Raw genomic sequence first — 117,160 nt, 5'->3', positions numbered from 1 at the left:
AGGGCGCTGTCTTTTGGTTGAGATGTAAAACCGAGGTCACAGCGCTCTGTGGTCATTCAAAATGACCACCAAAACCTTTGACAAAAGCTCTTGGTAATTGATGGTCTTCAATAATGCTTCTCCTTTAGGTACATTTTAAATCAGCTGAAAAATGCTGTGAAATGGGGGGGCACTTCAGGCCAGTGTAGGATTTGGGTTACAAGAACCATGAAACTGCACGAGAAAGCCCGTACACTGAATTACACGGCTTTCTATTCAAAGGAGGAAAAAAGAAATTCCCTGAGTTCGATTTTTTGCAGCACAGAGAGGAGCACTGTCGTGAGGCCAGTTAGCTCAGTTGGTTAGAGCGTGATGCTAATAACACCAAGGTCACGGGTTTGAGCCCCGTACGGGCCAGGTCCTTTTCTCCTCTCTTACCAAAGCTGTTAGGTTCCTTTCCGTGGTGAGAGGGGTTGTCATGCAACGCTGCCACATAGTGCCGACAGACAAGAGTGTTGCGGGAGAAGAGAAAAGTGTTTGAAGATTTAAGAGTGTCTTACTGTAGGTGGAGCCAAAATCAAGTGTCACAAATGCAGGTGGTTGGATTTCCAATGTTTAATATGGTAAAAATAAGCGGAAGTTATCTGCCGGTCTGGCACAGTCTGCCATCCTTTTGTCAGATACTGTAAAGTGGTGTCGAACTGGGTGTCGAACTGGAGTCTCACCATTTGCATATGTGTGTGCGTTGTTAGTTGATCTGACAATTGATTTTCTAAAAGCCCCAACGAACAACCTCGTGTTTATTGCTACAATTAATAATTGTCTCAGTAAACCCATCAAACCTCTACATTTAATGGCGTCCCTGGGCGGGCGAGTTTAGAATAAAATGAGAATCAATCGCACAGAATAACTGATGTTATACAGTTATACATCGAGTGTCACATTAAATGACAAAAATGAAGAGAGTTAAAGTAGCTGGAGAGGTTTTCTTACAACTTTTGAGCTGACACAGTTTTGGAAAATGTTTCCTTCACGCTGCACTGTACAACATAGGCAGCCAAGAGTCTCCAAAACAAAACAGAATTGACAGATAGGAGAAAATACCCACTCGTCCTGAAGTTCCCATAATCCAGCACTGAGCGTAAACAAAGTGTCTAAGTAGCGTGGGAATGCTAACCCTAACCCTAGCTGGAGTTTGAGCAATCCAGCACTGAGCGTAAAAAGATGAGTCAAAGTAACGTCTAAATTGGGTTAGTTTCCTTAGAGCTGGTTCAGAGTTTGCTCAAGAGTTTACCTTTCACAGATGGGCAAAGAAGAAAGTTGGGGGTGCACGCTTCAAGGCACCTTACAGCTGTAGGGAGTGATTCGAGACGATTCGTGGCGTGTGCTCGTTCCCATATACCGTACGCCCCGGGGTGCAGTGCTAGGATGACGTACAATACCGCTTGGGCACGTAACGGCGTTATATGCAAGTGCGGGATGTGAGGGTTTTCGTTTTTCCGTTTTGTTTTGCTCTGCTTTGCTTTGTTTCGTGGTCAAGAGGCGTAAGGTAAGTCGTAATCCAGGGAGAACACTGGTGGCAAACAGTCCGAGGTGAGAGGCGAGGTCCAAAGTCAAAAAGGCAGAAGGGGAGTCCAATATCCAGAATAAACGAGGTAATGGAAAAAACGCCAGGTAGAGCTCTCAAGGCATAGACTCAATACCGAGCAGCGGGAAGCAGGTAAAGATGGTAAAAATAGCACTGTGTACCGCACGGTGGAGTGTGTGCAGGTGGGTTAACTCGTGCGGCAGGGTTTGTTAATAATCACCCACTGCTGGTGCTGATTAGATCGCTTAAGAGTTGGTCTTAACTGCCTGGCGGTCATGACAAGCTCCTCTTTAAGCTGTGGTTTAGTTTTGCATTCATGTGTTTCTAGAGCAGTTATTTATGGGGGTGGGTGGGTCTTTCACAGAGGCTCAGGACAAATCCCCCGCATGAAAGTCTACTGTGTGCGTTCAAACAGTCACAGGTCAAGAGCCAGGCAGGAGGACAATGGACAGGAGAGCCAACGAGCTAAAAATAAAAGAACGAATATGAAAAAGCCACCATCTTTTTCTTTTTGACATTTTCCGACATTCATGCAAGCCAAGACAAAGTTGCTCGTAGCTACTTGTGGATTCCAATACTCTATCGAGTGCTTTGATGAGTTTTTGCAATTTGATTGTCGTCCTGTCAGCCTGTTTCTGTTTTTTTTTTCAATCTAGTGATGGAAAGTAAGAGGGAAATGATGGAGCAATCAATAACCGCTCCGGAAAAAAAATGGCAGAAAGAAATGGCCCGTCACTAAGGACATTTGTGAAGCAGAGGAGTGACATCACCACAAAGGCGACTTATTCTGCTGATCGTTTTGGTGAATAATGATTGAGGCGCGTTAAGAGAAAGGTAGCTGCATCAGCATGCTTAGGCTGCAAAGGATAAAGCAAAGGTTTACTCCATGCTGAAAAGAGAAAAAAAGAAGCACAACGTTTTGGCTGTGGAGCCTTCTGCGCCATCTTCTTTAGCGATGGTGATGATGTTTACATTGGAAAAACTGAGACACCCATACCAGAGGGGCTTGAACCACCAACCTTTCAGTTAACAGCCAAATGCACTAACCGATTGCTCCACAGAGACTGACGGCCGCTTGTGCTCCCTACATTTGCAGGTTTATGGTCAAAGAAAACAATCGTTTGCGCTTCTTGTAGCCAGCAATATTTTTTCACTGACAACCAAGAAATTGATTTCATCTTTCACAAAATGTATGGATTTCTTCAGAAACAAGTTATTCCAGAAAGGAAATGCATTCTTGCATTAAACTGAACAAAGCTGTACATGTTTGTCTGAAATGATACATTTGGCACAACAAGACACGGAGAGAGGCACAGCTGGTATTCAGACCCAGGATCGCCTGCTTACTAGGCAGGCACTTTAAGCCACTAGGGAGCACCGCACTTTTACAGACACTTGGACACATCTGCGCTCGGTGTGCACTTAACATAATCTCTGAGCCCGTTGTCTCTTTCCCATTTAATAGCAGAACTGACGCCAAGAGAAATGATGAGAAATGGCATTTATTTGACACTTCTCATGGAGCTCAATGCCCTTGACACCTCCCCAAGGCGACAGAGCTGCATTCTTTGGCGACAACATTTTTTCTTTTGTTTTATTTCTATACTTATTGATAGAAAAAAAAAACGATATGTCATGTACTGTAAGGGAAATGTCTCTTTTCATGGGGAAAGCTAGCACCAGCAAATGTTGTGTTTAGAAGAAGTGATTTAACATGACACGTGACCTAATTTACCGGAGCAAAAGCTCACCCAGCAAGCCCTGCTTTACTTCTACAGGAGAGAAGTACTGTAGAGTCTGCAAGATGTTCAGCTGGGTAGCTACGTCACCATGCCTCGGCTGCAAAGGAACAAGTAATAGGTTTATTGCATGCTGAAAAGAGAAGAAAGGAAACACAACGTTTCGGCCATGAGGTCTTCTCACACCTGAAGAAGCCTCACACCTGTAAAAGGTTCCATGGTTTTCTTTCTTCTCTTTTCAACATGGAATACACCTATTGTCTGCAAGATGTTAGAATTTCACGGTGTTTTGGAAGAAAACCTTTTTTCTTTGAATTCAAAATCAATCGGAATTTCAGCACGACACATCAACACTTTTTCTGTTTTAAGGAGATGATATTTTAAACCTGATAAAAATAGTAGGAAACACAAGTTTCTTGCTGTGAAAATTTAGATGGGGAAGTGTACTACTGGTAGCAGTGTAGAGCTCTCTGTGGTGGAGTGTAAGCGCATGTTCTATGGGCCAGTGGCGTAATGGATAACGCGTCTGACTTCGCATCAGAAGATTGTAGGTTCGAGTCCTTCCTGGCTCGTGAGGCTTTTAAACCTCTCAGGTTCCTCGGTAACAGGTTGCCGTCATGTATATGAACTATAGAAAAGCATTTGCCACAACCCGTAAATTAGCACGCAAGTGCGGGCTAGTTAACACAGAACTGTATGGAGATCATCTCCAGCTCCGAGCTCAATTGCAATGAAAAAACATGCAGAACAGAACTGGAGAGCAGCTGAATTTGTGCTCAGTAGGGTGGGGAGGACTCAGCATTGCTATTGTTCTAATTGGCATGAACTGCAGGGGATCTGAATCAGAACATGTCAGTTAGTTCGATCATTGCGTCAATATGTAGGCCACGTTAATATAGAATTATTACTTTGTCTGTCTCGTCTTTGTATATAGCTGAATGTCCCTGACAATTTCATGTTAGTTTTTAAGAACGACATTGGTTCTAATATATACATATATAGCATATAAGGAACACGTAAAAGTTTAGTCCATGCTGAAAAGATAAGAAAACCGCCACAACGTTTCATCTTGGAATAAATCTTTACTTGTTGTTTTGCAGCCTACCCATTCTGATCTAACTCCTCCCTTGAAATTCCCTAACAGATAAGGGTACGTACCGGCTCATGCGATGCTCAGTTGCAATTTGTCCCAAAACAAACAAGAACAGCAGCTGAGGTTTTGAGTTTGAACATGCACTGTATTAAAGCAGCTTTTATTTCCATTGATAAATGCTAGATATTCCTACAGAGATTCTCCAGGTGAGTAAGCGATTCCTGTTTCTGTTTGTATTTCTGTTTCATATATATATACAGTATATATATATATGTTACATGTGTCTCTGCAATAGTATAAATGTGTTATACACTATCAGGGGCTGCTTTTTTGTGCACCTCATCTACAACAAGGGTTTTTTTTTCATTTATGTTTGTGGACCTTCACCATTTGAGGAAGTGAGTTAGATAAGAAAGTTACAGGTATGGTGAGCAATGACTGACAAAGGCACGTACTGCGTATTCCTTACAGAAGAGTAAGCAATTTGTTCTAAAAAACACTGGCTAAAGTCCAACATCGTTAGCAATCTTATTACTTAAATAGAATTAACATCAATAAACTGTAAGGTGCTGGTACATGCGAGTAGATTTGATCTTCTATTAAACAAAAATGCAATTACAGCTCTAAAAAGGTCAACCTAGACTTCTGTAACAGATCTGTTCAGGTCATCGCTGTTCCTCTGACCTTGTGAGTCTTTGGAATTTTAAAAGTGTATTTTGCTTGCCTTTCATGTGGTCTGTGTACAAGTCACTGTGGCGTATGCGGTCCTACACAGCCTTGCTATAGACGTGACGAGCCTCCGCTATGTTGCAATGGAGAACAGGTTCAGTATGGAGCTGCCGAGAAAATTCAGCTGGAAAGCTCGTTGCAGAAAAGCATCGTTATCTGCGTCCAGCTGCAAAGCGTCACTCGTGGGTGCTGAACAATCGATTTCCAAGGCAGTGGGTCTAGGCGATTTAGAGTGTTAAAGGTCCCAGCGAAAACAAAACAGCGCTGGTCCTTTTTCATGCACGCACGAGAGCAAATGCAAAGGACACCGTAGTCGGCAGGATTTGAACCTGCGCAGGGAGACCCAAACAGATTTCAAGTTTGTTGCCTTAACCACTCGGCCACGATTACAGTAAATACGCCAGCTGTTGGCTTCTTGCTACAATCGAACAGGGAGTGCGAGGCGGCGGCAACTTTTTTCAAGTTCGCTCTCCGTTTAAGAAACCTTTTACGCCATACGTGTAAGCAGACACACACCTCAGAGTACTTAAGGGTGGCTTCAAGTTGGAATGATAAAGTCTCCCCGTTCGGACATGAAAATAGAACTTTCTTAGACAGAAAAAAATCAACAACGGAGACATGTGGACGACGATTTCAGTCACTGCACTTTGAATAGCATTTTTACTCGAGTTACAGGAGATGCACGAATGGCCCTTGACCTACGCTCTTACGAATGCCTTGGAACATTGAAAGAGAACAGCCCTCAAGTCCTGCGGTTTATTATAATGCTGTTGCGTGTCGAGGCAGTATTTGACTCCGTCCTACCGTTGAGACACGGGGCGTACTGTAAATGAACTGCACCTGACAGCTTTAGAAAAACACCTGGGCTCAGTACGGTGCTGAGAGCTCAGCGTTGCTGTTCTAATTAGCACGCACTGCATCGGCTATGACCCGAACTTTTCAATTATCCCGAAGGACGGCGCCTGTTTGTGCAGCAGAGTGTTGCCATCAGGAGGCTGGGGCGTAAGAGAGCCACACAGCCCGCAGGGTGAGCGCTCCCTACTGGTCCCAGTCACACCTCTTGCAGGAGCAGCAGCAACCGGAGCTTTTCCGGGGTGGAATCTCCCATCCGGGTGCCGGCCAGGCTCACACCTGCTGGGCTGCCCCGGGGGTGAGCCCAGTCGAGAGTCGCAGGGCCAGATCTAGTCACCGGGGAGAAACGATACAAGTGAAGGATTGCTCGGCTCTCGGCACTTGAAAAGACCGACAAATGTCTCGATCCCGCCGGAGCTGAATGTACCCGCATGTGTGGTGTCGTCTTCTTCCCCCGCCCCGCTGTGTTTGCTGTATTGTCTCTGAAGGCGGCCCCCCCGAGACGAGACGGGCTGTTCCTGTGCCCCAATTAACACTTTACAGGTGCCATTCCCCGGCATTGTGGCCATTGTCGGTGCTCACACGCGATAAGATAAGGCGGAGGAGAGCGGGGCATGCCCAGCGGCAGACATTCAAGGAGGGGGCAGTGCGAGGTGAGGTGAGGTGCGACACGCCGGAGCCCCGACGCAGCTAATGCGGAGCACTTGTTGGACTGGCATCGAAAGGACGTGTGCGCACGGAGCGAGCCTTCCCTGCGGCGGAGCGCGGGAACTTTCTCCCCCCCTCCCGCTGCAGGAGTTGTGTGCACTGCAGCGGTGCCGAGAGAAAAGCACAGAAGGCAGCAGGCTCTGGAGAGCAGGTAAGAGACGGAGCCTTGTGGGCAGGCGAGCAGGCCCGTTTTTTGGAAATTGCTGAAAAGGTTTGTTCGGTGTGTGGCAGGCGCACGTCGCGAGCTTGCGTGGCGATCTGCCGGTCTGGAGTTATGCAAATGAGGCCGAATTGCATCCCGGGACATGCTGCGAATGCGCAACGGCGACTGCAGATGTGTAGGAAACGGCGCGCTCGTTTTCTCGTTTTGCCCACACTTTTGAGTGTTAGTGTGGCGTGTGAGTGTGTGAAAGAGTGGGCCCAGCAGGAGGCGGTGGCGTGCGGGGCGAGGAGGTGGCCTAGACTGCGCGATTTGTGCTGTGGGTGCGGGCCGCTTGCAGGGGCCTGTTTAACTCATACTTACCTGGCAGGGGAGATACCTTGATCAGCCTGTAGGTGGAGTAGTTGGATTGTTTTTCTTTTGTTGGAAGCAGTGTTTTTGGAAGCGGTTTTTGAAATGGCAACCTTTGGATCCCGTAAGAATGCTGTACGTTTTGAGCTCTTGGATGACCTCTTCATGGATCGTATGCAGTTCAGCAGAAAAGTGTTACAGAAGGAACTTGGCTTTGAACCTCGGCACTTGGATTTCATCTTCGCTCTCCCAGGTCAGAAAGCATTTGAGGTTGTATTTGCTACTTATCCTCTGTTTGAACAATGCGTGGATGTGTTTGAGGCAAAAAGAGGCAAAGTTCCTGCACTTGAGAAGATCAACTTGCAGCCTCTGACACAGAGAGAGAGGAAAACGGTGCATGTTGTTATGTTCTCGGAACTGGCAAAGACGGAGGACATTCACACCTGGCTTAACCAGTACTGCACCGTCCACCATGGAACTGAGGTTAGAGATGTTGATGGTATAAAAACAGGAGCAAGGAAATTCGAGGTTCGCTTGCTACCGGACAGCGTAAATGGAGGCTTAAGGCACCTGCCCTCTACAATCCGGCTGGGCGCCTGCAATGGCTATGTGTTTTATGTGGGACACCCAAAGGTGTGTCGGCGCTGTGGTGCTGTGGGACACCTGGCATCGTCCTGCACTGTGAAATGCTGCAAGACCTGTGGCAAACAGGGACATTTAGCCTCTGACTGTTCAATGCTGCCAAAGTGCAATTTATGTGGCTCGGAAGGACACGTTTTTAAGAACTGCCCTCACGCCTACGCCAATAAACTCAAAATGAGAAAGGATGAGGCAGTGCTTGTTTCAGCCAAACCGGCCCGAAAATCCAAAGCAAACAACAAGTCAAACAAAGAACCCTTGTTGGACAAAGACTCTCAGCCTCCAGCCAGGATCAGTCCTGCTGTGGCTCCGGGGCTGGTGGAAGAGAAATCCACTACGCCCCCACAACCGCAGACTGCACCAGACAAGCACGAGGGTTTGAAAACCCCCGAGAACAGCGAGGACCCCTCCCCCACTCCTGCTCCTCAGAACGAGGGCCAGTGTGGGGCTCCCCGGTGGAGCGGGTCCAGCGAGGATACCCAGGATTCAGCGGAGCTGCTTTTCTCAGACTCTGCAAGTGCTACAGATGCCCTCCTCTCCTCCATCCAGTCCATCACGGAGGATCTGCAGCAGCTGGTGGGTGAGGGGGAAGAGGAGACTGGTGCATCGGCTGCACCCCTTTCCCCTCAGTGCTCCCAGGAGCTGGACTTGAGGAAAAGAAAAAATGACTCTGTTTTCTCCCCGAGCGAGGAGGAAGGAGAGCATGGCGATGGGGACAGCTGGAACCTCTCCACCCCTCCCTCTACCCCCTTCCTTGAAATGGACTCTGTGAACGCTTTTACTGCTGCCACCCTGATGAAGGCTCATTCAGAGGATGGCTGGCAGGAAATTGGTAAGAAGAAAAAGAAAAAGAAAAAGGTAACAGGTGAGACCGAAGAGAAATGTGTTTTGTAAAGACTGGTTCCACTTTCTTATGTAATATGGCTCTTAACATAATTTCTCTTAACACAAGAGGTATCAATGACAGAGTTAAATGCCAGTCTGTCTTTGATTACCTCCAGCAGAGAGAGGGAGATGTGTTGATGTTGCAGGAGTGTGCTTTAGCCTATCAAGAGAGGTATAAAAGTTTTGAAGATAGGTGGGATAAAGGGCCTTCTGTTTGGTCAGGGGACAATAACAACAGAGCCTCTGGCGTGGCCATTCTTTTCAAAGGATGGGCATTCAAATTGAAAAGTATTCAGAGGGTCATAGATGGCAGGTTGCTGTGTGTGGATGTGGAATGGGGGACCGTTAACCTGCGGCTAATCAATGTGTATTGCCCTACTGACGTAGGAGGAAGGGTGGAGCTACTCAAGGCACTCTCCCCCCTATTGTTATGCAGCACAGACGTGATAGTGGGAGGGGATTTTAATTGTATCTTAGAGCACACAGACAGGCAGTCTAGCTCGCCGATAAAATTGGATTCCAGCTCACTGGCCCTGCAAAACTTAGTTCAAGACTTTAAACTCTCAGACACATATAGATGTATATATCCCACAACAGCAGGATATACATGGTCAGGGAGGAATAGCAGCTCCAGAATTGACTATTGCTTTGTCTCAGAGAGAGTGAAAGTTGTTGGGGTCACTCTTCAGCCTGTCTTCTTCTCAGATCATCAGGCTTTAGGGTGTAGAGTGGAACTCCAGGGCGGGACTGTCTTTGGCCCAGGCCTCTGGAAACTCAACACAAAGCTGCTAGAGAACGAGGGGGTAGTTTCCCGCTACAAGGAGAAACTATCACAGTGGCTGTTCTTGCAGTGTCTGTACGGGTCAGTAGGAGAGTGGTGGGAGGAGGTGAAGGTGAGGACAAAGGCCTTTTTCATGGCTGAGGGAAGGAAGGCTGCTGCCAGACGGAGAGGGGTGCTAGCCAGGAAACAGAGGCAGCTGCAGCGTCTCTACACGATGCTGCACAGTGGCTTCGATGTGCTCGAGGATATCGCCCTTTTAAAAAAGGACATCCGGAGCATAGCCGAAGAAAGTAGTCGAGGAGTGCTGTTAAGAAGCAGAGTGCAGTTCTTGGAAGAAAATGAGAAGTGTACTCGCTTCTTTTTCAGGAAAGTGGTAGGCTCCAAGACTGTCATGGAAAGTGTAGTTGATGAGGAGGGACGAGAGAGAACAGAGCCGAGTGCTATCCTCTCCTGCACCGAGGCCTTCTACTCAAGACTGTACAGCTCTACAGAGGTAAAGGATGAAGATATTCATTTTTTTACCTCAAAGCTAGAAAACATTTTGAGTGAAGAAGATAGGGAAGTACTTGAGAGGGATTTGACAGTAGAAGAGCTGAGACAGGCTATGGAGAGCTTACAGAAGGGGAAAACTCCGGGTGCTGACGGGCTCCCTAAAGAATTTTATTGCACCTTTTGGGATCTGCTTCAGGATCCGCTACTGCTCCTATTCGAGGAAAGCTACAAGACAGAATTGCTGCCTGACTCCTTAAGAGAAGGCACTATCTCTCTCTTGTTTAAGAAAGGAGCAAAAAATGACATAAAGAACTGGAGACCCCTCAGCCTGTTAGGCGTGGACACTAAGATCCTGTCCAAAGCCCTTTTCCTGCGCCTACAAAATGTAGTGGCCTCACTGGTAGGGAAAGAACAGACTTGTGGGATAGCAGGACGCCTGATGAGCGACAACCTGGCCTTGTTGAGGGATGTCTGTCTGTACTCTGAGGATCGCTCCCTCCCTCTGTGCATTTTAGGTGTAGACCTAGAAAAGGCCTTTGACCGCCTAAACCGGCAGTACTTAACATCGGTACTTGAGCACATGAAGTTTGGCCCCATCATGAGAAAGTGGATTAACCTGCTGTACACAGGTAGCAACAGCAGAGTCATGGTTAATGGCAATAGATCACGCACCTTTGAAGTCTGTTCAGGGGTGAGGCAGGGCTGCCCATTATCCCCCTTGTTATTCGTTTTGGCTATGGAGCCCTTAGCCTGTGCCTTGCGCCAGGATCAGGCCATTAATGGGATACCAGTGCCTGGAAGTGGGGGAGGAGAGGTAAAGACATCTCTATACATGGATGACGTCACCCTGCTCCTCTCTGACAATGCCTCAATTAGCAGAGCTCTGCAGTGCTGTGATCGGTTCTCTTTGGCTTCCTCCGCAAAAATTAACACATCTAAGAGTGAGATTTTTTATCAGAACTGGAGGGAGCCAAAAGAAGGACATGATCTCAGGCTGCAAGAGAAGAGAATTAAGGTCCTGGGGGTGTATTTTGGAGAAGAGATGGGAACAGTAAATTGGCTGAACAAATTGCCAATCTTAAACAAAAAACTGATGCAATGGAAGGACCGAGACCTCACCATGACAGGGAAGGTGCTGGTCATCAAAGCCGAGCTCTTGCCTGTCTTGAATTTTCTGGCTTCTACCTTCCCAATCCCACACCGTGTTGCGGCGGTGCTGAGGAGATTGATGTTTCAATTTCTATGGGGTGGGAAGCAGGAAAGACTCAGAAGGGAAATAATGTACAGGCCGCTACCCTCAGGGGGGAAGTCTGTCCCAGATATTGCTACGAAGCTGCTGTGCATTTTCCTGGCCTCTGTGCTGAGAGGCTTTGCAACAGCACCTGCAGCGCGTACCTGGACTTATTTCTCCAGGCTCTGGGTAGGTAGGGAGGTGTTCAGAGTGTGGGGTGTCAGACCCAAGCTGGACGTCCCACTCTCTGACACATGCCCTGCAATTTATGGGACAGTTAAAAGTTTTCTAAGATCTCACCCAATTGGCCATATTCCCCTCCGAGATGTCAGCGTCCAAAAACTGGAAGATTTCGTAGCACCCCAGAACAATAGGCAGACCCCTGTGGGCATTTTAACATCAGCCCAAACAAGGAAGGTGTGGAAACACACATCCTCTAAATTTCTGTGCAACATTCACAGAGATTTAGCCTGGAGTGTCGTCCACCAGTGCTTACCGGTACGAACTTTCTTGTACCGTAGGGGCCTCACCCCCAGCCCTCGCTGCGTTAGGGTGGGCTGCGGCGAGGAGGAGACTGTGACCCATCTCCTGTGGTCCTGCTTTTTTGCTAAGGCCTTCTGGGCCCAGTTTGAAGATTGGTTGCAGGCTCTCTCGCCCCAATTTACCCTGACCGCTGCTTTCGTTAGATACGGCATCTCTCCTGTCAAGCTTCCTCCTGACGTGTTTGACAGGATCTGGGCCGTGGTGAACAGTGGGAAAGACGCCCTGTGGAGAGTGAGGAACATGGGGCTGTTCAAAGGCATCGAGGTCCCAGTCAAGGCAGCAGGTAGCCTGGCCCTGTTCATCACCCGAGAGAACTATTACCTCAGAGATCTGTGGAGAGAAGGGAGGGAGGAAGCAGAAAATCTGTGGGAAATAGAGAGCATAGGTCAACATCTCAAGAAACTGTGAAAAACATTATCATGTTTAAATAAAGAATGTGATTTGCACCAGAAAAAAAGAAAATTGTTGCCATGTAACTGTTACCGTGTCAAAATGTAATGAGATGTGATCATATATACTGTTTTAAGTATGTATATTAATGTAAAGCTTTCTGATTTGTGATTTCCTGTATTTTTTTGTGAAAAGAAAATAAAGTTCTTAAAAATCGAAAAAATCGGTTCACCCAGGGCGAGGCTTGGCCATTGCACTCCGGCTGTGCTGACCCCTGCGAATTCCCCAAATGTGGGAATCTCGACTGCATAATTTCTGGTAGTGGGGGACTGCGTTCGCGCTCTCCCCTGATGTGCTTGGTCCAAAATCAGATATGGGAGGGTTAGGACACCACGAGCTGCGTGGCTGCGGAAGGATCCCGGTTCGACAGGAGTGGACGCCGCTGCTGGTTCTCGCTGGCTTTTAGTTAGGGGTCCGGAGAAGCATCTCAAGCTAGTTCCACTACTCTTTCTGGACGTTCATTCCCTTTTCAAAGTCAGTCGTTTTGCTGTAGTCTGCGTTCTTTAGGCTGATTATCGAGGTTAGCCTTTATTTGGTCATGGGGGGCCTCGGTACTGTATGCTGAGTCTAAAGACAGTTTCACCCGTTTTCTGATTGCTCGGTTCTGTACCAGTGCAGACATGTCAAACAGTGAATGGCTGTACCTCTATTGTATCCGTGCTCAATGAATGAAATCGGTAACAAATGAATATATGTCTAGTTATACGAAAAACGAGTGGTTTATCGACTCATCTTCATTTGCAGATTTAGAGGATAGCAGGGGGCACATAGCATACCTCATAGCAGGGGGCACATAGCCGCAATGTATTATCAATGTTAAATTTCAACCATAATATCGACAACATTAATAAACGCATACATTGAGAAAATATTCAACCCAGCATATTTTCCGGTTATATACCACAATGCATTGCTAGTATTCGTTGGTCACGTTTTTCAAACGTAGAAGTATATCCGCAAATATCTCAGCAATCCTCTTTTGACGAGCAAGTATGAACAATAATAATACTATCTGAATACATACAGATCTTTCTTAATATTATTTTGATTAAAATAGTACGTGAATAAGCAAAAAATGGCACATAAAAATAGTGTGAATGGGGAAGATGACACAAAATCGTTTTGCCGTTTCTCTTTTCTTATTCTATGTTGTACTTTCAAACTTTGGGTACTCTTTAATTAGGACAGACTTTATTGCTCAACTGCTATGATGCAAGCCAAATTTTATACATTTATTTCAGCTTTGAGCTCAGTAAACCATTCATTTTTTAGATTATACTAAAGAAGATATTAATCATCATTTATTTGGGAAGTAATATTATATAATTTTCTCCTAGCTGCGGTGCTGAAGTCCCACCCTACATCAACAGAAAAAGAAATAAAGGAGCACGCCATGTGTTACTTGAAGAATGCATATGCAAGGCAGGGGGCCAGGAGATCTGGACACTGAAAATAATAGGTTTTTGGTTCTAACTGTTAGGACAATTAGACAGGGTTTGCAAATAGTGGACAAAAATCGTCTTAACTTCCATTGTAATATTTTTTTTTCTTGGAAATATAGAAGTTGTACATTTTAAAATGTATATTTGAATCAAAATGTGGTTTTGAGTTAGTGTGTTAATGTAATTAGTTTGTGTTTGTCGTTACTATACTGTATATTGCCATGTTACCAGAATTTGAAGCTGAAGTTTAAGACTAGTTGTGTTTTTTATGATTATTGCCCATATGTTGATTGTTGATTGATTGTATACAATGTATAATTTGAAATACATATGTTTCAGGTGTGAATGTGTATTTTCAGAATAAATTTCTAAACCTAATCATTGGCTTGATTTACTAGTTTCTACACCTGTAAAACCTATCTTTGATGTATAATAGACCTCTACCCATATACGTATAATAGTCCTCTAAAGTTATCTGTAACACCTACCATATATGTATAATAGTCCTCTGAATTTATCCGTATAATAGAACTCCAACCATTTACGTATAATGAACATCTAATCATAGACGTATAATTGACGTATAACAGTAGACGTATATTAGAATTTCATTCTAGATGAATTGCAGACCACATTTAGATGTCTAAGGTATGCGTTTAATAGACGTATATTATACGGCTTTTGCCCACTGGGAAGCTCGTTTCTTTCTACCATTATGTCACTATGACAAAATCTGTCTTTAAACACCTTGCTCAGTCTCTGACGAGACTGTCAAAAATTGATTTCGCCGATTGTATTGCAAACCGGCGGAAGCGGGGTATTGGGAGAAGTTTTCAACTAGCAAAAATCGCGCCTCGGCTAAACCTCACAGGCTATGATACTGCCAATGCGCAAAGCTGACGGTTGCCAGGCAACCGCGGGGATCCTATGGAAATCGTTATCGATCGTCTCATGGCATGTCGTTGCTATAATGCTTCATATTTGTCGTCTTCTTCTTCTTCTAGCTTGAGGTTTTGAAGAATTTCATGACAGACAAGGGCTCCGTCAGGAACAAAGGGCGTTGTGAGAAAACCGTTGCTTATTTTCAGCAGCAGAAATACAACCCTTTAAATACAAGATGACAGAACAATGACGAAGGGCATGCCAGGAGGAACTCATGCACTGCAGAGGAAAGGGGGCGGGCACGTACAGTTCACATTCAAGCCACAAGTACTCTTCTCGGATGTTGCATAAACAAATCCTAACGTCCTGAAAGCATTGCAGCATGTTTGTGTCCCACTTCCCATGGCTGCAGGACTGACACGAACGGACAAACACTATCTGTGGCGTTTAGCGTGACATAGTCTTGCAGGCATCGTGCTGTCTTACTGCAATACTATACCGCTGGAGGAAACAGCACGGGTTCGATGAGCCTTGGAATGTGACTAGGAAAGAGATGCCTTTTGAACGAGGTAAAGCACTGCACAACGGAATTGAGGGATAATCTTACAGGGGATTCTGAGCGGTGTCTAAATAAATAAATTCTTCAGCTTCCGGGGATGGCATTTTGCAGCTGGAAGCAGATGTCGATGCTTTTTGAACAGAGCACCAAAAAAGCGTCTTTTTTGAAGGTACTGGCATTGGGCATTGGTGGTTCAGTGGTAGAATTCTCGCCCGCTATGCGGGAGGCTGGGGTTCGATTCCCGGCCAATGCAGTGGCTATTGCAGCGAGCGGCTCCATCACTTGCATCCCCTTGCAACTTGCAACTGAAAACCCACTGAAGCTAAGCAGGTGTTAGCCAGGTCAGTACCTGGATGAGGGTGAGCTACAGGGAAAAACAAAGCTTCCAGCTGGAAGCGGTGTTAATGGTGCCAGTGGGGGGGTGCTCACCCTGAGGTCTGTGCGGGTCCCAATGTCCCAATATAGTGACGGAGAAGCTGTGTTGTAAAAGGGTGCTGTCTTTTGGATGAGATGTAAAACCGAGGTCACAGCGCACTGTGGTCATTAAAAATGACCACCAAAACCTTTGACAAAAGCTCTTGGTAATTGATGGTCTTCAATAATGCTTCTCCTTTAGGTACATTTTAAATCAGCTGAAAAATGCTGTGAAATGGGGGGGCACTTCAGGCCAGTGTAGGATTTGGGTTACAAGAACCATGAAACTGCACGAGAAAGCCCGTACACTGAATTACACGGCTTTCTATTCAAAGGAGGACAAAAGAAATTCCCTGAGTTCGATTTTTTGCAGCACAGAGAGGGCCACTGTTGTGAGGCCGGTTAGCTCAGTTGGTTAGATCGTGGTGCTAATAACGCCACGGTCGTGGGTTTGAGCCTCGTACGGGCCAGGTCCTTTCCTCCTCTTTTACCAAAGCTGTTAGGTTCCTTTCCGTGGTGAGATGAGTTGTCGTGCAACGCTGCCACATAGTGCCGACAGACAAGAGTTATCTGCCGGTCCGGCACAGTCTGCCATGCTTTTGTCATTTACTGTAAAGTGGTGTTGAACTGGGTATCGAACTGGAGCCTCACCATTTGCATATGTGAGGCTCCAGTTATACATCGAGTGTCACATTAAATGACAAAAATGAAGAGAGTTAAAGCAGCTGGAGAGGTTTTCTTACAACTTTTGAGCCGACACAGTTTTGGAAAATGTTTCCTTCACGCTGCACTGTACAACATAGGCAGCCAAGACTCTCCAAAAAAAAACAGAATGGACAGATAGGAGAAAATTCCCACTCGTCCTGAAGTTCCCAAAATCCAGCACTGAGCGTAAACAAAGTGTCTAAGTAGCGTGGGAATGCTAACCCTAACCCTAGCTGGAGTTTGAGTAATCCAGCACTGAGCGTAAAAAGATGAGTCAAAGTAACGTCTAATCGGATTAGTTTCCTTAGAGCTGGTTCAGAGTTTGCTCAAGAGTTTACCTTTCACAGATGCGCAAAGAAGAATGTTGGGGGTGCACGTAACGGCGTTATATGCAAGTGCTGGACGTGAGGGTTTTCGTTTGTTCGTTTTGTTTTGCTCTGCTTTGCTTTGTTTTGCTTTCCATCGCGTTGGTAAGAGCGTAAATAAAAAGGCGATTCCTGCGTCTACCACTAATGTAAGAGCTATTTCAAGTGCGGCGTGGTGCGGCTTCTCAAATGCTCAACAGGATGACTTCGCATGCACGCGTGCTTTCTTGCAGTCGTGTGTGCAACCATGTCTGCTTACGTGCAAACGGGCGTGGTTTCATGTATGCAAAAAACTTTCCTGGGCTCTTCTGAAGCACATAACATTTTTTGGAGATATACATGTGTCTTGTTTTCCTCTTAGGCTCTAGAATTGATAACTTTTTTTTCATTTTTGGCATTTTTATCATTTTCCAGAAAGTGGTTGCAAGCCCTATATCATGCGAAGAAACTTCAGAATTCGGGGATCAGTCAATGGATTTTCTTCAAAGTTGGATTTTTGCACTCTGTGGACCAAGAGATGTTGTTCTATAATGTTTTTTTTCAAATTTAAAAATATCATTTTTTCATGGAGCTTTGAAGGGGATGGATTCACCCTCCTTTAGCCAGGACAGAGCTCCAGGAGCCTGGGTAGGATTCTAGCTTTCTCCCCTTGCAGGCACCTGGCACAGAAGACATCATTTTTTTCCTTAAAATCTTTTTTTTTTGTGTTCCTTGTTGTTCCAAACTTAATTTTAATCACTTTTAATTAGAGATTTTATTAAAAATAGTGCAAAAAATGACAAATTTCACACAAAATAATGTAACATAAAACGGATGTTTTTAACTTTATTGTAGTGTTTTAGAAACTAATATGTCTTCAAAATGGTTGTTTTTCACTCCTAGGAATGAAAGCTGTTGTTAAATGATGTTTATTTTCAAATTTTGAAAAAATCAAAGGATTCTAGCTTTCTCCCCTTGCAGGCATCGGACACAGAGAACCTCATGGTTTTCCTAAAATCATTTGTTATGTTCCCTGGTGTTCCAAACTTAGTTTTAATCAATTTTAATGTGTTATTATGTTAAAAACAGGGTAATAAGTTTCTAATTGGACTATAAATAATGTCATATTGTCTGCTATAAAACTGATGTTTTCAACTCCATTGTAGAGATTCTAGAATCAACTAATAGAGAATTGAAATAAAAAAAGGGCATAAGAAGACATTACCAACAACGACCACAGGATGGAGATATTGTCTAGACATTACCAACAACGACCACAAGATGGAGATATTGTCCAAAGAGGCAAGAATGGCAATGCCGCGATAAGGTAAAATCATTTTTTGAAAGAGATTGCTGTCAGAATGCACACCCGTATCCCAAACATAATCTCTAGTAAAATATGATCATTTGTGAAACAGGCAAATGAGTGTCTGCGACAATATGATTGCTACATATCTGCATTTGTTGGTTTTTAAGGAGTAAGAGTGCAGGGGGTTTAAACCTGCGATCCAGTGTGTTGAAGTATTTCACAACACTAACCCTAGCACATTTGGAAATAAATCCTCATAATGATTATTGCCCTGGGCATGTACCAAAAAATCAGTGAGCATATATATATATATCACTGTGTTGAAGCTAGAGACACAGAATAAGAGCAAACACATCCTAAATACAGTGTTCCTGCACCTTTGACCTCATCCAGAATGTATCGTTTTTTGAAAGGGATTGCTGTCAGAATGCACAACTGAATCCCAAACAGAATCTCTAGTCAAATATGATCATTTGTGAAACAGGCAAATGAGTCTCTCAGGTGCCCATTGCTCATTTTCAGACACATTTATGCAATACTTTCACCATGCGTTGAGCAATAGGGATTAAAGATACCAGAGGTAAGGTTTAAAAGTGATTCTGAGGTGCAACACATCAGCGATACAGCTAGGCATCTGAAATGCGGGGTTTGAGAGCCCTTCAGGGAACACCGTACCCTAAAGGTACCAGAAGTCCACTAGTATAAGCATTAAGTCACTGTCACCCCTGTTACAATGTGATTGCTACATATCTTCATTTCCTTGGTTTTTAAGGAGTAAGAGTGCAGGGGGTCTAAATCTGCGATCCAGTGTGTTGAAGTATTTCACAACACTACCTGTAGCCCGTCTGGAAATCAATCCTCATTCTGATTGTTGCCCTGGGCATGTACCAATAAATCACTGAGCATATATATATAGCACTGTGTTGAAGCTAGAGACCTGTATGTAATAATATGATGCTAAAATGTTATTTTCAGATATATTAATGTAATAAATGATTGCTTATGCTTTATAAACAAATCTAATTAAAATAAAAGCTTAAGTTTTGTATTTATCTTGTATCATAGAACATGATTTTCTTTGTATTTCAAGCCCACAAAGTGTCCAAATGACGCACTACATGATATAAGGAAGATTATCACATGCATATCGGTATTATCTTTCTTATGAAAATGCATTCCTTTCATTACCTTTTACTTTTTAAAATGAACTCAAATTGTGTATAATGTAATAATTTAAGTAGAATAGATTCTAATAATATAATGATCCAGTGTGTTGCACTACTTCACTGCTTCACTGCTCTATGCCGTCTGGAAATAAATCCTCAGACTGCTTACTGCCCTGGGCATGTACCAATAAATTACAGGAGCACATCTATATATCACTGCGTTGAAGCAGGGGACACACAATCACTGCAAACACATCCTAAATACAGTGTTCCAGCACCACTGACCTCATCCAGAACGTATCATTTCTTGAAAGGGATTGCTGTCCGAATGCACATCTGAATCCCAAACAGAATCTCTAGTAAAATACGATCATTTGTGAAACAGGTAAATGACTGTCTCAGGGGCCCATTCCTCATTCTCAAGACACATGTATGCAGTACGTACACCATGCATTGAGCAATAGGGATTAAAGACACCACAGGTAAGGTTAGAAGTCATTCTGACTATATTCTAAAATATTGGACTCATATTCTTATGATGGCTGACATGATGCTGCGTTTAAAACCGGGGTTAATGGACATTATATGACTGTCAATTCTGTTTTGTTTTGGAGACTCTTGGCTGCCTATGTGGTACAGTGCAGCGTGAAGGAAACATTTTCCAAAACTGTGTCAGCTCAAAAGTTGTAAGAGAACCTCTCCAGCTGCTTTAACTCTCTTCATTTTTGTCATTTAATTGTCTGTCGGCACTATGTGGCAGTGTTGCATGACAACCCATCTCACCACGGAAAGGAACCTAACAGCTTTGGTAAGAGAGGAGAAATGGACCTGGCCCGTACAGGGCTCGAACCCACAACCTTGGCGTCACTAGCACCACGCTTTAACCCACTGAGCTAACCAGCCTCACAACAGTGGTCCTCTCTGTGCTGCAAAAAATCGAACTCAGGGAATTTCTTTTGTCCTCCTTTGAATAGAAAGCTGTGTAATTCAGTGTACGGGCTTTCTCATGCAGTTTCATGGTTCTTGTAACCCAAATCCTACACTGGCCTGAAGTGCCCCCCCATTTCACAGCATTCTTCAGCTGATTTAAAATGTACCTAAAGGAGGAGCATTATTGAAGACCATCAATTACCAAGAGCTTTTGTCAAAGGTTTTGGTGGTCATTTTTAATGACCACAGAGCGCTGTGACCTCGGTTTTACATCTCATCCAAAGGACAGCACCCTTTTATAACACAGCTTCTCCGTCACTATGCTGGGGCATTGGGACCTGCACAGACCTCAGGGTGAGCGCCCCCCCGCCGGCACTGTTACGTCCCAGTGTGTGTTCTGTGTGTTTTTCTGTTATGTCCACACTGCTGACCCTTGATTGTTCTCCCTTCCCCATTGGCCAACCATCACACCACTGTTTCAATATGATGTCATCATCAATCAGCCTTCAGCCAATCAGAACATATTTTATTCACTATATAACATGGAGGCTTTCAGAAAGAAAAGGCCTTTTGTTTGACTTTGGTCCTGTTTGGTTTTGGTTTTCGCTTCGCTTCGCTTCGCTTCGCTTCTTGTTATTGCTTCGGCTTCGTTTGTTGGTTTGTATTGCTTTGTGTTTGTGTATTTTCGTATAGCTTCGGCTTTGTTGTTTTGTTGGTTTTACGTTAGTTTCTTTGTACTTTCGTTTGTTTGTGTGTTCATCCATGATTTGTCTTTACCTTGCCCAGGTGTTACATGTTCAACTTATGTGTTCTTTTGTACCCTGTCCTGTTGATTACTCTTGTTTTTCCTTATTTGTATTCCTGGTTCACTTGTATTTTTGTGTGAACTTTTGTATATAAGGTTAGTTTAGGTTGTTGGGTACACTTACACACTTAGTTAATTTTGTATTAGTACACTAGTTTAGTACGGGTGAGTGCCATTTGTCTTGTATGGTTTTGGGTAGTCAGTGCAGGTTAACTAGGGTGTTGAAGACGCAGAAGACCGTGTGTTTCTGGTTTTTCTTTTGTAGTCAGATTAGCTTTCCCTCACTGTCCTAGCCAGCTCCATTTTGTTTGTTATTTTCTTTTCTTTGGCAAAACTCTAGTTCCTTACCCTTATCACGCTTCCTAGTCCCTCACCAAAACCCATCTGCTTCCAAAAGAATTATCCTAAATGTTACACCCCTTTTCCCCTAGACACTTGGGGTCGTAACATTATTGGGGGCTCGTCCGGGATATCAAATTCCCGTCCTAAGGATTTTTTTTTGTGTTGCAGAATTTTGGTGTTGGTACAGGATTTTGATTTGTGGATTGTGTTTTGGCAAGGTACTGTAGTTATGGCTACTTTTGATTTGCGAAAGTTTGTGGAGGAACCTTCCTTTGAGCAGCTGGATAAGTGTAGGAAGGACGAATTGCTCCAAATTGCTGATTACTTCCAGATTCAGGTTTCGACGCAAGCTCTTAAAAGGGACGTCAAGAGACCTGTGATGGATAGATTGGTAGAGTTAGAGGTCATTGCATTAACGAGCAGGTACGCCGGTTCTCCTGGGGCTGGTGCTAAACCTGCTATGGTGGTGGAAGAACAGGACGAGGTGCAGGGGGTGGCTGAAGACTTAGTGGAGGCTGAGGTCAAGGCCACCTTGCCTCCCTTTGAACCGTTCTCTCCGGTCTCCACCGGGTCAAAAAGCGATACTCGCCTGAAAGTTCATTTGGCCCGCTTGCACATGGAGGCGCAGGAAAAAGCCCAAGTACGCCAGGCAGAATTTGAATTGCGCCTTGCAATTCGTAAGATGGAGATCAAGGCGGAGAAAGAGGTTAAGCTCCGACAGCTTGAGCTAGAAGCACGAAAGAATGCTCCTGCTGTGCAGCCGACCCACTCCGAGGCCTCTAGCATGTCTCCTTTGCAAGATCCACTCTCTACCACCTTTGATGTAAGTAAGCACATTGCTTTAGTACCTCTGTTTAGGGAGACGGAAGTTGATTCGTACTTTGGTGCATTCGAGCGAATTGCCACATCACTTCGTTGGCCTAAGGAGGTTTGGTCACTGCTTTTGCAGTGTAGATTAGTGGGCAAAGCTCAGGAAGTTTGTTCTACACTTTCTTTAGAAGAAAGTTTGAATTACAATACTGTGAAAGCTGCTATCTTACGGGCTTATGAATTAGTTCCTGAGGCATATAGACAACGCTTCAGAAATCATCGTAAAGTGTCAGACCAGACATTTGTTGAATTTGCTAGAGAGAAGGGCACTCTCTTTGATAAATGGGTTGTAGCCAGTAAAGTGAGTGACTTTAACTCATTGCGTGAGTTAATGCTCTTAGAGGAATTTAAGAACTGTTTGCCTGAACGCATTGTTGTGTATTTGAATGAGCAAAAAGTAACTACTTTATCGCAAGCCGCTGTTTTGGCAGATGAGTTCGTGCTCACTCATAAGAATGTTTTCATGTCTGTGCGTGCGGAGAAGACTTTGTCTACTCTAAGTTCCCAGTCTCAGTCTCCCTCAGTAAAAACTAGTTCCTCACGTCTTAAAGAGGAGCGTGAATGTTTTTATTGTCACAAGAGAGGTCATATAATTGCAGATTGTTTGGCCCTAAAACATAAGCAGCAGCAACAGCAACATCCTAAGAGTGCTGGGTTTGTTAAGACTGTTTCCCGTTCTGCTATTCCTTTGTCTAGTGAAAACAGTCTCCCTGACCCTAGTTATGAACCATTTATTATGGAAGGATTCATTTCGCTAACAGGTTGTAAGAAAACCGGCTCAGGGACGCCAAATATGTAATCATAGTGGCTCTCTGAAGGCACCAGTTCTGTAGGGTTTGGGCATTTACTGAGACAATTATTAATTGTAGCAGTAAATCACAAAGTTGATTCTTTTGATGGCTTTAGAATCCAACCATGCGACATAACTCAAACAACGCACACACACAGGTACTAATACACGAGGATACATTTATTAATACATAGAATATGCATGTAAACCTAACAGATCTTATCGAGAGGGTTATCAGAATACAAAAGGTATATATTCAGTCAGTTACTAAGTGTTACACATATCAAGAGGACATACGTTCAGTATATCATTCATTTATACCGTTTCGTAATTGAACTTGGTTACAACTTCTACATTAGATACTCAAAACAAGTACATAACTCTTAGGAAATAAATTGATATCAACTGGTTGGGATAACAATTGAATTCTCGAGCTGTAATGCATTGAAGTTGAATACTCATCCAATTTCTGGGGATTCAGATCTCCTGCGGGCACAAAGAAACAGTTGCAGGCTGTTGCTGTCAAATCCGCGCTCTCTGGCTCGGTGCCAGGCTGTGATGTGCGGCTTGCAACGATGCGCTGCTGATGCTCACTGTTGGCTTTAACTAGCAAAGTTTGTGCACAGGAGAAAAGATGACTGTGGGTCCCAGCAAGTCAGGAAGAGGACCTGTTCGTTCCTGATGAAGAGCTAGTTCTGAATAGTGATTCAGCTGTCCACAGTTCCGACCTGTTCACGAGGCTTGCTGCTGGTGCTAACCTCGAGTGGATCCTCTGGTTAGTCTCTGGCAACCTCCGCTCTAGACTCTTAGAACAAAGGAAAGTTCTGGCACTCGGACACACTGGCCGTTCCGTGGTTGTCCGGGCTGAGTCTCAGGATGGTCAGGAGGCGCGCTGCGAGAATGTCCTGCCCTTGGGATCCTTCTGCTCCTGGGCCGTCCTGCCCTGGAATTCTCCTTTGAATTCCCTTTAGAACAGTCCACAGAATCCTCTCCAGAATCTTACTGAATCTTACTGAAGCCGAATCTTGTTGAATCTCTCAGGCTCTCTGTGTTGCCTGTTTTTACCTGGAGGAACTTCAGCTCATTGATTGGTTGAAAGTTCCATGGGCATCAGAGTCCCATGTGGGTTACTCGGCCCTACCAGTCCCTGATTGGTTGATCAAGGTGAGATATGAGTCACTTACTCCTGACACTTAGGAATGCAGTCCAGATGTCCAACTGGCACTCCCTAGACAGATAGGCACCAATGGATGACCATTGATCATGATAGCCAGGCTTAGCTAAGTGCATCCCCCTTTGGGAGCTGTCCTAATCAAACCTTATATCAGCTTGCATGAATAGTTTCTCTGTGGCTGCACCACAGAGATGAACAGAGAAATAATTTGGGAAAGCTCAGAAACACTTAATTATTTCTTATTAATAAGCCTCGCCGCTACAAGGTAAACCAGAAGACCAGAAAACAATTCAAATATTTAGAGATAGTGGAGCAGCCCAGTCATTTATTGTTGTGGATGCACTGCCTTTGTCTGATAAATCTTTCTGTGGTTCGAGTGTATTAGTTCAAGGCATCGAAATGGGTTTTATGAAAGTGCCTTTACACTGTGTACATCTACAATGTGGTTTAGTTACTGGATTTGTTAGAGTTGGGGTATGTCCTTCGCTACCTGTTAATGGAGTAACTCTTATTCTTGGAAATGACCTGGCTGGGGGTAGAGTATAGCATATTGTTTGATTGGTTTTGTCTTCATTGTCCAAACATTAGATGTTTGTTTTTATGGGTGGGGGTGTTACGTCCCAGTGTGTGTTCTGTGTGTGTTTTTTCTGTTATGTCAAACAATGTCAACCATCACACCACAGTTTCAATATGATGTCATCATCAAACAGCCCTCAGCCAATCAGAACACATCTTATTCACTATATAACATGGAGGCTTTCAGAAAGAAGAGGCCTTTCGTTTGACTTCGGTCCCGTTTGGTTTTGGTTTTCGCTTTGCTTCGCTTTGCTTCTTGTTATTGCTTCGGCTTCGTTTGTTGGTTTGTTTTGCTTTGTGTTTGTGTATTTTGGTATAGCTTCGGCTTTGTTGTTTTGTTGGTTTACATTAGTTTCTTTGTTCTTTCATTTGTTTGTGTGTTCTTCCTTGTTTTGTCATTCCCTTGCCCCAGTGTTACATGTTCAACTTTTGTGTTCTTTTGTACCCTGCTCCTGTTTATTACTCTTGTTTTCCCTTATTTGTATTCCTGGTTCACTTGTGTTTTTGTGTGAACTTTTGTATATAAGGTTAGTTTAGGTTGTTGGGTACACTTACACACTTAGTTGACTTTGTATTAGTACACTAGTTTAGTACGGGTGAGTGCCATTTGTCTTGTATGGTTTTGGGTAGTCAGTGCAGGTTAGCTAGGGTGTTGAAGACGCCGAAGACCGTGTGTTTCGGGTTTTCTTTTGTAGTCAGATTAGCTTTCCCTCACTGTCCTAGCCAGCTCCATTTTGTTTATTTTCTTTTCTTTGGCACCACTCTAGTTCCTTACCCTTATCACGCTTACTAGTCCCTCACCAGAATCCCCCTGCTTCCAAAAGAATTATCCTAAATGATACACCCCTTTACCCCTAGACACTTGGGGTCGTAACAGACCTCTAACTCGTTTCCTTAGCTTGGATTTAAGCCACGAAGCAGGCTTCTACTGTATAAACGTCTAGAGGAATCACAAGCTATTTGAGAGGCCATCATGCCAGGGGGAACTGACAAAGTCTATGCCTAAACACCTAGCGCAGGCTCTCGAGAGACTGTCAAAAATCGCTTTCTCCTTTTGCGTTGCAAGTAAGTGAAAACGCAGTCTCAACCCAGAGCCACTTGGCAGCAGCGGCACGTAAATACTGTTACTGTTACTGCTCGATACCGACGTTAACCTACTATACCATGTTCAGCCACCGCTAGAAAATGTTCGGCTCTAGTACCGGAGCAAACGACAGGAGGGCCAATGTCGAACAGGCACACGTGTCAGACATGGAGAGCGACTAGGATGGGATTTGAACCCATGCGTGCAGAGCACAATGGATTAGCACTCCATCGCCATCGCCTCGTCGGGGAAACTGGACTGTCCGGACATGAGCTAGCGCGCTCCAGATGATCTTTTTCATTTTTTTCCCTCATACTCGAGGGTCATTTTCCTGTTCCACATGCGATTTCAACATTTTCCTTGGGAGATGTCAAGCCAGCACGCCACTGCTGTGGTTCAGTGGCCAGTGTGGAGTTCAGAGGCCCTGTTGTACACAGAAAGCACATTGAGCTCCTTGGACGTGAAAAGTTCCAGATAAAAGCCATTTGTCATCCTTTCTCTTGGTGTCGATGTTGCTATTGTATGTAAAGGTGGCAACTTGCTCAGCGAGCAGGCGGAGCACACACCGAATGCAGATGTGTCTGAGTGGTGTGTCCAAGTGGCTGCAAAAGGACAGCGCTCCCGGGGTGCCGTGGCTTAGTTGCTTAAAGCACCTGTCTCTTAAACAGGAGATCCTGAGTCCGAATCCCAGTGGTGCCTTCTTTGTTCTGTCTTCTTGAACAGAACTGGTCCTTACAGACAACCGCCTACGGCTAGACTTAATTAAATGCAAGTATTCATTTCCTGTCTTTAACGCGACTTGTTTTTCTTAAAATGGATGCAACTTGCAAAACATGAAATACAAACATTGCTAATCAGCGCTAGCGGCTGGCAAAAAAAAAGAAGTCAGCAATGTTTTTTTTCTTTAACCTTAACCCTGCTAATGGAGAAGAGTTAAACGACCGAGTCTATGCAGCTTAAACGGTGCTCATGTCGGGTTCTTAGCTGAAAGGGTTGTAAATCACGCTCACCCCAGTCCTTAATCTTTTAAAAGGATACAAAATTGAACCTAGTCGCCACATCACATACATCCTGTTCAACGATAAAAAGGTGACATCTTTCCTCGATCCAGAGTAAATCCCACTTTGAGGGCATATTGTTTTCCACTTTACCATGAGTTGGGCTCAGCTGCACAGAGGCGAGAGCAGAGCAATGAGGTCACGGGGACAGGGGAGTCACACGCTGGCGGTTTAAACACGCGGAAGAAAACTGAGGGATCCACAGTATGTGGACCCTCTGTGCGCCATCAGTCCGCACTCCGGACTCTGAATCCTGCCATCCAAGTTAAGATCTCGGCGGAACCTGAGGCGCAGTTCCTTCTTAAAACGTAATCTGGTGAGCATTTCTAGAATCGTACTTGTATAGATGCAGCCTTTAATGTGTTGCTAGGTTAAAATTGATGACTTCTTGAACTTCAGTAGGAAACTTCCCTCTTGATTTCAGATTTAATTTCTTTATTACAGGGGCGCTTTTATGAAGACAGAGTCATGTTCTGGTACTTTGCTTGATGGAGGAAGCATATTTCGGACTCTGTGATCTGCTCACCTGGAAAGGTCTGCTGTACTACTACAAGAGAGAAGTAGAGTCTGGAAGAATGGACAATTTTATGATGCTTTGGAAGATAATGTTTTTTTTTTCTTTGAAATCGAAATGAATCAGAATATCAGTGCAAAAGACAAACTCTTGGTTTGGTTTAATGAGATATGGTTTTAAAACAGACAAAATGTAGAAAACAGGTGTTTCTCACTTTTGGAAAAGAATGGACCGGGGGTAATATTTTACTAGTTGCAGTGCTGATCTCACTGGGTTACAGTCCTGTAGTGTCACACCAGGGCCAGTGGCGCAATGGATAACGCGTCTGACTACGGATCAAGAGATTGCAGGTTCGACTCCTGCCTGGCTCGGGTCGTTTTTAAACGCATCGCGCTACTCCCTAAGTAGTCTATGCTACTTACTGCATTGTAATCGTACCCAGTAAGAGATTTCCTTCATGTAAATGAACTGCACCTGACAGCTTTAGAAAAACACCTGGGCTCAGTACGGTGCTGAGAGCTCAGCGTTGCTGTTCTAATTAGCACGCACTGCATCGGCTATGAGCCCGAACCTTTCAATTATTCCGATCAGTAAGTCAACACGTAGTCCACATGAACGGTAGAAATATTCTCGTCTGTCTCTTGTTTGTATAGAACTGAATGTCACTGACAATGTACTGTTAGTTTTAATTGAAGAACGGCATTTGTGTTCAAATATACCAGACAAGTTTATGTAACTGCTCATGCGACACTCAGTTGTAATTAGTCAAGAAATAAAGTCGAACAACAGCTGCGGGTTTGATTCTGAACGTATCAGATTGCAGCGCCTTTTACTTCCATTGACAAATGATAGAGATTCGAAGAGAGATCCTTCAGACCAGCAAGCAAACCCACGGCTATTTCGGTTTTCTATCTAGGCAACGTTGGTGTGTGCAATAGCATACATGAAAGCGTGATGCAATTTCTGTGGTTACATTTGTTGCACGTCATGCACAGTAAGAGTGTTTCTAACACCAAATAAAAAGTCAACAATTAGCGATCACGCCTTCTCCTCAGTTAACCCACTGAAACCCTTGCTGTTAACAGTTCTTTACTGCGTGCTTTAAGAGCACCTACACATCGTGTCGGTTCTTACAGCTTTATTCATTAGGTTTTCAAAGGCATAAGTAGAGCACCAGAGGTGCGAACGCAAAATGTGTGGTTATCTGAAGAATTGCTTTCCATGGCAGCGGGGCCAAGCGATTTAGCGTTTTTATAGTACCAGGAAAGGAGAAGCGGCACTCCGCCTCTGCCGCGCAGGCACAAGGTGACGTGCGGCAGACGCCGGAGTCGGCAGGTTTCGAACCTGCGCGGGGAAGCCCCAACGCATTTCGAGCCCATCGCCTTAACCACTCGAGCACGACAAATGCGGGCTCCCCGCCGCCGCATTCCTCCTATAATCAAACACGGACTGCGAGGTGGCTGCGGAAACCTTTTTAAAGTTGCTCTCCGTTAAAAAAAATACCTTTCACAAGATTCGTGCCGGCAGACAGACACGCCTCAGAGGGTTTAAGGCTGGCTTCACGTTCAAATGATAAAGTCCCCCAGTCCGGATGTCAAAATGCAACTTTGGCAGACAGAAAAAACATCAACGAACCAAAAATGTGGACAAGGATTTTACAAGCTGCACCACACTGCACTTTCAAAAGCATTCGTGTTAGACGCAGGAATTGCCTTTGATTTGCGCACTTACGAACGCCATGGAAAACGAAACAAAACTAAAGCCCTCAGCTCCTGCACTTGATTATAATCCCGTTACGTGTCGAAGCAGGAATTTAAGTCATCCTACCACTGCAACACGGGGAATAGAGGGAAATGAGCACAAGCTACGAATTGTCTCTAATCAGTCCCTACAGTTGTAAGACGCCTGGAAGCGTGCACCCCCATCATTAATCTTTGCGCATCTGTGCAAGGTAAACTCTGGAGCAGTCTCTGAAACGGCTCAAAGGAAACACGTGATTGATTCCATGTGCATCTGGGGTTCATTTCTTATTTACATTTAATTCAAGGGAAAGGCTTGGGTCAGTTTCAGACGGCCTCCAACAGCGAGATTCAAGCGCCCCACCTTCAGCCCAATCTGCGCCGCCAGAACGCCAACGGCTCCTCTGGTCTCCGGGGTGCGGTTGTGGCCCCGTAACCTAAAGTGTTGGTGGCAGACAAATGGAGACTAACAGGTGATGTCCTAGGACATGACTACATTGTGACACTCGGTGGGGATGGTGACCATTGCTTGGAAAAGAGTGCGAGGCCCCTTTAGAAAAACATTTTGTTAACAGGCATTCTGCCTCAGCCTAAACACCTATAGCTTGCAAAGCGCATGCTATTAGACAGGCACCTCTGCAAGACCTTAAGAGTCTCTTAAACTAGTGATAGTAAGGTGTTCCCAATGGGCGATGTTCGGCTTTCAAATCATCTCTCCGTGGAAGCGCCGAGATGCAGCTGTTTAAGGCTTAGAAGCAGCTGACTGTTTTACTACCTAGCTGATCACTGTCAGTCAGGGAGCTTAGAGGTGAAAAGCCTGTCTGAGAGACAATTCGCCGTCGATCAGTTCAATATGTTCCGTACCAGCTCGGCGCACCTGAGATCATCTTGGTAGCCGTGTAGCTCATATGAGTGAAAGCGTGTGTGTCAGGACTCTTACTTGGCCATCCCAACATACGGAATTTCTTCTGTTTCAGCCACTCTGTTGTTGATGTACTCCTTTGTTTTTGTCATGTTGCAAGACCCAGCGTCTTTTGAGTTTTAGATCACAGGCAGACACCCTGACATTCTGCTGTAGAATTTCCTGATACATCTCGGAATTCATCGGTCCCTCGATGATTGCAAGCCGTACAGCCTCCGCCATGCTTCCCAGGTGGGATGAGGTTTTGGAGTTGGTATGCGGTGTTTTGTTATCTCCAAACATAACACTGTGCATATTTACCAACAAGTTCAACTTTTGTCACGTCTGTCCACAGAACATTGTTCCATGAGTTGTGGAACATCCATGTCGTCTTTAGCAAACTTGAGAGGGGCAGTGGTGGTTTTTTTTTGGGGGAGAGCAGTGGTTTCCTCCGTGGTGACCTCGCATGATCACCACTCCTGTTCAGATTTCTTCTTATGGTGGACTCATGAACACAGACGTAAGACAAAGTAAACCACCTGTTTGCTAGATCCCATCCCCACTCAGCTAGTCAAAGATTCCCTCGAAGGACTGGCAGGACCTATAATTAGTATGATGAATGCATCGCTTGCGTCAGGCGTCGTACATGATCAATTTAAGGTAGTGGTTCTTAGACCGCTCCTTAAGAAGTCAAATTTGGATCCACAAGTTCTTAACAACTACAGGCCTGTCTCAAAGGTCCCATTTCAATCTAAAAGTCTTGAAAGAATAGTTGTTGCCCAACATCAAATGGATTCAAATAATATACTTGAGAAATTTCAGTCTGGTTTCTGAAACTGCATTAACAAGAGTCGTAAATTATATTCTCTTAGCTACTGATGCGGGGAATGCAACAGTGCTAGGTTGCAACAGTGCTAGGAATGCAAACTTTAGGTTGCGCTTCTTCATGCTGCATCATTGGCATGAGTGGAGCTTTTTAAACGTCTGTACTTACTGCGCCCCATAAGAAATCGTTTGTCCCTGTTCAAAAGAGATTGTGCGATGTCCTGCAGCGTTCGCAAAGCAAACCTTTGACAGTTTGAATAGAGGAATTTATTCTGCTTCCTGTGCGTGCAGTAGTTACAAACTTGAACGTCTTTACACGATCTCCTGCAGTTTTCAGGGGGCAGGCTTGGTCAGATGGCTTGGAAAAACGCACTGTGTTTCGGCTCGGGAAACATCATGAGCAGTGTCCTGCATGTTTTCTGTGTATAGCTGTCTTTTAACGCATACAGAATTCATTCGAAATCATTGATTTCTCCAATTAACAAGGATCCCTTAAATGATGAGTCAAAGTAACATCTAATCGGATTAGTTTCCTTAGAGCTGGTTCAGAGTTTGCTCAAGAGTTTACCTTTCACAGATGAGCAAAGAAGAATGTTGGGGGTGCACGCTTCAAGGCACCTTACAGCTGTCGGGAGTGATTCGAGACGATTCGTGGCGTGTGCTCGTTCCCATATACCATACGCACCGGCGTGCAGTGCTAGGATGACATACAATACCGCTTGGGCACGTAACGGCGTTATATGCAAGTGCGGGACGTGAGGGTTTTCGTTTGTTCGTTTTGTTTTGCTCTGCTTTGCTTTGTTTTGCTTTCCATCGCGTTGGTAAGAGCGTAAATAAAAAGGCGATTCCTGCGTCTACCACTAATGTAAGAGCTATTTCAAGTGCGACGTGGTGCGGCTTTTCAAATGCTTGTGGGCATTTCTCTGTTGTTGATTCTTTTTTTGTGTGTAACAAAGTGGCATTTTCATGTCCGGACGGGGAGACTTTATCATTCCGACATGAAGCCACCCTTAAGTCCTCTGAGGCGTGTCTGTCTGCAAGGCTTGTATTTTGGAAATGTTTTATTGAAACGGAGAACGACTTTGAAATAGGCTTCCGCCGGTGCCTTGCGATCCAGGTAAGATTGTAGCAAGAACGCAGCGGCAGCAGGGCTTGCTGTAGTCGTGGCCGAGTGGTTAAGGCGATGGACTAGAAATCCATTGGGGTCTCCCCGCGCATGTTCGAATCCTGCCGACTACGTTGTCCGCCTCCAGTCGGTGTGTTCCGGCGCAAGCAAAGAAGCGCGCCTCTTTGCTGTTCCTGGTGGTTTTAAAACGCCCAATCGCTTGTACCCGCTGCCTTGAAATAAATTCTTCAGCATCCGCGAATGGCATTTTGCAGCTGGAAGCATATGTCGACGCTTTTTGCACAGAGCACCAAAAAAGCGTCTTTTTTGAAGGCCCAGACACTGAGCATTGGTGTTTCAGTGGTAGAATTCTTGCCTGCCACGCGGGAGGCTTGGGTTTGATTCCCGGCCAATGCAGTGGCTTTTGCAGCGAGCGGCTCCATCACTTGCATCCCCTTGCAACTCGCAACTGAAAACCCACTGAAGCTAAGCAGGTGTGAGCCAGGTCAGTACCCGGATGAGGGTAAGCTACAGGGAAAAACAAAGCTTCCAGCTGGAAGCGGTGTTAATGGTGCCGGCGGGGGGGCGCTCACCCTGAGGTCTGTGCGGGTCCCAATGTCCCAGCATAGTGACGGAGACGCTGTGTTGTAAAAGGGCGCTGTCTTTCGGCTGAGATGTAAAACCGAGGTCATAGTGCTCTGTGGTCATTAAAAATGACCACCAAAACCTTTGACAAAAGCTCTTGGTAATTGATGGTCTTCAATAATGCTTCTCCTTTAGGTACATTTTAAATCAGCTGAAAAATGCTGTGAAATGGGGGGACACTTCAGGCCAGTGTAGGATTTGGGTTACAAGAACCATGAAACTGCACGAGAAAGCCCGTACACTGAATTACACGGCTTTCTATTCAAAGGAGGGCAAAAGAAATTCCCTGAGTTCGATTTTTTGCAGCACAGAGAGGACCACTGTCGTGAGGCCGGTTAGCTCAGTTGGTTAGAGCGTGGTGCTAATAACGCCAAGGTCATGGGTTCGGTCCCCGTACGGGCCATGTTCTTTTCTCCTCTCTTACCAAAGCTGTTAGGTTCCTTTCCGTGGTGAGATGGGTTGTCATGCAACGCTGCCACATAGTGCCGACAGACAAGAGTGTTGCGGGAGAAGAGAAAAGTGTTTGAAGATTTAAGAGTGTCTTAGGTGGAGTCAAAATCAAGTGTCACAAATGCAACTGGGAGGATTTCCAATGTTTAATATGGTAAAAATAAGCAGAAGTTATCTGCCGGTCATGGCACAGTCTGCCATGCTTTTGTCAGATACTGTAAAGTGGTGTCGAACTGGAGCCTCACCATTTGCATATGTGAGGCTCCAGTTATACATCGAGTGTCACATTAAATGACAAAAATGAAGAGAGTTAAAGCAGCTGGAGAGGTTTTCTTACAACTTTTGAGCTGACACAGTTTTGGAAAATGTTTCCTTCACGCTGCACTGTACAACATAGGCACCCAAGAGTCTCCAAAACAAAACAGAATTGACAGATAGGAGAAAATTCCCACTCGTCCTGAAGTTCCCAAAATCCAGCACTGAGCGTAAACAAAGTGTCTAAGTAGCGTGGGAATGCTAACCCTAACCCTAGCTGGAGTTTGAGCAATCCAGCACTGAGCGTAAAAAGATGAGTCAAAGTAACGTCTAATCGGATTAGTTTCCTTAGAGCTGGTTCAGAGTTTGCTCAAGAGTTTACCCAGTGGGCATTGATTCGTCGCATATACGTATATTCACGGCGAAAATACGGCTATACGTATATATACGTCGCCTCGACGTATAATCAACGTCGAATTGCAACCGTAAAATCGACGACATTAATAAACGCATATATAACGTCGAAAACACATCTAACACAGTGCCTGAGGCTTTTTACTGTATGTATCGTGTGTGCCGCAACTAGGAGTATACGGCACTCTGCACAGTGTACGAAGTAAATTATTTTCGCAGTAATTAATTTACACTTGTATAATAAATATAGTAAATATAATAAATTAATTACTGCGAAAATAATTTTCTTCGTAAATCCTGCAATCCAGATGATTGGGGTATTGGTGCATGGCTACAGTCTGTGCTAGGAACATGGAGAGGGTCTCTGGTTCAATACATATTTGTGGGTCTGGTATTATTCGTTATGATCATATCGTTAATATCCTGTTTGAAAAACATGTGGACTAAAGCTGCTGCTTCTGTGCTAATTGTACGCCCTGAAGGGATCATGAAGGTCAAAAAATGATTTCATGGGAAAGATTCTCTTATCTAGTGGCAGAACCTGATGGGTAGAACAATATAGCTTTAAGGGGGGTTACCCTTGGGAGTGATTCCCCTAGATGCAAATGATTATTGTGGTTTGTTTGTTCATAATAAGATGTTTTGCAGGAACGGAACAAAGAGAAATTTTACAACTTCAGCTAGTATTGTTCTACAAAACGTCACAGCTGAGGCAGGGGAACAATGTGTAGATTTTTCTAAGAGTTATTACCCAGTTGTTGACCAATCTGTTGACCAATGTTGACCAAAAAAGCCTAGGATTATGCTGGGCTCCAGCCCACAGGGATTTACCTGTGCTGTAAGAACTAATGAGTGAATAAGGAGACTGGATTCTGGTGAAAGACTTCAGGAAAAAGAAATGGTGTTCACTCAGGTGGAGGGGGCTGTACCAGGTGCTGCTGACCACTGCCACTGCTGTGAAGGTCACAGAAATGGTGCCCTGGATTCATGCTTCCCACTGTAAAAAGGTCACAAACGAACTGAACAAAGCGCAGGAGTGATGTCTCCACAAGGACAGATGGGGATAACCTGCTTGGGACTGATGTGCACAGCCTTTTTCCTTTTTATGTAGAAGCCTGTCACCACCCCAAAAGAGGAAGAATCTAAACACGAAGCCTCTTTGTATACAAACTGGCTGAATGAAACTGATAATGAGGGGGATATGAGTAATTTGTGGTATAAATTTATAAATCATACTGTAAAGTTAAAGAAATTTAATGCATCTTGTTATATATGTGCTTTAATGCCTCATTCTACAGCCTCACCCATGCGACTTTTTATGAAATGTACTCTTTTATTAATATCATGTTAGAAGGCTTAGACGCTATCAAACAAGAATTAAGGGGAGTTAGATTAATGGCACTTCAGAACAGGTTCGTGCTGGACCTTCAAAATGCAGCATCTGGAGGAGTCTATGCTTTAGTAGGAGACTCCTGTTGTACATATATTCCAGCTAATGACTATGATTACGGAAATCTTACGCTCGCTATTCAGCATTTAAAAGAACTAAAAGACAAGGTGAATAAAGAGAGAGGCATAAAAGATACACCGGCTTTTCTCTCCTGGTTAGAATCACTGTTTGGGCCAGGGGGAATGTTTTTCTTTTAAGTTACTAACACCGATTATAGGGGCTGTGATACTTGTCTTCCTGTTTTTATGTTGCTGTATGACATGTATTATTCCAATGCTTCGAAATATGGAAATATGGTACCTAGGGGGATAAACTGTTCATCCTTCCAGTCTGGAGAATTGGCAGCTGTCTGACGTCAGTAAGTGATCCTTAAAAAATTAATAGTTCCATGACAGTGTGCATCACCAGAAAATCAATTTCAATGCATTAAAACTCTTGTTATCCTTCTGATCATTGAAGTGTCATTGCCCCAGCACTGTATACTCTTACTTTTGACGCCTGTCTGAAGTTGGATCCATTTCTAAGAATGGTGACTCACATATCCTCATGCTCAACTTTGGCTCAACCACACAAACTATGAAGTTAATCATCTGCTTTTGCTCCAAGATTTATGTTACTAGGCTCTCTCCTGGGGATCCTCGTGTTCAAACATTGCCCTTATTGTGGATGATCCATGACAGAATTCAGGGAATTCAGAATTCTGATACCTCAGCTCAGATTCTGACTGGGCAGACTGTCATTGCCTGGTGTGAATGTGTGCATATCTGTTTTTGTGCATGTTCTGTGGCCTGTTGTACAGTACATCACAAATGAAAGGGAAATGGAAAACTAAAATAAGACTCAAGTGTTTTATCTTTCATTAACAGTGTTTCATTAGTATCTGTGCTAGATCCTGTCATCCACTGCTTACCACGACAGGCTCTAGCACAGGATAGCAGCTAATACATTTAACAATCTCACTGCACAATGTTGTATATTCAAGGGCTGATCTTCTGTACTTTTTCTTTCACTTTTCATTTCCTAGAAACTCAGTCCTGCCAGGAATAATCTGAGAACAAAATCAATCTGAGTGAAAATCTAAGCAGAGGAAGATTGTTTTACAGAGTCAACAAGGTCTTATTCAAGGTCATCAGCACTAACAACATTCTCTCTGGAGACAGGCGATAAGAAAATTGAAAGTGTGTATTGTTACATAACAGCAGAGACTATGAGTTATGCTATCATGAGAGTGGTGATGGATTTTTTTCATTGCTTAGTTTTGCAGGTTCTGTACATTTGAACATTCAAAGTGACTAAAGTAAAGGAGTTTTCCCTTTTTACCACATAATTCCCAAAGATCAACACTAATAGAAAGCCTAATTCCAGCCAAGATTCAATTACTGTCTCTCAGGCATCCCAGCAGTGGATTTCATGACTTCAGACAGCCATCTTTATCAGTGGAGAACTCAATGCTCTGAGGTTTACTGGCAGAGTCTCACACTGGGTAATATGTTGGTAAATAATGTCCTATGGAATTCTACTATTGATAAATTCTACTATGGAACTGCGATGTGTCCTGAAAAAATCTTCTATGATAGTGGTACAGTCCATCACACCCCACCTACAGCCTTTAAAAGAGAAAAAAATATTCTGATATTATGGTGGAAAAAGAGCCCTGGAATCTTTGTAGAAGGACAAAAGACGGAAAGAACGGGCAGTGTAACCATGGCGAAGAGAAGGGAAATATTGGAGAGAGCTTTTTTCATACACTTTTTATCATTGTTTTTCCAGCCCAACAATGATCAACAAATATGGGCAGGCGTCCTGTGCCAAATCCAATCTACCTTTCTTCCAAGCATACAGGAATGTCAGTGAATTAAATATTGACATATGAAAATACCCAAAAATATGCAATCACACATATGCAGTTTGAGCAAACATAAGACAATACCCAAGTACCACAAACTACCAGGCATCATTAGCAGTTCAGGTGGGGAGCTGTGTCAGCATGCGTAGGCTGCAAAGGAACAAGTAATAGGTCTATTCCATGCTTAAAAGAGAAGAAAGAAAACACAACATTTCAGCCGTGGAGCCCTCACACCTGAAGAAGGCTCCACGGCCGAAACGTTGTGTTTTCTTTCTTCTCTTTTCATCTAGTGTCATTAGCCAGTTCCTGTCAAAATAAAATAGAAATGGATAACATTCTAGAGAGAGTTTGAAATACCAAGGTACAATTTAAACCATATTTCTTCCACTACAACCACAATATTTTGGAGAGATCGCTGAGCCTAACTGTTCTGGCATGCCCGTTAGCCTCCGTCCTGCTTCAGCAATGAATGCAACGGGGCACATTCTGAGGGAGATGCGGTCAATCAGGTTACAGGAAAACCACGCTATGCTTTTTTTTGAGATCCTGAAAAGGACAGAGGGGCCATGTATATGTGTGCAGCTGGATATGTAATTGCAGGTGGCGTAGCAAATTCTGCTGAAGCCCCACTGCCTGGTGTGGACGGTAGCTGTGCATGTTGCAGCAGAATTGTGCATGTGAGATCAAGGGGGCATGTCATGTGTTTGAGCACTTCACTCCCTTCCGGAAGCACGTGATTCCCTGAGTCCAAAAATATTTGTAAGTTCTTTGGATGACCTGTGGACCGATCTTTCACGATGAAGAATTCCTTAAGAAGAATAGATCTCGGCCCACCATCCCAATGCCTCCATCTCAAAACAGCAACCTCCCACTGCCCTTAGTCTGCAAGGCAGTCCTTTCAAGTGCGATGATGACGCCGGGACCTTCGTTGCCTATTGTACGAGCTGAACTTTTGTGCTCATCAATTCAACGCTCTTTCCATCAACTCATCTTGTCTTTTGACGCTTCGTGTTTTGTGCTCCTTTGACTATCGGCATATCGGGTGACTGCAAACACTGAAGTTCTTGCTTACGGAGTGTGGAATAGTGTTTTCAAGTGATCGCTGTTCTGTCATGTTGACGCCGAGTGAATCTTTCTTTGGCAACATGGGCAGGCTGACAGCAGCGCGAGCGAAAGTAATGGCAAATTTCTTGACTTATTTCTGAATGTGAATGTTCTTTAGAAAAGGGATGCGGCGTTGCTTCTCCCCCGTGTAAAGGTCACGCATTCCAGACGTGGTTATGAGCGAACAGTTGCCGCAAGTGTTTGAAAAGAGCAAGAGAGGAAGCAGCCCTGCCCCGTGTGAGGATCAAACTCAGGACCTTCAGATGATGAGACTGACGTGCTACCAACTACGCCAACGAGGCCAGCTGCAGTACACAGCCGGAAAGTTTGCCTCATGGATTTCAGTCGCCCGTTCCCTAATCTTTAGACGCCCTCTGCTGGATGTTGCATTTGCCTTTTGATCTCACCGATACTTTTTTGGTCTGTTTCTGTTGCAAGTCTGTTTTTCAGATCTCACCTAGCACAAGTCTCTCTGACTGAAGTGGCCTCTCTGCTTCAGCATCGTGCCCTCACTCAGCCTTTAAAAACGTCACTCGGACTTCTGACATGCTGACATGAAATGTCAAGAGAGAGTGGCGGAGACGCTTAAGGCAGAGAGAAGATGAAGAGGGGGCGTGGCTGCGAAATGATTGACAGATGCATGACGCTCTCCGTGACCACAGGCTAAAGGACACCTTTCGGCACATCAAGCTCTAAGCACACACCTGGAGGACGTGGGAAATGATCCCGCTACCTCTCGCATGCAAAGCGAGCGCTGTACCATGCAAGCTAACCCCCCTCGCTGGGGCTCATGCCTCGGTGTCGCCTAGTGCCGCTTGTTCCCCTCTTACCGGGTGCAGTTCACTGCCCTTCGTCTGCAAGGCAGTCGTGTAATTGCGGCTTTCTTGACTTATTGATGAAGGTCTGACTGGACGAGCGAATGACGCCTCTCCCCCGTCCTCATGCTCGCTGACAGAATAAAATGGAAAGTGCTGCCGTGGCTCATTGGTTTAGGGGTATGATTCTCGCTTAGGGTGTGGGAGGTCCTGGGTTCAAATCGCGGATGAGCCCTTGTGTGTTCTTTCTGTCCTCGTCCACAAGACTGGGAACTGATATCCACATCACCTTGCAGCATCTGCTTATGGCAAACGATGGAATGTGACTAATGACTGAACGAGCCTGGTGAATACTCATCACGTGGCACAATGAGAGCGTGCAGTCAGCTGTCCAAGGCAGCAACCTCATTGCTCGTTCAAAAGAACACGTACTGAAAACTCATCACCACTATGTCGTAAATGAGCACCGCGATCGGTTGTTGTCATGCGTCCTTACCTGGGAAATGCAGAAGCAAAAACTGCCCTCTCTCAGCCACCGAAACGTGTGCGGCTCGCCTTGCACTCTCTGCGCCTCGCATATTTATGGAGCTGTCTGCTCTTCTTTCTGTTGAAGTACGCAAGTTATGGGGCGTACTGCAGACTATGATGTGCTCAATGACAGCTTTCAAGATTTGAAAACTATGAGCTTGATGGCTCAAGTCGAACGAATGTGGTTGTTACGCAATTGATGATCAAACGCACGTATTCTAACGATTCGTGAGAGTATGTTCTAAAGGTCCCTGGCTCGATCCCGGGTTTCGGCATTTTGTTTCATCGCGCTCTTTGTTCCTCTCTCCAGCGCCCTCTGCCTAAAGTGACGCGTCCCTTTCTCAGCCCGAAACGCAAGCGAGACACCAGCAGCAGTCCCTACAGGTTTCCGTAGTGTAGCGGCTATCACGTTCGCCTAACACGCGAAAGGTCCCTGGTTCGAGACTGGGTGCAAACAGCCTCTTCTTGCACGCTCCTGCACTTCACAGAGGTCTTGAACCACCAGTCATTTGTTCCCAATGTATTTCCGGTGCCTTCATGCACTCTTGTACCAAACGCACGTTTTTTCTGTACCTGGAGCCGATCATTTGCAATTGGGCTGTCCCGACAGACCAAGACGAGCTCTGTCGGCTCAAAAGCAGCGCAACACCTGCGAGAACAACAGAAAGATTAGTACCCAGCGGGGGCCTCTTAGTGAGCCCAAGATCTAATCAAGAATCGACTCCAGAAACAGGGCTTGGCGCATTGTTCCATACTCCGACCACTCTTGGTGTAAACAGGTCCCTCCTGGTCTCTGCATGAAATGCACTTTCCTGCGTTTGCTTTGGTGTAACTGGCTTCCCATGCATGGGCGAATGTGAAGAAGATCCTTAGTAAGTCATTGAAGAAACCCGAGAAGAGGTCGGAGTGGCCTCTGTCGTTCATCAACGATCCAGTCAGGCAGTACTCCTCTGTAAAGCGCCGTTTGTTCACATCGATTGGCTTTTTTTTGCCTTCATTCATGCAAGTAGTAAAAGCAGACGCCCCTATTCTGCCGTGACCCGGATTTGAACCAGGGTTGTTGCGGCCACAACGCAAAGTACTGACCACTATACAATCACGGCGAGTTACCGATACACACGTGGCAGGGCGGAAAAGGCTGTGCTCTCTTCGTGTGACATAATTCGGAAAAGTCCTGACGTTGCATTTCAACTGAGTCCCAGTATACATCGACCCTTCGACACTCTGAGTGACAACTCTCTTGCGTGTTTTCTCATATTTATGTAGTTTGCTTGCATGATGCCCGGAACAGCAGGGTTGTGCACTCCCATATGGTCTAGCGGTTAGGATTCCTGGTTTTCACCCAGGCGGCCCGGGTTCGACTCCCGTTATGGAAACGTGTCAATTTTGCCTCCTGCTTTCCAAAAGATCAGCAGTGTGTACGAAGGAGCCACATTAAAACTACTCAACGTGCAAAACGTGCGAGAAGAGGGGGCGCTTGTTTCCAGCCGAAACTTCTCGCGTGTGAGACGAGCTGACCATCGCTGCAGGAGGTGGGAGGGTCACTCTGGTAGACAGGGCTGACCTTCGGCAATAGGATTTATACTCTCCAAGATGATATTTGCACTTTCTGGAGAGGCGATTTTCTCCACTTCAGTAGCCCGATTTCGTCGATTGCGTGGAGAGGGCTGTAGAATGTGGCGCCGTCTTTCCTGCTCCGTCCATGACAGGCGTGCTGGTCTCTGGAGAGAGAGCACGGTCCATCAGCGCACCCCAATAAAGGCACTGGAAGCAGCTGAATCGCATTGGCGAAGCTCAGCGCTGGGCCGCTGGGCACATCTGACCACAGTTTCCGTAGTGTAGTGGTTATCACGTTCGCCTCACACGCGAAAGGTCCCCGGATCGAAACCGGGCGGAAACAGACCAGACTTCTTCTGTCGCCACGCACAAAATGGGATTGGGGATTGGGGATTCGCCTAGTGATCGAACAGACCCACTCACCTCTTAGTGTGGCGGGATCTGCACAGTGCATGTCGCAGCGCATCCTGCTTTCACTTCAATGCGCGTCCTGATGTACCCCGGTCTCCCGCGTGACAGGTGGGGACAGGTGACAGGTCCTATACTAACGAGGAAGACATCACTCTCTCCGACCCCCGGCATCGTGTCCCGACCCACCGTGCTGGAAGCCGACTCGTGCTGTGATTCCTTTACGGAGCAGAAATGACAACCGAGGAGCCGAGAGATCATTTCAGCATTTCGCGTCTGAACGGAAAACACAAACGACCAACTCGGAATGATTTGCCTTTGACGCTTATCAAAGCGTTCTTTGTGCATCGAACAGACCCACTCACCTCTTAGTGTGGCGGGATCTGCACAGTGCATGTCGCAGCGCTCCCTGCTTTCACTTCAATGTGCTTCCTGATGTCGAGTCGTGTGCCGTGCGGAGGCTCTGAAAGCGAGAGCAATGAAAAGGTGCACGACGCTGTGTTAGAAAACAGAGAAGTGAAAGGCAGTCCTTTCTCTAAGGAGGTAAAAGAAAAGCTACTCCCCGTCGGGGAATCGAACCCCGGTCTCCCGCGTGACAGGCGGGGATACTTGCCACTATACTAACGAGGAAGACATCACACGCTCCGACCCCCGGCATCGTGTCCCGACCCAGCATGCTGGAATCCGACGCGTGCTGTGATTCCTTTACGGAGCAGAAATGACAACCGAGGAGCCGAGAGATCATTTCAGCATTTCGCGTCTGAACGGAAAACACAAACGACCAACTCGGAATGACTTGCTTTGGACGCTTTTCAAAGCGTTCTTTGTGCACGACAACTGCGCCGCCTAGCAGATACAAATGGGTTGTACAACTTTGAAGTAGCAAATGGAAGAGGGCTAAGCCTCCTCTCTTTTAGCCCAGGTTCGATCTGTCTCCCAGAATCACCAGGGCGCACGCACACACACACACCCGTGCCGTTGAAGTACTCTGCTTCATTTCTAAGGGCAACTCAACATTCACTCCTACCCCGAGTGCAGAAAAGACAGCGTCTGCAGCAACAGCAGCTCAGGTCTCTGCACAGGAGCTAAGCTGCCCCCATCTCCTCTGCTCTGCGGCTCCTACTGAGTGGAGTCCTGCCTGGAGCCGTGTTTGCAGGCGGCGGCTCCCCGCACCCTGTCTGTGCGTCGTGTCCAAGAGCTCCTGGGAGGAAGAGAGAGCCCTCCGACTCGGGGGCTTTTCCACGGTCTGTGTGAGGAGGGGCGGGTGTGTCCAGCAGCTTATCGAGCGGAAGCCTGGGGCGGCGGAGAGCTGTGATCGTGCAGACCTTGAGGTGTCACCTCTTTGTCTGCTTTCCCGCCCTCCCTCCGCCCAAGCTCTGCTCCAAAGTAGCCCGGCAACCCCTCACACCTGCACGTGTCACAACCTAAGGTGTGGTCATGAGACACCCATGGGGTGTTGTTCTGTTCTTGCTAATTGTTTCCTGCCCGTCGCAGGCAGGAGTCCATGCGAGGAAGATGCGCTGGACAGAGCTCAGAGGACGCACCTGGGTGGCTTTCCTTCTGAGTGACGTTCCTGCAACACTCTCCCGCTACTCTTGGTGCGCTCATGCCGCAACACAGGAAGGCTGGAGCAGGTGGCTGTGGGCTCTGTGCACCGCCGAAATAGCTCAGCTGGGAGAGCGTTAGACTGAAGATCTAAAGATCCCGGGTTTCGGTGTTTTGTTTCATCGCGCCCTTTGTTCCTCTCTCCAGCGCCCCCTGCCTAAAGTGACGCGTCCCTTTCTCAGCCCGAAACGCAAGCAGCAGCAGTCCCTGCAGGTTTCCGTGGTGTAGCGGCTATCACGTTTGCCTAACACGCGAAAGATCCCCGGATCGAAACTGGGCGGAAACAGACCAGACTTCTTCTGTCGCCACGCACAAAAGGGGATTGGGGATTCGCCTAGTGCTGTGATCGAACAGACCCACTCACCTCTTAGTGTGGCGGGATCTGCACAGTGCATGTCGCAGCGCATCCTGCTTTCACTTCAATGCGCGTCCTGATGTACCCCGGTCTCCCGCGTGACAGGTGGGGACAGGTGACAGGTCCTGTACTAACGAGGAAGACATCGCTCTCCGACCCCCGGCATTGTGTCCCGACCCACCGTGCTGGAAGCCGACTCGTGCTGTGATTACTTTACGGAGCAGAAATGACAACCGAGGAGCCGAGAGATCATTTCAGCATTTCGCGTCTGAACGGAAAACACAAACGACCAACTCGGAATGACTTGCCTTTGACGCTTATATACCTCTTAGTGTGGCGGGATCTGCACAGTGCATGTCGCAGCGCTCCCTGCTTTCACTTCAATGTGCTTCCTGATGTCGAGTCGTGTGCCGTGCGGAGGCTCTGAAAGCGAGAGCAATGAAAAGGTGCACGACACTGTGAAATAAACATTAATAAACGCATATATAACGTCGAAAACACATCTAACACTAGGAGTATACAGCACTCTGCACAGTGTACGAAGTAAATTATTTTCGCAGTAATTAATTATATTTACTATATTTATTATACACGTGTAAATTAATTACTGCGAAAATAATTTACTTCGTACACTGTGCAGAGTGCCGTATACTCCTAGTGTTAGATGTGTTTTCGACGTTATATATGCATTTATTAATGTCGTCGATTTTACGGTTGTAATTCGACGTTGATTATACGTCGAGGCGACGTATATATACGTATAGCCGTATTTTCGGCGTGAATATACGTATATTCGACGAATCAATGCCCACAGCTTGGCATACAAGGGTTTTGCGGAGGGGTCTTGCCACCTGCCTGAAAAAAAAAACAGTAAAATGTTTGAGTGCCTATAGAGTTTCTATTTTTATTTTCTTGAGAAAAGTTGATACCATTTCCTGGAAACCCCGTCCCCCATCAGTGCGCGGTGCCCGGGGAAAAATCTGTAGGGGGGCGTCTGATATTCTGAGCGGGGGTGATATTTCGGTTGAAACGGAGCTGTACGGTGCAGCTACCCAAATGAAATCTCGCAGCTATGCCATTAATTAGTGCTTTATGATAGAAGATATCGACTAGCAATCTGGTATTTGCGATGAAGTTCAGTTTCACATTTTTCGTCACTCTCACTGGAGAGTATTGCCTGGAGCGAAAAGTACCATAAGCGTTCATTTTTGCAGCTACATGGACGTTCTGAATCGTTAAGAAAAAATGTTGTAAAACCAACAGAAAGCACAGACTGCTATAACTAGTCCTAGTTATATAACGATTTTAAGTATAATGATAAACTACTGCAAGGAATCGGTCCACCTGAGCAAACAGGATCGTAATGTTGACACTCAATAACGACACTGATATGTGCAGCTCCTGGACGGATAGCCCTCCTGCCCATCAAACAGACTGAGTGACTGTTCGTGTCATTTAGTGTTGTCTGACCATTGACAAAGTACAACTATTTTTTAGGGCGCAAATTAAGTTAGGTAAATCTTTTTGCCCAAAACTGAAGGGGCAACATTCCCCCCTCCCCCCGTGATGCCAGGCCTGTCCCCATCCTATTCCATAATGTCATTATATATAATACCATACAACAGTGACCGATCCTTACTAACTACATGCGTTAAAATTGCACATCAGCTCATAGCAGGGGGCACATAGCCGCGATGTATTATCAATGTTATATTTCAACCATAATATCGACAACATTAATAAACGCATACGTTGAGAAAATATCGAACCCAGCATATTTTCCGCATATATACCACAATGCATTGCTAGTATTCGTTGGTCACAATTTTGGACACGTTTTTCAAACGTAGAAGTATATCCGCAAATATCTCAGCAATCCTCTTTTGACGAGTAAGTATGAACAATAATAATACTATCTGAATACATACAGATCTTTCTTAATATTATTTTGATTAAAATAGTACGTGAATAAGCAAAAAATGGCACATAAAATAGTGTGAATGGGGAAGATGACACAAAATTGTTTTGCCGTTTCTCTATTCTTATTCTATGTTGTACTTTCAAACTTTGGGTACTCTTTAATTAGGACAGACTTTATTGCTCAACTGCTATGATGCAAGCCAAATTTTATACATTTATTTCAGTTTTGAGCTTAGTAAACCGTTCACTTTTTAGATTATACTAAAGAAGATAATCATCATTTATTTGGGAAGTAATATTATACAATTTTCTCCTAGCTGCGGTGCTGAAGTCCCACCCTACATCAACAGAAAAAGAAATAAAGGAGCATGCAATGTGTTACTTGAAGAATGCATATGAAAGACAGGGGGCCAGGAGATCTGGACACTGAAAATAATAGGTTTTTGGTTCTAACTGTTAGGACAATTAGACAGGGTTTGCAAATAGTGGACAAAAATCGTCTTAACTTCCATTGTAATATTTTTTTTTCTTGGAAATATAGAAGTTGTACATTTTAAAATGTATATTTGAATCAAAATGTGGTTTTGAGTTAGTGTGTTAATGTAATTAGTTTTGTGTTTGTCATTACTATACTGTATATTGCCATGTTACCAGAATTTGTAGCTGAAGTTTAAGACTAGTTGTGTTTTTTATGATTATTGCCCATATGTTGATTGTTGATTGATTGTATACAATGTATAATTTGAAATACATATGTTTCAGGTGTGAATGTGTATTTTCAGAATACATTTCTAAACCTAATCATTGGCTTGGTTTACTTGTTTCTACGCCTATAAAATCTATCTTTGATGTATAATAGACCTCTACCCATATACGTATAATAGACCTTTAATGTTATCCGTATAACAGACCTCTACCCATATACGTATAATAGACCTCTAAAGTTATACGTATAATAGACCTCTAAAGGTATACGTATAATAGACCTCTAACCATATACGTATAATAGTCCTCTAAAGTTATCCGTATAATAGACCTCTAAAGTTATCCGGAACTCCAACCATATATGTATAATAGTCCTCTAAATTTATCCGTATAATAGAACTCCAACCATTTATGTATAATGAACGTCTAAACATAGACGTATAATTGACGTATAACTTTAGACGTATATTAGAATTTCATTCTAGACGAATTGTAGACCACATTTAGACGTCTAAGGTATGCGTTTAATAGACGTATATTATACGTCTTTTGCCCACTGGGACTACTGAATGGCGTAGACCTGAAAATAAAACTCACGCGCAACAGAGATGCTTTCTGCTTAATGAACAACATCAGAGAACACAAACTGAGCGTACTCTCTGCATCTTTGTTTGTGAACGCCGAAGCACTCCTGACGGTCGCACCACTAAATACCTAAATACCCCATAGACCGCGTACAGATGAAAGTCTTCAGCCTGCCTGCAGGGAGCCATGTGTGTAACCAAGAAAACCTCTTTCTCGGACAGTTACCCAAAGTGGTAATTTTGGGGTTTGTGGACAAAGCGGCATTCAGCGGCAGTTTTACACAAAACCCCTTCAAATTTAAACACTACAACATTAACTTTCTGGCTCTCTACACGGACGGTGAACAAATCCCGACTAAACCGCTTCAACCGCTTCAACCAGACTTCCAGAATGGACATTGCGTCGGTGAATATTTTAATCTGGTGGAAACATCCGGGAAGCCTCTGAAAGTCTTTTTTTGTGTGTAACAAAGTTGCATTTTCATGTCCGGACGGGGAGACTTTATCATTCCGACATGAAGCCACCCTTAAGTCCTCTGAGGCGTGTCTGTCTGCAAGGCTTGTATTTTGGAAATGTTTTTTTGAAACGGAGAACGACTTTGAAATAGGCTTCCGCCGGCGCCTCGCGATCCAGGTAAGATTGTAGCAAGAACGCAGCGGCGGCGGGGTTTGCTGTAGTCGTGGCTGAGTGCTTAAGGCGATGGACTAGAAATCTATTGGGGTCTCCCCGCGCAGGTTCGAATCCTGCCGACTACGTTGTCCACCTCCTGTCGTTGTGTTCTGGCGCAAGCAAAGAAGCGCACCTCTTTGCTGTTCCTGGTGGTTTTAAAACGCCAAATCGCTTGTACCCGCTGCCTTGGAAATAAATTCTTCAGCGTCTGCAAATGGCATTTTGCAGCTGGAAGCAGATGTCGACGCGTTTTGCACAGAGCACCAAAAAAGCGTCTTTTTTGAAGGTCCAGGCACTGAGCATTGGTGATTTAGTGGTAGAATTCTCGCCTGCCACGCGGGAGGCTCGGGTTCGATTCCCGGCCAATGCAGTAGCTTTCGCAGCGAGCGGCTCCATCACTTGCATCCCCTTGCAACTTGCAACTGAAAACCCACTGAAGCTAAGCAGGTGTGAGCCAGGTCAGTACCCGGATGAGGGTGAGCTACAGGGAAAGACAAAGCTTCCAGCTGGAAGCGGTGTTAATGGTGCCGGCGGGGGGGCATTCACCCTGAGGTCTGTGCGGGTCCCAATTCCCCAGCATAGTGACAGAGAAATAAACATATTTTGGCAACTTTGGTCACCCCCATTTAACTTCTGGGGCAGGAAAAGCACACTTTTCAAAACTTGTTTTTCAGCTCGAAATAAACGTATTTTTTCAAACCTTGGAATCCCAATGTAGCTGCCTGGCTCATTAGAGCCCACTGAGTCAGCCCTTAACCCCACTGTGCAGAAGCTGTCAAAACGGGTTTTTCAGCAGAAATAAACACGTTTGGGCAACTTTGGTCACCCCCATTTAACTTCTGGGGCAGGAAAAGCACACTTTTCAAAACGTGTTTTTCAGCTTGCTGTGACCTCTGTTTTACATCTCATCCAAAAGACAGCGCCCTTTTACAACACAGCGTCTCTGTCACTATCATAAGTGACTGCCATCATAAGAATATGAGTCCAATATTTTAGAATATAGTCAGAATGACTTCTAACCTTACCTGTGGTGTCTTTAATCCCTATTGCTCAATGCATGGTGTACGTACTGCATAGATGTGTCTTGAGAATGAGGAATGGGCCCCTGAGACCGTCATTTACCTGTTTCACAAATGATCGTATTTTACTAGAGATTCTGTTTGGGATTCAGATGTGCATTCGGACAGCAATCCCTTTCAAGAAATGATACGTACTGGATGAGGTCAAAGGTGCTGGAACACTGTATTTAGGATGTGTTTGCAGTGATTGTGTGTCTCCTGCTTCATCGCAGTGATATATAGATGTGCTCCTGTAATTTATTGGTACATGCCCAGGGCAGTAAGCAGTCTGAGGATTTATTTCCAGACGGCATAGAGCAGTGAAGCAGTGAAGTAGTGCAACACACTGGATCATTATATTATTAGAATCTATTCTACTTAAATTATTACATTATACACAATTTGAGTTCATTTTAAAAAGTAAAAGGTAATGAAAGGAATGCATTTTCATAAGAAAGATAATACCGATATGCATGTGATAATCTTCCTTATATCATGTAGTGCGTCAGTTGGACACTTTGTGGGCTTGAAATACAAAGCAAATCATGTTCTATGGTACAAGTTAAATACAAAACGTAAGCTTTTATTTTAATTAGATTTGTTTATAAAGCATAAGCAATCATTTATTACATTAATATATGTGAAAATGACATTTTAGCATCATAATATTACATAAAGGTCTCTAGCTTCAACACAGTGATATATATATATATGCTCAGTGATTTATTGGTACATGCCCAGGTCAATAATCAGAATGAGGATTTATTTCCAGACGGGCTACAGGTAGTGTTGTGAAATACTTCAACACACTGGATCGCAGATTTAGACCCCCTGCACTCTTACTCCTTAAAAACCAAAGAAATGAAGATATGTAGCAATCACATTGTAACAGGGGTGACAGTGGCTTAATGCTTATACTAGTGGACTTTTGGTACCTTTAGGGTACGGTGTTCCCTGAAGGGCTCTCAAACCCCGCATTTCAGATGCCTAGCTGTATCACTGATGTGTTGCACCTCAGAATCACTTTTAACCTTACCTCTGGTATCTTTAATCCCTATTGCTCAACGCATGGTGAAAGTATTGCATAATTGTGTCTGAAAATGAGCAATGGGCACCTGAGAGACTCATTTGCCTGTTTCACAAATGATCATATTTGACTAGAGATTCTGTTTGGGATTCAGTTGTGCATTCTGACAGCAATCCCTTTCAAAAAACGATACATTCTGGATGAGGTCAAAGGTGCAGGAACACTGTATGTGTTTGCACTTATTCTGTGTCTCTAGCTTCAACACAGTGATATATATATATATGCTCAGTGATTTTTTGGTACATGCCCAGGGCAATAATCATTATGAGGATTTATTTCCAGATGTGCTAGGGGTAGTGTTGTGAAATACTTCAACACACTGGATCGCAGGTTTAGACCCCCTGCACTCTTACTCCTTAAAAACCTGAAGCGTCTGGCGTCTCGCCGACGTCGAACACCCCCCTCAGGCTGTACTCGTACTCGGCTAACTGCTGTGGAACCCTGCGTGAGAAGCCGTTGGCCACGGTGACGGCTGGCGACCCACAGACGCCCCACTATCGGCCGGCTCCAGCCCCGGCTGGTCCTCTAGAGCCTCCCCACACGGCTCCTCCTCCCGGGCCTGGTAGGGGGCCAGCCGGTCTTGGTGCAGGACCACCACTCTCCCCCGTGTTCGCAACCGGACACGGTAGCAGACCTCGCCCACCACCCAGAGTACCTCAGCGGGCCCCTCCCACGACGGCGCCAGCTTAGGGCTGAGGCATTTGCGGCGGCGCGGGTTGTACACCCAAACCGAGTCCCCGGGCTGGAAGGCAGGCCCCCTGCAGCGCAGGTCGTAGTGCCGCTTCTGCCGGACCCCCGCCTGTGTCAGGTGGGTCCGTGCAAAGCTGTGCACCTGCTGCATCCGCTGCCGCAGGTCCCATTCGTAGTCCGGTCCAGCCAGCGGTGCCGACCCGTCTCCGGGCGACGGGCCGAAGACCAGGTCCACCGGGGTTCACATTTCCCGGCCCAGCATGAGTGAGGCTGGGGTGCACCCGGTGGATTCCTGGACCACGGTCCTATACGCCTAGAGTGCAAGGGGGAGGTGGCGGTCCCAGTCCCGTTGGTGCCGGGACACCAGGGTGGCCAGCTGGGTGGTGAGCGTACGATTAAACCGCGCCACCAACCCGTTGCTCTGGGGATGCAGAGGTGTGGTCCGCGTCTTAGTGATCCCCAGGCGCTGGCACACTCTGGCAAAGACCTGGGACTCGAAGTTACGCCCCTAGTCACTATGTAACTCCTCCGGCACCCCCAGCCTGGCAAACATCCCCTCCAGCAGTGCATCGGCCACCGTGGGGGCACTCTGGTCCGGGAGGGCGTAGGCCTCCGGCCACTTCATAAAATAATCCATGGCCACCAAGACGTAGAGGTTCCCGGCCTCGGTGCGCAGAAACGGGCCCAAAACGTCCACCCCCACCCGCTCCATAGGAGCCCCCACCTGGTGTTGTTGGAGGGGGGCCCGAGAGCGCTCGGGGGGACCCTTCTGTGCCACGCACACTGCATACGTTCGGCAGTACCACTCCACGTCCCGGTGGCAAAGACCCCAATAAAAATGGCCTCGGAGGCGCTACAGGGTTTTTTTACCGCCAAAGTGCCCCACGCCCGGCTGGCCATGCACTGCTCGGAGCACCGCCCCGCGGAGCGACCAAGGCACCATCAGCTGCCACCGTACCTCGCCACTGGAGGGTACCCGCCACCCCCGGCGCAGCACCCCGTCCTTTACCTCCAAGGCCTCCCACAGGGCGCAGGGGGCCTTGACGGACTTTGGGTGTGGGGCGAGCTTCTCTCGCGTAGACCGCACTCCGGCTACCACTCCCAGCATGCCCAGCGGTACTACGAGCGCCTAGGGGCGCTTCCTCCTCACCACCAGGCGAGGGCGTTACAATACATAGAATATGCATGTAAAACGAACAGATCTTATCGAGAGGGTTATCAGAATACAAAAGGTATATATTCAGTCAGTTACAAAGTGTTACACATATCAAGAGGACATACATTCAGTATATCATTCATTTAGACCATTTCATAAATGAACCTGGTAATAACTTCTACATTAGATACTGAAAACAAGTACATAACTCTTAGGAATTGAATTGATATCAACTGGTTGGGATAACAATTGAATTCGCGAGCAGTAATGCAGTGAAGTTGAATACTCATCCAATCTCTGGGGATTCAGATCTCCTGCGGGCACAAAGAAACAGTTGCAGGCTTGTTGCTGTCCAATCCGTGCTCTCTGTCTAGGTGCCAGGCTGTGCTGTGCGGGTTGCGACGGTGCGCTGCTGATGCTCACTGACCGGCTAGTTAGTGTTGGCTTTAACTAGCAAAGTTTGTGCACAGGAGAAAAGATGACTGTGGGTCCCAGCAAGTCAAGAAGAAGACCGGTTCGTTCCTGATGAAGAGCTAGTTCTGAATAGTGATTCAACTGTCCACAGTTCCGACCTGTTCACGAGGCCTGCTGCTGGTGCTAACCTCGGGTGGATCCTCTGGTTACTCTCTGGCAACCTCCGCTTTAGACTCTTAGAACAAAGGAAAGTTCTGGCACTCGGACACACTGGCCGTTCCGTGGTTGTCCGGGCTGAGTCTCAGGATGGTCAGGAGGCGCGCTGTGAGAATGTCCTGCCCTTGGGAGCCTTCTGCTCCTGGGCTGTCCTGCCCTGGAATTCTCCTTTGAATTCCCTTTAGAAAACTCCACAGAAATCTCTACTGAATTCCCACTGAATCTCTCAGGCTCTCTGTGTTGCCTGTTTTTACCTGGAGGAACTTCAGCTCGTTGATTGGCTGAAAGTTCCATGGGCATCAGAGTCCCACGTGGGTTACTCGGCCCTACCAGTCCCTGATTGGTTGATCAAGGTGAGATATGAGTCACTTACTCCTGACACTTAGGAATGCAGTCCAGATGTCCATCTGGCACTCCCTAGACAGATAAGCGCCAATGGATGACCATTGATCATGATAGCCAGGCTTAGCTAAGTGCATCCCCCTTTGGGAGCTGTCCCTTATCAAGGGAAACCTTAAATCAGCCTGCATGAATAGTTTCTCTGTGGCTGCACCACAGAGATGAACAGAGAGATGAGGCCTAATTTGGGAAAGCTCAGAAACACTTAATTCTTTCTTATTAATAAGCCTCGCCGCTACACCGCCCAAAGCACTTCTAAAACAGGAGATTCGCGTTTGGGAAAACAGGTCTACGGGTCTGAAACCTGCTCCACGGAAAACAGCTCTGTTGCGCTTTTGATCAAAGGGAGATTCGCTGTTCTTACTTTTTGATGACATAACACCCAAAGGGGCTTCTTTGGAGCTGGATTCCAACCAGCATCCTTAAGTTTCTTGGCGGTATCCTTTACAGTCCTCTGTTCGGTCGACAAGGGACTGAAGGGGGCAGCTTTCCTCACACATACAGTGCAATGTACTGTAGTGTTCCCCTTAATTGAATTCGCAGTTCTGCATCAAACCTCTAACTCGTTTCCTTAGCTTGGATTTAAGCCACGAAGCAGGCTTCTACTGTATAAACGTCTAGAGGAATCACAAACTATTTGAGAGGCCACCATCCCAGGGGGAACTGACAAGTCTATCCCTAAACACCTAGCGCAGTCTCTCGAGAGACTGTCAAAAATCGCTTTCTCCGTTTGCGTTGCAAGTAAGTGAAAACGCGGTCTCAACCCAGAGCCACTTGGCAGCAGCGGCACGTAAATACCGTTACTGTTACTGCTCGATACCGACGTTAGCCTACTATACCATGTTCAGCCACCGCTAGAAAATGCACGGCTCTAGAACCGGAGCAAATGACAGGAGGGCCAACGCCGAACGGGCACACGTGTCAGACATGGAGCGCGACGAGGATGGGATTCGAACCCATGCGTGCAGAGCACAACGGATTAGCAGTCCATCGCCTTAACCACTCGGCCACCTCGTCGAGGGATCTGGGCTGTCCGGACATGGGTTGGCGCGCTCCAGATGATCTTTTTCTTTTTTTTCCCTCGTACTCGAGGGTCATTTTCCTGTTCCACGTGCGATTTCAACATTTTCCTTGGGAGATGCCAAGCCAGCAATTAATTCTCCAGGACCTTAATTCTCTTCTCTTGCAGCATGAGATCATGTCCTTCTTTTGGCTCCCTCCAGTTCTGATAAAAAATCTCATTCTTAGATTTGTTAATTTTTGCAGAGGAAGCCAAAGAGAAACGCTCACAACACTGCAGAGCTCTGCTAATTGAGGTACTGTCAGAGAGGAGCAGGGTGACGTCATCCATGTATAGAGATGTCTTTACCTCTCCTCCCCCACTTCCAGGCACTGGTATCCCATTAATGGCCTGATCCTGGCGCAAGGCACAGGCTAAGGGCTCCGTAGCCAAAACGAATAACAAAGGGGATAATGGGCAGCCCTGCCTCACTACTGAACAGACTTCAAAGGGGTGTGATCTATTGCCATTAACCATTACTCTGCTGTTGCTACCTGTGTACAGCAGGTTAATCCACTTTCTCATGATGGGGCCAAAATTCATGTGCTCAAGTACCGATGTTAAGTACTGCCGGTTTAGGCGGTCAAAGGCCTTTTCTAGGTCTACACCTAAAACGCACAGAGGGAGGGAGCGATCCTCTGAGTACAGACAGACATCCCTCAACAAGGCCAGGTTGTCGCTCATCAGGCGTCCTACTATCCCACAAGTCTGTTCTTTCCCTACCAGTGAGGCCACTACATTTTGTAGGCGCAGGAAAAGGGCTTTGGACAGGATCTTAGTGTCCACGCCTAACAGGCTGAGGGGTCTCCAGTTCTTTATGTCATTCTTTGCTCCTTTCTTAAACAAGAGAGAGATAGTGCCTTCTCTTAAGGAGTCAGGCAGCAATTCTGTCTTATAGCTTTCCTCGAATAGGAGCAGTAGCGGATCCTGAAGCAGATCCCAAAAGGTGCAATAAAATTCTTTAGGGAGCCCGTCAGCACCCGGAGTTTTCCCCTTCTGTAAGCTCTCCATAGCCTGTCTCAGCTCTTCTACTGTCAAATCCCTCTTAAGTACTTCCCTATCTTCTTCACTCAAAACGTTTTCTAGCTTTGAGGTAAAAAAATGAATTTCTTCATCCTTTACCTCTGTAGAGCTGTACAGTCTTGAGTAGAAGGCCTCGGTGCAGGAGAGGATAGCACTCAGCTCTGTTCTCTCTCGTCCCTCCTCATCAACTACACTTTCCATGACAGACTTGGAGCCTACCACTTTCCTGAAAAAGAAGCGAGTACACTTCTTATTTTCTTCCAAGAACTGCACTCTGCTTCTTAACAGCACTCCTCGACTACTTTCTTGGCTATGCTCCGGATGTCCTTTTTTAAAAGGGTGATATCCTCGAGCACATCGAAGCCACTGTGCAGCATCGTGTAGAGACGCTGCAGCTGCCTCTGTTTCCTGGCTAGCACTCCTCTCCGTCTGGCAGCAGCCTTCCTTCCCTCAGCCATGAAAAAGGCCTTTGTCCTCATCTTCACCTCCTCCCACCACTCTCCTACTGACCCGTACAGACACTGCAAGGACAGCCACTGTGATAGTTTCTCCTTGTAGCGGGATACTACCCCCTCGTTCTCTAGCAGCTTTGTGTTGAGTTTCCAGAGGCCTGGGCCAAAGACAGTCCCGCCCTGGAGTTCCACTCTACACCCTAAAGCCTGATGATCTGAGAAGAAGACAGGCTGAAGAGTGACCCCAACAACTTTCACTCTCTCTGAGACAAAGCAATAGTCAATTCTGGAGCTGCTATTCCTCCCTGACCATGTATATCCTGCTGTTGTGGGATATATACATCTATATGTGTCTGAGAGTTTAAAGTCTTGAACTAAGTTTTGCAGGGCCAGTGAGCTGGAATCCAATTTTATCGGAGAGCTAGACTGCCTGTCTGTGTGCTCTAAGATACAATTAAAATCCCCTCCCACTATCACATCTGTGCTACTTAACAATAGGGGAGAGAGTGCCTTGAGTAGCTCCACCCTTACTCCCACGTCAGTAGGACAATACACATTGATTAGCCGCAGGTTAACGGTCCCCCATTCCACATCCACACACAGCAACCTGCCATCTATGACCCTCTGAATACTTTTCAATTTGAAAGCCCATCCTTTGAAAAGAATGGCCACGCCAGAGGCTCTGTTGTTATTGTCCCCTGACCAAACAGAAGGCCCTTTATCCCACCTATCTTCAAAGCTTTTATACCTCTCTTGATAGGCTAAAGCACACTCCTGCAACATCAACACATCTCCCTCTCTCTGCTGGAGGTAATCAAAGACACACTGGCATTTAACTCTGTCATTGATACCTCTGGTGTTAAGAGAAATTATGTTTAGAGCCATATTACATAAGAAAGTGGAACCAGTCTTTACAAAACACATTTCTCTTCGGTCTCAACTGTTACCTTCTTCTTTTTCTTTTTCTTCTTACCAATTTCCTGCCAGCCATCCTCTGAATGAGCCTTCATCAGGGTGGCAGCAGTAAAAGCGTTCACGGAGTCCATTTCAAGGAAGGGGGTAGAAGGAGGGGTGGAGGGGTTCCAGCTGTCCCCATCGCCATGCTCTCCTTCCTCCTCGCTCGGGGAGAAAACAGAGTCATTTTTCCTTTTCCTCAAGTCCAGCTCCTGGGAGCACCGAGGGGAAAGGGGTGCAGCCGATGCACCAGTCTCCTCTTCCCCCTCACCCACCAGCTGTTGCAGATCCTCCGTGATGGACTGGATGGAGGAGAGGAGGGCATCTGTAGCACTTGCAGAGTCTGAGAAAAGCAGCTCCGCTGAATCCTGGGTATCCTCGCTGGACCCGCTCCACCGGGGGGCCCCACACTGGCCCTCGTTCTGAGGAGCAGGAGTGGGGGAGGGGTCCTCGCTGTTCTCTGGGGTTTTCAAACCCTCGTGCTTGTCTGGTGCAGTCTGCGGTTGTGGGGGCGTAGTGGATTTCTCTTCCACCGGCCCCGGAGCCACAGCAGGACTGATCCTGGCTGGAGGCTGAGACTCTTTGTCCAACAAGGGTTCTTTGTTTGACTTGTTGTTTGCTTTGGCTTTTTCAGGCCGGTTTGGCTGAAACAAGCACTGCCTCATCCTTTCTCATTTTGAGTTTATAGGCGTAGGCGTGAGGGCAGTTCTTAAAAACGTGTCCTTCTGAGCCACATAAATTGCACTTTGGCAGCATTGAACAGTCAGAGGCTTAATGTCCCTGTTTGCCACAGGTCTTGCAGCATTTCACAGTGCAGGACGATGCCAGGTGTCCCACAGCACCACAGCGCCGACACACCTTTGGTTGTCCCACATAAAAAACATAGCCATTGCAGGCGCCCAGCCGGATTGTAGAGGGCAGGTGCCTTAAGCCTCCATTTACATTGTCCGGTAGCAAGCGAACCTCGAATTTCCTTGTTCCTGTTTTTATACCGTCAACATCTCTAACCTCAGTTCCATGGTGGACGGTGCAGTACTGCTTAAGCCAGGTGTGAATGTCCTCCGTCTTTGCCATTTCCGAGAACATAACAACCTCTCTCTCTGTGTCAGAGGCTGCAAGTTGATCTTCTCAAGGGCAGGAACTTTCCCTCTTTTTGCCTCAAACACATCCACACATTGTTCAAACAGAGAATAGGTAGCAAAAACAACCTCAAATGCTTTCTGACCTGGGAGAGCGAAGATGAAATACAAGTGCCGAGGTTCAAAGCCAAGTTCCTTCTGTAACACTTTTCTGCTGAACTGCATACGATCCATGAAGAGGTCATCCAAAAGCTCAAAACGTACAGCATTCTTGCGGGATCCAAAGGTTGCCATCTCAAACTGCAAAACAAACACTGCTTCCACAAAACAAGAAAACAATCCAACTACTCCAACTACAGGCTGATCAAGGTATCTCCCCTGCCAGGTAAGCCGAGAGCCGCAGGCGATGAGCCCGGAGCTGAACGGGCCCCACTGGCTCGTTTGTAAGGCCAGGTGCATTGCCAACCACGACCGGCAGGGGAGAGGACTTGAAGGCGGCCTGGGCTCCTGCAGCTGTCCAGCCACGCACTCTGGTTTCTCTTCATCTCGTACAAATCTTTTGCCTTTTACTAAAGATTTCCATGGAGAGGAGCATGAATGAGTTCCATACAATTTTTGTGCTTCCCTGCCTTTGGGTGGGGCGCAGCTGGGCTGGTCAAAGAGAGAAAACAAAACCGCTCACAATCGCTCTTATTACGGCGACTGTGGCCTTCTGCTCTGCGAGTCCTCGGTCTCCGCCTGTCTGATTGGCGCTCTTTTCTTTGGGGGGCGGGAAGTGTCCGGCCGCAAATATGAAGCGTTACAGCAACGACATGCCATGAGACGATTGATAACGATTTCCATAGGATCCCCGCGGTTGCCTGGCTACCGTCAGCTTTGCGCAGTGGCAGTATCGTAGCCTGTGAGGTTTAGCCGAGGCGCGATTATTGCTAGTTGAAAACTTTTCCCAATACCCCGCTTCCGCCGGTTTCCAATACAATCGGCGAAAGCAATTTTTGAGCAAGGTGTTTAAAGACAGATTTTGTCATGGTAACATCATGGTAGAAAGAAACAAGCTTGTTACGTCTCAACAGAAACGCTCTTTAGCTCTTTCAGCGTTATGCAGAGAACAGCGTCTGTCGAGATCACTTTTGAGTCAGCGCGAAACGCCGTGTGCTGTCAGTTTGATTTCATATTGCTCGTAGCGGCGCCCGGCTTTTGTCTGTCAAACGTTAGGTTGCGCTTCTTCATGCTGCATCGTCGGCATGAGTGGAGCTCTTTAAACGTCTGTACTTACTGCGCCCCATAAGAAATTGTTTGTCCCCGTTCAAAAGAGATTGTGCGATGTCCTGCTGCGTTCACAAAGCAAACCTTTGACAGTTTGAAAAGAGGAATTTATTCTGCTTCCTGTGCGTGCAGTAGTTACAAAGTTGAACGTCTTTACACGATCTGCTGCAGTTTTCAGTGGGCGGGCTTTGTCAGATGGCTTTGAAAAACGCACTGTGTTTCGGCTCGGGAAACATCATGAGCAGTGTCCTGCATGTTTTCTGTGTATAGCTGTCTTTTAACGCATACAGAATTCATTCGAAATCATTGATTTCTCCAATTAACAAGGGTCCCTTTTTGAACCTGCGAGAAGCATTCTTTCAATGTAAAAGATTTACTCCGAGGAAAGGCAGCATGACATTGAGAGTAGCTCAAGCTTTCAGCACCCGTATCGGACTGCGTGTATGCAGACACCGCTCAGAATCCCCTGTAAGATTCTCCCTCAATTCCGTTGTGCAGTGCTTTACCTCTTTCAAAAGGCTTCACTTTCCTAGTCACATTCCAAGACTCATCGAACCCGGGCTGTTTCCTCCAGCGGTATAGTATTGCAGTGAGACAGCACGATGCCTGCAAGACTATGTCACGCTAAACGCCACAGATTGTGTTTGTCCCTTCGTGTCAGTCGTCCTGCAGCCACGGGAAGTGGGACACAAACATGCTGCAATGCTTTCAGGACGTTTGGATTTGTTTGTGCAACATCCGAGAAGAGTACTTGTGGCTTGAATGTGAACTGTACGTGCCCGCCCCCTTTCCTCTGTAGTGCATGAGTTCCTCCCGGCATGCCCTTCGTCATTGTTCTGTCATCTTGTATTTAAAGGGTTGTATTTCTGCTGCTGAAAATAAGCAACGGTTTTCTCACAACGCCCTTTGTTCCCGACGGAGCCCTTGTCTGTCATGAAATTCTTTAAAACCTCAAGCTAGAAGAAGAAGACGACAAATATGAAGCGTTACAGCAAAACATGCCATGAGACGATTGATAACGATTTCCATAGGATCCCCGCGGTTGCCTGGCAACCGTCAGCTTTGCGCATTGGCAGTATCGTAGCCTGTGAGGTTTAGCCGAGGCGCGATTATTGCTAGTTGAAAACTTTTCCCAATACCCCGCTTCCGCCGGTTTGCAATACAATCGGCGAAAGCAATTTTTGACAGTCTCGTCAGAGCGTGACATAGTCTTGCAGGCATCGTGCTGTCTAACTGCAATACTATACCGCTAGAGGAAACAGCCCGGGTTCAATGAGCCTTGGAATGTTACTAGGAAAGTGAAGCCTTTTGAAAGAGGTAATGTCGACGCTTTTTTAACAGAGCACCAAAAAAGCGTCTTTTTTCAAGGCCCGGGTACTGAGCATTGTTGGTTCAGTGGTAGAATTCTCGCTTCCCACACGGGAGGCTCTGGTTCGATTCCCAGCCAAAGCAGTGGCTTTTGCAGCGAGCGGCTCCATCACTTGCATCCCCTTGCAACTCGCACCTCCTGTCGTTGTATTCTGGCGCAAGCAAAGAAGCGCACCTCTTTGCTGTTCCTGGTTGTTTTAAAACGCCAAATCGCTTGTACCCGCTGCCTTGGAAATAAATTCTTCAGCGTCTGCAAATGGCATTTTGCAGCTGGAAGCAGATGTCGACGCGTTTTGCACAGAGCACCAAAAAAGCGTCTTTTTTGAAGGTCCAGGCACTGAGCATTGGTGATTTAGTGGTAGAATTCTCGCCTGCCACGTGGGAGGCTTGGGTTCGATTCCCGGCCAATGCAGTAGCTTTTGCAGCGAGCGGCTCCATCACTTGCATCCCCTTGCAACTCGCAACTGAAAACCCACTGAAGCAAAGCAGGTGTTAGCCAGGTCAGTACCCGGATGAGGGTGAGCTACAGGGAAAGACAAAGTTTCCAGCTGGAAGCGGTGTTAATGGTGCCGGTGGGGGGGCGCTCACCCTGAGGTCTGTGCGCGTCCCAATGCCCCAGCATAGTGACGGAGACGCTGTGTTGTAAAAGGGCGCTGTCTCTTTGGTGAGATGTAAAACCGAGGTCACAGCGCTCTGTGGTCATTAAAAATTACCACCAAAACTTTTGACAAAAGCTCTTGGTAATTGATGGTCTTCAATAATGCTTCTCCTTTAGGTACAATTTAAATCAGCTGAAAAATGCTGTGAAATGGGGGGTCACTTCACGCTAGTGTAGGATTTGGGTTACAAGAACCATGAAACTGCACGAGAAAGCCCGTACACTGAATTAGCAACATCGACACCAAGAGAAAGGATGACAAATGGCTTTTATCTGGAACTTTTCATGTCCAAGGAGCTCAAAGTGCTTTCTGTGTACAACAGGGCCACTGAACTCCACACTGGCCACTGAACCACAGCAGTGGCTTGCTGGCTTGACATCTCCCAAGGAAAATGTTGAAATCGCATGTGGAACAGGAAAATGACCCTCGAGTATGAGGGAAAAAAAAAGAAAAAGATCAACTGGAGTGCGCCAACCCATGTCAGGACAGCCCAGTTTTGTTGATGAGGTGGCCGAGTGGTTAAGGCGATGGACTGTTAATCCATTGTGCTCTGCACACATGGGGTCAAATCCCATCCTTGTTGCTCTCCATGTCTGACACGTGTGCCCGTTCAGTGTTGGCCCTCCCGTTCTTTGCTCCGGTACTAGAGCCGTACATTTTCTAGCGGTGGCTGAACATGGTATAGTAGGCTAACGTCGGTATCGAGCAGTGACAGTAACAGTATTTACATGCCGCTGCTGCCAAGTGGCTCTGGGTTGAGACCGCATTTTCACTTACTTGCAACGCAAACGGAGAAAGCGATTTTTGACAGTCTCTCGAGAGACTGCGCTAGGTGTTTAGGGATAGACTTTGTCAGGTCCCCCTGGGATGGTGGCCTCTCAAATAGTTTGTGATTCCTCTAGAAGTTTATACAGTAGAAGCCTGCTTCGTGGCTTAAATCCAAGCTAATGTAACGAGTTAGAGGTCTGATGCAGAACTGCGAATTCAATGAACGGGAACAGTACAGTACATTGCACTGTATGTGTGAGGAAAGCTGCCCCCTTCTGTCCCTTGTCGACCGAACAGAGGACTGTAAAGGATACCGCCAAGAAACTTAAGGATGCTGGTTGGAATCCAGCTCCAAAGAAGCCCCTTTGGGTGTTATGTCATCAAAAAGTATGAACAGTGAATCTCCCTTTGATCAAAAGCGCAACAGAGCTGTTTTCTGTGGAGCACGTTTCAGACCCGTAGACCTGTTTTATTTGTAGGGCAGGGCGCATTCCCAAACGCGAATCTCCTGTTTTAGAAATGCTTTGGGCGGCGTGAAGTGAAAATAAGAAGTGGGCTCCAGATGCACATGGAAGCAATCAAGTGTTTCATCCGAGCTGTTTCAAAGACTGCCCAAGAGCCTTCCTTTCACAGAGGCGCAATGATTAATGATGGGGGTGCACCCTTCAATGCGCCTTACGACTGTAGGGAGTGATTGAGACGATTCGTAGCGTGTGCTCATTTCTCTCTATTCCCTGTGTTGCAGTGGTAGGATGACGTAAATTACTGCTTCGACACGTAACGGCATTATAATCAAGTGCAGGAGCTGAGCCACGGCGCCCCAGGAGTGTTGTCCTTTTGCAGCCACTTAGACACACCTTTAGAAAAACATTTTGTTAACAGGCATTCTGCCTCAGCCTAAACACCTATAGCTTGCAAAGCGCATGCTATTAGACAGGCACCTCTGCAAGATCTTAAGAGTCTCTTAAACTAGTGATAGTAAGGTATTCCCAATGGGCGATGTTCGGCTTTCAAATCATCTCTCCGTGGAAGCGCCGAGATGCAGCTGTTTATGGCTTAGAAGCAGCTGACTGTTTCACTACCTAGCTGATCACTGTCAGTCAGGGAGCTTAGAGGTGAAAAGCCTGTCTAAGAGACAATTCGCCGTCGATCAGTTCAATATGTTCCGTACCAGCTCGGCGCACCCGAGATCATCTTGGTAGCCGTGTAGCTCATATGAGTGAGAGCGTGTGTGTGTACCACCGTGATTGGATGCCGGCCCTTCTCAAGTCACAGTAAACCTTCTGCTCAAAAAAAGTGAGCTAAAACCTCACTCTGCACAGTAAAACCTCAAAAAAAGTGAGGTTTTATTTAATCTCTGACCAAGGGAAACGTTTCATTTTTTCAAAGAAATGTTTGTTAAAAAATGAAGTCATAGTTCTATGGGATTCAATCAGAGACCGTGCGATATGGAAGTCAGGAACCTAACCCACAGCGCCAACAGCACAGTCACGTGCTGAGTGCTGAAAAAGCACTACAGAAACATTATCGACAGACAATGTACAGTGTGTACTATTCTTGTGTTGCGGTACATGAATATAATTATATCGTTATTAATTTCTAATTTATAACTTTATAAATTTACTTTATAAATTTATTAACGTTATTAATTAATTTCACGACGCACAGACAGGGCGCGGGGAGCTGCCGCCTGCAAACACAGCTCCAGGCAGGACTCCACTCCGCAGGAGCCGCAGAAAAGAGGAGATGGGCAGAGACCTGAGCTGCTGTTGCTGCAGACGCTGTCTTTTCTGCACTCGGGGTAGGAGTGAATGTTGAGTTGCCCTTAGAAATGAAGCAGAGCACTTCAACGGCACGGGTGTGTGTGTGTGCGTGCGCCTGGTGAGTCTGGGAGACAGATCGAACCTGGGCTAAAAGAGAGGGGGCTTAGCCCTCTTCCATTTGTTAGTTCAAAGTTGTACAACCCATTTGTATCTGCTAGGCGGCGCAGTCATCGTGCACAAAGAACGCTTTGAAAAGCGTCAAAGGCAAGTCATTCCGAGTTGGTCGTTTGTGTTTTCCGTTCAGACGCGAAATGCTGAAATGATCTCTCGGCTCCTCGGTTGTCATTTCTGCTCCGTAAAGGAATCACAGCACGCGTCGGCTTCCAGCACGGTGGGTCGGGACACGATGCCGGGGGTCGGAGAGTGTGATGTCTTCCTCGTTAGTATAGTGGCAAGTATCCCCGCCTGTCACGCGGGAGACCGGGGTTTGATTCCCCGACGGGGAGTAGCTTTTCTTTTACCTCCTTAGAGAAAGGACTGCCTTTCACTTCTCTGTTTTCTAACACAGCGTCGTGCGCCTTTTCATTGCTCTCGCTTTCAGAGCCTCCGCACGGCACACGACTCGACATCAGGAAGCACATTGAAGTGAAAGCAGGGAGCGCTGCGACATGCACTGTGCAGATCCCGCCACACTAAGAGGTGAGTGGGTCTGTTCGATGCACAAAGAACGCTTTGATAAGCGTCAAAGGCAAGTCATTCCGAGTTGGTCGTTTGTGTTTTCCGTTCAGACGCGAAATGCTGAAATGATCTCTCGGCTCCTCAGTTGTCATTTCTGCTCCGTAAAGGAATCACAGCACGAGTCGGCTTCCAGCACGGTGGGTCAGGACACGATGCCGGGGGTCGGAGAGAGCGATGTCTTCCTCGGTAGTATAGGACCTGCCACCTGTCCCCACCTGTCACGCGGGAGACCGGGGTACATCAGGACGCGCAGTGAAGTTAAAGCAGGATGCGCTGCGACATGCACTGTGCAGATCCCGCCACACTAAGAGGTGAGTGGGTCTGTTCGATCACAGCGCTAGGCGAATCCCCAATCCCCTCTTGTGCGTGGCGACAGAAGAAGTCTGGTCTGTTTCCGCCTGGTTTCGAACCGGGGACCTTTCGCGTGTGAGGCAAACATGATAACCACTACACTACGGAAACGGTGGTAAGATGTGCCCAGCGGCCCAGTGCTGAGCTTCGCCAATGCGACTCAGCTGCTTCCAGTGCCTTTATTGGGGTGCGCTGATGGACCATGCTCTCTCTCCAGAGACCAGCACGCCTGTCATGGACGGAGCAGGAAAGACGGCGCCACATTCTACAGCCCTCTCCACTCAATCGACGAAATCGGGCTACTGAAGTGGAGAAAATCGCCTCTCCAGAAAGTGCAAATATCATCTTGGAGAGTATAAATCCTATTGCCGAAGGTCAGCCCTGTCTACCAGAGTAACCCTCCCACCTCCTGCAGCGATGGTCAGCTCGTCTCACACGCGAGAAGTTTCGGCTGGAAACAAGCGCCCCCTCTTCTCGCACGTTTTGCACGTTGAGTAGTTTTAATGCGGCTCCTTCGTACACAGTGCTGATCTTTTGGAAAGCAGGAGGCAAAATTGACACGTTCCCATACCGGGAGTCGAACCCGGGCCGCCTGGGTGAAAACCAGGAATCCTAGCCGCTAGACCATATGGGAGTGCACAACCCTTCTGTTCCGGGCATCATGCAAGCAAACTACATAAATATGAGAAAACACGCAAGAGAGTTGTCACTCAGAGTGTCGAAGGGTCGATGTATACTGGGACTCAGTTGAAATGCAACGTCAGGACTTTTCCGAATTATGTCACACGAAGAGAGCACAGCCTTTTCCGCCCTGCCACGTGTGTATCGGTAACTCGCCGTGATCGTATAGTGGTCAGTACTTTGTGTTGTGGCCGCAACAACCCCGGTTCGAATCCGGGTCACGGCAGAATAGGGGCGTCTGCTTTTACTACTTGCACGAATGAAGGCAAAAAAAAGCCAATTGATGTGAACGAACGGCGCTTTACAGAGGAGTACTGCCTGACTGGATCGTTGATGAACGACAGAGGCCACTCCGACCTCTTCTCGGGTTTCTTCAATGACTTACTAAGGATCTTCTTCACATTCGCCCATGCAGGGGAAGCCAGTTACACCAAAGCAAACGCAGGAAAGTGCATTTCAAGCAGAGACCAGGAGGGACCTGTTTACACCAAGAGTGGTCGGAATATGGAACAATGCACCCAGCCCTGTTGCTGGAGTCGATTCTTGATTAGATCTTGGGCTTACTAAGAGGCCCCCGCTGGATACTAATCTTTCTGTTGTTCTCGCAGGTGTTGCGCTGCTTTTGAGCCGACAGAGCTCGTCTTGGTCTGTCGGGATAGCCCAATTGCAAATGTTTGGCTCCAGGTACAGAAGGAATGTGCGTTTGGTACAAGAGTGCATGAAGGCACCGGAAATACATTGGGATCAAATGACTGGTGGTTCAAGACCTCTGTGAAGTGCAGGAGCGTGCAAGAAGAGGCTGTTTTCACCCGGTCTCGAACCTGGGACCTTTCGCATGTTAGGCAAACGTGATAACCACTACACTACGGAAACCTGTAGGGTTTGTTGCTGGTGTATCGCTTGCGTTTCGGGCTGAAAAAGGGAAGCGTCACTTTAGGCAGGGGGCGCTGGAGAGAGGAACAAAGGGCGCGATGAAACAAAAAACCGAAACCCGGGATCGAGCCAGGGACCTTTAGAACATACTCTCACGAATCGTTAGAATACGTGCGTTTCATCATCAATTGCGTAACAACCACATTCGTTCGACTTGAGCCATCAAGCTCATAGTTTTCAAATCTTGAAAGCTGTCATTGAGCACATCATAGTGTGCAGTACGCCCCGTAACTTGCGTACTTCAACAGAAAGAAGAGCAGACAGCTCCATAAATATGCGAGGCGCAGAGAGTGCAAGGCGAGCCGCACACGTTTCGGTGGCTGAGAGAGGGCAGTTTTTGCTTCTGCATTTCCCAAGTAAGGACGCATGACAACAAGCGATCGCGGTGCTCATTTACGACATAGTGGTGATGAGTTTTCACTACGTGTTCTTTTGAACGAGCAATGAGGTTGCTGCCTTGGACAGCTGACTGCACGCTCTCATTGTGCCACGTGATGAGTATTCACCAGGCTCGTTCAGTCATTAGTCACATTCCATCGTTTGCCATAAGCAGATGCTGCAAGGTGATGTGGATATCAATTCCCAGTCTTGTGGACGAGGACAAAAAGAGCACACAAGGGCTCATCCGCGAGTTGAACCCAGGACCTCCCACACCCTAAGCGAGAATCATATCCCTAAACCAATGAGCCACGGCGGCACTTGCCATTTTATTCTGTCAACGAGCTTGAGGACGGGGGAGAGGCATCATTCGCTCGTCCAGTCAGACCTTCATCAATAAGTCAAGAAAGCTGCAATTACACGACTGCCTTGCAGACGAAGGGCAGTGAACTGCAACTGGTAAGAGGGGAACAAGCGGCACTAGGCGACACCGAGGCATAACCCCAGCAAGGGGGGTTAGCTTGCATGGTACAGCGCTTGCTTTGCACGCGAGAGGTAGCGGGATCATTTCCCACGTCCTCCAGGTGTGTGCTTAGAGCTTGATGTGCCGAAAGGTGTCCTTTAGCCTGTGGTCACGCCTTGTATGGAAAGCGTCATGCAGCTGTCAATCATTTCGCAGCCACGCCCCCTCTTCATCTTCTCTCTGCCTTAAGCGTCTCCGCCACTCTCTCTTGACATTTCATGTCAGCATGTCAGAAGTCCGAGTGACGTTTTTAATGGCTGAGTGAGGGCACGATGCTGAAGCAGAGAGGCCACTTCAGCCAGAGAGACTTGTGCTAGGTGAGATCTGAAAAACGGACTCGCAACAGAAACAGACCAAAAAAGTATCGGTGAGATCAAAAGGCAAATGCAACATCCAGCAGAGGGCGTCTAAAGATTAGGGAACGGGCGACTGAAATCCATATGAGGCAAACTTTCCGGCTGTGTACTGCAGCTGGCCTCGTAGGCGTAGTTGGTAGCGCGTCAGTCTCATCGTCTGAAGGTCCTGAGTTTGATTCTCACACGGGGCAGGGCTGCTTCCTCTCTTGTTCTTTTCAAACACTTGCGGCAACTGTTCGCTCATAACCACGTCTGGAATGCGTGACCTTTACACGGGGGAGAAGCAATGCCGCATCCCTTTTCTAAAGAACATTCACATTCAGAAATAAGTCAAGAAATTTGCCATTACTTTAGCTCGCGCTTCTGTCAGCCTGCCCATGTTGCCAAAGAAAGATTCACTCGGCGTCAACATGACAGAACAGCGATCACTTGAAAACACTGTTCCACACTCCGTAAGCAAGAACTTCAGTGTTTGCAGTCACCCGATATGCCGATAGTCAAAGGAGCACAAAACACGAAGCGTCAAAAGACAAGATGAGTTGATGGAAAGAGCGTTGAATTGATGAGCACAAAAGTTCACCTCGTACAATAGGCAACGAAGGTCCCGGCGTCATCATCGCACTTGAAAGGACTGCCTTGCAGACTAAGGGCAGTGGGAGGTTGCTGTTTTGAGATGGAGGCATTGGGATGGTGGGCCGAGATCTATTCTTCTTAAGGAATTCTTCATCGTGAAAGATCGGTCCACAGGTCATCCAAAGAACTTACAAATTTTTGGGACTCAGGGAATCACGTGCTTCCGGAAGGGAGTGAAGTGCTCAAACACATGACATGCCCCCTTGATCTCACATGCACAATTCTGCTGCAACATGCACAGCTACCGTCCACACCAGGCAGTGGGGCTTCAGCAGAATTTGCTACGCTACCTGCAATTACATATCCAGCTGCACACATATACATGGCCCCTCTGTCCTTTTCAGGATCTCAAAAAAAAGCATAGCGTGGTTTTCCTGCAACCTGATTGACCGCATCTCCCTCAGAATGTGCCCCGTTGCATTCATTGCTGAAGCAGGACGGAGGCTAACGGGCATGCCAGAACAGTTAGGCTCAGCGATCTCTCCAAAATATTGTGGTTGTAGTGGAAGAAATATGGTTTAAATTGTACCTTGGTATTTCAAACTCTCTCTAGAATGTTATCCATTTCTATTTTATTTTGACAGGAACTGGCTAATGACACTAGATGAAAAGAGAAGAAAGAAAACACAACGTTTCGGCCGTGGAGCCTTCTTCAGGTGTGAGGGCTCCACAGCTGAAATGTTGTGTTTTCTTTCTTCTCTTTTAAGCATGGAATAGACCTATTACTTGTTCCTTTGCAGCCTACGCATGCTGACACAGCTCCCCACCTGAACTGCTAATGATGCCTGGTAGTTTGTGGTACTTGGGTATTGTCTTATGTTTGCTCAAACTGCATATGTGTGATTGCATATTTTTGGGTATTTTCAAATGTCAATATTTAATTCACTGACATTCCTGTATGCTTGGAAGAAAGGTAGATTGGATTTGGCACAGGACGCCTGCCCATATTTGTTGATCATTTTTGGGCTGGAAAAACAGCCACAAAAACAGTCATAAAAAGTGTATGAAAAAAGCTCTCTCCAATATTTCCCTTCTCTTCGCCATGGTTACACTGCCCGTTCTTTCCGTCTTTTGTCCTTCTACAAAGATTCCAGGGCTCTTTTTCCACCATCTTTTTCTTCTTCTTCTTCTTCTTTTTCACAGCCTTAGTCCCAGACTGTCCTGGGGTCAGCTGCTTTGGTTGCTCTTCTCCATTTGTCTCTGTCGAGCACATCTTCTTTACTCACTTCACATACCTCCATATCTTTTCTCACACAATCTATCCATCTCTTTCTAGGCCTGCCTCTTCCTCTGTTACCTTCCACCTCAAATTCCATTACCCTCTTTGTTACTTCCTCAACGTCCCTCCTCATGATATGTCCATACCACCGTAACCTCGCCTCTCGCATCTTCTCAACCACATTCACCACCCTACATCGTCTACGGATTTCTTCATTTCTGATCTTATCCTTCATTGAAATCTGCAGAATCCATCTCAACATCCTCATTTCAGTTCTTCTCATCAAGTTCTCTTCCCTCTTTCCAACTGCCAAGCATTCAGCTCCATATAGTAGTACAGGTCTAATCACAGTCTTGTACATTTTGCACTTTAACTTTCTGGGAATTTTCCTGTCACAGATTATTCCAGTTATCTCTCTCCACTTGTTCCATCCAGCTTTCACTCTTTGTTTTACTGCCTCCAGTGTTTCTCCTCCCTTTACCAGTTTTGATCCAAGGTATTTAAAGTCATCAACTTGTTTCAGTTTTCCTCCATTTGTCTCCTCATTATTGGTCATAGTATCTCCTCTTCTCTCCATTACCATTATTTCAGATTTTTCTGCATTCATTTTCAGTCCACCTTTTTCCAGACTCCTCTGCCATTTGAACACTTTCTCCTGTAGTTCTACTTCTGAGTCTGCCATCAGTGCCACATCATCAGCAAAGATGAGTTCCCAAGGCACTTCTGTTCTTACCTCCTCTGTCAGTGTGTCAATAATGTTTATGAAAAGGAAAGGACTTAGTGCTGATCCTTGGTGTACTCCAACTGTGATTTCAAACTCTTTTGTCTCTCCCTGTTGTGTTATCATCTTCGTAGTTGCATCTCTATAGGTTGCTTGAACTAACTTCACCATGCTTTCTGGTACTCCTTTCTTCCTCAAGCACCAATAAACCACCTCTCTGGGCACACGGTCATATGCCTTCTCCAAGTCCAGAAAGGCCACATACAGCTTTTTCCCTTTCTCTAGTGTCTTCTCCTGTAACTGTCTCATCACAAAAATGGCATCTGTTGTGCTTTTCCCCACTGAGAATCCAAATTGTGAGTTGTGGATCCTGATTATCTTCCTGAGTCTCTTGTCCAGAATTTTTTCCAGGATTTTCAATCCATGTTCCAGAAGTTTTATTCCTCTATAGTTTTTACACTCCATTGGGTCTCCTTTCTCCTTGTAGATGGTAACCATACTGCTTTTTGTCCATTCTTCTGGAATTCTCTCTTCCTTTGCAATATTGTTTAGCAATCTCGTCAGCCACTGAATCCCCTCTTTTTCCACCATAATATCAGAATTTTTTTTTTCTCTTTTAAAGGCTGTAGGTGGGGTGTGATGGACTGTACCACTATCATAGAAGATTTTTTCAGGACACATCGCAGTTCCATAGTAGAATTTATCAATAGTAGAATTCCATAGGACATTATTTACCAACATATTACCCAGTGTGAGACTCTGCCAGTAAACCTCAGAGCATTGAGTTCTCCACTGATAAAGATGGCTGTCTGAAGTCATGAAATCCACTGCTGGGATGCCTGAGAGACAGTAATTGAATCTTGGCTGGAATTAGGCTTTCTATTAGTGTTGATCTTTGGGAATTATGTGGTAAAAAGGGAAAACTCCTTTACTTTAGTCAATTTGAATGTTCAAATGTACAGAACCTGCAAAACTAAGCAATGAAAAAAATCCATCACCACTCTCATGATAGCATAACTCATAGTCTCTGCTGTTGTGTAACAATACACACTTTCAATTTTCTTATCGCCTGTCTCCAGAGAGAATGTTGTTAGTGCTGATGACCTTGAATTAGACCTTGTTGACTCTGTAAAACAATCTTCCTCTGCTTCGATTTTCACTCAGATTGATTTTGTTCTCAGATTATTCCTGGCAGGACTGAGTTTCTAGGAAATGAAAAGTGAAAGAAAAAGTACAGAAGATCAGCCCTTGAATATACAACATTGTGCAGTGAGATTGTTAAATGTATTAGCTGCTATCCCGTGCTAGAGCCTGTTGTGGTAAGCAGTGGATGACAGGATCTAGCACAGATACTAATGAAACACTGTTGAAAGATAAAACACTTGAGTCTTATTTTAGTTTTCTATTTCCCTTTCATTTGTGATGTACTGTACAACAGGCCACAGAACATGCACAAAAACAGATATGCACACATTCACACCAGGCAATGACAGTCTGCCCAGTCAGAATCTGAGCTGAGGTATCAGAATTCTGAATTCCCTGAATTCTGTCATGGATCATCCACAATAAGGGCAATGTTTGAACACGAGGATCCCCAGGAGAGAGCCTAGTAACATAAATCTTGGAGCAAAAGCAGATGATTATCTTCATAGTTTGTGTGGTTGAGCCAAAGTTGAGCATGAGGATATGTGAGTGTAGTGGAAATCTAATGAGTTAATTGATTCTTAAAAATGTAGAGAGCTTTAAAAAAAATATATTGGTGCTTTTAGATAATATTTCAAGGATATAACTGCTATGCTACAGTACGTGCAGAATTTTAGAAAACAGTTCGTCAACAAAGTACACTGTTTAGGTTAGTTTAGAAGACAATGTACCAAAATAATATATGCTGTCTGGGTCATTAGAATTAGCTGAAAGTAACTGATAAGCTTTGAATAACAAATCTAGTTTTCTTCTCTCGCTCTATGATGTAATCTGTTTTCTCTTAGAGAAAGGGGAAGTTTTAGAAGGGACCAAGTGCTGAACTTTTTTACAGCGCAACGTCTTATAAAAACCCTGTACTGCTTGTAACAAATTGAGTCTCTGATGCACTTTGCGAAGTGGCAGCAGGGCTCCCAATATTGCAATATTGAAATAAAGACCTTACTCAGGTGAGAACTCTCTCTTGTGGCTTCCTTGATAGTTAAATTTCCATGACAATTTGGGGGCTCGTCCGGGATCACAAACCTGAACGCGAACGGCTGCTGAAACTCCATCCGGACCCGGACAATTTTAGCAAATTGGACGAACCTCGGAGGATAAACTGTTTATCCTTCCAGAGACGCGTCTGGAGAATTGGCAGCTGTCTGACGTCAGTAAGTGATCCTTAAAAATTAATAGTTTGAGAAGCGAGCCACAGGGGTGTTCTCACGCGGGTTTGATGAGTCTGGGACTCATATAAAGAACTTATCTTAACACAGACGTGTGGTTTTTGCTCTGCGGAGTAGTTAATGTGATAAGGTTCTAAGTAAGGCACCGATCGGTAAAAATGGGAAATTAAAATTCAGAGACGAAAATGGGACCGAGCAGTCCAGCAAAAGTACATGTACGACAAATTCGGAGAAACAATTATAGCCTGGGTTAGGGAAAAAAATTATGTTCATGAACTGTAAAGCTAGGGTAATAGGTGTAAGGGAACTTGCACATAATTTATATATGATAATTAGGGGCCCATAACTATGAAGGATCTTTGTAAGTGAATCAGAATGGACAGAGGAAAGTTGAATTAGGAAAAAGAAGTTTCCTGAAGAAGGGGAAACTTAGAAGAGAAGGAGAAGAAATGAAAGAAAATGAATTGGAAAACTTATTTAATGGAAAGAGGAATCACAGAAATAATGGGAAGCTTAAAAAAAGACTAGTCTTGAAACTAAAGAACAGCAAACTGCAGCTAAAGTCATGGCCATGCGTACTAAAAAGAAAAAGTCTCCACCGAAATTAGAAAGCGGTCCGGAGCCACTTGTTTGTGAAATACCAATGTGCACTTTTTCAGGTCCAGAAAGAACTCCACCATATGTACAGTACATTGACATTGGTCTCCTAGTGAATTATTTGCATTAGTTAAGTCTTTTCCTTAATTGCCTGATGATCGTAAAGAATTTAGAAGAAAGGCAAGCGCCTTGTTCTTGATTGTCTTAAGCCTAATTACAGTGACATAACCTTGTTGCTAGATCATATTGTTCCTAAAGGTTTTCAACATCCTCTAAAAAGGAGGAGGCAGATTGGCGGATACGTGACCCAAATGATGAAGAAGTATCCATCTAAATTAAACCACACGGACATGGGGAGGAAAAGTTAGGCGGCCGCTTCTAAAAAGAGGTAAGGACTCCTCTTTTCTAAAAAGTCCCTTGTCCTCTCCATGTTGCTGTGGTGGGTTCAGGGTTTTCCTGAAGCTGAAGCGAGTACAACAGAAAAATGAGTTAATGGTGTATGTGTTTTAGATGCCTGTTTTGTGAAGGTGGGGTAGAAAAGGAGGGATTGCTGAAGGAATAGCATCTCGCCCTGCCCGTGCGAAAAAATCCAGGTGTTGCATCCTGGTACACGACTGCAGTACGGCTGAAGGTAGCAACTAGAACTGTACTCGAGGAAGAGCCGAAAATGGTAACTCGATTCAACTGTGTGTTTAAAGCCAGGATTTGGAACCTGGTCCGTGTTCCCGAATTGTGATAGTTCGTCAGTTTGTCTCGACTGGGGGATTCCGCGGGGCGCGTGGGAGACGTGAAAATGGTTTGGTGTGAAGGAAAAAAAAGTTTGATTAATCCAAAGTGAAACTTAAAAGAAATATTGACTGTCAGACGGAATTTAGGCTGAACAGGAATGTAGAAAAGTGTATGAACCTTTGGATAAAAATATTTAGAGGAATATTTGAGAATTCAACAGAATATCATAGATGAGACGCAAAAATCCCTGATGGAAAAGCTAAAAGCAATGGCTGAACGAAACGAAGTTGTATATGTAGAAAAAGAGAAAGCAAAAGAAGAAATAGAACGCCTTAAGAGAGAATCTGGGAGAAGGGTGGGAATTAGTGTGGAGATTTTTGAAAGAGCATTACCCACCGAAAACTGATTAGAGAAAATTAACAGCATGTCAGCAGAAGGAAGTGAGGATGTTTTCAGATTTTACAGAAAGGTTTATAGCTTTATGGATAGTATACTCGGGGTTAGCCGATGAAAAGGAAGTGAATGAAGATACTTCCACAGTAATAAAACAAATTTACTTGAGTGGGTTAAAACCTGATGTTGCCAAGAATGTGCAACTATGCTTTCCTGATATTACGAACAGAGACAGATGTGATTTAATAACTCGCGAAGCATGCATGCAGAACTGCGAGCGCTGCAAATGGGTGGTAAAAAGACTCCCAAGGAGGAGAAAAGGGAGCCGCCAGTTTGTCGAAATTATTGTGCGACTTTAATGTTATACCGAGATATAAAACCTCAAAGACAGAACTACTAATAAGCTGGTGTGCAGTTACTAAAAAAAAAAATGTGTTTTTTGGAGAAATTGTAAGAAAGAGGCTTGATTTCACAATTAAAGAACTTGTCAGAAGCTGAAACGAGAGCCGTGTGTGAACTAACAGTTTTAATCTAGTAAGCCCCTCTGTAGCCTTCCTAAATTTATCTCAGGATTTAAATAAAAGTGAAATAATCTTACAGTGTGCAGTAACTGTGGGGCACAGGAGCACAGCTGTCCTGTTTTTAGACTAAAACAGCATAAAGATGTGATATAACGTTTTCTAACGGATAACAGGAGGCTACAGGAGAAGGAGTGTAAGGGTTGTGTTTAAAGCAAATATAAGCTGTCACAGTCTGCTTGGGTAAAGATGTACAGTTTCAACTACTGATGTGGGTGGGGGACACCCCAGACCTATTTTAGGCCCAGACTGCAGCATTTTATAAGGAATAACTGCATGAAATAGCATTTATGTAAACTAACTCAATAGAGTTATGTGATATTGTGATTGTTTTACCTAATGAGGGAATCCATAAGGCCGGACTACTCCAAGTATTGGATCTTGAGAGGAAAAAAAGGAGTATAAAACCAACTACATGATAAAGCCAGGGTGAATGCCTTCTCAGAACGAGCTTGTCTAGTGACGTACTGGTTTAAGGGGGGTAGTGCAGTCTAAAGACAAAATTGCCTTGACCCCTGCAGCAGAAACCGTTTTTGATGTTTTGAAACAAGCTTTCTTGCAGGCACTGGCTCTGGACTGGATTCCCTCAGACGGATCATCTGTATGTAATCTGTATGTAAGTGAAAGAAATGGGTCGTGAGCTGTTGTGCTGGTGCAGGAGCATGGAGATAGGCATCGTCTGGTGGGTGGCCCGGTGGCCAAGGGGCCGTGTTTATGTGTTGTGCAGGCTACCTGCCTGGCTGTATAAACTGTGAATAATCTGGTGTAGAACTAGCAGACCGAATGAAAAGATTTAATTGAAACTTGTAAATATGCTAAATGGAAAATTGTAGCAATTTATATAGACTGTATATATACATTTGGTGTATGCCACAAGTTTGGATGGCAGTGAAGGAATAGGGATTTCCCCAACATGGCAGGGACTCCAGTTAAGAATGCTGGGTTTGTCTCTGAACTGTTAGAAGCTTTGCAGCTGCTGACTGAAGTAGCTGTGGTAAAGTGTAAATCACATAATAAAGAAATGTTTCCAGTAACTCGAGGGAACAACTTTGCAGATGTAGCTGTCAGGTGAGCAGTACTCGTAGAACAGGAGTCTGAGACCCCTGTGAGACCTCTGTTGGTGAAAAGGGGACAGCTACAGGATATTCAGGCTGAGGCCTCTAAAGCAGAGAAAAGGACATGGTTAGAAAAGAGTGTGGTGCTGCCAGCACACTGGACGCTCTGCATGCCCTCACAGCCTAATGCCCTTTATAGCTCGACAAATGCACTCTGTCGGACACCTGGGTGGGGACCGTGTTTGAAGCAGTACCCACTTATGTGGTATCTCAATGTGATGCTTATCAAAGGAACTCAACTACAGTTCAGGTGCAGGTGCTACAGCTCAAAAGGCCTGCTCCTGAGAAACCTTTCACGCAGTAGCAAATGTTTACAATTTACAATTGTAAAGGGAAACCTTGGCTCTTATCATCTGTTTTCCCAGTGGGTTGCTGTCACTGCCTCTGTGTCTACCAAACACTTGATGATGGAGATAAGCCCTCAGTGGGCACTGACCTACCGCTTGTATTATGATCAAGGGACAGGCTGTGGCTGGATTATTCGGGGTGAGATGGACTGAGATCACCCTCAGTCTGCTGGAACAGTGGAATGAAGGAACAGAACTCTAAAAGATCGACTAGACATCAGAATGAAGGAACGCCATGGAATGCGGGCTGGATCAAACAGAACTGTGTAATAGAGCCTGTTTGATATCATCACAAGCCAATCAACAAAACTTCCTGGAGGGATGAATTTGGCTAATGGATTGTTAAATTTGCTAATTCTCTATTGTAATATTGTAGGTTGTTAATTGAAGTGGTGCATGGGGCTGGTGAACAGGTGCTGGACACTTGGAGACCTCCAGTAGAGGGAAGACACGACCTGATACCTGGCGAGTGGGTATGGTGAGGAAGATATACCCTGCCAGATGTTGCAACCCTGCTGGGAAGGACCATATCAAGTGCAACTGACTACCGACTCTGCCATCTGAGTGACAGGACAAGATCGCTGGATCTACGCATTGCGCCGACACCGAACCACTGCACCAGAGACTGAGTGAACATTAATTATTATATTGTAACTGTTTCTGTGTTTGTTGAGCTTCCTGAGGGGGGGCGACAGTGTACCTGTTAAGTGTAATGAGTTTTACTTTGATAAAATGGGGATATGGAATCAATACTTTATCAGTCAGCCACAAATAATAATCAGAGCTCATGTTGGGATTGTATTGCTATAGAAGATGCTCATGGGAGTAATCCCCTTTGATAGAGGTGATTATTTAGGTTTATTGGCATGGGTAAATAGCCCTTCTTTTAGTCTGAGTGTAACTCAGATATATTAAAATGGAAATAACTGTATGCTCCTCGCTATAATCACAGTTTTAGGCCATTCTCTATTAGGGTGATAGACAGCTGTTTAGGTGAGCAAAGACTAAACAGTACTTGTATTCTAGACAATTATTAGCAAATGAATGACTTAGCAAAGCACATCTATGATGAAGAAAAATATATATCATAATTATAATCCAGATAATTGGGGCATTGGTGCATGGCTACAGTCTGTGCTAGGAACCTGGAGAGGGTCTCTGGTTCAATACATATTTGTGTGTCTGGTATTATTCGTTATGATCATACTGTTAATAACCTGCTTGAAAAACATGTGGACTAAAGCTGCTGCTTCTGTGCTAATTGTACGCCCTGAAGGGATCATGAAGGTCAAAAAATGATTTCATGGGAAAGGTTCTCTTATCTAGTGGCAGAACCTGATGGGTAGAACAATATAGTTTTAAGGGGGGTTACCCTTGGGAGTGATTCCCCTAGATGCACATTATTATTATGGTTTGTTTGTTCTTAATAAGATGTTTTGCAGGAACTGACCAAAGAGAAATTTTACAACTTCAGCTAGAATTGTTCTGCAAAACGGCACAGCTGAGGCAGTGGAACAATGTGTAGATTTTTCTAAGAGTTATTACCCAGCTGTTGACCAATCTTGTAAAAAAAACCCTAAGAAAAATGCTGGGCTCCAGCCCACAGGGATTTACCTGTGCTGTAAGAACTAATGCGTGAATAAGGAGACTGGATTCTGGTGAAAGACAGGAAAAAGAAATGGTGTTCACTCAGGTGGAGGGGGCCGTGCCAGGTGCCCTGAATTCATGCTTCCCACTGTAAAAAGGTCACAAACGAACTGAGCAAAGAGCAGGAGTGATGTCTCCACAGGGATAGATGGGGATCACCTGCTTGGGACTGATGTGCACAGCCTTTTTCCTTTTTATGTGGAAGCCTGTCACCACCCAGAAAGAGGAAGAATCTAAACGTGAAGCCTCTTTGTATACAAACTGGCTGAATGAAACTGATAATGAGGGGGATATGAGTAATTTGTGGTACAAATTTATAAATTATACTGTAAAGTTAAAGAAATTTAATGCATCTTGTTATGTATGTGCTTTAATGCCTCATTCTACAGCCTCACCCATGCAACTTTTCCCCCGACCAGTTGATAGTCACATTTCTGAATGCATAAGTCTAGTGGCAGGATTTCCAAAGCCAGATCCAAGATCTTTTCCCACCTTCACCATAACGTATTTGACCTACTCAAAGGGGCATCCATATGCAGCCGGCCTGAAGATAAATAAGTCTACTACAGTAGCATTAGGCTTTGTTTCTCCCAGTGATCCAGCAGTGCATTTTGCTATTCACTTCAATGTTACCAGTAAAAAAGCAGAATGTCCTCCTTTGTGGGATTACCTAAAGAATCACATTACCTGGACTGATTCTCCTGTTAAAATAGCAGTTTACCTGCCTTCTAAGGTTAATCACTCTTATTGCTATGAGAATAAAGGTCGTGGCCCCTCAGTAGGAAGAACAGGAGGCTGTAGCGCCACGGTTACTAACCATACTTTATCTAATGGAACTATGGTTTTGATGGATTGGTATTGGCAATGTGCTACAAAAGTTTATGATAGCCTTCCTCCCCAGTGGAGAGGAGTGTGTGCTCTAGTCACGCTACACCACTCCATTCTCATTGTCCCAGTAAACTCTTACTTGTTAAATTCAATGAAGCCCCTTCAGAGGGAGTCAAGGGTTAAACGCGCTCTCAGTTGGGCTGACAGATATGGTCCAGATATTTCTAAAGTACCAGAAGACCATAGACTATTTACTGCAGCTGAAATGATTTTTTCCTCAGGACTGAGTATTCAGGCAGTAGCTAATGCCCGCTGGTTACAAATTACTCGCTATGAAATGTACTCGTTTATTAACATCACGTTAGAAGGCTTAGACGCTATCAAACAAGAATTAAGGGGAGTTAGATTAATGGCACTTCAGAACAGGTTCGTGCTGGATCTACAAAATGCAGCATCTGGAGGAGTCTGTGCTTTAATAGGAGACTCCTGTTGCACATTTATTCCAGCAAATGAAAATGATTACGGAAATCTTACGCTTGCTATTCAACATTTGAAAGAACTGAGAGACAAGGTGGACAAAGAAAGAGGCATTAAAGATACACCTGCTTTTCTCTCTTGGTTAGAATCACTGTTTGGGCCGGGGGGAATGTGTTTTTTCAAGTTACTAACACCAATTATAGTAGCTGTGATACTTGTCTTCCTGTTTTTGTGTTGCTGTTCGACTTGTATTATTCCAATGCTTCGCAATATGATAATGAATATGTTTGCGCATCAGTATGTTCTGATAAAAACGGAAGAATCTGAAGTATGGGAGCCTCCTGGGAGTCCATATGAAGAATCTAACTTTTAATCATTTTCAAGAATAAAAAGGAGGGAATTGTAGTGGAAATCTAATGAGTTAATTGATTCTTAAAAATGTAGAGAGCTTTGCAAAAAAATATATTGGTGCTTTTAGATAATATTTCAAGGATATAACTGCTATGCTACAGTACGTGCAGAATTTTAGAAAACAGTTCGTCAACAAAGTACACTGTTTAGGTTAGTTTAGAAGACAATGTACCAAAACAATATATGCTGTCTGGGTCATTAGAATTAGCTGAAAGTAACTGATAAACTTTCAATAACAAATCTAGTGTTTTTCTCTCGCTCTATGAGGTAATTTGTTTTCTTTTAGAGAAAGGGGAAGTTTTAGAAGGGACCAAGTGCTGAACTTTTTTTACAGCGCAACGTCTTATAAAAGCCCTGTACTGCTTGTAACTAATTGAGTCTCTGATGCACTTTGCGAAGTGGCAGCAGGGCTCCCAATATTGCAATATTGAAATAAAGACCTTACTCAGGTGAGAACTCTCTCTTGTGGCTTCCTTGATAGTTAAATTTCCACGACAACCCCCTTCCTTGAAATGGACTCCGTGAATGCTTTTACTGCTGCCACCCTGATGAAGGCTCATTCAGAGGATGGCTGGCAGGAAATTGGTAAGAAGAAAAAGAAAAAGAAGAAGGTAACAGGTGAGACCGAAGAGAAATGTGTTTTGTAAAGACTGGTTCCACTTTCTTATGTAATATGGATCTAAACATAAGGCGTGCTGGTCTATGGAGAGAGAGCACGGTCCATCAGCGCTCCCCAATAAAGGCACTGGAAGCAGCTGAATCGCATTGGCGAAGCTCAGCGCTGGGCCGCTGGGCACATCTGACCACAGTTTCCGTAGTGTAGTGGTTATCACGTTCGCCTCACACGCGAAAGGTCCCCGGATCGAAACCGGGCGGAAACAGACCAGACTTCTTCTGTCGCCACGCACAAAAGGGGATTTGGGATTCGCCTAGCGCTGTGATCGAACAGACCCACTCACCTCTTAGTGTGGCGGGATCTGCACAGTGCATGTCGCAGCGCATCCTGCTTTCACTTCAATGCGCGTCCTGATGTACCCCGGTCTCCCGCGTGACAGGTGGGGACAGGTGACAGGTCCACGTGACAGGTCCTATACTAACGAGGAAGACATCTCTCTCTCCGACCCCCGGCATCGTGTCCCGACCCAACGTGCTGGAAGCCGACTCGTGCTGTGATTCCTTTACGGAGCAGAAATGACAACCGAGGAGCCGAGAGATCATTTCAGCATTTCGCGTCTGAACGGAAAACACAAACGACCAACTCGGAATGATTTGCCTTTGACGCTTATCAAAGCGTTCTTTGTGCATCGAACAGACCCACTCACCTCTTAGTGTGGCGGGATCTGCACAGTGCATGTCGCAGCGCTCCCTGCTTTCACTTCAATATGCTTCCTGATGTCGAGTCGTGTGCCGTGCGGAGGCTCTGAAAGCGAGAGCAATGAAAAGGTGCACGACGCTGTGTTAGAAAACAGAGAAGTGAAAGGCAGTCCTTTCTCTAAGGAGGTAAAAGAAAAGCTACTCCCCGTCGGGGAATCGAACCCCGGTCTCCCGCGTGACAGGCGGGGATACTTGCCACTATACTAACGAGGAAGACATCACACGCTCCGACCCCCGGCATCGTGTCCCGACCCAGCGTGCTGGAAGGCGACGCGTGCTGTGATTCCTTTACGGAGCAGAAATGACAACCGAGGAGCCGAGAGATCATTTCAGCATTTCGCGTCTGAACGGAAAACACAAACGACCAACTCGGAATGACTTGCTTTGGACGCTTTTCAAAGCGTTCTTTGTGCACGACAACTGCGCCGCCTAGCAGATACAAATGGGTTGTACAACTTTGAAGTAGCAAATGGAAGAGGGCTAAGCCTCCTCTCTCTTAGCCCAGGTTCGATCTGTCTCCCAGAATCACCAGGGCGCACGCACACACACATACCCGTGCCGTTGAAGTACTCTGCTTCATTTCTAAGGGCAACTCAACATTCACTCCTACCCCGAGTGCAGAAAAGACAGCGTCTGCAGCAACAGCAGCTCAGGTCTCTGCACAGGAGCTAAGCTGCCCCCATCTCCTCTGCTCTGCGGCTCCTACGGAGTGGAGTCCTGCCTGGAGCCGTGTTTGCAGGCGGCGGCTCCCCGCACCCTGTCTGTGCGTCGTGTCCAAGAGCTCCTGGGAGGAAGAGAGAGCCCTCCGACTCGGGGGCTTTTCCACGGTCTGTGTGAGGAGGGGCGGGTGTGTCCAGCAGCTTATCAAGCGGAAGCCTGGGGCGGCGGAGAGCTGTGATCGTGCAGACCTTGAGGTGTCACCTCTTTGTCTGCTTTCCCGCCCTCCCTCCACCCAAGCTCTGCTCCAAAGTAGCCCGGCAACCCCTCACACCTGCACGTGTCACAACCTAAGGTGTGGTCATGAGACACCCATGGGGTGTTGTTCTGTTCTTGCTAATTGTTTCCTGCCCGTCGCAGGCAGGAGTCCATGCGAGGAAGAAGCGCTGGACAGAGCTCAGAGGGCGCACCTGGGTGGCTTTCCTTCTGAGTGACGTTCCTGCAACACTCTCCCGCTACTCTTGGTGCGCTCATGCCGCAACACAGGAAGGCTGGAGCAGGTGGCTGTGGGCTCTGTGCACCGCCGAAATAGCTCAGCTGGGAGAGCGTTAGACTGAAGATCTAAAGATCCCGGGTTTCGGTGTTTTGTTTCATCGCGCCCTTTGTTCCTCTCTCCAGCGCCCCCTGCCTAAAGTGACGCGTCCCTTTCTCAGCCCGAAACGCAAGCGAGACACCAGCAGCAGTCCCTGCAGGTTTCCGTGGTGTAGCGGCTATCACGTTCGCCTAACACGCGAAAGGTCCCCGGTTCGAGACCGGGCGGAAACAGCCTCGTTTTGCACGCTCCTGTACTTCACAGAGGTATTGAGCGACCGGTCATTTGTTCCCAATGTATTTCCGGTGCCTTCATGCACTCTTGTACCAAACGCACGTTCCTTCTGTATGCGGAGCCGATCATTTGCAATTGGGCTGTGCCGACAGATCAGGACGAGCTCTGTCGGCTCAAAAGCAGCGCAGGACCTGCAACAACAACAGAAAGATTAGCATCCAGCGGGGGCTTCTTAGTGAGCCCAAGATTTTATTTTATACATTTATACATTTATTTCAGTTTTGAGCTAAGTAAACCGTTCACTTTTTAGATTATACTAAAGAAGATAATCATCATTTATTTGGGAAGTAATATTATACAATTTTCTCCTAGCTGCGGTGCTGAAGTCCCACCCTACATCAACAGAAAAAGAAATAAAGGAGCATGCAATGTGTTACTTGAAGAATGCATATGAAAGACGGGGGGCCAGGAGATCTGGACACTGAAAATAATAGGTTTTTGGTTCTAACTGTTAGGACAATTAGACAGGGTTTGCAAATAGTGGACAAAAATCGTCTTAACTTCCATTGTAATATTTTTTTTCTTGGAAATATAGAAGTTGTACATTTTAAAATGTATATTTGAATCAAAATGTGGTTTTGAGTTAGTGTGTTAATGTAATTAGTTTTGTGTTTGTCATTACTATACTGTATATTGCCATGTTACCAGAATTTGTAGCTGAAGTTTAAGACTAGTTGTGTTTTTTATGATTATTGCCCATATGTTGATTGTTGATTGATTGTATACAATGTATAATTTGAAATACATATGTTTCAGGTGTGAATGTGTATTTTCAGAATACATTTCTAAACCTAATCATTGGCTTGGTTTACTTGTTTCTACGCCTATAAAATCTATCTTTGATGTATAATAGACCTCTACCCATATACGTATAATAGACCTTTAATGTTATCCGTATAACAGACCTCTACCCATATACGTATAATAGACCTCTAAAGTTATACGTATAATAGACCTCTAAAGGTATACGTATAATAGACCTCTAACCATATACGTATAATAGTCCTCTAAAGTTATCCGTATAATAGACCTCTAAAGTTATCCGGAACTCCAACCATATATGTATAATAGTCCTCTAAATTTATCCGTATAATAGAACTCCAACCATTTATGTATAATGAACGTCTAAACATAGACGTATAATTGACGTATAACTTTAGACGTATATTAGAATTTCATTCTAGACGAATTGTAGACCACATTTAGACGTCTAAGGTATGCGTTTAATAGACGTATATTATACGTCTTTTGCCCACTGGGACTACTGAATGGCGTAGACCTGAAAATAAAACTCACGCGCAACAGAGATGCTTTCTGCTTAATGAACAACATCGGAGAACACAAACTGAGCGTACTCTCTGCATCTTTGTTTGTGAACGCCGAAGCACTCCTGACGGTCGCACCACTAAATACCTAAATACCCCATAGACCGCGTACAGATGAAAGTCTTCAGCCTGCCTGCAGGGAGCCATGTGTGTAACCAAGAAAACCTCTTTCTCGGACAGTTACCCAAAGTGGTAATTTTGGGGTTTGTGGACAAAGCGGCATTCAGCGGCAGTTTTACACAAAACCCCTTCAAATTTAAACACTACAACATTAACTTTCTGGCTCTCTACACGGACGGTGAACAAATCCCGACTAAACCGCTTCAACCGCTTCAACCAGACTTCCAGAATGGACATTGCGTCGGTGAATATTTTAATCTGGTGGAAACATCCGGGAAGCCTCTGAAAGTCTTTTTTTGTGTGTAACAAAGTTGCATTTTCATGTCCGGACGGGGAGACTTTATCATTCCGACATGAAGCCACCCTTAAGTCCTCTGAGGCGTGTCTGTCTGCAAGGCTTGTATTTTGGAAATGTTTTTTTTTTTTTGAAACGGAGAACGACTTTGAAATAGGCTTCCGCCGGCGCCTCGCGATCCAGGTAAGATTGTAGCAAGAACGCAGCGGTGGCGGGGTTTGCTGTAGTCGTGGCCGAGTGCTTAAGGCGATGGACTAGAAATCTATTGGGGTCTCCCCGCGCAGGTTCGAATCCTGCCGACTACGTTGTCCACCTCCTGTCGTTGTGTTCTGGCGCAAGCAAAGAAGCGCACCTCTTTGCTGTTCCTGGTGGTTTTAAAACGCCAAATCGCTTGTACCCGCTGCCTTGGAAATAAATTCTTCAGCGTCTGCAAATGGCATTTTGCAGCTGGAAGCAGATGTCGACGCGTTTTGCACAGAGCACCAAAAAAGCGTCTTTTTTGAAGGTCCAGGCACTGAGCATTGGTGATTTAGTGGTAGAATTCTCGCCTGCCACGCGGGAGGCTCGGGTTCGATTCCCGGCCAATGCAGTAGCTTTCGCAGCGAGCGGCTCCATCACTTGCATCCCCTTGCAACTTGCAACTGAAAACCCACTGAAGCTAAGCAGGTGTGAGCCAGGTCAGTACCCGGATGAGGGTGAGCTACAGGGAAAAACAAAGCTTCCAGCTGGAAGCGGTGTTAATGGTGCCGGCGGGGGGGCATTCACCCTGAGGTCTGTGCGGGTCCCAATTCCCCAGCATAGTGACAGAAAAATAAACATATTTTGGCAACTTTGGTCACCCCCATTTAACTTCTGGGGCAGGAAAAGCACACTTTTCAAAACTTGTTTTTCAGCTCGAAATAAACGTATTTTTTCAAACCTTGGAATCCCAATGTAGCTGCCTGGCTCATTAGAGCCCACTGAGTCAGCCCTTAACCCCACTGTGCAGAAGCTGTCAAAACGGGTTTTTCAGCAGAAATAAACACGTTTGGGCAACTTTGGTCACCCCCATTTAACTTCTGGGGCAGGAAAAGCACACTTTTCAAAACGTGTTTTTCAGCTCGCTGTGACCTCTGTTTTACATCTCATCCAAAAGACAGCGCCCTTTTACAACACAGCGTCTCTGTCACTATCATAAGTGACTGCCATCATAAGAATATGAGTCCAATATTTTAGAATATAGTCGGAATGACTTCTAACCTTACCTGTGGTGTCTTTAATCCCTATTGCTCAATGCATGGTGTACGTACTGCATAGATGTGTCTTGAGAATGAGGAATGGGCCCCTGAGACCGTCATTTACCTGTTTCACAAATGATCGTATTTTACTAGAGATTCTGTTTGGGATTCAGATGTGCATTCGGACAGCAATCCCTTTCAAGAAATGATACGTACTGGATGAGGTCAAAGGTGCTGGAACACTGTATTTAGGATGTGTTTGCAGTGATTGTGTGTCTCCTGCTTCATCGCAGTGATATATAGATGTGCTCCTGTAATTTATTGGTACATGCCCAGGGCAGTAAGCAGTCTGAGGATTTATTTCCAGACGGCATAGAGCAGTGAAGCAGTGAAGTAGTACAACACACTGGATCATTATATTATTAGAATCTATTCTACTTAAATTATTACATTATACACAATTTGAGTTCATTTTAAAAAGTAAAAGGTAATGAAAGGAATGCATTTTCATAAGAAAGATAATACCGATATGCATGTGATAATCTTCCTTATATCATGTAGTGCGTCAGTTGGACACTTTGTGGGCTTGAAATACAAAGCAAATCATGTTCTATGGTACAAGTTAAATACAAAACGTAAGCTTTTATTTTAATTAGATTTGTTTATAAAGCATAAGCAATCATTTATTACATTAATATATGTGAAAATGACATTTTAGCATCATAATATTACATAAAGGTCTCTAGCTTCAACACAGTGATATATATATATATATGCTCAGTGATTTATTGGTACATGCCCAGGTCAATAATCAGAATGAGGATTTATTTCCAGACGGGCTACAGGTAGTGTTGTGAAATACTTCAACACACTGGATCGCAGATTTAGACCCCCTGCACTCTTACTCCTTAAAAACCAAAGAAATGAAGATATGTAGCAATCACATTGTAACAGGGGTGACAGTGACTTAATGCTTATACTAGTGGACTTTTGGTACCTTTAGGGTACGGTGTTCCCTGAAGGGCTCTCAAACCCCGCATTTCAGATGCCTAGCTGTATCACTGATGTGTTGCACCTCAGAATCACTTTTAACCTTACCTCTGGTATCTTTAATCCCTATTGCTCAACGCATGGTGAAAGTATTGCATAATTGTGTCTGAAAATGAGCAATGGGCACCTGAGAGACTCATTTGCCTGTTTCACAAATGATCATATTTGACTAGAGATTCTGTTTGGGATTCAGTTGTGCATTCTGACAGCAATCCCTTTCAAAAAACGATACATTCTGGATGAGGTCAAAGGTGCAGGAACACTGTATGTGTTTGCACTTATTCTGTGTCTCTAGCTTCAACACAGTGATATATATATATATATGCTCAGTGATTTTTTGGTACATGCCCAGGGCAATAATCATTATGAGGATTTATTTCCAGATGTGCTAGGGGTAGTGTTGTGAAATACTTCAACACACTGGATCACAGGTTTAGACCCCCTGCACTCTTACTCCTTAAAAACCTGAAGCGTCTGGCGTCTCGCCGACGTCGAACACCCCCCTCAGGCTGTACTCGTACTCGGCTAACTGCTGTGGAACCCTGTGTGAGAAGCCGTTGGCCACGGTGACGGCTGGCGACCCACGGACGCCCCACTATCGGCCGGCTCCAGCCCCAGCTGGTCCTCTAGAGCCTCCCCACACGGCTCCTCCTCCCGGGCCTGGTAGGGGGCCAGCCGGTCTTGGTGCAGGACCACCACTCTCCCCCGTGTTCGCAACCGGACACGGTAGCAGACCTCGCCCACCACCCAGAGTACCTCAGCGGGCCCCTCCCACGACGGCGCCAGCTTAGGGCTGAGGCATTTGCGGCGGCGCGGGTTGTACACCCAAACCGAGTCCCCGGGCTGGAAGGCAGGCCCCCTGCAGCGCAGGTCGTAGTGCCGCTTCTGCCGGACCCCCGCCTGTGTCAGGTGGGTCCGTGCAAAGCTGTGCACCTGCTGCATCCGCTGCCGCAGGTCCCATTCGTAGTCCGGTCCAGCCAGCGGTGCCGACCCGTCTCCGGGCGACGGGCCGAAGACCAGGTCCACCGGGGTTCACATTTCCCGGCCCAGCATGAGTGAGGCTGGGGTGCACCCGGTGGATTCCTGGACCACGGTCCTATACGCCCAGAGTGCAAGGGGGAGGTGGCGGTCCCAGTCCCGTTGGTGCCGGGACACCAGGGTGGCCAGCTGGGTGGTGAGCGTACGATTAAACCGCGCCACCAACCCGTTGCTCTGGGGATGCAGAGGTGTGGTCCGCGTCTTAGTGATCCCCAGGCACTGGCACACTCTGGCGAAGACCTGGGACTCGAAGTTACGCCCCTAGTCACTATGTAACTCCTCCGGCACCCCCAGCCTGGCAAACATCCCCTCCAGCAGTGCATCGGCCACCGTGGGGGCACTCTGGTCCGGGAGGGCGTAGGCCTCCGGCCACTTCATAAAATAATCCATGGCCACCAAGACGTAGAGGTTCCCGGCCTCGGTGCGCAGAAACGGGCCCAAAACGTCCACCCCCACCCGCTCCATAGGAGCCCCCACCTGGTGTTGTTGGAGGGGGGCCCGAGAGCGCTCGGGGGGACCCTTCTGCGCCACGCACACTGCATACGTTCGGCAGTACCACTCCACGTCCCGGTGGCAAAGACCCCAATAAAAATGGCCTCGGAGGCGCTACAGGGTTTTTTTACCGCCAAAGTGCCCCACGCCCGGCTGGCCATGCACTGCTCGGAGCACCGCCCCGCGGAGCGACCAAGGCACCATCAGCTGCCACCGTACCTCGCCACTGGAGGGTACCCGGCACCCCCGGCGCAGCACCCCGTCCTTTACCTCCAAGGCCTCCCACAGGGCGCAGGGGGCCTTGACGGACTTTGGGTGTGGGGCGAGCTTCTCTCGCGTAGACCGCACTCCGGCTACCACTCCTAGCATGCCCAGCAGTACTACGAGCGCCTAGGGGCGCTTCCTCCTCACCACCAGGCGAGGGCGTTACAATACATAGAATATGCATGTAAAACGAACAGATCTTATCGAGAGGGTTATCAGAATACAAAAGGTATATATTCAGTCAGTTACAAAGTGTTACACATATCAAGAGGACATACATTCAGTATATCATTCATTTAGACCATTTCATAAATGAACCTGGTAATAACTTCTACATTAGATACTGAAAACAAGTACATAACTCTTAGGAATTAAATTGATATCAACTGGTTGGGATAACAATTGAATTCGCGAGCAGTAATGCAGTGAAGTTGAATACTCATCCAATCTCTGGGGATTCAGATCTCCTGCGGGCACAAAGAAACAGTTGCAGGCTTGTTGCTGTCCAATCCGTGCTCTCTGTCTAGGTGCCAGGCTGTGCTGTGCGGGTTGCGACGGTGCGCTGCTGATGCTCACTGACCGGCTAGTTAGTGTTGGCTTTAACTAGCAAAGTTTGTGCACAGGAGAAAAGATGACTGTGGGTCCCAGCAAGTCAAGAAGAAGACCGGTTCGTTCCTGATGAAGAGCTAGTTCTGAATAGTGATTCAACTGTCCACAGTTCCGACCTGTTCACGAGGCCTGCTGCTGGTGCTAACCTCGGGTGGATCCTCTGGTTACTCTCTGGCAACCTCCGCTTTAGACTCTTAGAACAAAGGAAAGTTCTGGCACTCGGACACACTGGCCGTTCCGTGGTTGTCCGGGCTGAGTCTCAGGATGGTCAGGAGGCGCGCTGTGAGAATGTCCTGCCCTTGGGAGCCTTCTGCTCCTGGGCTGTCCTGCCCTGGAATTCTCCTTTGAATTCCCTTTAGAAAACTCCACAGAAATCTCTACTGAATTCCCACTGAATCTCTCAGGCTCTCTGTGTTGCCTGTTTTTACCTGGAGGAACTTCAGCTCGTTGATTGGCTGAAAGTTCCATGGGCATCAGAGTCCCACGTGGGTTACTCGGCCCTACCAGTCCCTGATTGGTTGATCAAGGTGAGATATGAGTCACTTACTCCTGACACTTAGGAATGCAGTCCAGATGTCCATCTGGCACTCCCTAGACAGATAGGCGCCAATGGATGACCATTGATCATGATAGCCAGGCTTAGCTAAGTGCATCCCCCTTTGGGAGCTGTCCCTTATCAAGGGAAACCTTAAATCAGCCTGCATGAATAGTTTCTCTGTGGCTGCACCACAGAGATGAACAGAGAGATGAGGCCTAATTTGGGAAAGCTCAGAAACACTTAATTCTTTCTTATTAATAAGCCTCGCCGCTACACCGCCCAAAGCACTTCTAAAACAGGAGATTCGCGTTTGGGAAAACAGGTCTACGGGTCTGAAACCTGCTCCACGGAAAACAGCTCTGTTGCGCTTTTGATCAAAGGGAGATTCGCTGTTCTTACTTTTTGATGACATAACACCCAAAGGGGCTTCTTTGGAGCTGGATTCCAACCAGCATCCTTAAGTTTCTTGGCAGTATCCTTTACAGTCCTCTGTTCGGTCGACAAGGGACTGAAGGGGGCAGCTTTCCTCACACATACAGTGCAATGTACTGTAGTGTTCCCCTTAATTGAATTCGCAGTTCTGCATCAAACCTCTAACTCGTTTCCTTAGCTTGGATTTAAGCCACGAAGCAGGCTTCTACTGTATAAACGTCTAGAGGAATCACAAACTATTTGAGAGGCCACCATCCCAGGGGGAACTGACAAGTCTATCCCTAAACACCTAGCGCAGTCTCTCGAGAGACCGTCAAAAATCGCTTTCTCCGTTTGCGTTGCAAGTAAGTGAAAACGCGGTCTCAACCCAGAGCCACTTGGCAGCAGCGGCACGTAAATACCGTTACTGTTACTGCTCGATACCGACGTTAGCCTACTATACCATGTTCAGCCACCGCTAGAAAATGCACGGCTCTAGAACCGGAGCAAATGACAGGAGGGCCAACGCCGAACGGGCACACGTGTCAGACATGGAGCGCGACGAGGATGGGATTCGAACCCATGCGTGCAGAGCACAACGGATTAGCAGTCCATCGCCTTAACCACTCGGCCACCTCGTCGAGGGATCTGGGCTGTCCGGACATGGGTTGGCGCGCTCCAGATGATCTTTTTCTTTTTTTTCCCTCGTACTCGAGGGTCATTTTCCTGTTCCACGTGCGATTTCAACATTTTCCTTGGGAGATGCCAAGCCAGGAATTAATTCTCCAGGACCTTAATTCTCTTCTCTTGCAGCCTGAGATCATGTCCTTCTTTTGGCTCCCTCCAGTTCTGATAAAAAATCTCATTCTTAGATTTGTTAATTTTTGCAGAGGAAGCCAAAGAGAAACGCTCACAACACTGCAGAGCTCTGCTAATTGAGGTACTGTCAGAGAGGAGCAGGGTGACGTCATCCATGTATAGAGATGTCTTTACCTCTCCTCCCCCACTTCCAGGCACTGGTATCCCATTAATGGCCTGATCCTGGCGCAAGGCACAGGCTAAGGGCTCCGTAGCCAAAACGAATAACAAAGGGGATAATGGGCAGCCCTGCCTCACTACTGAACAGACTTCAAAGGGGTGTGATCTATTGCCATTAACCATTACTCTGCTGTTGCTACCTGTGTACAGCAGGTTAATCCACTTTCTCATGATGGGGCCAAAATTCATGTGCTCAAGTACCGATGTTAAGTACTGCCGGTTTAGGCGGTCAAAGGCCTTTTCTAGGTCTACACCTAAAACGCACAGAGGGAGGGAGCGATCCTCTGAGTACAGACAGACATCCCTCAACAAGGCCAGGTTGTCGCTCATCAGGCGTCCTACTATCCCACAAGTCTGTTCTTTCCCTACCAGTGAGGCCACTACATTTTGTAGGCGCAGGAAAAGGGCTTTGGACAGGATCTTAGTGTCCACGCCTAACAGGCTGAGGGGTCTCCAGTTCTTTATGTCATTCTTTGCTCCTTTCTTAAACAAGAGAGAGATAGTGCCTTCTCTTAAAGAGTCAGGCAGCAATTCTGTCTTATAGCTTTCCTCGAATAGGAGCAGTAGCGGATCCTGAAGCAGATCCCAAAAGGTGCAATAAAATTCTTTAGGGAGCCCGTCAGCACCCGGAGTTTTCCCCTTCTGTAAGCTCTCCATAGCCTGTCTCAGCTCTTCTACTGTCAAATCCCTCTCAAGTACTTCCCTATCTTCTTCACTCAAAACGTTTTCTAGCTTTGAGGTAAAAAAATGAATTTCTTCATCCTTTACCTCTGTAGAGCTGTACAGTCTTGAGTAGAAGGCCTCGGTGCAGGAGAGGATAGCACTCGGCTCTGTTCTCTCTCGTCCCTCCTCATCAACTACACTTTCCATGACAGACTTGGAGCCTACCACTTTCCTGAAAAAGAAGCGAGTACACTTCTCATTTTCTTCCAAGAACTGCACTCTGCTTCTTAACAGCACTCCTCGACTACTTTCTTGGCTATGCTCCGGATGTCCTTTTTTAAAAGGGTGATATCCTCGAGCACATCGAAGCCACTGTGCAGCATCGTGTAGAGACGCTGCAGCTGCCTCTGTTTCCTGGCTAGCACTCCTCTCCGTCTGGCAGCAGCCTTCCTTCCCTCAGCCATGAAAAAGGCCTTTGTCCTCATCTTCACCTCCTCCCACCACTCTCCTACTGACCCGTACAGACACTGCAAGGACAGCCACTGTGATAGTTTCTCCTTGTAGCGGGATACTACCCCCTCGTTCTCTAGCAGCTTTGTGTTGAGTTTCCAGAGGCCTGGGCCAAAGACAGTCCCGCCCTGGAGTTCCACTCTACACCCTAAAGCCTGATGATCTGAGAAGAAGACAGGCTGAAGAGTGACCCCAACAACTTTCACTCTCTCTGAGACAAAGCAATAGTCAATTCTGGAGCTGCTATTCCTCCCTGACCATGTATATCCTGCTGTTGTGGGATATATACATCTATATGTGTCTGAGAGTTTAAAGTCTTGAACTAAGTTTTGCAGGGCCAGTGAGCTGGAATCCAATTTTATCGGAGAGCTAGACTGCCTGTCTGTGTGCTCTAAGATACAATTAAAATCCCCTCCCACTATCACGTCTGTGCTACTTAACAATAGGGGAGAGAGTGCCTTGAGTAGCTCCACCCTTCCTCCCACGTCAGTAGGACAATACACATTGATTAGCGGCAGGTTAACGGTCCCCCATTCCACATCCACACACAGCAACCTGCCATCTATGACCCTCTGAATACTTTTCAATTTGAAAGCCCATCCTTTGAAAAGAATGGCCACGCCAGAGGCTCTGTTGTTATTGTCCCCTGACCAAACAGAAGGCCCTTTATCCCACCTATCTTCAAAGCTTTTATACCTCTCTTGATAGGCTAAAGCACACTCCTGCAACATCAACACATCTCCCTCTCTCTGCTGGAGGTAATCAAAGACACACTGGCATTTAACTCTGTCATTGATACCTCTGGTGTTAAGAGAAATTATGTTTAGAGCCATATTACATAAGAAAGTGGAACCAGTCTTTACAAAACACATTTCTCTTCGGTCTCACCTGTTACCTTCTCTTTTTCTTTTTCTTCTTACCAATTTCCTGCCAGCCATCCTCTGAATGAGCCTTCATCAGGGTGGCAGCAGTAAAAGCGTTCACGGAGTCCATTTCAAGGAAGGGGGTAGAAGGAGGGGTGGAGGGGTTCCAGCTGTCCCCATCGCCATGCTCTCCTTCCTCCTCGCTCGGGGAGAAAACAGAGTCATTTTTCCTTTTCCTCAAGTCCAGCTCCTGGGAGCACCGAGGGGAAAGGGGTGCAGCCGATGCACCAGTCTCCTCTTCCCCCTCAACCACCAGCTGTTGCAGATCCTCCGTGATGGACTGGATGGAGGAGAGGAGGGCATCTGTAGCACTTGCAGAGTCTGAGAAAAGCAGCTCCGCTGAATCCTGGGTATCCTCGCTGGACCCGCTCCACCGGGGGGCCCCACACTGGCCCTCGTTCTGAGGAGCAGGAGTGGGGGAGGGGTCCTCGCTGTTCTCTGGGGTTTTCAAACCCTCGTGCTTGTCTGGTGCAGTCTGCGGTTGTGGGGGCGTAGTGGATTTCTCTTCCACCGGCCCCGGAGCCACAGCAGGACTGATCCTGGCTGGAGGCTGAGACTCTTTGTCCAACAAGGGTTCTTTGTTTGACTTGTTGTTTGCTTTGGCTTTTTCAGGCCGGTTTGGCTGAAACAAGCACTGCCTCATCCTTTCTCATTTTGAGTTTATAGGCGTAGGCGTGAGGGCAGTTCTTAAAAACGTGTCCTTCCGAGCCACATAAATTGCACTTTGGCAGCATTGAACAGTCAGAGGCTTAATGTCCCTGTTTGCCACAGGTCTTGCAGCATTTCACAGTGCAGGACGATGCCAGGTGTCCCACAGCACCACAGCGCCGACACACCTTTGGTTGTCCCACATAAAAAACATAGCCATTGCAGGCGCCCAGCTGGATTGTAGAGGGCAGGTGCCTTAAGCCTCCATTGACATTGTCCGGTAGCAAGCGAACCTCGAATTTCCTTGCTCCTGTTTTTATACCGTCAACATCTCTAACCTCAGTTCCATGGTGGATGGTGCAGTACTGCTTAAGCCAGGTGTGAATGTCCTCCGTCTTTGCCATTTCCGAGAACATAACAACCTCTCTCTCTGTGTCAGAGGCTGCAAGTTGATCTTCTCAAGGGCAGGAACTTTCCCTCTTTTTGCCTCAAACACATCCACACATTGTTCAAACAGAGAATAGGTAGCAAAAACAACCTCAAATGCTTTCTGACCTGGGAGAGCGAAGATGAAATACAAGTGCCGAGGTTCAAAACCAAGTTCCTTCTGTAACACTTTTCTGCTGAACTGCATACGATCCATGAAGAGGTCATCCAAAAGCTCAAAACGTACAGCATTCTTGCGGGATCCAAAGGTTGCCATCTCAAACTGCAAAACAAACACTGCTTCCACAAAACAAGAAAACAATCCAACTACTCCAACTACAGGCTGATCAAGGTATCTCCCCTGCCAGATAAGCAGAGAGCCGCAGGCGATGAGCCCGGAGCTGAACGGGCCCCACTGGCTCGTTTGTAAGGCCAGGTGCATTGCCAACCACGACCGGCAGGGCAGAGGACTTGAAGGCGGCCTGGGCTCCTGCAGCTGTCCAGCCACGCACTCTGGTTTCTCTTCATCTCGTACAAATCTTTTGCCTTTTACTAAAGATTTCCATGGAGAGGAGCATGAATGAGTTCCATACAATTTTTGTGCTTCCCTGCCTTTGGGTGGGGCGCAGCTGGGCTGGTCAAAGAGAGAAAACAAAACCGCTCACAATCGCTCTTATTACGGCGACTGTGGCCTTCTGCTCTGCGAGTCCTCGGTCTCAGCCTGTCTGATTGGCGCTCTTTTCTTTGGGGGGCGGGAAGTGTCCGGCCGCAAATATGAAGCGTTACAGCAACGACATGCCATGAGACGATTGATAACGATTTCCATAGGATCCCCGCGGTTGCCTGGCTACCGTCAGCTTTGCGCAGTGGCAGTATCGTAGCCTGTGAGGTTTAGCCGAGGCGCGATTATTGCTAGTTGAAAACTTTTCCCAATACCCCGCTTCCGCCGGTTTCCAATACAATCGGCGAAAGCAATTTTTGAGCAAGGTGTTTAAAGACAGATTTTGTCATGGTAACATCATGGTAGAAAGAAACAAGCTTGTTACGCTCTTTCAGCGTTATGCAGAGAACAGCGTCTGTCGAGATCACTTTTGAGTCGGCGCGAAACGCCGTGTGCTGTCAGTTTGATTTCATATTGCTCGTAGCGGCGCCCGGCTTTTGTCTGTCAAACGTTAGGTTGCGCTTCTTCATGCTGCATCGTCGGCATGAGTGGAGCTCTTTAAACGTCTGTACTTACTGCGCCCCATAAGAAATTGTTTGTCCCCGTTCAAAAGAGATTGTGCGATGTCCTGCAGCGTTCACAAAGCAAACCTTTGACAGTTTGAAAAGAGGAATTTATTCTGCTTCCTGTGCGTGCAGTAGTTACAAAGTTGAACGTCTTTACACGATCTGCTGCAGTTTTCAGTGGGCGGGCTTTGTCAGATGGCTTTGAAAAACGCACTGTGTTTCGGCTCGGGAAACATCATGAGCAGTGTCCTGCATGTTTTCTGTGTATAGCTGTCTTTTAACGCATACAGAATTCATTCGAAATCATTGATTTCTCCAATTAACAAGGGTCCCTTTTTGAACCTGCGAGAAGCATTCTTTCAATGTAACAGATTTACTCCGAGGAAAGGCAGCATGACATTAAGAGTAGCTCAAGCTTTCAGCACCCGTATCGGACTGCGTGTATGCAGACACCGCTCAGAATCCCCTGTAAGATTCTCCCTCAATTCCGTTGTGCAGTGCTTTACCTCTTTCAAAAGGCTTCACTTTCCTAGTCACATTCCAAGACTCATCGAACCCGGGCTGTTTCCTCCAGCGGTATAGTATTGCAGTGAGACAGCACGATGCCTGCAAGACTATGTCACGCTAAACGCCACAGATTGTGTTTGTCCCTTCGTGTCAGTCGTCCTGCAGCCACGGGAAGTGGGACACAAACATGCTGCAATGCTTTCAGGACGTTTGGATTTGTTTGTGCAACATCCGAGAAGAGTACTTGTGGCTTGAATGTGAACTGTACGTGCCCGCCCCCTTTCCTCTGTAGTGCATGAGTTCCTCCCGGCATGCCCTTCGTCATTGTTCTGTCATCTTGTATTTAAAGGGTTGTATTTCTGCTGCTGAAAATAAGCAACGGTTTTCTCACAACGCCCTTTGTTCCCGACGGAGCCCTTGTCTGTCATGAAATTCTTTAAAACCTCAAGCTAGAAGAAGAAGACGACAAATATGAAGCGTTACAGCAACGACATGCCATGAGACGATTGATAACGATTTCCATAGGATCCCCGCGGTTGCCTGGCAACCGTCAGCTTTGCGCATTGGCAGTATCGTAGCCTGTGAGGTTTAGCCGAGGCGCGATTATTGCTAGTTGAAAACTTTTCCCAATACCCCGCTTCCGCCGGTTTGCAATACAATCGGCGAAAGCAATTTTTGACAGTCTCGTCAGAGCGCGACATAGTCTTGCAGGCATCGTGCTGTCTAACTGCAATACTATACCGCTGGAGGAAACAGCCAGGGTTCAATGAGCCATGGAATGTGACTAGGAACGTGAAGCCTTTTGAAAGAGGTAATGTCGACGCTTTTTTTTTTTTGGCGTGGTACTAATAACGCCAAGGCTGGGGTTCGAGCCCCGTACGGGCCAGGTCCTTTTCTCCTCTCTTACAAAAGCTGTTAGGTTCCTTTCCGTGGTGAGATGGGTTGTGATGCAACGCTACCACATAGTGCCGACAGACAATTAAATGACAAAAATGAAGAGAGTTAAAGCAGCTGGAGAGGTTTTCTTACAACTTTTGAGCTGACACAGTTTTGGAAAATGTTTTCTTCACGCTGCACTGTACCACATAGGCAGCCAAGAGTCTCCAAAACAAAACAGAATTGACAGTCATATAATGTCCATTAACCCCGGTTTTAAACACAGTATCATGTCTGCCATCATAAGAATATAAGTCCAATATTTTAGAATATAGTCAGAATGTCTTCTAACCTTACCTGTGGTGTCTTTAATACCTATTGCTCAATGCATGGTGTACGTACTGCATACATGTGTCTTGAGAATGAGGAATGGGCCCCTGAGACATTTACCTGTTTCACAAATGATCGTATTTTACTAGAGATTCTGTTTGGGATTCAGATGTGCATTCGGACAGCAATTCCTTTCAAGAAATGATACGTTCTGGATGAGGTCAAAGGTGCTGGAACACTGTATTTAGGATGTGTTTGCAGTGATTGTGTCTCCTGCTTCAACGCAATGATATATAGATGTGTTCCTGTAATTTACTGGTACATGCCCAGGGCAGTAAGCAGTCTGAGGATTTATTTCCAGACGACATAGAGCAGTGAAGCAGTGAAGTAGTGCAACACACTGGATCATTATATTATTAGAATCTATTCTACTTAAATTATTACATTATACACAACTTGAGCTCTCAGCACCGTACTGAGCCCAGGTGTTTTTCTAAAGCTGTCAGGTGCAGTTCATTTACATGAAGGAAATCTCTTACTGGGTACGATTACAATGCAGTAAGTAGCACAGGCTACTTAGGGAGTAGGCTGATGTGTTTAAAAATGACCCGAGCCAGCAGGAGTCGAACCTGCAATCTCCTGATCCGTAGTCAGACGCGTTATCCATTGCGCCACTGGCCCTGGTGTGACACTGCAGGACTGTAACCCAGTGAGCTTAGCACTGCAACTAGTAAAATATTACCCCCGGTCCATTCTTTTCCAAAAGTGAGAAACACCTGTTTTCTACATTTTGTCTGTTTTAAAACCATATCTCTTTAAACCAAAACAAGAGTTTGTCTTTTGCACTGATATTCTGATTCATTTCGATTTCAAAGAAAAAAGAAACATTACCTTCCAAAGCATCATAAAATTGTCCCTTCCTCCAGACTCTACTTCTCTCTTGTAGTAGTACAGCAGACCTTTCCAGGTGAGCAGATCACAGAGTCCAAAATGAGCTTCCTCCATCAAGCAAAGTACCTGAACATGACTCTTTCATCATAAAAGCGCCCCTGTAATAAAGAAATTAAATCCGAAATCAAGAGGGCAGTTGCCTACTGAAGTTCAAGAAGTCATAAATTTTAACCTAGCAACACATTAAAGGCTGCATCTATACAAGTACGATTCTAGAAATGCTCACCAGATTACGTTTTAAGAAAGAACTGCGCCTCAGGTTCCGCCGAGATCTTAACTCGGATGGCAGGATTCAGAGTCTGGTGTGGAATGATGGCGCACGGAGGGTCCACATACTGTGGATCCCTCAGTGTTCTTCCGCGTGTTCAAACCGCCAGCGTGTGACTCCCCTGTCCCCGTGACCTCATTGCTCTGCTCTCGCCTCTGTGCAGCTGAGCCCGACTCATGGTAAAGTGGAAAAAAATATGCCCTCAACGTGAGATTTACTCTGGAGTGAGGATAGTTGTTACCTTCTTATCGTTGAAACGGATGTATGTGATATGGCGACTAGGTTCTTCTCCATTAGCAGGCTTAAGGTTAAAGAAAAAAACATTGCTGACTTCTTTTTTTTTTGCCAGCTGCGAGCGCTGATTAGCGAGGTTTGTATTTCATGTTTTGCAAGTTGCATCCATTTTAAGAAAAACAAGTCGTTCAAGACAGGAAATGAATACTTGCATTTAATTAAGTCTAGACGTATGCGGTTGTCCATAATGACCAGTTCTGTTTGAGAACACAGAACAAAAAAAGGCACCGCTGGGATTCGGACCCAGGATTTCCTGTTTACTAGACAGGCGCTTTAACCAACTAAGCCACGGCGCCCCGGAAGTGCTGTCCTTTTGCAGCCACTTGGACACACCACTCAGACACATCTGCATTCGGTGTGTGCTCCGCCTGCTCGCTGAGCAAGTTGCCACCTTTACATACAATAGCAACATCGACACCAAGAGAAAGGATGACAAATGGCTTTTATTGGACTTTTCATGTCCAAGGAGCTCAATGTGCTTTCTGTGTACAGCAGGGCCACTGAACTCCACACTGGCCACTGAACCACAGCAGTGGCTTGCTGGCTTGACATCTCCCAAGGAAAATGTTGAAATCGCATGTGGAACAGGAAAATGACCCTCGAGTATGAGGGAAAAAAAAGAAAAAGATCAACTGGAGTGCGCCAACCCATGTCAGGACAGCCCAGTTTTGTTGACGAGGTGGCCGAGTGGTTAAGGCATGGGGTCGAATCCCATCCTTGTCGCTCTCCATGTCTGACACGTGTGCCCGTTCGGTGTTGGCCCTCCTGTTCTTTGCTCCGGTACTAGAGCTGTACATTTTCTAGCGGTGGCTGAACATGTTATAGTAGGCTAACGTCGGTATCGAGCAGTCACAGTAACAGTATTTACATGCCGCTGCTGCCAAGTGGCTCTGGGTTGAGACCGCGTTTTCACTTACTTGCAACGCAAACGGAGAAAGCGATTTTTGACAGTCTCTCGAGAGACTGCACTAGGTGTTTAGGGATAGACTTTGTCAGTTCCCCCTGGGATGATGGCCTCTCAAATAGTTTGTGATTCCTCTAGACGTTTATACAGTAGAAGCCTGCTTCGTGGCTTAAATCCAAGCTAAGGAAACGAGTTAGAGGTCTGATGCAGAACTGCGAATTCAATGAACGGGAACAGTACAGTACATTGGACTGTATGTGTGAGGAAAGCTGCCCCCTTCTGTCCCTTGTCGACCGAACAGAGGACTGTAAAGGATACCGCCAAGAAACTTTAGGATGCTGGTTGGAATACAGCTCCAAAGAAGCCCCTTTGGGTGTTATGTCATCAAAAAGTAAGAACAGCGACTCTCCCTTTGATCAAAAGCGCAACAGAACTGTTTTCCGTGGAGCAGGTTTCAGACCCGTAGACCTGTTTTATTTGTAGGGCAGGGCGCATTCCCAAATGCGAATCTCCTGTTTTAGAAATGCTTTGGGCGGCGTGAAGTGAAAATAAGAAATGGGCTCCAGATGCACATGGAAGCCATCAAGTGTTTCATCCGAGCTGTTTCAAAGACTGCTCAAGAGCTTTCCTTTCACAGAGGTGCAATGATTAATGATGGGGGTGCACCCTTCAATGCGCCTTACGACTCTAGGGAGTGATTGAGACGATTCGTAGCGTGTGCTCATTTCCCTCTATTCCCCGTGTTGCAGTGGTAGGATGACGTAAATTTCTGCTTCGACACGTAACGGCGTTATAATCAAGTGCAGGAGCTGAGGGCTTTTGTTTTGTTTCGTTTTCCATGGCGTTTGTAAGCACGCAAATCAAAGGCAATTCCTGCGTCTAACAGGAATGTAAATGCTTTGGAAAGTGCAGTGTGGTGCAGCTTGTAAAATCCTTATCCACATTTGTGGTTTGTTGATGTTTGTTCTGTCTGCCAAAGCTGCATTTTGACATCCGGACGGGGAGACTTTATCATTTGAACGTGAAGCCAGCCTTAAACCCTCTGAGGCGTGTCTGTCTGCTGGCACGTATTTTGTCAAAGGTATTTTTTTTTTTTTAACGGAGAGCGACTTTGAAAAGGTTTCCGCAGCCACGTCGCACTCCGTGTTAGATTAAAGGAGGAATGCGTCGATGGCGAACTCGCTGTAGTCGTGGCCGAGTGGTTAAGGCGATGGACTCGAAATCCGTTGGGGACTCCCCGCGTAGGTTTGAATCCTGCAGACTATGGCGTCTGCCGCACGTCTCCTTGTGCCTGCGCGGCAAAAGCGTGGTGCCGCTTCTCCTTTCCTGGTACTATAAAAACGCTAAATCGCTTGGCCCTGCTGCCATGGAAATGAGTTCTTCAGATAACCACACATCTTGCGTTTGCACCTCTGGTGTTCTACTTATGCCTTTGAAAACCTAATGAATAAAACTGAAAGAACCGACACAATATGTAGGTGCTCGTAAAGCACGCATTAAAGAACTGTTAACAGCAAGGGTTTCAGTGGGTTAACTGAGGAGAAGGTGTGATCGCTAATTGTTGACTTTGTATTTGGTGTTAGAAACATTCTTACTGTGCATGACGTGCAACAAATGTAGCCACAGAAATTGCATCACGCTTTCATGTATGCTATTGCAGACACCAACGTTGCCTAGATAGAAAACCGAAATAGCCGTGGGTTTGCTTGCTGGTCTGAAGGATCTCTCTTCGAATCTCTATCATTTGTCAATTGAAGTAAAAGGCGCTCCAATCTGATACGTTCAGAATCAAACCCGCAGCTGTTGTTCGACTTTATTTCTTGACTAATTACAACTGAGTGTCGCATGAGCAGTTACGTAAACGTGTCTGATATATTTGACAAATGCCGTTCTTCAATTAAAACTAACAGTACATTGTCAGGGACATTCAGTTCTATACAAACAAGAGACAGACAAGAGAATGTTTCTACCTTTCATGTGGACTACGTGTTGACTTAATGATCGGAATAATTGAAAAGTTCGGGTTCATAGCCGATGCAGTGCGTGCTAATTAGAACAACAGCAACGCTGAGCTCTCAGCACCGTACTGAGCCCAGGTGATTTTCTAAAGCTGTCAGGTGCAGTTCATTTACATGAAGGAAATCTCTTACTGAGTACGATTACAATGCAGTAAGTAGCACAGACTACTTAGGGGAGTAGCCCGATGCGTTTAAAAACGACCCGAGCCAGGCAGGAGTCAAACTTACAATCTCCTGATCCATAGTCAAACGCGTTATCCATTGCGGGACTGCAACCCGATGAGCTCAGCACTGCAACTAGTAAACTATTACCCCCGGTCCATTCTTTTCCAAAAGTGAGAAACACCTGTTTTCTACATTTTGTCTATTTTAAAACCATATCTCTTTAAACCAAACCAAGAGTTTGTCTTTTGCACTGATATTCTGATTCATTTCGATTTCAAAGAAAAAAAAACCTACCTTCCAAAGAATCATAAAATTGTCCCTTCTTCCAGACTCTACTTCTCTCTTGTAGTAGTACAGCAGACCTTTCCAGGTGAGCAGATCACAGAGTCTGAAATGAGCTTCCTCCATCAAGCAAAGTACCTGAACATGACTCTGTCTTCATAAAAGCGCCCCTGTAATAAAGAAATTAAATCTGAAATCAAGAGGGCAGTTGCCTACTGAAATACAAGAAGTCATCAATTTTAACCTAGCAACACATTAAAGGCTGCATCTATACAAGTACGATTCTAGAAATGCTCACCAGATTACGTTTTAAGAAGGAACTGCGCCTCAGGTTCCGCCGAGATCTTAACTCGGATGGCAGGATTCAGAGTCCGGAGTGCGGACTGATGGCGCACGGAGGGTCCATATACTGTGGATCCCTCAGTGATCTTCCGCGTATTCAAACCGCCAGCGTGTGACTCCCCTGTCCCCGTGACCTCATTGCTCTGCTCTCTCCTCTGTGCAGCCGAGCTCGATTCACGGTAAAGTGAAAAAAAAAGGTGCCCTCAACGTGAGATTTACTCTGGAGCGAGGATAGATGTTACCTTTTTATTATTGAACAGGATGTATGTGATGTGGCGACTAGGTTCAATTTTGTATCCTTTTAAAAGATTAAGGACTGGGGTGAGCGGGATTTACCACCCTTTCAGCTAAGAACCCGACGTGCGGACCGTTTAAGCTGCATAGACTCAGTTGTTTAACTCTTCTCCATTAGCAGGGTTAAGGTTAAAGAAAAAAAACATTGCTGACTTCTTTTTTTTTGCCAGCCGATTGCGCTGATTAGCAAGGTTTGTATTTCATGTTTTGCAAGTTGCATCCATTTTAAGAAAAACAAGTCGCGTTAAAGACAGGAAATGAATACTTGCATTTAATTAAGTCTAGCTGTAGGCGGTTGTCCATAATGACCAGTTCTGTTCAAGAACACAGAACAAAAAAGGCACCGCTGGGATTCGGACCCAGGATTTCCTGTTTACTAGACAGGCGCTTTAACCAACTAAGCCACGGCGCCCTGGGAGTGCTGTCGTTTTGCAGCCACTTGGACACACCACTCAGACACATCTGCATTCGGTGTGTGCTCCGCCTGTTCGCTGAGCAAGTTGCCACCTTTACATACAATAGCAACATCGACACCAAGAGAAAGGATGACAAATGGCTTTTATCTGGAACTTTTCATGTCCAAGGAGCTCAATGTGCATTCTGTGTACAGCAGGGCCACTGAACTCCACAATGGCCACTGAACCACAGTAGTGGGTTGCTGGCTTGACATCTCCCAAGGAAAATGTTGAAATCGCATGTGGAACAGGAAAATGACCCTCGAGTACGAGGGAAAAAAAAGAAAAAGATCATCTGGAGCGCGGCAACCCATGTCTGGACAGCCCAGTTTCCTAGATGAGGTGGCCGAGTGGTTAAGGCAATGGACTGCTAATCCACTGTACTCTGCACGCATGGGTTTGAGTCCCATTCTCGTCACTCTCCATGTCTGACATGTGTGCCCGTGTGCCTTTGGCCCTCCTGTTGTTTGCTCCAGTACTAGAGCCGTACATTTCCTAGCGGTGGCTGAACATGGTATAGTAGGCTAACGTCAGTATCGAGCAGTGACAGTAACAGTATTTACGTGCCGCTGCTGCCAAGTGGCTCTGGTTTGAGACCGCATTTTCACTTACTTGCAACGGAAATGGAGAAAGCGATTTTTGACAGTCTCTCGAGAGATTGCGCTAGGTGTTTAGGGATAGACTTTGTCAGTTCCCCCTGGGATGATGGCCTCTCAAATAGTTTGTGATTCCTTATACAGTAGAAGCCTGCTTCGTGGCTTAAATCCAAGCTAAGGAAACGAGTTAGAGGTCTGATGCAGAACTGCGAATTCAATGAACGGGAACACTACAGTACATTGCACTGTGTGTGTGAGGAAAGCTGCCCCCTTCTGTCCCTTGTCGACCGAACAGAGGACTGTAAAGGATACCGCCAAGAAACTTTAGGATGCTGGTTGGAATCCAGCTCCAAAGAAGCCCCTTTGGGTGTTATGTCATCAAAAAGTAAGAACAGCGAATCTCCCTTTGATCAAAAGCGCAACAGAACTGTTTTCCGTGGAGCAGGTTTCTGACCCGTAGACCTGTTTTATTCGTAGGGCAGGGCGCATTCCCAAACGCGAATCTCATGTTTTAGAAATGCTTTGGGCGGCGTGAAGTGAAAATTAGAAATGGGCTCCAGATGCACATGGAAGCAATCAAGTGTTTAATCCGAGCTGTTTCAAAGACTGCTCAAGAGCTTTCCTTTCACAGAGGCGCAACGATTAATGATGGGGGTGCACCCTTCAATGCGCCTTACGACTCTAGGGAGTGATTGAGACGTACGTAGCGTGTGCTCATTTCCCTCTATTCCCCGTGTTGCAGTGGTAGGATGACATAAATTCCTGCTTCGACACGTAACGGCATTATAATCAAGTGCAGGAGCTGAGGGCTTTAGTTTTGTTTCGTTTTTCATGGCGTTCGTAAGCGCGCAAATCAAAGGCAATTCCTGCGTCTAACAGGAATGTAAATGCTTTGGAAAGTGCAGTGTGGTGCAGCTTGTAAAATCCTTGTCCACATTTGTGGTTTGTTGATGTTTTTTCTGTCTGCCAAAGTTGCATTTTGACATCCGGACGGGGAGACTTTATCATTTGAAAGTGAAGCCAGCCTTAAACCCTCTGAGGCATGTCTGTCTGCCGGCACGTATTTTGTCAAAGGTATTTATTTTTTTTTAACAGAGAGCGACTTTGAAAACGTTTCCGCAGCCACCTCGCACTCCGTGTTAGATTATAGGAGGAATGCGGCGGGGGTGAGCTCGCTGTAGTCGTGGCCGAGTGGTTAAGGCGATGGACTCGAAATCCGTTGAGAACTCCCTGCGCAGGTTTGAATCCTGCCGACTATGGCGTTTGCCACACGTATCCTTGTGCCTCTGTGGCAAAGGCGAAGTGCCGCTTCTCCTTTCCTGGTACTATAAATACGCTAAATCACTTGGCCCTGCTGCCATGGAAATGAGTTCTTCAGACCTCTGGTGCTCTACTTATGCCTTTGAAAACCTAATGAATAAAGCTGAAAGAACCGACACGATATGTAGGTGCTCGTAAAGCACGCAGTAAAGAACTGTTAACAGCAAGGGTTTCAGTGGGTTAACTGAGGAGAAGGCGTGATCGTTAATTGTTGACTTTTTATTTGGTGTTAGAAACACTCTTACTGTGCATGACGTGCAACAAATGTACCCACAGAAATTGCATCACGCTTTCATGTATGCTATTGCAGACACCAACGTTGCCTAGATAGAAAACCGAAATAGCCGTGGGTTTGCTTGCTGGTCTGAAGGATCTCTCTTCGAATCGCTATCATTTGTCAATAGAAGTAAAAGGCGCTGCACAGAGAGGATCACTGTCGTGAGGCCGGTTAGCTCAGTTGGTTAGAGCATGGTGCTAATAACGCCAAAGTCGTGGGTTCGAGCCCCTTACTGGCCAGGTCCTTTTCTCCTCTCTTACCAAAGCTGTTAGGTTCCTTTCCGTGGTGAGATGGGTTGTCATGCAACGCTGCCACATCGTGCCGACAGACAATTAAATGACAAAAATGAAGAGAGTTAAAGCAGCTGGAGAGGTTCTCTTACGACTTTTGAGCTGACACAGTTTTGGAAAATGTTTCCTTCACGCTGCACTGTACCATATAGGCAGCCAAGTGTCTCCAAAACAAAACAGAATTGACAGTCATATAATGCCCATTAACCCCGGTTTTAAACGCAGCATCATGTCTGCCATCATAAGAATATGAGTCCAATATTTTAGAATATAGTCAGAATGACTTCTAACCTTACCTGTGGTGTCTTTGATCCCTTTTGCTCAATGCATGGTGTACGTACTGCATACATGTGTCTTGAGAATGAGTAATGGGCCCCTGAGACAGTCATTTGCCTGTTTCACAAATGATCGTATTTTACTAGAGATTCTGTTTGGGATTCAGATGTGCATTCAGACAGCAATCCCTTTCAAGAAATGATACGTTCTGGATGAGGTCAAAGGTGCTGGAACACTGTATTTAGGATGTGTTTGCAGTGATTGTCTGTCTCCTGCTTCAACGCAGTGATATATAGATGTGCTCCTGTAATTTATTGGTACAAGCCCAGGGCAGTAAGCAGTCTGAGGATTTATTTCCATACGGCATAGAACAGTGAAGCAGTGAAGTAGTGCAACACACTGGATCATTATATTATTAGAATCTATTCTACTTAAATTATTACATTATACACAACTTGAGTTCATTTTAAAAATTAAAAGGTAATGAAAGGAATGCATTTTCATGAGAAAGATAATACCGATTTTTCATGTGATAATCTTCCTTATATCATGTCGTGCATCATTTGGACACTTTGTGGGCTTGAAATACAAAGAAAATCATGTTCTATGGTACAAAACAAATACAAAACTTAAGTTTTTATTTTAATTAGATTTGTTTATTAAGCATAAGCAATCATTTATTACATTAATATATGTGAAAATGACATTTTAGCACCATAATATTACATACAGGTCTCTAGCTTCAACACAGTGATATATGCTCAGTGATTTATTGGTACATGCCCAGGGCAATAATCAGAATTAGTATTTATTTCCATACGGGCTACAGGTAGTGTTGTGAAATACTTCAACACACTGGATCGCAGATTTAGACCCCCTGCACTCTTACTCCTTAAAAACCAAAGAAATGAAGATATGTAGCAATCACATTGTAACAGGGGTGACAGTGACTTAATGCTTATACTAGTGGACTTCTGGTACCTTTAGGGTACGGTGTTCCCTGAAGGGCTCTCAAACCCCGCATTTCAGATGCCTAGCTGTATCGCTGATGTGTTGCACCTCAGAATCACTTTTAAACCTTACCTCTGGTATCTTTAATCCCTATTGCTCAACGCATGGTGAAAGTATTGCATAAATGTGTCTGAAAATGAGCAATGGGCACCTGAGAGACTCATTTGCCTGTTTCACAAATGATCATATTTGACTAGAGATTCTGTTTGGGATTCAGTTGTGCATTCTGACAGCAATCTCTTTCAAAAAATGATTTTACCTTATCGCAGCTTTGCCCTTCTTGCCTCTTTGGACAATATCTCCATCTTGTGGTCGTTGTTGGTAATGTCTAGACAATATCTCCATCTTGTGGTCGTTGTTGGCAATGTTTTCTTATGCCCTTTTTTATTTCAATTCTCTATTAGTTGATTCTAGAATCTCTACAATAGAGTTGAAAACATCAGTTTTATAGCAGACAATATGACATTATTTATAGTCCAATTAGAAATTTATTACCCTGTTTTTAACATAATAACAAATTAAAATTGATTAAAACTAAGTTTGGAACACCAGGGAACATAAAAAATGATTTTTAGGAAAACCATGAGGTTCTCTGTGTCCGATGCCTGCAAGGGGAGAAAGCTAGAATCCTTTGATTTTTCAAAATTTGAAAATAAACATTATATAACAACAGCTTTCATTCCTAGGAGTGAAAAACAACCATTTTTGAAGACATATTAGTTTCTAAAACACTACAATAAAGTTAAAAACATCCATTTTATATCACATTATTTTTTGTGAAATAATTAAATTGGCTTATTTCTCTCGCATTAAATTGGCTACAAATGCAAGAATTCAACCAGATATTCTTGTAAAATGTATACTGTTGCATTGCAGTTAGTTAATGTAGTTAGTCCATAGTCAGCAATCTAAACTTTATTGTTAAGCTTTAATGATTGATGTTGTACCAGTAACCTTTAGAAATACTATAGTACTTCACAAATGCTTTGTGTGTTTGGAAATCTTTTGAGTAAAAGCCTTATAAAAATAGGTTTAGTTTTTACAGGACATCACAAAGAAATAGGATGGTATAATTCTTATAATTGCTTAGTGATTGTATTTGGAAGATTATGCACTAAACAGACTTCAGGAATGCCAGTGGATCATTGTGCTATTTGGAATTATTCCAAAAATCAAGTGACCTCTTTGCTGAAGTATTTTTAGTATTATTTATTTAGTATTAATAAAGAATAGATTTATTAAAGTCATGCGATGTGCAAGCGGGATATGTAAAATAATTGAAAATAAAGTTTTTTATTATTGTTATAGAGAAACATGATCAGATTTTCCCTGGTTCAGAAAAAAAACGATTAAAATCTGTAATCTTTCCACTTTTATGTCATCAGACATTAACGAGTACAACCCCCCTCTCTGCCGGAGTGCTGGCTGTGACGAATTAAACCAATTTCACAGGTATTTTCAAAGTAGGAAGTACAGTGTTAACTAGTAGATGGCCTCCTCAATGAAATCGCTTCAACATGCTAATGCGTTGGTGTAACAGTCCGGGCGTGGCAAGCTTCCAATGTCAACTCGACTCGATTGGAAGACAATGAACGTATTTTAGCCCTAAATGAATTAATAGCAAACATGGTTTACATAAAAGACATTTTTCCAAGAAAGTTCATAATAATACGATCTATAGTTGAAATCTGAGCCTAAATATAAAGAAAAAAGCATTTTCAGAGAGCAATCACGCTGTGTTTATGTAGAAAAAGCGATTAGGTTTATGAGCAATCTAATTATCTATTCGCTTAAAACGCTATATAAAATAAAGTTTATTTAAAGATGAATGATAAGTGTCGCAGTTTAAATAATTTTCGTAGTAGGGCTTGGACAGATTCCAAGTGCATTTTTGCAATTTACGTTGCATTGTCCAATGTGATGTTGTAATACAGTTTAGAATACAGTAAGTCTAAACTGTATCAGCTTTATTTATGGGTTGCAATTTAGAAAAAGTCAAAAACCGCACTCAAAATGCAATTTAGAGCTTTCTGGCAAGAGGAGACACCCAAATTATAATGTAACATGCCACTGTTTGTGCATGAACAAAGTTATACTGCAATTTTCCTTAGATTCGCAATTAAAAAAAATAATTTTTTTGAATCCCCGGCCGAACACATTCCATTAGAATCAGCACTTTTATACAGTATATCGCCTTTAAACACATATATTTAAACACGCGTTTACGATTTAAATCAAAACGCGATTCAAATCAATATAAATGTTTATTTTGTAACGCATAGGTGACTATTCATTGTTATTAAAAAGACGTAAATTCGATCATGTTGTGATATTTAGAAATATAAATTTGTTTTGATGCGAGTGAGGTTTTATTTAATCTCTGACCAAGGGAAATGTTTCATTTTTTCAAAGAAATGTTTGTTAAAAATTAAAGTCATAGTTCCATGAGATTCAACCACAGACCATGTGACATAGGAGTCAGGAACCTAACCCACAGCACCACCAGCGCAGACACATGCTGAGGGCTGAAAAAGCACTACAGAAACATTATCGACTATAAAATAATGTAATTAGGCACAGAAGAAGTTTACAGCACAGTACAATAATAAATGCTGACCATGACTTTAGAAGCATAAATTACCTTACACTCAATTTAAACACAAGCTGTCTTTAGCCCTCTAAGCTGGTTCATACAGAAATGTAGAGAACCAGGCTCAGAACACACAGCTTCATTAGCGAATACATATGCAGAACAACTAGAGAAGATGTTTTACAGAGGATGGATTTTTAGAAACATCCCATCAGTGACATCACTGAAGTCAACTCCTAGGTAACTGTCGTGTGGATAGTTTCACAAGAATCAGACAAAGGTTTAAGCATCGCTTATTTTAGATAAAACTGCAAAAAAACAACAACAACCCATAATGTACTTCTTTGCGGCTCTGTTTGCCCAAATCATATATTCACAACGTGAAATTAGAAAATAATATTACGTAACCAAAAACCGCAATATGGAAACAGAACCTGTGTAATTGTTGACAGATGATGTACTCGTAACATTTTTACAAGACGAACTACAACATTTAAAAAATGACTTGTATGTACTTGATATCTCTAATCAATCCACTGCACTGCATTAAAACAAAACGAAAACTAAAACGCCCTGGGCATACCGTTTCGCGCTTCTTATCAGTTGCTCAAAAGCAATTTGACCGTATGAAATGCATAATATAAACCTAGAAACATATACGTGAGGAGTATTTACGTAGTATCGGTGTCAAGACATACCTCTCAAATACTGTAAATCAAGTTAAAAATATCTCAAGACCGATTCTGGTCATAATGAAACCATGTTTCGTGTATGTTTTCTTTAAAGTACCGAGACCAGCCATATACTGTATGTTTATGTTCCAAAATTAATATCGTTTATGGCCTTCACACGTGTTGCAGTATGCTCCTATTCTTTTTATGCTCAGGCACTAAGATTTCCCTTCAGTGGTAAAATTCCAAATAAATATTCAATACTTAAACGGGCACAGTTAAGACATTACATATACATATACATATACAAACTGTATACAGTACAGTTTGCATACGGTAATATGTTTATGTTCCTAAATCAACCTCTTTTATGAGCATGTGAAAGGCATGGTGAATCGATTCTCAAAAATTACTGTACTTTGCATGATTGGAAAAAAATGCGTGATTGCGAAATGCTGTGGTGTTACTTTTACAAAGACGGTCAATGAAAAAAATAATGTGGACCAGGGCAATACTTTGAGTTTACAGCTTGTCCAAGTTCATTTATTATTAATACTATTAGTAATATCTTCATTAAAGACTTTGATGGCTACAGCTCAAACATGAGAAGTTGAGCTTTATTAGCGCCACCTTGCGGAAATTCCGGATACTATTATTTTGCTAGCGGTATTTACCGGTAACTCGCGGTATTTACCGGTAACTTGTGGTAGACTGCGTACAGCGTACGCCCGCGCATTTTGAATGGCTGCATCTGTAGCAATCATATTGTAGCAGACACTCAATTGCCTGTTTCACAAATGATCATATTTTACTAGAGATTCTGTTTGGGATACGGATGTGCATTCTGACAGCAATCTCTTACAAAAAATGATTTTACCTTATCGCGGCTTTGCCCTTCTTGCCTCTTTGGACAATATCTCCATCTTGTGGTCGTTGTTGGTAATGTCTAGACAATATCTCCATCTTGTGGTCGTTGTTGGTAATGTCTTCTTATAGATAGATACTTTATTGATCCCGTGAGGGAAATTGCAGTGCAACAGCAGCTTAACACACACAACACAGCCACAGTGTAACAATTATATAATAATAGTACAATACTGTATATATACTGTATATATATATGAAACAGAAATAGAAACAGAAACAGGAATCGCTTACTACCTGGAGAATCTCTGTAGGAATATCTAGCATTTATCAATGGAAATAAAAGCTGCTTTAATACAGTGCATGTTCAAACTCAAACCCTCAGCTGCTGTTCTTGTTTGTTTTGGGACAAATTGCAACTGAGCATCGCATGAGCCGTTACGTACCCTTATCTGTTAGGGAATTTCAAGGGAGGAGTTAGGTCAGAATGGGTAGGCTGCAAAACAACAAGTAAAGATTTATTCCGAGATGAAACGTTGTGGCGGTTTTCTTATCTTTTCAGCATGGGCTAAACTTTTACGTGTTCCTTATATGCTATATATGTATATATTAGCACCAATGTCGTTCTTAAAAACTAACATGAAATTGTCAGGGACATTCACCTATATACAAAGACGAGACAGACAAAGTAATAATTCTATATTAACGTGGCCTACATATTGACGCAATGATCGAACTAAGTGACGTGTTCTGATTCAGATCCCCTGCAGTTCATGCCAATTAGAACAATAGCAATGCTGAGTCCTCCCCACCCTACTGAGCACAAATTCAGCTGCTCTCCAGTTCTGTTCTGCATGTTTTTTCATTGCAATTGAGCTCGGAGCTGGAGATGATCTCCATACAGTTCTGTGTTAACTAGCCCGCACTTGCGTGCTAATTTACGGGTTGTGGCAGATGCTTTTCTATAGTTCATATACATGACGGCAACCTGTTACCGAGGAACCTGAGAGGTTTAAAAGCCTCACAAACCAGGCAGGACTCAAACCTACAATCTTCTGATCCAAAGTCAGACGCGTAATCCATTACGCCACTGGCCCATAGAACATGTGTTTGCATTCCACCACAGAGAGCTCTACACTGCTACCAGTAGTACACTTCCCCATCTAAATTTTCACAGCAAGAAACTTGTGTTTCCTACTATTTTTATCAGGTTTAAAATATCATCTCCTTAAAACAGAAAAAGTGTTGGTGTGTCGTGCTGAAATTCTGATTGATTTTGAATTCAAAGAAAAAAGGTTTTCTTCCAAAACACCGTGAAATTGTCACATCTTGCAGACAATAGGTGTATTCCATGTTGAAAAGAGAAGAAAGAAAACCATGGAGCCTTTTACAGGTGTGAGGCTTCTTCAGGTGTGAGAAGACCTCACGGCCGAAACGCTGTGTTTCCGTTCTTCTCTTTTCAGCATGCAATAAACCTATTACTTGTTCCTTTGCAGCCGAGGCATGCTGACGTAGCTACCCAGCTGAACATCTTGCAGACTCTACAGTACTTCTCTCCTGTAGAAGTAAAGCAGGGCTTGCTGGGTGAGCTTTTGCTCCGGTAAATTAGGTCACGTGTCATGTTAAATCACTTCTTCTAAACACAACATTTGCTGGTGCTAGCTTTCCCCATGAAAACAGACATTTCCCTTACAGTACATGACATATCGTTTTTATTCTATCAATAAGTATAGAAATAAAACAAAAGAAAAAATGTTGTCGCCAAAGAATGCACAGTTCTGTCGCCTTGGGGAGGTGTCAAGGGCATTGAGCTCCTTGGACATGAGAAGTGCCAGATAAATGCCATTTCTCATCATTTCTCTTGGCGTCAGTTCTGCTATTAAATGGGACGGAGGCAACGGGCTCAGAGAGCAGGTTAAGTGCACACCGAACGCAGATGTGTCCAAGTGTCTGTAAAAGCACGGTGCTCTGCTGGCGCTGTTCCCTAGTGGCTTAAAGTGCCTGCCTAGTAAGCAGGCGATCCTGGGTCTGAATACCAGCGGTGCCTCTCTCCGTGTCTTGTTGTGCCGCATGTCTCATTTCAGACAAACATGTACAGCTTGGTTCAGTTTAATGCAAGAATTCATTTCCTTTCTGGAATAACTTGTTTTTGAAGAAATCCATACAGCTTGTGAAAGATGAAATCCATTTCTTGGTTGTCAGTGGAAAAAGATTGCCGGCTGCAAGAAGCGCAAGTGATTGTTTTCTTTGACCATAAACCTGCAAATGTAGGGAGCACAAGCGGCCGTCAGTTTTTGTGGCGCAATCGGTTAGCGCGTTCGGCTGTTAACCGAAAGGTTGGTGGTTCAAGCCCCTCCAGTATGCGTGTCTCAGTTTTTCCAATGTAAACATCATCACCATTGCTAAAGAAGATGGCGCAGAAGGCTCCACAGCCGAAACGTTGTGCTTCTTTTCTTCTCTTTTCAGCATGGAGTAAACCTTTGCTTTATCCTTTGCAGCCTAAGCATGCTGACGCAGCTACCTTTCTCTTAACACGCCTCAATCATTATTCACCAAAACGATCAGCAGAATAAGTCGCCTTTGTGGTGATGTCACTCCTCTGCTTCACAAATGTCCTTAGTGACGGGCCATTTCTTTCTGCCATTTTTCCGGAGCGGTTATTGATTGCTCCATCATTTCCCTCTTACTTTCCATCACTAGATTGAAAAAAAAAAACAGAAACAGGCTGACAGGACGACAATCAAATTGCAAAAACTCATCAAAGCACTCGATAGAGTATTTGAATCCACAAGTAGCTACGAGCAACTTTGTCCTGGCTTGCATGAAAGTCGGAAAATGTCAAAAAGAAAAAGATGGTGGCTTTTTCATATTCGTTCTTTTATTTTTAGTTCGTTGCTTCTTCTGTCCATTGTCCTCCTGCCTGGCTCTTGACCTGTGACTGTTTGAACGCACACAGTAGACTTTCATGCAGGGGATTTGTCCTGAGCCTCTGTGAAAGACCCACCCACCCCCATAAATAACTGCTCTAGAAACACATGAATGCAAAACTAAACCACAGCTTAAAGAGGAGCTTGTCATGACCGCCAGGCAGTTAAGACCAACTCTTAAGCAATCTAAACAGCACCAGCAGCGGGTGATTATTAACAAACGCCGCCGCACGAGTTAACCCACCTGCACACACTCCACCGTGCGGTACGCAGTGCTATTTTTACCATCTTTACCTGCTTCCCGCTGGTATTGAGTCTACTCCTTGAGAGCTCTACCTGGCGTTTTTTCCATTACCTCGTTTATTCTGGATATTGGACTCCCCTTCTGCCTTTTCGACTTTGGACCTCGCCTCTCACCTCGGACTGTTTGCCACCAGTGTTCTCCCTGGATTACGACTTACCTTACGCCTCTTGACCACGAAACAAAGCAAAGCAGAGCAAAACAAAATGAACAAACGAAAACCCTCACGTCCCGCACTTGCATATAACGCCGTTACGTGCCCAAGCGGTATTTTACGTCATCCTAGCACTGCACCCCGGGGCGTACGGTATATGGGAACGAGCACACGCCACGAATCATCTCGAATCACTCCCTACAGCTGTAAGGCACCTTGAAGCATGCACCCCCAACATTCTTCTTTGCGCATCTGTGAAAGGTAAACTCTTGAGCAAACTCTGAACCAGCTCTAAGGAAACTAATCTGATTAGACGTTACTTTGACTCATCTTTTAAGGGACCCTTGTTAATTGGAGAAATCAATGATTTCGAATGAATTCTGTATGCGTTAAAAGACAGCTATACACAGAAAACATGCAGGACACTTCTCATGATGTTTCCCGAGCCGAAACACAGTGCGTTTTTCCAAGCCATCTGACAAAGCCCGCCCACTGAAAACTGCAGCAAATCGTGTAAAGACGTTCAACTTTGTAACTACTGCACGCACAGGAAGCAGAATAAATTCCTCTTTTCAAACTGTCAAAGGTTTGCTTTGCGAACACTGCAGGACATCGCACAATCTCTTTTGAACGGGGACAAACGATTTCTTATGGGGCACAGTAAGTACAGACGTTTAAAAAGCTCCACTCATGCCGACGATGCAGCATGAAGAAGCGCAACCTAACGTTTGCATTCCTAGCAAATTCCTTTTATTTTTTGATAAATAAAGACAGTCTTGTTTAACAAACAACACACACAACATTTTACATTGTCAATTCAATTCAAATCAATGTATTTCTATATAGCGCCTTTCACAACAAGGTTGTCCCAAGGCACTTAACAATGCAAGTTGTTAAGAGCCTTGTGTCTAATATGCCGCCTAGGTAACGTGCTGTCTCTTTGAGGCAAATGTTTAAATCCTCTGAGTTAAGTGCTGAAGTTATAGTAGTCCTATCAGTATTGTTGCCTCCGATCAACAGATCCTCATTTTTCTCAGAGTTGAGTAACAAAAAGTTTTCACACATCCAAGTATTTCCTTCCTTAATGCATTTAACTAAACTGATAATAGAAGAGTTGTCGTTTGGTGTAAACAAAATGTTTATTTGAGTGTCATCAGCATATGAATGAAAGTTCATATTATTTTTTCAGATTATCCTACCTAGCAGCAGCATGTAGAGAGAGAGAGCAATATTGGTCCCAGCACTGATCTTCTGGTACCCCAAATTGAACTGGTGACATTGATGAAGCAGTACAATTATTAGATATTTGAACATAATGAAAACGATGAGTAAAATGTGAAGTAAACCACTGAAGGACGGTTCCAGATAAGCCAACCTCAAACTCAAGCCTGTGTAACAAAACAGAGAGGTCAACCGTGTCAAAGGCAGCTCTAAGATCTAGAAGCACAAGCACTGTTGCATTCCCCGCATCAGTAGCTAAGAGAATATCATTTACGACTCTTGTTAATGCAGTTTCAGAAACCAGACTGAAATTTCTCAAGTATATTATTTGAATCCAGATACGATTGACGTTGGGCAACAACTATTCTCCCAAGACTTTTAGATTGAAATGGGACCTTTGAGACAGGCCTGTAGTTGTTAAGAACTTGTGGATCCAAATTTGACTTCTTAAGGAGCGGTCTAACAACCGCTACCTTAAATTGATCAGGTACAACGCCTGACGCAAGCGATGCATTCATCATACTAATTATAGGTCCTGCCAGTCCTTCGAGGGAATCTTTGACTAGCTGAGTGGGGATGGGATCTAGCGAACAGGTGGTTGACTTTGTCTTACGTCTGTGTTCATGAGTCCACCATAAGAAAAAATCTGAACAGGAGTGGTGATCATGTGAGGTCACCATGGAGGAAACCACTGCTCTCCCCCCAAAAAAAACCACCACTGCCCCTCTCAAGTTTGCTAAAGACCACATGGATGTTCCACAACTCCTGGAACAATGTTCTGTGGACAGACGTGACAAAAGTTGAACTTGTTGGTAAATGTGCACAGCGTTATGTTTGGAGATAACAAAACACTGCATACCAACTCCAAAACCTCATCCCACCTGGGAAGCATGGCGGAGGCTGTACTGCTTGCAATCATCGAGGGACCGATGAATTCCAAGATGTATCAGGAAAATCTACAGCAGAATGTCAGGGTGTCTGCCTGTGATCTAAAACTCGAAAGACGCTGGGTCATGCAGCATGACAAAAACAAAGGAGTACATCAACAACAGAGTGGCTGAAACAAAAGAAATTCCGTATTTTGGGATGGCCAAGTAAGAGTCCTGACCCCAATCCCATTGAAGTGCTGTGGCGTGATCTGAAGCAGGCCGTTCAGTGCAAGACATCCCAAAAATATACATGAACTGAAACAGTTTTTCATAGAGGAATAGGCCAAAATACCTCCTAACCGCTGCTCAGGTCTGACCAGCCGCTACAGAAAGTGGGGGTTGAGGTTTTTGTCATAAAGGAGGTTCCACTAGCTCCTTAATATAAGGGTTCACGTACTTTTTCCATCAATGACCTTGATTGTTTAAACCATTTGGTCAATAAAGAAACAGCAATGTCAAATGTTGGGCGTGTGTTGTTTGTTAAATCAGACTCTGTTTATTAATTATTATGACTTAGATAAAGATAAGATCACATGTTAGGAGCCATTCATGCAGAAATCCACATCATTCCGAAGGGCTGTTTACAAAAGTTTTTCTCCCAACTGTATGTGAGAGAAAAGCAGAGACGCTCACTGAGTAAGGTGGGGTTGCAGCTTTGCAAATCAAAAGGACATTTGTACGCTCAAAATGGGACAGGAGCACCCCAGATGGGACTCAAACCCACAATCCCTGGCTTAGGAGGCCAGTGCCTTATCCATTAGGCCACTGCACCACACTGGGTTGGGTCGATCATGCTGATGAAGAGCCAGTTTTTTTTCCTTTGCTTTTTCAAAGGGATCCCCAAAATTAGGAAAGTTAGGCAGCAGAAGGTTTACTGTGACCTGAGAAGGACCGGCATCCAATCACGGTGGTACACACAGACACGCTCTCACTCATCTGAGCTACACGGCTACCAAGATGATCTCAGGTGCGCCGAGCTGGTACGGAACATATTGAACTGATCGACGGCGAATTGTCTCTCAGACAGGCTTTTCACCTCTGAGCTCCCTGACTGACAGTAATCAGCTAGGTAGTGAAACAGTCAGCTGCTTCTAAGCCTTAAACAGCTGCATCTCGGCGCTTCCACAGACAGATGATTTGAAAGCCAAACATCGCCCATTGGGAACACCTTACTATCACTAGTTTAAGAGACTCTTAAGGTCTTGCAGAGGTGCCTGTCTAATAGCATGCGCTTTGCAAGCTATAGGTGTTTAGGCTGAGGCAGAATGCCTGTTAACAAAATGTTTTTCTAAAGGGGCCTCGCACTCTTTTCCAAGCAATGGTCACCATCCCCACCGAGTGTCACAACGTAGTCATGTCCTAGGACATCACCTGTTAGTCTCCATTTGTCTGCCACCAACACTTTAGGTTACAGAGTCACAACCGCACCCCGGAGACCAGAGGAGCCGTTGGCGTTCTGGCGGCGCAGATTGGGCTGAAGGTGGGGCGCTTGAATCTCGCTGTTGGAGGCCGTCTGAAACTGACCCAAGCCTTTCCCTTGAATTAAATGTAAATAAGAAATGAACCCCAGATGCACATGGAATCAATCACGTGTTTCCTTTGAGCCGTTTTAGAGACTGCTCCAGAGTTTACCTTGCACAGATGCGCAAAGATTAATGATGGGGGTGCACGCTTCCAGGCGTCTTACAACTGTAGGGACTGTTTAGAGACAATTCGTAGCTTGTGCTCATTTCCCTCTATTCCCCGTGTTGCAGTGGTAGGATGACGTAAATTCCTGCTTCGACACGTAACGGCATTATAATCAAGTGCAGGAGCTGAGGGCTTTAGTTTTGTTT

At 45.4% G+C, this 117,160-nt stretch overlaps 25 non-coding genes and 1 pseudogene across 25 annotated transcripts; 17 read left to right on the top strand and 9 right to left on the bottom strand.

Annotated features, from left to right (window-relative positions):
• Nucleotides 1–3,805: 3,805 nt before the first annotated feature.
• On the top strand, nucleotides 3,806–3,878 carry trnar-ucg (transfer RNA arginine (anticodon UCG)). Its single transcript has one exon. It is a non-coding gene; the product is annotated as a tRNA-Arg (tRNA).
• Nucleotides 3,879–12,337: 8,459 nt separating this feature from the next.
• On the top strand, nucleotides 12,338–12,510 carry LOC138230825 (U1 spliceosomal RNA; annotated as a pseudogene).
• A 1,908-nt stretch (nucleotides 12,511–14,418) lies between these two features.
• On the bottom strand, nucleotides 14,419–14,560 carry LOC138230880 (U4 spliceosomal RNA). The gene has a single exon (XR_011186474.1). It is a non-coding gene; the product is annotated as a U4 spliceosomal RNA (small nuclear RNA).
• Nucleotides 14,561–27,482: 12,922 nt separating this feature from the next.
• On the top strand, nucleotides 27,483–27,555 carry trnar-acg (transfer RNA arginine (anticodon ACG)). The gene has a single exon. It is a non-coding gene; the product is annotated as a tRNA-Arg (tRNA).
• A 12,737-nt stretch (nucleotides 27,556–40,292) lies between these two features.
• trnah-gug (transfer RNA histidin (anticodon GUG)) lies at nucleotides 40,293–40,364 on the bottom strand. The gene has a single exon. It is a non-coding gene; the product is annotated as a tRNA-His (tRNA).
• Nucleotides 40,365–40,565: 201 nt separating this feature from the next.
• Nucleotides 40,566–40,637, top strand: trnae-uuc (transfer RNA glutamic acid (anticodon UUC)). The gene has a single exon. It is a non-coding gene; the product is annotated as a tRNA-Glu (tRNA).
• A 451-nt stretch (nucleotides 40,638–41,088) lies between these two features.
• On the top strand, nucleotides 41,089–41,161 carry trnav-cac (transfer RNA valine (anticodon CAC)). Its single transcript has one exon. It is a non-coding gene; the product is annotated as a tRNA-Val (tRNA).
• Nucleotides 41,162–41,784: 623 nt separating this feature from the next.
• On the bottom strand, nucleotides 41,785–41,856 carry trnad-guc (transfer RNA aspartic acid (anticodon GUC)). Its single transcript has one exon. It is a non-coding gene; the product is annotated as a tRNA-Asp (tRNA).
• An 11,164-nt stretch (nucleotides 41,857–53,020) lies between these two features.
• Nucleotides 53,021–53,102, bottom strand: trnas-gcu (transfer RNA serine (anticodon GCU)). The gene has a single exon. It is a non-coding gene; the product is annotated as a tRNA-Ser (tRNA).
• A 4,076-nt stretch (nucleotides 53,103–57,178) lies between these two features.
• LOC138230921 (U5 spliceosomal RNA) lies at nucleotides 57,179–57,295 on the top strand. The gene has a single exon (XR_011186509.1). It is a non-coding gene; the product is annotated as a U5 spliceosomal RNA (small nuclear RNA).
• A 230-nt stretch (nucleotides 57,296–57,525) lies between these two features.
• LOC138230874 (U4 spliceosomal RNA) lies at nucleotides 57,526–57,670 on the top strand. The gene has a single exon (XR_011186468.1). It is a non-coding gene; the product is annotated as a U4 spliceosomal RNA (small nuclear RNA).
• A 1,307-nt stretch (nucleotides 57,671–58,977) lies between these two features.
• LOC138230853 (U4 spliceosomal RNA) lies at nucleotides 58,978–59,119 on the top strand. The gene has a single exon (XR_011186447.1). It is a non-coding gene; the product is annotated as a U4 spliceosomal RNA (small nuclear RNA).
• A 3,792-nt stretch (nucleotides 59,120–62,911) lies between these two features.
• Nucleotides 62,912–62,983, top strand: trnad-guc (transfer RNA aspartic acid (anticodon GUC)). Its single transcript has one exon. It is a non-coding gene; the product is annotated as a tRNA-Asp (tRNA).
• Nucleotides 62,984–64,128: 1,145 nt separating this feature from the next.
• On the bottom strand, nucleotides 64,129–64,200 carry trnae-uuc (transfer RNA glutamic acid (anticodon UUC)). Its single transcript has one exon. It is a non-coding gene; the product is annotated as a tRNA-Glu (tRNA).
• Nucleotides 64,201–64,401: 201 nt separating this feature from the next.
• Nucleotides 64,402–64,473, top strand: trnah-gug (transfer RNA histidin (anticodon GUG)). Its single transcript has one exon. It is a non-coding gene; the product is annotated as a tRNA-His (tRNA).
• Nucleotides 64,474–79,309: 14,836 nt separating this feature from the next.
• trnav-cac (transfer RNA valine (anticodon CAC)) lies at nucleotides 79,310–79,382 on the top strand. The gene has a single exon. It is a non-coding gene; the product is annotated as a tRNA-Val (tRNA).
• Nucleotides 79,383–80,016: 634 nt separating this feature from the next.
• trnad-guc (transfer RNA aspartic acid (anticodon GUC)) lies at nucleotides 80,017–80,088 on the bottom strand. The gene has a single exon. It is a non-coding gene; the product is annotated as a tRNA-Asp (tRNA).
• Nucleotides 80,089–81,284: 1,196 nt separating this feature from the next.
• Nucleotides 81,285–81,357, top strand: trnav-aac (transfer RNA valine (anticodon AAC)). Its single transcript has one exon. It is a non-coding gene; the product is annotated as a tRNA-Val (tRNA).
• Nucleotides 81,358–89,336: 7,979 nt separating this feature from the next.
• On the bottom strand, nucleotides 89,337–89,418 carry trnas-gcu (transfer RNA serine (anticodon GCU)). The gene has a single exon. It is a non-coding gene; the product is annotated as a tRNA-Ser (tRNA).
• A 4,075-nt stretch (nucleotides 89,419–93,493) lies between these two features.
• LOC138230920 (U5 spliceosomal RNA) lies at nucleotides 93,494–93,610 on the top strand. The gene has a single exon (XR_011186508.1). It is a non-coding gene; the product is annotated as a U5 spliceosomal RNA (small nuclear RNA).
• Nucleotides 93,611–93,840: 230 nt separating this feature from the next.
• On the top strand, nucleotides 93,841–93,985 carry LOC138230872 (U4 spliceosomal RNA). The gene has a single exon (XR_011186466.1). It is a non-coding gene; the product is annotated as a U4 spliceosomal RNA (small nuclear RNA).
• Nucleotides 93,986–95,271: 1,286 nt separating this feature from the next.
• Nucleotides 95,272–95,413, top strand: LOC138230852 (U4 spliceosomal RNA). The gene has a single exon (XR_011186446.1). It is a non-coding gene; the product is annotated as a U4 spliceosomal RNA (small nuclear RNA).
• A 2,247-nt stretch (nucleotides 95,414–97,660) lies between these two features.
• Nucleotides 97,661–97,734, bottom strand: trnat-agu (transfer RNA threonine (anticodon AGU)). The gene has a single exon. It is a non-coding gene; the product is annotated as a tRNA-Thr (tRNA).
• A 1,792-nt stretch (nucleotides 97,735–99,526) lies between these two features.
• Nucleotides 99,527–99,608, top strand: trnas-cga (transfer RNA serine (anticodon CGA)). The gene has a single exon. It is a non-coding gene; the product is annotated as a tRNA-Ser (tRNA).
• A 2,173-nt stretch (nucleotides 99,609–101,781) lies between these two features.
• On the bottom strand, nucleotides 101,782–101,855 carry trnat-agu (transfer RNA threonine (anticodon AGU)). The gene has a single exon. It is a non-coding gene; the product is annotated as a tRNA-Thr (tRNA).
• Nucleotides 101,856–103,671: 1,816 nt separating this feature from the next.
• Nucleotides 103,672–103,753, top strand: trnas-cga (transfer RNA serine (anticodon CGA)). Its single transcript has one exon. It is a non-coding gene; the product is annotated as a tRNA-Ser (tRNA).
• Nucleotides 103,754–117,160: the final 13,407 nt, after the last annotated feature.

Source organism: Lepisosteus oculatus, unplaced genomic scaffold (genome assembly GCF_040954835.1).
Source record: "Lepisosteus oculatus isolate fLepOcu1 unplaced genomic scaffold, fLepOcu1.hap2 HAP2_SCAFFOLD_52, whole genome shotgun sequence".
Lineage (NCBI taxonomy): Eukaryota > Metazoa > Chordata > Actinopteri > Semionotiformes > Lepisosteidae > Lepisosteus > Lepisosteus oculatus.
Note: the sequence above shows the minus strand (reverse complement) of the source record. Positions and strands in the feature narration are given on the sequence as shown.